The sequence below is a fragment of the Nerophis ophidion genome, linkage group LG04 (assembly GCF_033978795.1).
Source record: "Nerophis ophidion isolate RoL-2023_Sa linkage group LG04, RoL_Noph_v1.0, whole genome shotgun sequence".
Classification (NCBI taxonomy): Eukaryota; Metazoa; Chordata; class Actinopteri; order Syngnathiformes; family Syngnathidae; genus Nerophis; species Nerophis ophidion.
In genome coordinates, this window is record NC_084614.1 from 53,375,718 (window position 1) to 53,519,896 (window position 144,179).

Genomic DNA, 144,179 nt, shown 5'->3' on the forward strand with positions numbered 1-144,179 from the left:
ATTAATGAAATATGTAAAGTATCAACGCTGCTGAAATTCATCCTCTTTGCTGATGATACAACAATTACATGTGCAGGTGACGACGTGAAGCAACTTCTGACTTCTGTAACTGAGGAGATGATCAAGTTAAAAACTTGGTTTAATGCGAACAAATTGTCTTTGAATTTAAAGAAGACCAAAATAATGCTCTTTAGCAATCGCAAAAGTAATATACCGATCAGGATTGTTATTGATGATACACCAATAGAATATGTTCATCAAAATTCTTTCTTAGGAGTAGTAATAGATGAAAATATCTCATGGAAGCCTCATATAAGTTACCTGAGGAAAAAAGTTGCTAAATGTGTTGGAATGATGAGGAGATCATGTCATTTATTGAACACCAATGCTCCGCTGTTATTATATCATTCCTTTATCATGTCATATTTAAACTATTGTGTTGAAGTCTGGGGAAATTGTTATAAATCACATCTACAACCTTTAGTCACTCTGCAGAAAAAGGCCATCAGGATTGTTTCCAATGTTCACTACAGACATCATTCAAATCCACTATTTATGAACTTAAAGCAACTTAAACTGAACGATGTGATCAATTTTAAAACTGCTCAAATTATGTTTAGGGCATCCCAAAACTCTCTACCATTCAATATACAGAACCTATTCCATGACAGAGATGATCACCATAGTTACAGTTTAAGAGGAAACAACAAATTATATTTGCCTAAATTTAGAACCACTTTAAAATCAATGTGCATTTCAGTGCGTGGAGTCAGTCTGTGGAACAACTTAGGGGACGAGTTGAAAACGTGTTCTAGCATGATTCAATTTAAAACACTGTTTAAAAAAGAAGTACTGAAGAAGTACGATGAGGAAAGAGAGTGATGCCCTCAGCACAGAGCGATGGAAGAGAGGTGTATGGTCGGAAAGTGTTTGGGGCTGTGTGTGTGCGTGTGTGTGTGTGCATGTGTGTGTTTTGCCTCGTCTTGTCTTGTCTCATGGTATTGTTAGTGTACAGGAGTTTTTCTTGTTTTGTTTATAGAGTATTGTTTTTGTATTATATTGTTTATGTTAAATGTGGAATGAGTGAGAGGGGTTGGGCTATTATATAAGCAGCTGCTTCATCCAACCCCTTTTCAAGCCTTGCATAAATATCTTTGCAAACATGTAAAAAAAACAAAAACTGTGTTTAGTTGTACTGTGCAGGTTTGAAATAAATATTTCAATTCAATTCAATATATATATATATATATATATATATATATATACAATAAAAAAAATAAGTATTTGAACACCCTGTTATTTTGCAAGTTCTCCCACTTAGAAATCATGGAGGTATCTGAAATGTTCACGGTAGGTGCATGCCCACTGTATGAGAGATATACTAAAAAGAAAAATCCAGAAATCACAATCTATAATTTTTTTTAACAATTTATTCGTGTGATACAGCTGAAAATAAGTATTTGAACACCTGTCTATCAGCTAGAATTCTGACCCTCAAAGACCTGTTAGTCCGCCTTTAAAAGTCCTCCTCCACTCCACTGTATTATCCTGAATCAGATGCACCTGTGTGAGGTCCTTAGCTGCATAAATACACCTGTCCACCCCATACAATCAGTAAGACCCAAACATTTAGCATGGCTAAGAGCAAAGAGCTGTCCAAAGACACCAGAGACAAAATTGTACAACTCCACAAGGATGGAAAGGTCCCTGGAGAAATTGCCAAGCAGCTAGGTGAAAAAAGGTTCACTGTTGGAGCAATCATTAGAAAATGGAAGAAGCTAAACATGACGGTCAATCTCAATCGGAGTGGAGCCTCATGCAAGATATCACTTCGTGGGGTCTCAATGATGCTAAGAAAGGTGAGGAATCAGCCCAGGACTACACGGCAGGACTTGGTCAATGACCTGAAAAGAGCTAGGTCTACTGTTTCCATGGTCACTGTTGGTAATACACTAAGACGTCATCGTTTGAAATCATGCATGGCATGGAAGGTTCCCCTGTTTAAACCAGCACATGTTAAGGCCTGTCTTAAGTTTGTCAATGACCATTTGGATGATCCAGAGGAGTCATGAGAGAAAGTTTTGTGGACAGATGAGACCCAAATTTACATTTTTGGTCAAAATTCCACTATGCATGTTTGGAGGAAGAAGAATGATCCGAACAATCCCAAGAACACCATCCCTACTGTGAAGCATGGGGATGGTAGCATCATGCTTTGGGGGTGTTTTTCTGCTCAAGGGACAGGACGGCTGTACTGTATTAAGGAGAGGATGACTTCAGCCATGTATTGTGAGATTTTGGCCAAAAACCTCCTTCCCTCAGTCAGATCATTGAAGATGAGTCGTGGCTGGATCTTCCAACATGACAATGACCCAAAGCACACAACCAGGAAAACCAAGAAGTGGCTTCGTAAGAACCATATCAAGGTTCCGGAGTGGCCTAGCCGTTCTCCAGACCTAAATCCAATTGAAAATCTTTGGAGGGAGCTGAAAGTCTGTGTTACTCAGCGACAGCCCAGAAACCTGACTGATCTAGAGAAGATCTATGTGGAGAAGTGGGCCAAAATCCCTCCTGCAGTCTGTGCAAACTTTGTGAAGAATGACAGGAAACGTTTGACTTCTGTAATTGCAAACAAAAGCTACTCTACCAAATATTAATGTTGGTGTTCAAATACTTATTTTCAGCTTTATCGCACAAATAAATTGTTAAAAAATCATAGAATGTGATTTCTGGATTTTTCTTTTTAGGTTATCTCTCATACAAGAACTTACCGTGAAAATTTCAGACCCCTTCATGATTTCTAAGTGGGAGAACTTGCAAAATAGCAGGGTGTTCAAATACTTATTTTTTTCACTGTATACACACACCCATATATACACATTTATTTTTCCTGTAATTATTTATATTAGTCTTATTGAAATATGTTTCGTTGTTTGTCTCCTTCCCCCTGGTTTTGTGGGCCTTTACAATGACAACATTTCAATGTATACTGCAGTATATGTGTTGTAAAAAATTCAAATCCTGAATAAATCTTTTTTTTTTTTTTTAAAGAATATTGTAAAATGCTCAAATTATAGCAGGGACTTTTATTTATCTACTTTGCAGCATATAGATGCAGGTGTGTAACAATACATTATATAATAATGTTATACATTTTTGCCTCATTATGTAACAATGACACATTTTTAAATTTTTGCATTTCATAATACAACTCTTATACGCATTTTGTAATACCTTTTGCAATGTGTAAAATAAGAAGAACAATGAGATAGACTTGAGGCATTATTTGGACCAGGTGGTTGCCTCCAGCCACAGCTGGTAATGCCAATATTGTTCAGTGGCCTTGTGGTTAGAGTGTCCGCCCTGAGACTGGGAGGTCTTGAGTTCAAACCCATTGTCTCCCTGCTTGCCACTTAGCATCAAGGGTTGGAATTGGGGGTTAAAGCACCAAATGTTTCCCGAGTGCGCCTCACACTGCTGCTCACTGCTCCCCTCACCTCCCAAGGGGTGAATATGGGGATGGGTCAAATGCAGAGGACACATTTTACCACACCCTGTGTGTGTGACAATCTTTGGGACTTTAACTTTAATATTGTTTTATTTTTACTTAGCATTCACTACAAAGCCATGCACGTGCTTTTGTAGACCAGGCAGGCAACTATAACAAACTAAACAATTAATTAAATAAATGTTACTTAGACCATTTGTCACAGATGGCAAGTTTCAGAAAATCACAAGAGTGAGACCTTAGTGACATGATGCATTCAAATTTGGCCTTTATTAACACCAATTTGGCCTGTTTTAACATTGATGTCCTCAACTCCAACAGATCTACCTGCACAGTGGATTCCTAATGCTTAATTAACCAGAAATTATAAATGAAAATCATCTCCACGGTTTTCTCTCCTGGCTCTTTTGTCTCATCCTCTGCATCAGTGTTCTCAATTTGGATCTCTTCTACATCTCCGTCCTCACAGTCTTAAATCTATTTTGATCTCTCTTGATCTTCAGGTGTTGCCTACGCCTCAGCTGTCATAAAAAAAAGCTACAACTTGATAGATGATGTTATGCCCTCATTTGCATAATTGATTACAAAGGATGCAGTGTGAGAGAAGAATAATTTAGTGGGAAACATAAAAAGTGAGTTAAAAAGTGCAAATGATGATTAAAATTGTAAATTAATTTTCTTCTACATTGGAAAATGTTAGATTACCAAATTTGAGCAAAAGACTGTCTTGTGATATTCACAAAGGAACCAAAAATATTGACTGGTTTATTAACACGAACCATGTATTTGTTTTTATTTGAAGCGTGACAGCCATGAAACATTAATACTTACATCTCACATTTACATAAACATGAATAGTACAATGCTGGACAAAGCTTCAAATTGTTGTTTTAACAGGATTTTTGAGAAAACGTCGGACCAGTAGCGACATGTTTTATGCAGCACTAATGTTGTGGTTAATTTAGCACCAAACAACATCAGGGGATTTTACAAACACTTTAATCTAAGTCTAAGAAAAGCGTCAACATTTGGATTTCAAAATACAGAAAATTGCTGGGAAAAATGTTGGATTTTTCTACATCACAATAATCAATTGTATAGTTTGTATAGCAATTTATGCATTGTAACGTTTACTTGTGAGGAACCCTGAATTATTGGTTGGTTTACATTTATTTTGAACATGCATACAGTTTCAATATGATACATCACATATTTTACATACATTCATTTCCCTTTACAACATGTCTGAAAAATAGTACAAAGAAGCAAATTAATCTTACGTATATCCTACTTCTTTTCCACTTCTTAGCAAATACTATCACATACTAAGTTCACTTCCTGTTCTCAATTTGTAAAACAATTTAAACCAATGATTTCTAAATTATATGATTTCCAAATATGGCAAACATTTAAGTAAAACTAATTCTGAGATCCTTAATGCAGCCTAACCCCAAAAAAAGATGCTGCCTGCTCTTTTTTTACGTATTATATACAGTAAGTGTAAATGTGTTAATTTACACAAAGTTTGGATTTTTGCCATGTCCATTTGTCCTTTTCATGTAATTCGATTAAATTACGGAACAAAAAATCTCGCTGCGCTCTTTTTCATGAGTGTTGAGGACGCAGGCTTGTTGTGCGATCGCTGCGGTAGCGAAAACACAAAAAACAGAAAAAGAAAAGAAGGAAGAAACGCCCGGAAAGAAGGACAAAAACTGTAATTCTTGGCAAAAATATAAATTCTGACAAGTTCTTGTAAACAGAGAAGACGTGCTGTTGGCGTTCAGAACTAAAGGAAAAAAAGAGTGTGACCGTCTGCCGCAGCTTAGCAGAAAGGAACAATGATTATTACTACTAATTTATGCTCTACTTATCAAAATTGTTATTTTTGTAATAATAGATACTTGTATTATATGTGTATGTATTGTATCTGCTGATGTACTTCTGTTGTAGGAAAAAAAGAAGGAAAAAATATCGTCCGTTACCAATAAAAGAAGGACAATTACGATATACGTCAAAATGCCAAATATCGGCACAGATATTCTGCCCGGCCGATAATCTATCGATCCCTACTGCAAACACCAAAGACAATAACTGTGAAGAGATGTGAATGTTGAATGTGAAATGTTGTACATTTTCATACATACCTGAAGAATGGAAAATAGCTTCCAGCGATAGTAAACATGATTTTGACTTTTATTTTCAAAAAGGAACCTGAGACAAAAGAAAGGAGAAGTGAAATAGCTTTCAGGGTGAATACATGTCACATTAAAGGCAGTGATTTGTACCTGTAATCCGGGTTGCTTATTTCTTTGTTCATTATTATGGCTTCAAACATCGGACCTTCACGCACCACAAACTCTATCATTCGATGGATGAGGACCAACACATTTCTGTGGGCGCAGGGCAAAATAAAGACCATCAGATGAGGATTTATTCAGGCCAAAGCCTCAATGTTCTCTCTGTCTCAGCTCCAACATTGGGTGAGGAAGGGGGAAACACCTCTTAATACCTCTTTAAACAGAGCTAGTGACCCGTGCAAACTGCAGCCTGGCACTTTGCTCTTAACGCCATCAGTCCTTGCCAAAGTATTTACACTTTGAAAATGAAGACCGTAAATATTTGTCTAAAAGGACGCAAAGTTGCACAGGAAGTGCATAGTCACTAACATCTGCAGCACACAGGACAAACTTATAGTCTTAACTGTGAGAAAGAGGTCAAATAAATATTTCGAAGAGCAATACACTGGAACTGCTTAGTCATTCTCCTAATTCTGGCAAGACCTTGCCAAAATCTCTTAACAAGAGGTTTTTAATTTAATGGATCTAATCTATTGCCTTCCAGCTGTATTGATATTAGGCATGTGCAAAAATCCAAATTCAATTTATTTGAATAACTGCAATTTGAATTAAATTAGCTTCACCCCCAGGATGTAAATTGGAATTACAGGAAGTGGAATTAAGTTAATTTCATTGCAAAGCATTTCCTTAAAGCCAAGTAAGAGCAAGAATTGGTGAAGTTTAACAAAAATTTTGGCCTAAAGGAGCTATATTAGGGGAAAATGTTTTGTACTTGGGAAAAAATTAAATTTCAAACTGAAAAATCCGGTTTTGTTGTTGACTTCTGGAAAAATATATTTGTGTGTTTAAAATAAAAATAGGTGCATTCAAAATCAATTCAAACAGGTTTATGTGTTTATGCACGATTAACGTAATGATTCACAGCTACGGTAAATGTTATCGATTGAGGGGGATGTAACCGTTGTAGCCAAACCGGCCACTTCTTGAACCAAATATTCGGTTGCATTGGTTCCTCGAGGAAACAAGGCATTGCTCATCACCAGGCCAATACCATCCCTACAGTTAAGTATGGTGGTGATAGTATCATGTTGAGGGGATGTTTTTCCCCGGTGGGAACTGGGAGACTCATCGGGATAGAGGTAAATATACAGAGACTTCCTGAATGAAAACCAACACTTTTCATCCAATCTGATGTTAAGAGGTGCTGCCAAGAGGAATGGGCGAAACTGCCCAAAGATAGGTGTGGCAAGCCTGTGGCATTGTATTCAAAAAGACTTGAGGCTGTAATTGCTTGCTAAAGGTGCATCAACCAAATATTGAGCAATGGCTGTGCATACTTATGTACATGTGGTTTCTATTTTTTATAAATTTGCAAAATCGAAAACGTCACATTGTAATTATAGAGTATTTATTCTGTGTAGAATTTTGAGGACAACAATGAATGTATTCCATTTTGGAATAAGGCTGTAACATAACAAAATGTGGAAAAATATGGTGCTGTAAAAGCTTTATGGATGCACTGTAATTAAAAGTATTTTCCATTACTTGTAAGCAAAAATACTTCAAATAAAATTGTTTTATATCATATACTTTAATTCTTAATTGTCAATAAAACATTCACTATGTTATAAACTAATTGATTCTGGAATACAGTAAAAATATCAATTGGAATTTGATGGAATTTTAATTGCACTTCCTTTATTTGAAACTGAATTGCACTTCTACTTTCTGTTTGCAACCTCAATTCAATTCAGAGTTTTGCACAAGCCTGATTAGTATTGCAGTGTCTCAAATATTTTGATTTTAATGTATAATTTGTGCTAACTACAAATGAAACTTATTTGAAACCTAAAGTGTTAAAAAAGAACAAAAAATGTATTTCTTCATTTATTTATACTCAACTGCAAAGAGTACCCGGTGTCTATAAGTGGAAAGGCATGGTGTGTATTGTATTTGGTATTATTTTTTCTTCAAATAAAGATACTTAATTAAAACATCACATATTGTGACATAATATGCATTAGAATTCAGATGCACATTTGCACTATTTTGTCATGTTTTTCCACATGAGTGTATGTGGTTTTCCTCATAAAAGTTTATGTTGCATATTGTTTAATATTGCATATATGATGTCATATCGTTATTTAGGGCACTACTTGGTTGTTTTTGCGCACTCTTGTCAACAGAAATTGCGTTATTTAGCTAAGGTAACTAAATCTAAATCATGTTTTGTTCCAGACTGCTGTATTTTCTCTGAACTCCACCTATATCTTAACAGATATCTGCTGTGAAGGCAGTGTGTTGCAATAAAGACGTCTGCTCTATCATCTGCTAGTATTAGTCATAGTAAAGGTAACTACAGCTACCTACAGGCTCAACATGGTAGTAAAGCATCTGTTTGAGCAGAGGCCATTATTTGATGAAATACACTATGTGGTTTGAATGTTGCAATATGTCCTAAGTTAACTGTATAATGAGAACTAATGAAGATTGTTATCGCCTACATCATGTATCTTTCATAAATATCTGAGAGCACCTGCCTCGCTCCTATCACTTGTGTTCTAACAGCTGCTCAGTCGTAGGAGGAAGAGTGTGTGTACCTTTCGCTCGGGATAACCACTTTGACTACGGCATCGGACAGAGTCTGTTTGTGAAGTCAAACCAAATAGTGAAAATATGAACAAATGTAAGTATTTGTACAAATGAAACACTGCAGGATACACACAGCATAGAAAAGCATGATAGCAATCATAGGTAGGGAAAATGGAGGGGGGAAAGGGCAACAAAGTCTATTACTTCACTACATTACAATACAGCAAAACTAAAGGTAATTCTATTATCATATCATACGTGTATCTTCTTGCCCTTAGATTATGTGGTAATTGTACAGGCGCTTTAATCAAGCAATTGTACACACTGAACTGACAAAAAGACAATTTGGCCTCTATTGCTTGAAGCTAACATATAAAATATCTGTCCGTTACATTAAGTACTAGGGGTGTAACGGTACGTGTATTTGTATTGAACGGTTTCGGTAGGGGGGTTTCGGTCTGGTTCGGAGGTGTATCGAACGAGTTTGTAAGCTAAAGTCTTAACAAGCTGCACTGCTTTCCGTCTCTATCTGAGCACCCAGCATTGTCCCGCTCACACATCTGATTGGTTACATACAAAGCCAATCAGCAGTGCGTATTCAGAGCTCATGTAGTCAACGCTTCAGCGTCGAGCAGATATGTGTTTAGCAGCGGACAGCGTACTCTCCCCAAATTATAAAAAACACCTCTCAGTCACAACTATGCTAGCATCATTATGAGCCCGTTGACCTTCTAGAAACTTAAACTGCAGCTCAGATCGCTCACAGTTCTGGCTTGAGGTGAAGGCTAATTAGCTTTTAGCGTCACGTTAGCTCATTTTGCTGTGTGTGTGCGTGCGTGCGTGTGTGTGTGTGCGTGCGTGTGTTAGGGGCAGCAAAGCCCTTCCTGTCTAATATTTCACATGAACTAACATGAACTCCATAGATTTCAGGGATGAATAGTCTCTCCTATTGCTATTTTACTATTTTTTCAACTATAGTTATATTAATCATTAGTAATGTAGCAGCCTAGTTTTGAATGGCAGGGTCCCTGCTATCACATGTTGACAAAAATATAACATTTATGTAATAAAAGTAAACTACAGGCTTCCCAAATGCTGTAATAAATTAAGCATGATGAGTTGACTTGAAACTGTTAAATGTTGCACTTTTTATATGTATAAAAAAGGTTTTGTCATTTTATTTAAAGCAACAACTTGGGGGAGTTTAATGTGGATTAACGTGGGCAGAATTATTATAGTGTTCCCAATGTTAAAAGGATAAAGCCATTGTTTACAAATTTGGTAGATAAATAACCAAAAAATGTATATTTTGTTGTTTTCTTACTGTACCGAAAATGAACCGAACTGTGACCTCTAAACCGAGGTACGTACCGAACCGAAATTTTTGTGTACCGTTACACCCCTATTAAGTACACATGCACATCTTATAGCATCCAATCCAAAAGCTGCGTGACTGCCTTTACAAATATAGTTCTGCTATAAGTGATACCTTTCTGATAGTGTTGATTCAAACACAAACATTTGTATTACATTTCATGATATTGTGCAGGTGTACCTAATGGAATTGTGGGGCTTTGAAATAATGTAAATACATATTCAATAGTAAATCTGCTTGTGCAAAACAGCCATAGAGCAGTAAGTTACCTTGTCAATCTCTCCTTTGGACAGGGACAGTGGTTTGGTGAAGTCATTTCGTAATCGATCCCTAGGCTGGGCGTTAAAAGGAAGACCAGACTGGGGTGGCGGTGCGACCCTCAGCCCTGACGGAGTGTACAGCGGCTGAGGTGGAATTCGAGCTGGTTTGCCCCATCCAAGCTTCATTTTTAAGCCCATAATCATTTTACCTACAAGCCCAAATCAACTATCAGTACAGGACACCACCAAGTGGGCCTTGAGAAGAATGGAGAAAAAGGACAACGTACCATCAAGTGCCGCCAAAGCTCGCTCTGCATCTTTCCGTGTCATGAAGGCCACAAAGGCTCTATTGGACGTCCTGCAGCGTTCCAGGTCCGTGCGGGGCCACATGATCTTCACGCTGGCCAGAGGACCATACTTACCAAACTCTTTGCAAAGGATCTCCTCATTCATCTGGAAAAAACACCAATCAGAGTGCTTGTGTGTTGCAATGCTGTTGTGATCAATCCATCAAAGTCAACTGCGTGTCTTACTTTTGGACTGATGCAGCTTAGGTAGAGATTAGTGGTGGTTGGCACTGTTGGGTCGTCGTAAAACGCTGTATAAATGAAATATGGGCAGAGGTTAACAGGGTTGATTCAATCTATGTTATTATGTGCATTTGAAATTAAAAATTAACTGCTGCAAAGCGGGAACCAAGCCTACACTGTTGTATTTTCACTTCTTGTCTGCTAACATCCCACTGCGTGTGTTCATATAATAAAAGGCCTCTTACTTGGTCGTCCTAAAAATGGTGAGTCCACACTTCCATATCCTCCACCTGGTTCATTATGCTCCCTTTTGTATCTTTCCTCACGCTCCTCCTGTATGCTATATTGTCCCACATGAGAAGCATTGTAAACAACAAAGTAAAGGATTGAAGTAAAACATCCTATTACCAACGTGTGTAGACTCACAGCTTCAGTTCGTCTTTAAACTGCTCCAAGTTACTCTTCTTCTTGTCATCCACCTTTTTTTTAAAAGCCTGCGAATCATCAAAAAAGCAGTCTGTGATGCAAGCACATTTTAAACAAATAGAGGAAAGCTGTTTGAGTCGACACTTACAGACTTTTTGCTTTCTGAATATACATCCTCAGAAGGAGGAACAAACTTTGTGGCAGGTCGATAAAGTTTACTTTTTGTGAGTTCTGCTGCTTTCTCTTCTGCAAAAAGAAAACAAGGGGTTAATGTGGGATCTGAACCGAGGATATCATTGTGGCTTGTGCAGCACTTATATAAATAAACTTTGATTGATTGTCTTTGAACTCAAGTGCAAATAATACCACAGTAGAAACTGGATGGATGGTTGTAATGGGGAGTCAGTTGTATGAACATTTCATAATATTGTTTTTAAATGCTGCAGCAACAGGAACAAGCCCCCGGGCCTTTCTTGGTGGCCGGCTTTGGAGCAACGTACATCTTCGAAAGCTTTCAAAACACAGTCATAGCTTTGTTGGCGTTTTCAGTTGCTAATAAGGATTGATGTGTTAAAGCGAAATGTTTTTTCCCTTCTTGCGGAATGTTTGCAGATCATTTGGTTTGAGTAGCATGTAAAAGATTATCTAGTGAAGAAGTCCCACACGTAGACCTGGGCCAAGATTCGATAAATCAAATAACTTAACGATAAATGAAAATTAACTCGATAAGTTTGCCAGTGTTGTTACAGGCTGCAAGACGCCTTCATTCTTTGCAGCAGCTGCAGGCGTTTATACTACATGCACCTAAAAGATCATAATGTTAACCGCTGTAAAACTCCTGACGGTTAGTATTACCATATTAAATTAAAATGATCAAAAAACCGTTGATACATTTGTGGACCGACTAGCGTTAGATTGCTAGCTTGCCAACTATTTTTTGCTCTTTATTGTGATTTTTAAAAAGGTGTAACATTTTGAAAAGAGACAGAGTATATTTTGATTTTTTTAGTTGTTTTTTTATTTAACTTGGAAATTTAAAAGTTTAAAATTCAAATTCAATGATAAAATTTTCGGGAAATACAACTTAATTGCATTTCAAAGGGTGTACTTGCAATATTATTGTGTATTATTCTATCATCAGTGATTAATTTAGTCTCAAAATTATGTCAACAAAAATATAGTTTATCTGCAATAATTTGAACGTTGATGAATTGTCAAGCTAAATTTTTTATCAGCCCAGGTCTACCCACATGATCGACATCATGTTTATTTACAGTAGGCCTGGGGCAATATTCAGTAAGTTAAATAATCGAACGATAAATGAAAATTAACTCGATGTCCTTGTGTATTTGTTTTCTTCCTCTCCTGTTTTTATACAGGGTGCAAGAGTTTCACTATCATTTTATTGTTTGTTCAATAGCATAATTACATTAATAGAGTAAATATTATTATCAGTCAGTCATCAACAATCATTGTCTCTGTAAAAAAAAAAAAGATTGCATAGCAAAAGTCCTGTTGTCTGAATATTTCAGGTAAAAAACGGATTAGCAAGATTAACCTATCAACACGGACAAACTGCACTTCAAGACATCCAATATTTATGTATTCAATCTTCAAGTGCCTTTTTTGCAAACAAAAATTTTGTACATTTTGTTTTCATTGTTTATTTATTTTTTTAGGATAATCCCAATTATTGACTTTTCAATTAAAATGGTAAAAAATACTGATGAAAAAAAAAAAAAAGTTTATTGGGTTTGAAAGGGCTACTTACTTGCATTATTATTTACTATATGTTGGATGGATGGATGGATGGATGTCATGATTACTTTGGTCTTTCTGACTATAATTGTGTTTATTGGCAATAATTTGTGAGGCAATATATCTTCCGGCAAAATTTGTTTTCAGCCCAGGCCTAGTTCACGACGAGCTCACAACATTTGAAGAAAAGGAGAGCTTGATTTGTTCAGTCTAACCCATCAACAGCATGGTGCCGGTAATCTAGCCTCATTGGAGTGTTCTTGTTAAATCAGTTATTGAAGCTACTTTTAATGTTGTTTTAATATAAGCTATGACAACTAGTAAAAATGTAATCACAGATGCTAAGTGACTCCAATTGTTACCTTGAAACAAATGGTCGAAAGGGAACCAGTTTATGCATATTTTACAAGAAAAAAAATTAAAAGGGGCCATATTATGTTTTTTTTCTACATTAAAAGTCTAAATAACATGTATTAGTGGTTCTTGGGTCAACATTTGGCATTAATAATGTTTTATAGACCGTTTTCAAGAAACTTTCGAACCGTCTCTTCAGGATGTGCCATTTTGTGGGAGGTCTTATTTACGTGGCTCCACTTCCACTGCCATCTTTGTTGGCAGTTTTTAGCGCTTCCATAGCGAGTCTACTGACAGATATAAGTTCAAACCACATGCTACTTTGTATTAGAAATGTCAACAGCAGAGGATGCATGTGCATGTATGAGCCAGTCTGCCCCACAACAAGAGGATAGTGAAAAACAAGAAACTTATTGACAACAGCGCAGACTACAATGGTGGACTCGCGCAAAGCTCTCTGAGAAAAAATGTACCGTTTATGGAGATAGCAGCTGACGAGATAGGGCAGAAAATGTCACAGTACAGAGCAAATTCCAAACGTCACATTTGGCGGAAGTATGAAGGAAAGCAAGATTGTTTATTAAAGAGACGGTGTGGCGCAGTGGAAGAGTGGCCGTGCGCAACCCGAGGGTCCCTGGTTCAATCCCCACCTAGTACCAACCTCGTCACGTCCGTCGTGTCCTGAGCAAGACACTTTACCCTTGTTCCTGATGGGTGTTGGTTAGCGCCTTGGCCATGGCAGCTCCCTCCATCAGTTTGTGAATGTGTGTATGAATGGGTAAATGTGGAAGTAGTGTCAAAGCGCTTTGAGTACTTTGAAAGTAGAAAAGCGCTATAAGTACAACCCGTTTATCATTTACTTAATAAATATCTCTGTAACCGCCACGGTTTGACTTCAAACTTTCGGACTTAAGGGGATCCAAAATACACATAAGCAGACACTGTACCATTAGGTTAGAAAAGTTGGTTTTGCCGACTCGGGCCCCTTTAAAAGGGGAACTGCATTTTTTATTTTGAATTTTGCCTATTCTTCACAATTATGAAAGACATGATGGATGGATTTTTTATTTATGCGTTCTAACTTGTAAATAAAAGTCCTCTTACTGCAGAGCCAATGGGAGATCCTCTCTTTCACCCATAAAATCCAATAAATAACCATTCAAAACCAGTCAACAATAGTCCATTTACATTTTGTGATTTGAATATTAACCAAGTATCAGTGATATTGTTTATCATAAACGTTAACACAGACAAATTATTTATAGCGGTGCAGTGATCACTTCCGTGTGTCCACATGTTTACATCATCGAGTGGTCTCCTGCTTTCTCGCTTCCTTGCTCCCTGGAAGTTTATTCTAGATCATAAATCATGCATCTCACCTGGAAATAAGGTGTCTGAGTAGGTATTCTAACAAGTAGGTACACTTTGACAGCCATTTACGAACCGAAACTGGCGATGACGACACGAAAAGACGCTTGTTTTTTCCGTGAGGATTATAAATTATTCTCCACCTAAATGAGAATATATGAACATCCCAGCAGTCCGCATCCTAATGACAGCAGACGTTATACAGTAATTGATGTTTTGTTATGTTTGTTGGCTCTCTTGAAGTCTGCACTGAGTAATAATCAGTGACGAAGAAAAAAAAAAAAGCAAACGTGAAGCGTTTTTAAAATTAATGCACCGTGTATGCTTAAAATGATCAAAATACGTAAATATTAATACAAATGTGCCCATTACTACATTACATATATACAGTACTTACATTATGAATATAAAACCTCAATGGAGGTGTTTGGAAATTTTTTAAAGGCTTTAAAGGCGGAATTGCGCAGCTCCCATCGGCTCTTTTGATCGAATTTTATTTAATATTTAGAATGCAAATAAAAAAAACATCCATTGTCATGTCTTGCATAATATTTGTGAACAGTAGGCAACATTCAAATAAAGGGAAGTTCCCCTTTAAGTCAAGCAAGTCTAAGCTTCTGACCTTTTGTTGCATTCACAATGCCTCCGCGAACGAATGTTTTCACTCCACTCTTCTGGCTGGGCTCAAATGAAGCTAAAAATTCTTCAAAGACCACTGCTGCCTTTTCTTGTTCCTGGAATATAAAACATACATTTATGCATACAGTGACTCACAACAATTTCAAATCTCCTTTTACAAGACTATACAATATTGTTACCTTTTTCTTGAGTACTTCTTTTTCTCTCCTTGACAGTGTTTTGACTGGAGCGACAATGCTTCCCTTTCTGTCAGCCATTATTGAACTGCAATAGGAGATAAACTCATCTCTTGCACAGCACAAATCACCATCATCAACAGGTGCAATAGGGCGCTAACTTTCGGATGTATTAATACTGTGATCATGTATGTAAATAAAACATGAAAGCGCATTCACTTTGGATATTGTTAGCTATCCATCCATCCATCCTCTACTGCTTATTCCCTTTTGGTTCACGGGGGGCGCTGATGCCTATCTCAGCTACAATCGGGCGGAAGGCAGGATACACCCTGGACAAGTTGCCACCTCATCGCAGGGCCAACACCGATAGACAGACAACATTCACACTCGATGGCCAATTTAGTGTTGCCAATCAAACTATCCCCAGGTGCATGTCTTTTGGTATTGTTAGGTAATTATAGCATTATGGATATTTAGCGTTAGCTATCATTTAATGTATAATCTATTGTAACAAAATGACCGCGATTTGTTCGTTGCTTCTCTAGGACTGCTTTTGTATGTGTGCACAAAGCTCCCTGCGCGTACATGTGAACGAGACAGGGTGCGTTACCGCCATAAACACCAATTATTTTAATTAGTCTAGTAAAAACTCGTATTACATAAATTGAGTAATTGTGAAAAAATATAGACAATTGTAAAACAAATGTGTGCTGTTAAACCACTAACATAAGCTAGCCAATGGTGCTTTTGGTATATTTTTTTGCTTTGAAAAATGTCTGTCTCTGTGTTGGCCATTGTCAACCGCTTGTACCTCTACCGCTGGTCGCAGGGGGTCGCTGGACCCTATCTCAGCTGCATTCGGACGGTAGGCAGGGTACACCAACACAGACAGACACACAACATTCACACACTAGGGCCAACTTAGTGTTGTCAATTAGCTAATCCCCAGGTGCATGTCTTTGGAGGTGAGCGGAAGCCAGAGTACCCGAAGGGAACCCACGCAGTCAGGGGGAGAACATGCAAACTCCACATAGAAAGAACCCGAGCGCAAAATCAAACCTAGGACCTTGGTATTGTGAGGCAGACGTACTAACCCCTCTTCCACCATGCTGCCTCAGGGTGCTCATATTTCCTGATTTTAATCAGGACTCGAGCAGCAGCATTCTGCATAGGGCTGGGCAATATATCGATATACGCGATATATCGCGGGTTTGTCTCTGTGCGATATAGAAAATGACTATATCGTAATATTCGAGTATACGTTCTCACGCAGTTGCTTTTGGCTGCGGGCATTACATTACAGGCTCTTCCCACTCCTTCTTGTCTCTCCTTCTCACAGACAGCAAGCGCACAAACTTACATACGTCACATACTGTCACGTCATACGTCACATACGTATACGTCCTCACGGAGCAGAGAGGTAGCAGCGTGGCTAACGTTAGCTGTGATGCTAGCGGAGTGTTGCAAGCGGTAATACGAGAGAAAGAAGGTGCGAATCTGGAAACAAATGAAGGAAAAATTAATTCCCAAGAAAAACAGCAGGGTTCCATCGACTGGCGGTGATTTTGGCTTCATATGGGAATACGTCGAATAGACAACTTTAACTTGTCAAGTGTGGTGCACAAGCTAATGTATAGCATCATTTGAAAAGGCACCTGCTAATAACTGTTTAATAAATACAGTTTTGGTCAATTCAATTAGTTGTGATTTCCTTCTCTGCATGAAAGCTTAAAATTAGCATATATTAATGCAGTATGACCTAGAATGTTTTAATGTAGACATATAGAATCAGCGCCCCACGCGACCCCAAAGGGAATAAGCGGTAGAAAATGGATGGACATAGAATCATCATACTGCTGTGATTATATGTATTAAGTGGTCATTCAAGGCTAAGGCAAAATAATTACATATATATCGTATATTGCGATATGGCCTAAAAATACAGAGATATTAAAAAAAGGCCATATCGCCCAGCCCTATTTCTGCATATTATGTAATCCCTTATTTTACAGCCTTTCAAAAGAAGTAGCAGGTATTGAAATGACTCCTGATAGTATCCTGTAGGATCCCTTGCCTGTGTCCTTCTTTCGACTGCATCCTTCCTTGCCTGTACCTTTTTTTACGCAACCTTACCTGCATCTTTCAAGAAATCCTTGTCCTTCCAATGCATCATTGCCTGTATTCATTTGACTCCTCTTGCGTTAAAGGCCTACTGAAACCCTCTACTACTGACCACGCAGTCTGATAGTTTATATATCAATGATGAAATATCAACATTGCAACACATGCCAATACGGCCTTTTTAGTTTACTAAATTGCAATTTTAAATTTTCCGCAAAGTGTCGTGTTGAAAACGTCGCGGTATGATGATGCGTGCGTTGGATGTCTCGGGTTGTAGCGGACATTATTTTCCAGCCCGTTCCAAGCTATAAGTAGTCTGCTTTAATTGCATAATTACACAGTATTCTGGACATCTGTGCTGCTGAATCTTTTGCAATTTGTTCAATTAATAATGGAGAAGTCAAAGTAGAAAGATGGAGGTGGGAACCTTTTAGCCTTTAGCCACAAAAACACAGCCGGTGTTTCCTTGTTTAAAATTCCTGAAAGTGAAGCTTTACTATGGATCAGAGCGGTCAAGCGAACATGGATCCCAACCACATGTCAACCGGCAGTTTTTGGTGAGAAAATTGTGGTAATAACTCGGCTCTTACTGGAGACATCAGCGGAGCTTCCTGCTGCTGCTGCGTGACTTCCCTCAGAGACACTGCGTCAACACACCCGTGGCCACACCCCTCCGACTTTCAGGTACTATTTAATCTCACTAAAACACTAGCAACACAATAGGCAGATAAGGGATTTTCCAGAATTATCCTAGTAAATGTGTCTAATAACATCTGAATCGCTCCCACCTCAATCGCCTTTTTTTTTGTAACTTTTTTTTTTAGTCCTTCATCTCTAATTGTCCTCATCCACGAATCTTTCATCCTCGCTCAAATTAATGGGGAAATTGTCGCTTTCTCGGTCCAACTAGCGCTAGCTCAGTGTTTCCTAGCATTGGTTCAATCGAACTCTTAGGGGTTCGGTGAGTCGGACTCAGGGGTTCGATGGAGCCTCCACCAAGCCACACCGGACTCATCGTGTACATAAAAACTTCTCCCTATCGTCATATTATGGATACGGCAACGGCAGAAGTCAAACTTATTTGTAGGGATGTAATTTGTTGTAAGTTCATGCACTGTGTTGGTTTTGTTCTTTGAACAAGGTGATGTTCATGCACGGTTCATTTTGTGCACCAGTAAAAAAAATCATATAACTTTGTCTTGAATTTGAAAAAAATATATATTTTTCAATAAAAGAAGGGTTCGGTGAATGCGCATGTTAAACTGGAGGGGTTTGGTACCTTCAAAAAGGTTAAGAACCCCTGCTCTAGCTGCTGCTGGCTATGGTTGTAAACAATGTGAGGATGTGAGGAGCCCTACAACCCGTGACGTCACGCGCACATCGTCTGGTACTTCCGGTAAAGGCATGGTTTTTTTATTAGCAACCAAAAGTTGTGAACTTTATCGTCGATGTTCTCTACTAAATCCTTTCAGCGAAACAATGGCAATATGCAAAATGATCAAGTATGCCACATAGAATGGACCTGCTATCCCCGTTTAAATAAGAAAATCTCATTTCAGTAGGCCTTTAAGCCCCTTCCATGGCAGTACCACTAAATAACAGATCCCAACTCTCCAACTAAATTGCAGCATCCACTTGCCATATTTTCCATTATGATAATGGGGGGCATGCGTATCTGGGGGGGAAACAAACAACAACGTAATAATTCCTCCAAAAGAGCTTAACTGTGCCGTTGCTGGTGTAAAACACTAACATTTGCGAATATCCAAGGTGAAAAGTTCGCAAACTTGACTTTTAGCACAAGCCAGTTGATTTAAAGGGCCTGGCTCTTTCTAATATGTGGACGCTGCATTATGCTAGCGTCACCAAGCTAACAATAACAGTTAGTTGAGCTCTACAGCTATGTACGAATTGAACACTTTGGCAACAAACATTTGCCCAAACAAAAGCACCTTACAGCTGACGAAACGTTAATTCAAACTAGCAAATAAAAAAACTGATTTAAGTGAGAGAAGCAGCTAGCTAGCACTCAGTATGAACGCTGGATGCTCTTTAGCAACGCCCAGCAAGCATCGATAGACGTTATTAAAAGCACAATGCATGCACAGCAAATATACATTAATACACATTGTTTAATACAAAAGTGCAACTTACAATGTGTTTATCGCTACTGCTTCACCATTCTGGCAGCTACGTTGTGGCGACAATAGCTATGACAACAACATGCTAGCACATAGCGGGATAGGCGCACAGCACAGCAGACGACTGGGGGTTCAGTGGTGAGCATCATACATATTCATGAGGCGGCTGGCTCTTTTACTCCTTGTTTCTACTATTTATTTGTCCATAGACTTTTTCCACCAAGGGCCAATTTAAAAAATGCGAGGACTTTTATATATTTTGTTATTTAAAAAAAGAAAAGAAGCTAAAAACAGACGACATAATTATTTAACAAAAAAACGTTGTGTGATATTAAATGAATTATATTTATATAGCGCTTTTCTCTAGAGACTCAAAGCGCTTGACATAGTGAAATCCTTTATCTACATATTTACGTTACATTTAGACCAGTCTGGGTGGCACTGGGAGCAGGTGGGTAAACTGCCTTGCCCAAGGGACACATTGGCAGTGACTCGGATGGCGGGGATCGAACCTTGAATCCAGAAGTTGCTGGCACGGCCGCTTTACCAACCGAGCCACGCCAACACCTCAATCAATCATCGATCAAAGTTTATTTATATAGCCCTTAATCCAAGGGTAAGGAACGTAAAGCTTTCGAGCCAGATGTTGCTCTTTTGATGGTAAATGGGTTGTACTTGTATAGTGCTTTTCTACCCCTTTTTAAGGAGCCCAAAGCGCTTTGACTGTAGTTCCACATTCGCTCATTCACACACACATTCACACAAGGGAGCTGCCATGCAAGGCGCTCACCAGGTCCAATCAGGAGCAAGGGTAAAGTGTCTTGCCCAAGGACACAACTTAAAGCTTTCGAGCCATATGTTGCTCTTTTGATGGTAAATGGTAAATGGGTTGTACTTGTATAGCGCTTTTCTACCCCCTTTTAAGGAGCACAAAGCGCTTTGACTGTAGTTCCACATTCGCTCATTCACACACACATTCACACACGGGAGCTGCAATGCAAGGTGTTCACCAGGACCCATCAGGAGCAAGGGTGAAGTGTCTTGCCCAAGGACACAACGGACGTAACTAGGATGGTAGAAGGTGGGGATTGAACCAATAACCCGCAGATTGCTGGCACAGCCACTCTACCAACTTCGCCACGCCGTCCCCTTGATGACTGCATCTGGCTCTCAGATCAATCTTCACTGACATTGCTTAACACGATAAGTAATGAATAATTCCACAGTGTTAAAAGTAACCTTAAAAATATAAAACATTATTTTCAAATGGATGACGCGTTTGTGGAGGTGTGTGTGCATGTCGCCAAATGCAAACATTACAGTGGGGCAAAAAAGTATTTAGTCAGCCACCGATTGTGCAAGTTCTCCCACTTAAAATGATGACAGAGGTCTGTAATTTTCATCATAGGTACACTTCAACTGTGAGAGACAGATTGTGGGGAAAAAATCCAGGAATTCACATTGTAGGAATTTTAAAGAATTTATTTGTAAATTATGGTGGAAAATAAGTATTTGGTCAACCATTCAAAGCTCTCACTGATGGAATGAGGTTTTGGCTCAAAATTTCACGATACATGGCCCCATTCGTTCTTTCCTTAACACGGATCAATCATCCTGTCCCCTTAGCAGAAAAACGGCCCCAAAGCATGATGTTTCCACCCCCATGCTTCACAGTAGGTGTGGTGTTCTTGGGATGCAACTCAGTATTCTTCTTCCTCCAAACACGACGAGTTGAGTTTATACCAAAAAGTTCTACTTTGGTTTCATCTGACTACATGACATTCTCCCAATCCTCTGCTGTATCATCCATGTATCCATTTTGGTATAAACTCAACTCGTCGTGTTTGGAGGAAGAAGAATACTGAGTTGCATCCCAAGAACACCAGACCTACTGTGAAGCATGGGGGTGGAAACATCATGCTTTGGGGCTGTTTTTCTGCTAAGGGGACAGGACGATTGATCTGTGTTAAGGAAAGAATGAATGGGGCCATGTATTGTGAGATTTTGAGCCAAAATCTCCTTCCATCAGTGAGAGCTTTGAATGGTTGACCAAATACTTATTTTCCACCATAATTTACAAATACATTCTTTAAAATTCCTACAATGTGAATTCCTGGATTTTTTTCACATTCTGTCTCTCACAGTTGAAGTGTACCTATGATGAAAAATACAGACCTCTGTCATCATTTTAAGTGGGAGAACTTGCATAATCGGTGGCTGACTAAATACTTTTTTGCCCCACTGTACATTTTAATCCATCCATCTGTTTTCTATTGCACCTGTTCAAGAAATCGCATTAATGAAGTTTTTTTAAATTTATTATTGGTTAGCTTTATAATTACAATTTTATCAAAAAGAATAAGAGACTTATTATACTCTAAAAATGTTGGTCTTATTTAAAAATGCGCGCATTTAGTTGTATTCAGTGTTAGAAAATATTATATGGCTCTCCCGGGTATACATTTTAAAATATTTGACTTTCTTGGCTCTCTCAGTCAAAAAGGTTCCCAACCCCTACCTTAATCACAAGTGTCTCAAATTGATTGATTGATTGATTGATTGATTGAAGCTTTTATTAGTAGATTGCACAGTACAGTACATATTCCGTACAATTGACCCCTAAATGATAACACTCAAATAAGTTTTTCAACCTATTTAATCAATTCATGGTACACATGTATATTATCAGCATAGTACAGTCATCACACTATTTAATGATCAGAGTATATACATTGAATCATTTACATTATTTACAATAGGGCTGCACAAGTCACAACAACAAATCAGGGCAAGAAAAAACTCAACTCAATGGGCGTACTGAGAAACGTTGGACCGCGGATGTGGGGATTCCCAGAGCGACTGGTGCAATAGATGCCGAGTGGATCTAGTTAATAATGTGATAGTCCAGTACATAGTGGGGCTAGCTGGTGATGATCTTGAATGGCGATAAGTCAGCAGCGCAGAGACGTCCCTAACTGATGCACAGAGGAGTGGTCATCCCTGGGTCCCCACTTTGAACAGCTAGCGCTTCAACTGTGGTCACCTGATAACCGGTAGGGGGGGGGGGGTGGGGGTTGGGGGGGCAGAGCAGAAAAGAAAAGAGACGGCAGATCAACTGGTCTAAAAAGGGGTCTATTTAAAGGCTAGAGTATACAAATGAGTTTTAAGATGGGACTTAAATGCTTATACTTTTAGACCAGTTGATCTGCCGACTCTTTTCTGCTCTGCCCCCCTCTCCTGTGTGGAGAGGTTATTAGGTGACCACAGATGAGGCGTTAGCTGTTCAAAGTCGGGATCCGGAGTGGACCACCATCTGTGCATCAGTTGGTGACGTCTCTGAGCTGCTGAGTTGTCTCCACTCAAGATAATCCCCTGGAATCTCACACTATAACTAGATCCACTCAACGTCCATTGCACCCACATCTGCGGTGCCCTCCAAGGTTTCTGATTGTATCCCATCGTGTTGAATTTTTTTCTTGCCCTGGTGTGGTATCTGAGCCGAGGATGTCGTTGTGGCTTGTGCAGCCCTTTGAGACACTTGTGATTAGGGGCTATGTAAATAAACTTTATTGATGATTGATTGATAACTGTTACACCTTTGTGTTATAGGCGGCTAAGAATATGATTATTAGTTAATATTATCACAATTTCAGTTTTTTCTCAATAAATTACTTGTTTTGCTCCTTTTGTCTTACATTTCTATTGTATTTCAGTTTTTTATTTTATTTCGACAATATGTGGCGTGCCAACAAAACTTGAGCTGCAGGTCACAAATGGCCCGTGGCTGCACTTTGGACACCCCTGAGCTATAGCATCATTTCACTTCTTTACAGTTACTCAAAAAAATAGAACAGCTGAACAGTTGGTTCCCTCATTTATTATGTTACCACAAGACAGGGTGTATCCTGTAGTCATACATTTCATATTATATGATTGAAATAAAAGGATTAAAACATTGCAGACCAGTGGCAATTTTTAAAATTGTGGGTCTTACCACAAGAACGTTTGCCATTTGATTGTAACTATCAAAATAAACTTACATTTCTGTCATTTTTCAACTCTAGTATAATAATAATTACACAATTAACAACTCAAAGTGTGTAATGACCCATATCTGATCATTTTATTTAATTTGTGTACAAAGTTCGTAAACTGAAAATGAGTCATTTAAGTAACAGTACTGAAAGTAACAGGAGTGAGGCTTTTAGCCTAGAATTAGCAAACACATAAAATATAGCCACATGGTGTTATAAGAAAATGTGCAACCCAAACAAATTGGCTACCCAACAAAATAACCATAGCAAGCATAACTAAGCTAAAAAAAATGTTAATATATGATGGATTTGTTTTTTTGCATTAATTTACATAATAGCAAACAAACCAAAACAGAAACGGTAAACCATAATTAACCTGAAATGCATGGCAGGTTGTTTGTTTAAACTGTATGGTGACAGAAAGAGTATCAGCAATAAGTGCTTTGAGAAGCTCATACTGTGTATGAATAATAATAATACCTACAAACACACTTGTTCCAGGACTTATTATGGACATTTTCTTAAATGTCATCATTACTTATGTCAGAATACACTTTTTTTTTTATGAAGCAGTACATTTTTTCAAAACAATTGCATTTATGCTAAAAGTATGATGACTCTATTTACATTAGTGATTCTAAAAAATACGCCGCCTCACCTCATCGCAGGGCCAAAACAGATAAACAAACAAACATTCATAACTTTCCAGGACACACTAATGGTACCAATGGAAAGGTGCATACAGTATAATATAAGTTGACTTAATTTTCAATTACTGCCCATAAAATATTATTTTTATTTTTCATACTTAACTGTTTGAGGCTACAAATTCATTTAAGGGCGATTTAAAAAAAAAAAAAAAAAAACATACTTCAAGTAAAATCCTCAAATAGCTACAAGTGAAATAAAAGTGTGCAGAACAGTGGGCGAACTACTCCAAACAACGTCCAACAGTCCAAACTGAGATGATCCACAACACACAAACACTGTATAGCAAATATAACAGGGAAAAAATTGCTACACATTAATAATAATGCAATATGACAGCTAAGTATTTAACAAAGACATACAGAAAAAATTATCCTTTTTTTATTTTGCCTCCTCAAAAGTTAGACAACTTTCTTTTGGGCTTACTCTTCATGTATTTAAAGACGGACATCCCTGTTTTGTGAACTTATGGCTTTTTTAAAAATGCGATTGTTTTGAGGTTTCGGGTGTGTTTTTGGCATTTGCAGCATATTTCTTTTACATTTGTTTTTGATCATGCCGTGTTCTTGTAATTGCGATATTTATAATTTGCAGTGTTTTCCGATCACATTTGTTTTATCGTATTTGTGTTTTTTTGCTTTTGGATAATTTTTGTGTTTTGGGGTGTTTGGACATTGCTACATGTAAGATACTACTGGCTACTATTGTATTTACTTCAATTATAGATGACCCCACTTTTTAAAAACTTGTCATTGTAAAACTATATGATAGGCGCCAGCGCCCCCCGCGACCCCGAAAGGGAATAAGCGGTAGAAAATGGATGGATGGATGGATATATGTATATATATATATATATATATATATATATATATATATATATATATATATATATATATATATATATACAACAAATTTGCCAAACCCAAAAACATAATACATATTGTTCAATCATGTTTTTCGGTATTAGTCAAATAATCCTTGACTGGGGGGCTGCATTGGGGTTAAAAACAACGTGAACTGCATGTATATATATATATATATATATATATATATATGTAGGTGTGGGAAAAATCACAAGACTACTTCATCTCTACAGAACTGTTTCATGAGGGGTTCCCTCAATCATCAGGAGATTTTAATGGAAGCATTCACATACAATGGATTGTATAGGGCACAGAGTGGGTGGGTACAGGCAGGCGTAGGGTGTGGTGATAGGCTCATGTGTTACCTAGGAGGTGTTTCCGTCTGTGGCGGCATGTTGAAATGATTTCACTGCGCTTGTTGAGGGATGATAGATCTGGATGATATATAATAAACAGTTTCTCTTTTAAGCATAGGTTGCATCTTTTATTAACACTGTTGTAAGGTGTGCTGAATGTAAGAATTTTCCATGTTATTGAATATTCAACATTATTGTCTTTGAAGTTCCAAATGTGCTTGCTGAGTTCTGTAGAATTCCGCAAAGTCTGGTTTCTAAAGGAGGCCTTGTGATTATTCCAACTGGTTTTAAACCCTCCTTCGGTTAATCCTACGTATGTGTCGGATGTGTTAATGTCCTTGCGTGTTACCTTTGCTTGGTAAACGACTGATGTTTGTGAGCACTCTGTGCCCTATATAAACCATTGTATGTGAATGCTTCCATTAAAATCTCCTGATGATTGAGGGAACCCCTCATGAAACAGTTCTGTAGAGATGAAGTAGTCTTGTGATTTTTCCCACACCTACATATTGCGCTCTACCACGGTATCGAGCACTATTCTTTGGATAATCTGATCAAGACATATATATATATATATATATATATATATATATAGGGCTTCACGGTGGCAGAGGGGTTAGTGCGTCTGCCTCACAATACGAAGGTCCTGCAGTCCTGGGTTCAAATCCAGGCTCGGGATCTTTCTGTGTGGAGTTTGCATGTTCTCCCCGTGAATGCGTGGGTTCCCTCCGGGTACTCCGGCTTCCTCCCACTTCCAAAGACATGCACCTGGGGATAGGTTGATTGGCAACACTAAATTGGCCCTAGTGTGTGAATGTGAGTGTGAATGTTGTCTGTCTATCTGTGTTGGCCCTGCGATGAGGTGGCGACTTGTCCAGGGTGTACCCCGCCTTCCGCCCGATTGTAGCTGAGATAGGCGCCAGCGCCCCCCGCGACCCCGAAAGGGAATAAGCGGTAGAAAATGGATGGATGGATGGATGGATATATATATATATACATATCTATATATACAATTGGACAAAAATAATACACATTGTTCAGTCATATTTTTTTGTATCAGTCAAATAATGCTGACGATCGACGATTTTGTTTAGTTATCTAACTAAACAAAAACAAAAACTACTATTGCCTCTCTTTCAAAAAAATTAGACACAAAGCCCCCCTGCGTCCAAGAACCTGTTTCCCTGAGGGTCTTAACGTGTTTTGAAACGCTGTCATCACTTTTTTAGGTTTTTAGTGCAAGTGTGTGTATATGGGGTGGCGACGATGGGTTAAGCGCGAGAGGCCCCATTAAATCGATGTCATCATGCTAATATCGGTCCGATACCACTCGCAACCATCCATCCATCCATCCATCATCTTCCGCTTATCCGAGGTCGGGTCGCGGGGGCAACAGCCTAAGCAGGGAAACCCAGACTTCCCTCTCCCCAGCCACTTCGTCTAGCTCTTCCCGGGGGATCCCGAGGCGTTCCCAGGCCAGCCGGGAGACATAGTCTTCCCAACGTGTCCTGGGTCTTCCCCGTGGCCTCCTACCGGTTGGACGTGCCCTAAACACCTCCCTAGGGAGGCGTTCGGGTGGCATCCTGACCAGATGCCCGAACCACCTCATCTGGCTCCTCTCGATGTGAAGGAGCAGCGGCTTTACTTTGAGTTCCTCCACTCGCAACCTTGGTATCAATAGTTGGATCTATCTATCAACCTTACGTCCTACAACAGGGGTAGGGAACCTATGGCTCTAGAGCCAGATGTGGCTCTTTTGATGACTACATATGGGTCTCAGATAATTATATTTATATAGCGCTTTTCTCTAGTGACTCAAAGTGCTTTACAAAGTGACAACCAATATCTACACTGTAAGAAATTTCACCTTTTAATTACAGTAACCTACTGGCAGCTATTGGTTCCAGTATAAAACTGTTTTTCTACAGCACACATACTGTGATTTATCACTACAGTATATTACTGTAAAAGGTATCACAGTACTGTGCTGTATCAAATATACGCTTCACAGCATAATACTGTCATCTGTTTAGCGGCATTACACTGTTATTTTTGTGTATCTACTGTAATATGCATGACAGTTAATTACAGTAAAATAATTGTAAGCACTATAGACTGAGCTTTACAGTATAATGGCACAAGAAGTTAATGAGTTGAACTTTTAATTTTTCAAAATCAAAACCCCTGCAATCTGCTGGCATAAAAATGACTGGAGAAATGGCCTTGCAAGTTTATGCTTTTATTAACCAAATTATTTTTAAGCGCATCAAACACATTCAATGTACATTTAGTGCATTCTTCTTTTTTTCTGTGAAGCATTTTAACATTTAGAACAATGTTAAGCAACTTTAGCATCAGAACAGTCCATAGAACTAGATAATCAAAATGAAAACGTCCAGTTAGATATCCTCCCACCAGGACACACCCACACCCCCAAACATAGTGCCTCTGTTGCACCATCCGAGAGACCACACACATTTTGAATTAACATTTTAACATTTAAAACAATGTTAAGCAACTCCTGCAATTGGAACAAACGATGGCATCAGAGAACGTGGTTCCTACATCCAGATAACAATCAAAACGATCAAAATGAAAATGTCCATTTGGATATGATGTAAACATCCCCCCCACACACACCTCCATACATAGTACTTCTGCTTCACCGTCAGAGAGGGCACACACATTTTCAAAGAACATTTTAACATTTAGAACAAAACAAGTTGGGATCATGTGCAATAGAAAAAATTGTAAAACAAAACTGAACTGCACAATTGACTAAACTAACTGAACATGACATACCCAGTGTTCAGTGGTCGGGCAACATAAAGCCCCACCAAAGTCTGTGAGAATTTTTATAAGGGTGGCTACGTGAGGATTTACAGTTGCTGCCTTTTTCTGGACCAGCTTCCCGGTCTTCTTGGACACCACCTTTCCCTGGCTAGCCTTTGTTCCCCTCTCAGGGTTAATGCCAATGAATCGCCTAAAAAACAGAGAAAGGATATAAGATATTCTGTCGTGATTGAAGATTACTTGCAGTCGATACAAAACTCCCCTCACATTGTTAATTTATGAATATGCACTGCACAAATATTCACATCAATTTTAGGATATATGTGAGCCTATACCATAACCACAGCTATAGATTAGTGAATGCTCTAAAACCCATTAAGACAAATTCAGAGAGGAAGGCAATGCTAAAACCTCCCAAATCCCACTCTCTATTTATGTATTTCTCTCCGTCTATCTTTTGCCATCTTTTGATAGCACATTTATAATTCCTTCATTGGCAGACAAAACAACCATGTAATGACATTGTGTATCTGGCATATTACTGCACAAGAGCATGCAACATGGATACTTCTTTGACACGTTTACATATTTACCTCTGCCTAGGAGGTTATGTTTTTGTTGATGTTAGTGGATTTGCAAAATTTGGAAACAGCTCAAACGGATTTTGATCATATATTCGCACAAGGTGGGTATCCAGATAAAGAACAGATTGTTAGATTTTGGTGGAGACCCGGATCACTGTCTAGATCCAGTATTTTCTTTTTAAGGATTCTGTCAGAGACCCCACTATTATAAGCTGTGATAGAGGCTAAGAGCCAGGAGTAGTCCCCAGCGCACTAGAAAATAATTTCCTACCTAAGGTCATATCTGGACACACCAAAATATCGCTGCCAGTGACCCTGTTGTGGTGGTCTGCACTCTTCACATGCTTTTCTAGTTTGTTATGTAGTGTTTTGGAAACTTACCTACTGTAATACAACTTAATCTGTTGTAATGCATGCCAAAAAAACAACAACAAAAGGCACGGTATCAAAAGAGGGAGGGCTGAGACAGATTAATTCTCTTCATCTGGTTTTATGTCCATTTCAAAGCACAACCCGCCTCATTTTGGTAACCATGTTGGTCGACTGGATTGTTCAGACCGGTTGGAACAGGTTGCACAAAGATGAGGTAGCTGTGGTTTGAGATGCTGATATGTTTGACAGACTTAGGTCTGGTGGCCAAAAAGAATTACTCTAGATCAAAAAACATTTAATGTGGTAATAATTCATTCACTCTGAATCCAGCATCACACTTTGGATGAACATGCCATCTTCAACTTGCTATCAAAAGAAACATTTGTAATAAGAAGGTCCACAAAGGAACAGAAGAGTCATTGATTTAAGGCACAAAATTGGGGAAATGACAAGTGAAATTCCTGAACAGAGGTGAGAAAAGGGGCAAAATATCCTAACAGTATTTAACAGTATCAAGAGGATTTACCTTTGAACAAATTCCAATGTCCGAGCACCTTCCTCTTGGTATTCCAAATTGAACACATAGTAGGTGGCAAGAAGGGCAGCAAGCCCTTAGTTGAAGCTAGGTTGGACGCCTTCGCAGATGACATCACCTTCCATGCTGATCATCCAACGTTTTACTGTGAATTTGTCACCAGCAACTGGAACAGTCAAGAAATGCAGTTTATGTTCCTAAACAGTATCCAATATGGGTAGCATTTTAAAGGTATTTTGAATGGCCACCTTACACCCAAAAATATATCGCTTTCTCTTTACTCTGTTTACATCTAGTCTCCCAAGGCAGTGTTTCTCAACCTTTTTTCAGTGATGTACCCCCTGTGGACATTTTTTTAATTCAAGTACCCCCTAATCAGAGCAAAGCATTTTTGGTTGAAAAACAGGGATAAAGAAGTAAAATATAGCACTTTGTCATCAGTTTCTGATTTATTAAATACATTGTATAACAGTGCAAAATATTGCTAATTTGTAGTGGTCTTTCTTGAACTGTTTGGAAAACAAAGATACAAAAAAAACAAAAAAATTGTTGAAAAATAAACAAGTGATTCAAGTATAAATAAAAATTTCTACACATAGAAGTAATCATCAATCAGAACCACTGCCTTAGGACAGTGGTTCTCAAATGGGGGTGCTCTTACCCCTGGGTATGTGAGGTTTTTCTTTAAATATTTTAAAAATAGCAACAATTCAAAAATCCTTTATTAATATATTTATTGAATAATAATTCAACAAAATATGAATGCAAGTTCATAAACTGTGAAAATAAATGCAACAATGCAATATTCAGTGTTGACAGCTAGATTTTTTTTGTGGACATGTTCCATAAATATTGTTTATGTTTAAAATATTATTTTTTTGTGAAGAAATGTTTAGAATGAAGTTGATGAATCCAGATGGATCTCTATTACAATCCCCAAAGAGGGCACTTTACGTTTATGATTACTTCTATGTGTAGAAATCTTTATTCGTAATTGAATCACTTGTTTATTTTTCATCAAGTTTTTAGTTTTTTCTATATCTTTTTTTTCCAAATAGTTCAAGAAAGACCACTACAAATGAGCAATATTTTGCACTGTTATACAATTTAATGAATTGGAAACTGATGACATAGTGCTGTATTTTACTTCTTTATCTCTTTTTTTCAACCAAAAATGCTTTGCTCTGATTAGGGGGTACTTGAATTTAAAAAAATTTCACAGGGGGTACATCACTGAAAAAAGGTTAAGAACCACTGTCCTCAGGTGTACTGCTGCAAATCATTACGTTCCAATGTCTGAAATGACAAAAACAACAATGATACAAATACATCTGCAGGAGAGCATAGTATACATATATTTAGGACAAACAGACTTATGTTCTGCGCTCCATGAGACACTTACCTAGCAGTATCAGTCGTGGACTGGTCGGGAGGGTCAGTGTCCGCTCCACATCGCCTGCAGTGGCAGACATCTGTAGAAAAAATAGGTCACCGTGATGACTTGTGACAAAATATAACATGGCAGTTTGGAGCATCATTTAATTAAAATTCAAGAATGCATAGTGCTAAACTTACATCTGCAAGGAGTATCAGTGCACCTCTTCTTTCATCAAAATAGGCCATCAACAGCTGGATGATATGAAGAGTCAACTCCCCATCTTCATACACAGGAAGGGTGGACTGAACATTATGGTTCATAGCTTTTTTTCTCAAATACAGCTATACTCATTCAGGGAAAGCACACTTAAACGATGCATTGGGCATAAAACTATGACTCTGCATGTGTCTAACATACGCAAACACATTGCTTCAAGTCGTAGCACATATGTTGCAAGTTAATATCTTTTTTTTTATTATCACTCTGACAAAAATGACGAAAACTTAGCTAGGTAGCATGCGGCGGTACATGTGATGCTGACTGTGACGCTATGTAATTTCGTACTTTATAAATATATGTATATAAAGCAATTCTAACAGAAAATGAAACATCAAGGTACTAATGACTTTGATTGCACGGGAATTACCTTGTTATCAAAAAGAGACCAGTAGGACGGATGTAGCTCCGGCGGCCAGGTGACCGTGTAGCTGGAGGTGGATCGTCCACCCATGAATACTTGGCAACTTCAGAGTAGTTAATATGTGCGGAATGATACTTGAATGTCAATAAAAGGAGTGCCAGATCTTAATGCTCTAAAATTGATTTTCAAATCAAAATGTTGATACTTTGATAGTACTCCTCTCTGAGCTGCAACCTTATCGTGGTAGAGGAGTTTGCGTGTCCCAATGATCCTAGGAGCTATGTTGTCCGGGGGCATAAAGCCCCCTGGTAGGGTCTCCCAAGGCAAACAGGTTCTAGGTGAGGGATCAGACAAAGAGCAGCTCGAAGACCTTTATGAAGATGAAAAACCATGGACCCAGATTTCCCTCGCCCGGACGCGGGTCACCGGGGCCCCCCTCTGGAGCCAGGCCCGGAGGTGGGGCACGATGGCAACGTGGGTCACCCCTCCAATGGGCTCACCACCCATAGCAGGGGCCATAGAGGTCGGGTGCATTGTGAGCTGGGCGACAGCCGAAGGCAGGGCAATTGGCGGTCCGATCCTCGGCTACAGAAGCTAGCTCTTGGGACGTGGAACGTCACGTCACTGGGGGGGGAAAGAGCCTGAGCTAGTGCGCGAAGTCGAGAAATTCCGGCTGGATATAGTCAGACTCACTTCGACGGACAGCAAGGGCTCTGGAACCACTTCTCTCGAGAGGGATTGGACCCTCTTCCACTCTGGCGTTGCCGGCAGTGAGAGGCGACGGGCTGGGGTGGCAATTCTTGTTTCTCCCCGGCTCAAAGCCTGTACGTTGGAGTTCAACCCGGTGGACGAAAGGGTAGCCTCCCTCCGCCTTCGGGTGGGGGGACGGGTCCTGACTGTTGTTTGTGCTTATGCACCAAACAGCAGTTCAGAGTACCCACCCTTTTGGGAACACTCGAGGGAGTACTGGAAAGTGCTCCCCCGGGTGATTCCCTTGTCCTACTGGGAGACTTCAACGCTCACATTGGCAACGACAGTGAAACCTGGAGAGGCGTGATTGGGAAGAATGGCCGCCCGGATCTGAACCCGAGTGGTGTTTTGTTATTGGACTTTTGTGCTCGTCACAGTTTGTCGATAACAAACACCATGTTCAAACATAAGGGTGTCCATATGTGCACTTGGCACCAGGACACCCTAGGCCGCAGTTCCATGATCGACTTTGTAGTTGTGTCATCGGATTTGAGGCCTCATGTTTTGGACACTCGGGTGAAGAGAGGGGCGGAGCTTTCTACCGATCACCACCTGGTGGTGAGTTGGCTGCGATGGTGGGGGAGGATGCCGGACAGACCTGGGAGGCCCAAACGCATTGTGAGGGTCTGCTGGGAACGTCTGGCAGAGTCTCCTATCAGACAAAGTTTCAATTCCCACCTCCGGAAGAACTTTGAACATGTCACGAGGGAGGTGCTGGACATTGTGTCCGAGTGGACCATGTTCCGCACCTCTATTGTCGAGGCGGCAGATCGGAGCTGTGGCCGCAAGGTAGTTGGTGCCTGTCGGGGCGGCAATCCTAAAACCCCTTGGTGGACACCAGCGGTGAGGGATGCCGTCAAGCTGAAGAAGGAGTCCTATCGGGTCCTTTTGGCTCATAGGACTCCGGAGGCAGTGGACAGGTACCGACAGGCCAAGCGGTGTGCAGCTTCAGCGGTCGCGGAGGCAAAAACTCGGACATGGGAAGAGTTCGGGGAAGCCATGGAAAACGACTTCCGGACGGCTTCGAAGCGATTCTGGACCACCGTCCGCCGCCTCAGAAAGGGGAAGCAGTGCACTATCAACACCGTGTATGGTGCGGATGGTGTTCTGCTGACTTCAACTGCGGATGTTGTGGATAGGTGGAAGGAATACTTCGAAGACCTCCTCAATCCCACCAACACGTCTTCCTATGAGGAAGCAGTGCCTGGGGAATCTGTGGTGGACTCTCCTATTTCTGGGGCTGAGGTCGCTGAGGTAGTTAAAAAGCTCCTCGGTGGCAAGGCCCCAGGGGTGGACGAGATCCGCCCGGAGTTCCTTAAGGCTCTGGATGCTGTGGGGCTGTCTTGGTTGACAAGACTTTGCAGCATCGCGTGGACATCGGGGGCGGTACCTCTGGATTGGCAGACCGGGGTGGTGGTTCCTCTCTTTAAGAAGGGGGACCGGAGGGTGTGTTCCAACTATCGTGGCATCACACTCCTCAGCCTTCCCGGTAAGGTTTATTCAGGTGTACTGGAGAGGAGGCTACGCCGGATAGTCGAACCTCGGATTCAGGAGGAACAGTGTAGTTTTCGTCCTGGTCGTGGAACAGTGGACCAGCTCTATACTCTCGGCAGGGTTCTTGAGGGTGCATGGGAGTTTGCCCAACCAGTCTATACGTGCTTTGTGGACTTGGAGAAGGCATTCGACCATGTCCCTCGGGAAGTCCTGTGGGGAGTGCTCAGAGAGTATGGGGTATCGGACTGTCTTATTGTGGCAGTCCGTTCCCTGTACGATCAGTGCCAGAGCTTGGTCCGCATTGCCGGCAGTAAGTCGAACACATTTCCAGTGAGGGTTGGACTCCGCCAAGGCTGTCCTTTGTCACCGATTCCGTTCATAACTTTTATGGACATAATTTCTAGGCGCAGTCAAGGCGTTGAGGGGTTCCGGTTTGGTAACCGCAGGATTAGGTCTCTGCTTTTTGCAGATGATGTGGTCCTGATGGCTTCATCTGACCGGGATCTTCAGCTCTCGCTGGATCGGTTCGCAGCCGAGTGTGAAGCGACCGGAATGAGAATCAGCACCTCCAAGTCCGAGTCCATGGTTCTCGCCCGGAAAAGGGTGGAGTGCCATCTCCGGGTTGGGGAGGAGACCCTGCCCCAAGTGGAGGAGTTCAAGTACCTAGGAGTCTTGTTCACGAGTGAGGGAAGAGTGGATCGTGAGATCGACAGGCGGATCGGTGCGGCGTCTTCAGTAATGCGGACGTTGTACCGATCCATTGTGGTGAAGAAGGAGCTGAGCCGGAAGGCAAAGCTCTCAATTTACCGGTCGATCTACGTTCCCATCCTCACCTATGGTCATGAGCTTTGGGTCATGACCGAAAGGATAAGATCACGGGTATAAGCGGCCGAAATGAGTTTCCTCCGCCGTGTGGCGGGGCTCTCCCTCAGAGATAGGGTGAGAAGCTCTGCCATCCGGGAGGAACTCAAAGTAAAGCCGCTGCTCCTCCACATCGAGAGGAGCCAGATGAGGTGGTTTGGGCATCTGGTCAGGATGCCACCCAAACGCTTCCCTAGGGAGGTGTTTAGGGCACGTCCAACCGGTAGGAGGCCACGGGGAAGACCCAGGACACGTTGGGAAGACTATGTCTCCCGGCTGGCCTGGGAACGCCTCGGGATCCCCCGGGAAGAGCTAGACGAAGTGGCTGGAGAGAGGGAAGTCTGGGTTTCCCTGCTTAGGCTGTTGCCCCCGCGACCCGACCTCGGATAAGCGGAAGATGATGGATGGATGTTTTGAAGTAAAAATATCAACAGCAACACAATGGGAAGTACTATTGAAATATTCTATAAATGACACGGTTTAGTTGGAACTACTTTTTCTTCCGCCTGGGTACGTGTTATGCGTGAAAGCAGCAGACAGTGCGAAAAGAAGCTCTGTCTGACAATTGTGGGCGGACCCAAGAAACAAGTCTGAAAAATACTGTATTATACAGTGGGTTGTGCAGTAGCTTACTGTTGGTCGATATTTTTTGTAAAATGCAACAAAAAAAACAGTACTTAACTGCATTTAAGAAGAACAGTATATAACTGTGATTTTTTTTTTGTATTTTTACAGTATTTTTTTTACAGTGTAAGTTATATTTAAACCAGTGTGGGTGGCAATGGGAGCAGGTGTGTAAAGTGTCTTGCCCAAGGACACAACGGCAGTGACTAGGATGGCGGAAACGGGAATCCAACCTGGAACCCTCAGGTTGCTAGCACGGCCACTCTCCTAACCGAGCTATGCCGAGTAACCGTGTAATACTATTCCATATCAGTAGGTGGCAGTCGGTAGCTAATTGCTTTGTAGATGTGGGAAACAGAGGGAGGCAGTGTGCAGGTAAAAAGGTGTCTAATGCTTAAACCAGGGGTAGGGAACTTATGGCTCTAGAGCCAGATGACTGCATATGGCTCTCAGATAAATTTTAGCTGACATTGCTTAACACGATAAGTAATAAATAATTCCGCTGGTAATCACAGTTTCAAAAATAACGTTCAAATTATAAAACGTTCTCATGCGTTTTAATCCAACCATCCGTTTTCTACCGCACCTGTACAAGATGTCGCATTAATGGTGAGAAGTATTATATTTATTATTGGTTAACTTTTAGAATAACAATGTTGTTAAAAATAAAATAAGAGACTTATTATACTCTACAAATGTCGGTAATACTTAAAAATGCACAAGTTTAGTTGTATTTAATGTTGAAAAATGTTATATGGCTCCTACGGAAATAAATTTTGAAACATTTGGCTTTCATGGCTCTCTCAGCCAAAAAGGTTCCCGACCCCTGTCCTACAAACACCAACTGGTGAATCAGGAGGGAGGGGTTTTGGGTTGGTGCACAAACTGTAAGTGTATCCTGTATGGTTATGTTGATTTAATAATTTAAAAAATAAAATAAAAATAAAACAAACTGATGAATAATTTTCCTTGCATTAAGTATTTGATTTGCACAGTAATAAAGCAAATACAGCAAATTTTCTGGGATGTATTGTCAGTCTCCATTATTCGGTTTCTTAAAGGGCCCCGGCTGCCGGCCTGCATGGAATCGACTGATACTAATCATCAGAGCGGCAGGGTTTATGCCTAAAATGGCCACCATAGTATCACCATCAGCACCTCCAGGCTCCACCTCGGAGGCCCGCCCCCTCGCGTCTGCCCCCGCGCATGGGCGGAGGATCTGCCGCTGTGCGCCGCTGCTGCCGTTATTACCCTGACTCTAAATTCCTCTTTTTGTTGTGTGTGTGTGTGTGTGTGTTTTTTAAACGAAAATGGCGTCCAGTCAAGGAGGCGTGGGAGCTGTCACGGCTCTCCAGAACCACCACTACTCACCTCACTGGAACCCGGGTAACAATCAGTACCAGCAGCCGCAGCAGCAGCAGCATCAGCACCACCAGTACCACCACCACCACCAGCAGCAGCAGCAACAGCAGCAGCACCACACGGCCCGGAGTCTGGAGAGAGCTCTGGAGGATGCCGTGTGCTCGGGGATACTCAACCTGAGCGGGAGGAAGCTGAGGGAGTACCCGGGGGTGAGCTACGACCTCACGGACACAACACAAGCAGGTGGGTCGGATGTTGAGGACGTTCGTTTGTGCAGCGAGTTTGGTTGTTTTGGGCGAAACCCCCTCTCCGAACCCACCCCCCCTTGAGATGCAGGCGCGCCCTTATAGTCAGCCAGTGTGCAGCGTGGGTGTCGATGCAAATCCCACTGGAAGAGATTACAGATGAATCCTATTGCTGTAAAACGTAGACATACGGTATGTTTTATTGTGGCGCATCCATTTGATCAAATGCAGACAAAAGATACGTTCACGGTCCTGGCAGCCTCACACCCTCTGCGTGCTTTATGCTTAGTGCAAGCATGCAGAAATGAGGGAGATACTACTGTATAGTCATTTTCCTACCTTGTTTTCTATAGAATACTGTCTTTTTCTATATTGAGGACACACATCTGTAATGATTAAATCATATTCCAATGAGTTTGGTGAAGATGGAGCTGTTATTAATCATGCTGCCAGTGTCTGCGTCGTCTGCACTGATATGTCCATTTGCCATATGCCAGTGGTTCTCAACCTTTTTTCAGTGATGTACCCCCTGTGAACATTTTTTTAATTCAAGTACCCCCTAATCAGAGCAAAGCATTTTTGGTTGAAAAAAGGAAATAAAGAAGTAAAATACAACACTTTGTCATCAGTTTATGATTTATTAAATTGTATAACAGTGCAAAATATTGTTCATTTGTAGTGGTCTTTCTTGAACTATTTGGAAAAAAAGATATAAAAATAACAAAAAACTTGTCGAAAAATAAACAAGTGATTCAATTATAAATAAAGATTTCTACACATAGAAGTAATTGTCAACTTAAAGTGCCTTCTTTGGGGATTGTAATAGAGATCCATCCGGATTCATGAACTTAATTCTAAACATTTCTTCACAAAAAAATAAATCTTTAACATCAATATTTATGGAACATGTCCACAAAAATGAATATTGCATTGTTGCATGTCTTTTCACAGTTTATGAACTTACATTCATATTTTGTTGAAGTATTATTCTATAAATATATTTATAAAGGATTTTGGAATTGTTGCTATTTTTAGAATATTTGTAAAAAATCTCACGTACCCCTTGGCAGGCCTTCAAGTACCCCTAGAGATACGCGCACCCCCATTTGAGAACCACTCCCATATGCCATAAGATGCACTATGAGGACAATTACTTTTTTTAAGGGGCTGCATCGCCAGAGGATTTATTTTGGTACCATATGTCATATCTGCAATAGTTTTGTCCTCCACATCTGCAACCATAAGTTTATGCCTATACAATATCAGGATTGAGTTCATTTATGTCTCATGGGTTATTATTGAATCAAAGGTAACCGTAACCATATAGTTTTATTGGTCAAATAGTTGCGTGCACGGTACTATGCAGAAGTGGGTTACTGCGCATATTGAGAATATAGAGTATAACTAGAAGGTCAGTCAGTAGAACATAAACCTCTGCTAAGGCCAGGTGCAGTATCGACTCTAGGCTTTTTGTGGCCCCATTTTAATGTTTGATATTACTGGGGTTTGATTGTGTAAATTGCTAATCAAGAATCTAAATGTCACTTGTTATTGAAATTATATACAGTGCACATAAACATGTACTATAGTATGGTGTCATAGCTGATCATGTTGCCTCCCACATAGTTGTTGTTTTCCTAAACCATTGCATAGAGTGTTTATGCCAGGAGCCAAGTTGTTGTAAAAACTGCAGGTTGTCATATTTTTGTTAGTTTGCTGTCCTGATCCTTCTATATTTCTGAATTCCTGCACAACTTGTGTGTCTTGCCTCCACTGCCTGGTACCTAATTAAAAGACTTTCCACCTGCACATTGTTGACCTCATCTGCATTCTGGGATCACGCAAACAGCAACCATGCACCACTGTGACATTTCTTTCTTTTGTTGTTTGTTAGCAGTCTACTTCCTGGTTCATATATGATGCAGGGCAGCCATGGTTTTGAGATATACTATTTTCTGTATATGCCCTTTTATCCAGACTTTAAGCAAAATGTATTGAGTTTCAGTCCATGGCGCATGAATGCATTGTATCCGTCCCACTAGTCACTTTGTAGGTATGCCAAAATGCCTTCCAAGTAAAAAAAATTGTGACAAACAAAGCTCATGGTGAGTAGTGACCAAAGACTTTTGCACAATTCTCAAACTTTAAAACGGCCCTTAAAGTGTTAAAAGTGTACCAAAGCAGTACCACCCTGGTGCAAAGCCATTGTCCCCAGAAGGTGGCAATTATGCATTTTTTTGCATTTGTGTATAACTAATGCATCAAGGCTCCGGTTCAAGGACGCATGCAAAAGAGATATGAAGGCGTGTAATATTCCTCTAGACAGCTGGGAGACAGGCGGAGAACCGAAATGTTTGGCGTCAAGTGGTTGGACCGGGTATTGCAGAGGCTGATTTGAGGAGAGGCCAGCTCGCAGAGGAGAAGAGAGACAGGAAGAAACGTACTGCAAATACCATTGAAAAACAGGAGCGGGACAAAGTCTCTACACATATTTGTGCAAAGTGCAACAGGGACTGTCACTCAAGAATTGGATTGTACAGCCATGCTAGGCGTTGTCAACAAACCTGAATGTACCGTATCAACAAAACATCAAGTTAAAATGTGAAAATTATAATTAAATAAGTGCATTGTATAATTACAACACTCATTAAAACTGAAAAGATATTACAAATACTTGACTAAAATAGGATGACAAAACTATTTCAATAAAAAAACAATAAACAAAATTTAAAAAATCAAACATCAAATCGAAATAAGTGTCTGACACAAGAGCGTAAATCAGCATGGTCATCTGTGACTAACCTGCCAGAGAGAGAGAATGCACCAAGGGTCACCAGTTAGCTAGAGCGTATCCCAGCTGATTTTAGGTACTTTCTAGACCTCTTATAAACAAACAAATATTCATACTTCACAATTACACTTGTAGTCTCCAATTAGTTGTGCAAATGCCAATATAGAACCTCTTATATGTTGATGAGGATCTGCATAAAGATGAAGATACAGGACTGTATTTCCTCCAATAGCATCAATGCAGCTTTCCCTTAATCCAGAATCGTAATAGCACCAGCCCTATTTTACTCCCTCACAATGAACCAGGAAGAAGCTTGTTCACCAGCAATGGGTACATTTCACATTTAAATCAAAACGGTGCCAATTCCCAGTACATGGGAACCGTTGCCGGTACTTAACTTGAATAACTTGTGTAAGTAATTAAAATGTAAATGTTTAGTAATAAAAATTCATTTTTAATGAAACATTTAAAAATAAAGATGATTCTAATAATAATAACAATAACTGCACTGTCCAGTTGTTATATATTTTTTTAAAATTGCATTTCTGAGTTTATTAGTCTCATTTGCAAAGTAGACTGTGCATGCAGTTGCTTTTCAAAAATGTTAGATTTTAGTGGTGTATAGATGATGTGTTGCCGTAGTCAGGAAGTACTCTTTGCCATAAAGCTAAATTTGCCAGTCTAGTCTTATATTGCACTCTACATAGTGTGTATACATTAAGTATTGCACTTCTTACACACCTGCTGTTTAATTGTAATGGTAGGTGAAGTTTTCAATACACAATTTGTAGCTGTCGAAATTGCCATGTAGAATCACCAATGATAATCAGTAGCATGTATATGGCAATGTCTTGTTTTTTGTTGTTTTTTACCACTTTCTCCCTTCATACACACTTAACAATGTGAAGAAACCTGCCTTGAATGAAAACGTCTTCTTAATACTGTCGACAACTTTTACAAGTATCAATAAAATTAGCTTTTTGGAACTAAATAAAACGAAAGGTGGTGTGGTTGTTCCTGCCCAGATCATAGTCTGGCTGAGTGTCATCTGACTGAGGAGTGGTCTTGTGAGGAAAGCAAAGAAGGCTGCTCACACAAGGGTGTTTGTTTGCAGTGTGCCACTAGCACTTTTTCTACACTCTCTTTGTTTTCCCATGAGAAATGACCGCGATCTGCTGTCCCATGGCGAGGGTCTGGGGAGCAACCAGATGTTCAGGTTCATATGCCAGTAGTAGCTCACCCCTGAAGGGACCCACAAAGGCTTGCTAAGGTGTGTGTAGCATTCTCAAGTCACGGCAGGAGCATCAGCTGCTCTCTCGTGTGCATTGGGCTCAAGAAGGCCCTTTAAATGCCTAGTTAATGAAAGGATAGGTAGTGGTTGATTGGTATTCATTGCAGTTCTTCTTGAACAGTAAGTGGTCTTGCCAAAGATACAGCTTGTATTCTGCAACCGCTCACCAAGAAGACGTAAAGGTTCATTTGTGGAATCATGTGATTTTTATGCACCATTAGGTCCTTAACCAACAAAGGTAAAATTATGTCTCCATTTGGTTTAGCCAGGTTGCAAAGCAAACAAAAACCTTTCATGTGCTTGTGTGTGACCTGCAAATCCCTCCTAAAGTTGTTTTTATCACATTCCTGTGCTCGGTTCTCCAAGACATCTCATAAAGGACATTCTGCACTGAGACACAAAGTCCCAACATTCTTGCATGTAATCATCAACCAGTGTAAATACTGTTTGTTGTCCAAGCACAATGCAGGCTGACTGGCTAAATAAGACACATTTCAGTCCAAGTAAACTACCGGTTACCTCAAACTCTATGCTGTTGTGGCGTCATCGCAGCCATGTGAGAGTAGCCAGGAAATTGTAATTCTTGCGCTATGATTTTATGCTTTCAGACAAAATGTCCTTGTATGCAAAAACAAAGCTATATCACATTGATGATTACAATATCGGAAATTTTACTTGAGGAGTGCAGTAATTTAAAGAGGCAACCATTATATTTAACAGTTTATATAGTTTCCCGAATGGTGTTTTGTTATTGGACTTTTGTGCTCGTCACAGTTTGTCGATAACAAACACCATGTTCAAACATAAGGGTGTCCATATGTGCACTTGGCACCAGGACACCCTAGGCCGCAGTTCCATGATCGACTTTGTAGTTGTGTCAACGGATTTGCGGCCTTATGTTTTGGACACTCGGGTGAAGAGAGGGGAGGAGCTTTCTACCGATCACCACCTGGTGGTGAGTTGGCTGCGATGGTGGGGGAGGATGCCGGACAGACCTGGCAGGCCCAAACGCATTGTGAGGGTCTGCTGGGAACGTCTGGCAGAGTCTCCTGTAAGACAAAGTTTCAATTCCCACCTCCGGAAGAACTTTGAACATGTCACGAGGGAGGTGCTGGACATTGTGTCCGAGTGGACCATGTTCCGCACCTCTATTGTCGAGGCGGCAGATCGGAGCTGTGGCCGCAAGGTAGTTGGTGCCTGTCGGGGCGGCAATCCTAAAACCCCTTGGTGGACACCAGCGATGAGGGATGCCGTCAAGCTGAAGAAGGAGTCCTATCGGGTCCTTTTGGCTCATAGGACTCCGGAGGTAGTGGACAGGTACCGACAGGCCAAGCGGTGTGCAGCTTCAGCGGTCGCGGAGGCAAAAACTCGGACATGGGAGGAGTTCGGGGAAGCCATGGAAAACGACTTCCGGACGGCTTCGAAGCGATTCTGGACCACCGTCCGCCGCCTCAGAAAGGGGAAGCAGTGCACTATCAACACCGTGTATGGTGCGGATGGTGTTCTGCTGACTTCAACTGCGGATGTTGTGGATAGGTGGAAGGAATACTTCGAAGACCTCCTCAATCCCACCAACACGTCTTCCTATGAGGAAGCAGTGCCTGAGTAATCTGTGGTGGACTCTCCTATTTCTGGGGCTGAGGTCGCTGAGGTAGTTAAAAAGCTCCTCGGTGGCAAGGCCCCAGGGGTGGACGAGATCCGCCCGGAGTTCCTTAAGGCTCTGGATGCTGTGGGGCTGTCTTGGTTGACAAGACTTTGCAGCATCGCGTGGACATCGGGGGCGGTACCTCTGGATTGGCAGACCGGGGTGGTGGTTCCTCTCTTTAAGAAGGGGGACCGGAGGGTGTGTTCCAACTATCGTGGGATCACACTCCTCAGCCTTCCCGGTAAGGTTTATTCAGGTGTACTGGAGAGGAGGCTACGCCGGATAGTCGAACCTCGGATTCAGGAGGAACAGTGTAGTTTTCGTCCTGGTCGTGGAACAGTGGACCAGCTCTATACTCTCGGCAGGGTTCTTGAGGGTGCATGGGAGTTTGCCCAACCAGTCTATACGTGGCGGTCCGTTCCCTGTACGATCAGTGCCAGAGCTTGGTCCGCATTGCCGGCAGTAAGTCGAACACATTTCCAGTGAGGGTTGGACTCCGCCAAGGCTGTCCTTTGTCACCGATTCTGTTCATAACTTTTATGGACAGAATTTCTAGGCGCAGTCAAGGCGTTGAGGGGTTCCGGTTTGGTAACCGCAGGATTAGGTCTCTGCTTTTTGCAGATGATGTGGTCCTGATGGCTTCATCTGACCGGGATCTTCAGCTCTCGCTGGATCGGTTCGCAGCCGAGTGTGAAGCGACCGGAATTAGAATCAGCACCTCCAAGTCCGAGTCCATGGTTCTCGCCCGGAAAAGGGTGGAATGCCATCTCCGGGTTGGGGAGGAGACCCTGCCCCAAGTGGAGGAGTTCAAGTACCTAGGAGTCTTGTTCACGAGTGAGGGAAGAGTGGATCGTGAGATCGACAGGCGGATCGGTGCGGCGTCTTCAGTAATGCGGACGTTGTACCGATCCGTTGTGGTGAAGAAGGAGCTGAGCCGGAAGGCAAAGCTCTCAATTTACCGGTCAATCTACGTTCCCATCCTCACCTATGGTCATGAGCTTTGGGTCATGACCGAAAGGATAAGATCACGGGTACAAGCGGGCGAAATGAGTTTCCTCCGCCGTGTGGCGGGGCTCTCCCTTAGAGATAGGGTGAGAAGTTCTGCCATCCGGGAGGAACTCAAAGTAAAGCCGCTGCTCCTTCACATCCAGAGGAGCCAGATGAGGTGGTTCGGGCATCTGGTCAGGATGCCACCCGAACGCCTCCCTAGGGAGGTGTTTAGGGCACGTCCAACCGGTAGGAGGCCACGGGGAAGACCCAGGACACGTTGGGAAGACTATGTCTCCCGGCTGGCCTGGGAACGCCTCGGGATCCCCCGGGAAGATCTAGACGAAGTGGCTGGGGAGCGGGAAGTCTGGGTTTCCCTGCTTAGTCTGTTGCCCCCGCGACCCGACCTCGGATAAGCGGAAGGATGGATGGATAGTTTCCCATGCATATGGCATTATAGTGCATCAACCTGCAGGCATTTATTATTAATGGAGACATTTCACACAATCAGGTCAATATATGTAAAGCTATTCGCTATGGAACTCAAGCTTTTAATGGCATCTCGCAGGGATGTAACCGTATTAACATTTGATATCACGGTTATTGTGACCACAATTATCATTATTATCACAGTACTGTTGAATGTACTCAAAAAGTACTGATACACACACTGAAATATTTGACTTTTTTTTATAAAGATGAATAAATAAACAGACAGACAAATGAGACGATATACTTTCCTTTGCAGAAGAAATATTAAATATTGTTACGAGCCGTATTGTTTTTTGGGTGGTTGAATATGTGTTTTTTCCTCAGTGGTAATTTGTAAGTGTTTCTTTAAAGGAGACATATGATGATTTTAATCTACATTTAAACACTTCCCTGTGCTCCAAATAATATGTATTGGATATGTTTTGATGTAAATTTTGCGTGTATTTAGATTTTTTTTTGTCTAGCTTGCAAGATGTTTGATTGTGGAGGCGTTCCCAGATTGCAAATGAAACCATGCCCCAACCTCTCGAAAAGTATCATAAGTTTTCTTTAAAAAATGTAAACTGTTTAAATATATATATTGAAGTCGTCAAGGCTATTTTTTCCCCAGACATGGTCAAAAATAAACTTCGTAAACTTTATATAGATTCACCTGGTCAGAAAATTAGGTACACCTGTACACTCTACGATCGATTCAGATTGCATAAAAAATCTATCACTGCATGTTGCATGTCAGTGTTATTATGTACATGCCACGATTAGATGCAAATAATACTTTATGTTCCTTTTTTCTGTTTCCTCATTGCCTGAAGCAGAGGGGGAGGGGCTTGACTCAAAATCTAAATAAGTGCTTCCACCTCGCGGTGACATCACAAAGTAACTAGACTGCAAAAGTCTGCAAACAGAGGCATCCAAAACTGCGTGCAAGCTCACCCCAAATTGCATGAACCTTATAATTAGAGAGACACAAATCCAACATTAAATTAACATTTATTAGTCTGAAAAGACTAAATTTATCGTAGGTTCCGTTTAATGATTAAGGCAAAAAGGGTATTAAATGCCCCCTTTTTTTTATTTTTGCCTTAATCATCAAACGGAACCTACGATAAATGTAGTCTTTTCAGACTTATAAATGTTGATTTAATGTTGGATTTGTGTCTCTCTAATTAAAAGGTTTATGCAATTTGGAAAGGGTGTTGAATGCGGGCTTCACGGCGGAGGAGGGGTTAGTAAGTCTGCCTCACAATATGAAGGTCCTGAGTAGTCTGGGGTTCAATCCCGGGCTCGGGATCTTTCTGTGTGGAGTTTGCATGTTCTGTGTTTGCATGAATGGTAATATGTAGAATAGTTGTGCATCATACTGAGAGGTGTTACATCCTGTGTTATGTATTTTAGACGGACAGCGGTGCTTAGCAGCATATCTAATTTAGAGTTTGCTGTGTCACTACTAGCACACAAGGCTATCAGACATCATCTGCAGCACCTAGACAAATGAATGCATTGATGACTTTGGCATTAAAGGGGCAGCAGAGTGGAGTCTTGCTGTGAGCAGACATTAGCCAGTATGTGGAAGAGAGGCCCACTGTGTGGGCCGCAAATGGCGTACGGTCTAGGTTGGAGGAGGGAGACGGGGGATGGACACGCCTGCCTCCCTCCCTCTCTCCTTCACAACCATCAACCGAGTAGGGAGGAATCCCCAGTTGTGGGGCTTCTGGGTGGGTTTTTTGCCCAAATACAGCTGGGTTACAGCATTCAAGGTTGAGCATGTGCTCTTAATGGAAAGTGATTACACCCTTTGACCTCAGTTTTGGTCTTTTCAAAGCGATAATATGTGTTTCTTTTTACCTCTCAGCGGCTGATGCCTGCCAATTGCTGACAGTCTCGTGTAGGCTTCTCACTTCTGCTTTCTAGCTTTGAATATGTTTACAATGCACATGGGCGTCCAAACTGTTTACACAATCAAAGCATACAATATTTAAATACAAAGTTTTGTGTCATTATAATTTATTTGTATCAACATTTAAGTTTTTTTCTTTTTAATTTTGACTTTTTGCTCTAGTTTTTATTTTGCTGTTATTTTCTGTTTAATTTTATTCCTACAAAATATCATGGTCCAATAAAAAATGACCCTTTGTTAGGTACTCATGCACAGTGTTCAATTCAAAATCTGCATTAAAAATAAATAAATAAATATGTATGATAAATATATCATACATTATATATATGTATATATATATAATGTACGATATATTTATTATATATATATATATATATATATATATATATATATATATATATATATATATATATATATATATATATATATATATATATATATATATGTATATATATACAGAGCTGTGGTCAAAAGTTTACATACACTTGTAAAGGACACATTAATGCAATGGCTGTCTTGAGTTTTCAATAATTTCTAAAACTCTTGTTTTTTTGTGATAGAGTGATTGGAGCACATACTTGATGGTCAGAAAAAAACATTCATGAAATTTGGGTATTTTATGAATTTATTATGGGTCTACTGAAAATGTGACCAAATCTGCTGGGTCTAAAGTATATACATACAGCAATGTTAATATTTGGTTACATGTCCCCTGGCAAGTTTCACTGCAGTTAGGCGCTTTTGGTAGCCATCTACAAGTTTTCTGACATAGACTTTTTTTTTCAGCATTGTCCACACGTTTAAGTCAAGACTTTGGGAAGGTCATTCTGAAACTTTAATTCTACCCTGATTGGGCCATTCCGTTACCACTTTTGACATGTGTTTGGGGTCATTGTCACTGTCACCGACGTCCCACTGGGTGTGAGTTTTTCCTTGCCCTTATGTAGGCTCTACCGAGGATGTTGTTGTGGTTAGTGCAGCCCTTTGAGACACTTGTGATTTAGGGCTATATAAATAAACATTGATTGATTGTGCTGTTGGAACCTAACTTCCGGGCTGATGATTTTAGGTTGTCGTCAATAATTTTGGAGGTAATCGTCTTTCTTCATTGTCCCATTTACTCTCTGTAAAGCACCAGTTCCACAGGCAGCAAAACAGCCCCAGAGCATAATACTACCATCACCATGCTTGACGATAGGGTTGGTGTTCCTTGGATTAAAGGCCTCATCTTTTCTCCCCCAAACATATTCCTGGGTATTGTGGCCAAACAGCTAAATTTTTGTTTCATCTGACACCGAACTTTCCTCCAGAAATTCTTATCTTTGTCCATGTGATTGTCAGTCACACTATTCATTTATGAATATGAAAAGTATGTTTATTAAGCAATATACATGACTATAATTTTCATAAAAATAATTCAATTGTTTTAAGCTTTTTATTTCCATGCCAGCATTAATGACTAGGCATGCTCCAAAAAATGAATTTCCATCCGAATCGTGATTCTTTTTCAATTCTTAATTTTCAAAAACACATTTTTTTTAAATCCATTTTTCAAAGTAGTTTTTAGCTCATCTCCATATGCTTGCTCACTTGCACTTCATACGTCAAGTTGTTTTACTTTTGTAACCTGTAACCTGTTTTGAAATGTTTTTATCATCATTTCATACCACATAATATGCTGCGAGAATCGGGTTGAATAGAAAATCATGTTAAATCAAGATTTGATTCTAATTCAAATTTTCACCTGACTCAAATCAAGTCGTGAGTGGTTGTAAGATTCAATTCCCTATTACTGGGTATTGAGAATAACCATGCTGCCTATAGTGTGTCATAATGGAGAACTAATTTTTGGAAGCAATAATCAGTTATTATTTCCATTTCTTATGTGAATTATGGTTCTATGATTATTTAGTCCTGCAGTGTACAATACTAAGAAGTTTTTATGTTTTTTATTTTTCAGCAGACAAAATGAAAAAGTTAAAGTACCAATGATTGTCTCACACACACACTAGGTGTGGTGAAATTTTCCTTTGCATCTCACCCATCACCCTCACCCCCTGGGAGGTGAGGGGAGCAGTGGGCAGCAGCGGTGGCCGCGCCCGGGAATCATTTCTGGTGATTTAAACCCCAATTCCAACCCTTGATGCTGAGTGCCAAGCAGGGCCGTAATGGGTGCCATTTTTATAGTCTTTGGTATGACTCAGCCGGGGTTTGAAATCACAACCTACCGATTTCAGGGCGAACACCCAGTGGTTCTTAACCTTGTTGGAGGGACCTAACCCCATTAGTTTCATATGCGCATTCATCAAACCCTTCTTAGTGAAAAACAAAAGGTTTTTTTTTTCAAATTCAAGACAAAGTTATATGTTTTTGGTAACACTCTAGTATGGAGAACATCTTCTGAATAACAACGACTTAATTTAGAGGTTTTTGGACACTAGGGGAACATATTCTAAGTAACAAAGACTTAATTTAGAGTTATTTGGTTAGGGTTAGGGTTAGAGGGTTAGGGCCAGGGTTAGAGGGTTAGGATTATAATGAGGCCATGCCGAATGAGGCATTAATAAGTACTTAATAATGACTAGTTAAGGGCCAATATGTTACTAATTTGCATGTTAATAGGCCACTAATTAATGGTAAATATGTTCCCCATACTAAAGTGTTACCATGTTTTTTTACTGGTGCACAAAATGAACTGTGCATGAACATCACCTAGTACAAAGAACAAAACCAACACAGTGCATAAACTCACAACAAATGACACACCTGCAGATCAGTGTGACTTCTGTTGTTGCCGTATCCGTAATACACTAATAGGGAGAAGTTTTTGTTGACCCGATGAGTCAGGTGTGTTTTGACCTCCGCCGAATCCCTGAGGCCGACTCACCAAACCCCTAGGGTTCGATCGAACCCAGGTTAAGAAATACTGCTCAAACCACTAGCCCACTGATACTGCACTTTTGCATACAATCTATAGTACGCAGTTGCATTACAAATAACGAAACCCTCATTTTAAATTACACTCGGTTCTAATGAGAGCTGTCAAAGATAATGAGGTAACTCAAGTGATTAATCACAAAAATATATTGCATTAATCATGTATAAACACAGATTAATTACACAATGTATTTTGACCGTCCTACTCCTTTACCTTAACAGTCGATGGTTACCAGAAAGGGTGAGCAGGTTGTTATTCGGTCAGTGATCAGGTCAATACAAATGCCAGTGCAAAGATGAGTGAGGAGACTCTGACTGTTGTTGGCAAATTTCACTTTAAATAAACCCTGACATGACTTTAGATACAACTGTTAACAAGTTTTCAATAAATAAATAAATGACGTGCATACAAGTACTCTGAAAATAACATTTTTCTGTGTCCAAATATTGGACAATTCTTCTCAACATAAGATAAGAAATATAACCTTAGAGAAATAATTAATTGAAAATATTTGTATGCACATACAAAACCGTTATATATCAGTATGTGAAATTAAATTATGGAATGGATTAAGCAAAGAACTGTACTAATATGATCCACTACAAGAAACTATTTTAAACTTAAAGTGTTTACAAAGTACAAAGAAGAAGAACCATGATAAACATTCTGATTTTATTGATAATCGTATTCATCGCACCATATGAAATATAACTTACTTCACCAGTTATTGTTATTATTTTTAATGTTATTACCTATGGAGTATATTGTGGATAAATTGAGTACAGGAAGTGAACAAAAGTGTTTTAAACTGCTATGTAAAGGAAAAGCGGTAGGACTAAATAAGCTCTGCTTCTTCCTACTCCTTTTCGAACATGTTCAAAAAAATAAAAACTGGAAAGTGTGATGTTTCATGTTGTAGCATGTATGTTCGAAAGAAACTCAAACTCAACTTAACTCTAATTATTTAAATTCAATTTAAATTACGCAAACAAGTAATAACCTGTGATTAATCTGATTAAAATATTTAATCATTCGACTGCACTTATTCTAATGTAATTTGCAACGTGCAATTATACAAACCCCGTTTCCATATGTGTTGGGAAATTTTGTTAGATGTAAATATAAACGGAATACAATGATTTGCAAATCCCTTTCAACCCATATTCAGTTGAATGCACTACAAAGACAAGCTATTTGATGCTCAAACTCATAAATGTTATTTTTTTTGTGCAAATGATAATTAACTTAGAATTTCATGGCTGCAACACATGCCAAAGTAGTTGGGAAAGGGCATGTTCACCACTGTGTTACATCACCTTTTCTTTTAACAACACTCAATAAACATTTGGGAAGTGAGGAGACACATTTTTGAAGCTTTTTAGGTGGAAGTCTTTCCCATTCTTGTTTTATGCACAGCTTAAGTTGTTCAACTGTCCGGGGTCACCGTTCTGGTATTTTAGGCTTCATTATGCGCCACATATTTACAATTGGAGACAGGTCTGGACTACAGGCAGGCCAGTCTAGTACCCACACTCTTTTACTATGAAGCTACGCTGTTGTAACAATTGACTTGGTATTGTCTTGCTGAAATAAGCAGGGGCGTCTGTGATAACGTTGCTTGGATGGCAACATACTGTATGTTGCTCTAAAACCTGTATGTACCTTTCAGCATTAATGGTGCCTTCACAGATGTGTAAGTTACCCATGCCCTGGGCACTAATGCACCCTCATACCATCACAGATGCTGGCTTTTCAATTTTGCACCTAAAACAGTCCTGTTGGTTCTTTTCCTCTTTGGTCCGGATGACAGGACGTTCATCATTTCCAAAAAACAATTTGAAATGTGGACTCGTCAGACCACAGAACACTTTTCCACTTTGCATCAGTCCATCTTAGCTGAACTCGGGCCCAGAGAAGCCGGCGGTGTTTCTGGGTGTCGTTGATTAATGGCTTTGACTTTGCATAGTAGTTTAAACTTGCACTTACAGATGTAGCGACAAACTGTAGTTACTGGCAGTGGTTTTCTGAAGTGTTCCTTAGCCCATGTGGTGATATCCTTTACACATCGACATCGCTTTTTGATGCAGTACCGCCTGAGGGAACGAAAGTCCGTTATATCATCGCTTATGTTCAGTGATTTCTCCAGATTCTCTCAACCTTTTGATGGTATTACGGACCGTAGATGGTGAAATTCCTAAATTCCAGCAATAAACTGTTGGGAAATGTTGTTCTTAAACTTTTTGACAATTTTGTCACACCGTCCTTGTATGTGAATGACTGAGCATTTTACGGAAGCTGTTTTTATACCAAATCATGGCACCCACCTGTTCCCAATTAGCCTGTACACCTGTGGGATGTTCCAAGTAAGTGTTTGATGAGAATTCCTCTACTTTATCAGTATTTATTGCCACCTTTCCCAATTTCTTTGTCTTGTGTTGCTGGCATGAATTCAAATGTTAATGATTATTTGCACAAAAAAAAAATGTTTATCAGTTTGAACATCAAATATGTTGTCTTTGTAGCGTATTCTACTGAATATGGGTTGAAAATGATTTGCAAATGATTGTATTCCACACAGTTAAATTAAGACAGTACTGTACCTATGTGACACTGTTATCTATTGTGCTACTGTACTGGACTGTGCATCTGTGCTTAATGTTAAAGTATGCAGGCTCCATCTCATAGTAGGCCAAATAATCACTGGATTAAAGTACATTGTTTTATTTTCCTATATGCAAACTTTACAGTGGCCAAAAAATATAAACATACTTGTCAATTAAATCCTCTGCCTTGTTTTTAATGAATACTAGGCCCACTGCGCTACTGTATTTTAATGTTGGTCATTATGGTGATACATGGAAAGTCCAGTGTTTTCTGAGGTGGACCTTGGTGAAAAAAGTTTGAGAACCACTGTTATAAAGTACATACTGCTATAATCCATCCATCCATTTATCCAACATTCCATCCATCCTTTTTCTACCGCTTGTCCCTCTCGGGATCACGGGGGTCCATCCATCCATTTTCTACTGCTTGTCCCTTTAGGGGTTGCTGGGGGTGCTGGAGCCTATCTCAGCTGCAATCGGGCGGAAGGCAATGTACACCCTGGGCAAGTCGCCACCTCATCGCAGGACCAACACAGACAGACAGACAGACAACAATCACACACTAGGGCCAATTTAGTGTTGCAAATCAACCTATCCCCAGGTGCATGTCTTTGGAAGTGGGAGGAAGCCGGAGTACCCGGGGAGAACATGTAAACTCCACACAAAAAGACCCTGAGCCCGAGGATCGAACCCAGGACCTTCTTACGCACAAACCCCTTTCCACCATGCTCCCCCTGCTATAATCCAGAAGATCCCATTTCCATACATCTTACAGTGATTCCAATTATTTTAGTCCTATTGTGTAAAAAGTTACAGCAGCTAAAAGTAGCCGCGTGTATTACTTGATGGAGGTGCATTTATGTTGACTTTTCCTGTATGTTTATCTGTGGCTGTGCAGCTTCTCACGTAGGTTGCTAATGAACATGTCGGCTTGCAAAGATAGGCTAGGCAATAGGATCAGCTACACACACATTCACACACTTATTTGCACAATCAATAGGTGTCCAAAGGTAAGCCCTCGCATATATCACTCCCCTGTTTCCCCTTGTGTCCTCTACGGTTTAGATTAGAACAATAATGTTTGCGTTTATTAGCGGAAGCGAGTGAGACATCCAGATGCAGAAATGCAAATCATCACCTTAACTCCCATGGATAAAGTATCATATCCAATACTGATCACATCAATGATGCACACCACAGATTAATGGGACACATTTAGTACATCTCTGACAAGAAATGATTTACAGTACTTCAACCAATCCCATGCCATTATTTTGAACCATTAGTGTCACGTACTCCTGGATCAATAAAGGGAATGCTAATACTGATTTATTGAGTGGCAAAAGAGGATCGTAATCTTAGTGTTCGGTGTTCAATGATGACGTGCTCCTATCTCACTGAGTAATGTATTGATCTGTCTGTCTAGTAGTCTATGGTCTTTGACTACTACACAGAGAGTATGCTTGCATCTTTTTGGATGTCACCTGTAATCCCGCTTTACATACCATAGGGATGAAGGTATTGATTAACCCCTCTTAAAGAACTAAAATAGGTAATTTTCTAAATAAATTGCACGTGAATGCTAAAATAGGCAAGGCCGAACTGAAACGCCAAGAAATAACACTGCAGCCAGATGGCGTCAATGAACAAAATTTACAACGGTGAGCTAAATGACCTAAAAAAGCTTGTATGCTGACAATAGCATTCAAAAATTTTAGCATGCTAAGAATTAGCATGTGTTAATTTGTTAATTATGGGACTCTGAGTTGTATACCTGTAAAATGAGCTAGGAATCCTAACATGCTAATTGTAGCATGCTTAAATGCTAATGTTAGCATGTTAAAGTTAGTATTTTACATGCTAACTGTTTGTATGTTTGGATGCTAACATGTGTGAAGCACCAAATTATTAGACTCTGAGTTGTATACCTGCAAGAAATTAGCTAAGAAACCTAACATGCTATCTGATAGCATGTGTCAAGTACCAAATTATATGACAGAGGTGTATACCTGCAAAATTAGCGGAAAACTCCAACATGCTAACAGTTAACATGCTAAAATGCCAACATCAGCATGCTGACCGTTAGCTTGTGTCAAGTACCGAATTATATGACTCTGAGGTATATATACCTGTGATTGGTTGATTGATTGAAACTTTTATTAGTAGATTGTACAGTTCAGTACATATTCCGTACAATTGACCACTAAATGGTAACACCCGAATATGTTTTTCAACTTGTTTAAGTCGGGGTCCACGTTAATCAATTCATGGTCAAATTCGCCCCCCAAAAAGTTAACATGCTAACAGTTAGCATTTGTCCATCCATCCATCCATCTATTTCTACCGCTTGTCCCATTCGGGGTCGCGGGGGATGCTGGAGCCCATCTCAGCTGCATTCGGGCAGTAGGCGGGGTACACCCTGGACAAGTCGCCATCTCATCACAGCAGTTAGCATTTGTGAAGTACCAAATTATATGATTCTAAGATGTATACCTACACCTTTGAAATTAGCTGTAAAAATAGCATGCTAATGTGGAAGTACTAACAATTTTTAATAGAGAATAAGCCTTCCGGAAAAATAGGAATTCTGGGAAAACCAGGAATTGTTTCCTATTCAAAAAAGATGGCTAGATTGTCCTAAGTAAGTGGAATGTTTTGATGGTGGAACGATGGGAATTGGTTCAAACATTTAGGAGAACAATTAATCAATCTATCAGGTGTTAGGGAAGTTGAATCTCATTTAATTATTGACAGGAATATATAAGACCTAAAATATTTAAAATCAAAATGCTAAATAAAGTGTAGCATTTTGGGAAATAATACAGTGTGTTACCCAGCATGCCTTGCAGTATGTAGTTTTGTGTATGCGTTGTTTTTTATGCCCGCGTGGCGCATTAGAAAAAGTGTGTTACATTGTGTGATCCTTATGTGTTAACTTTTTGTTTTTATTGTTGTTCACAGTTAGATCCTGTTCCTTTGTGCAGTGTAACTGGTGCCGCCAAATGTATTTGTGGCGGACGATATTTATGTGTGGTGGGTCCCTGCAGATGAATTAATGTATTGTAAAGACTGGGTCAACACAGTCCTGTAAATCCTTTTATTTCTGGACATTTTATGACCCTTTTTGTTAGCGAGAGCACAACACAATCAAGAAATGTTCTCTCTAAAATTCCCTGAGACATTTCAATAAGCCACCAATGTTTCAACCACCTTGGTATATTTCTTATTTTCACTTTCTTAATGCGTCATGAAATCCAGGTGTCCCATTGCATATTTTGTTGTTTCTCCGCAGATCTGTCCAAGAATCGTCTTTCAGAAGTCCCGCCAGAAGTGTGTCTCTTCGCCCCGCTTGAATCCCTCAACCTCTATCACAACTGTATCAAGTGCATCCCAGAAGCCATCATCAACCTGCAGATGCTGAGTTATCTTGACATCAGGTGCTCATGCCACACTTTGTATAATAATACAAAACATCTATCCCATCCATTTTCTTCCGCTTATTCCCTTTGGGGCCGAGTGTGGGGCGCTGGTGCCTATCTCAGCTACAATCGGGTGGAAGGCGGCGTACACCCAGGACAACTCGCCAACTCATCGCAGTACAAAACAGGGGCGTCACTAGACCTAATACTGTACTGGGGCACACCTGGGGCACAAATAATTCATGTGAGCGTGCAAAGCGCACAAGCAAAAACATTTTTAGCACTTATTTATCATAAAAAATACATAAATTGTGCTTTAAACTATGAAATCATATCAGATTATGTTGTATGGATCTTTGATTACCCACCTGAAATTAACTAATGCATTTGACCTACTTGTGCACTTTTTTACTCCAGACTGGTAAAAGCAAAAAGGAAGAGCAATGAATCATTTTGAAATATATATTGCAGTTATCATCTGCAAATTTAACATCTACAAAAGTAAAACAAAAAATAAAGCACCCCTACATCTCTGGGTTCTTTGATATTATTTAATTTCCATTTATGGCAATGTGGCTAATCCTATTTCAGATACACAAAACTATAAAATATACACAAAACAATAAAGCCACAGCAGTAGAATAAATGAACAACTGTTGTGTGTCTGTTCAGGGAATCATTTTCTGAGAAGTAAACTGTAACGTCTCGTTTTCATTTTTGCAAAGTGGTCGATCACTCTGGACGGACATGGAAATATTACAGTAACTGTTATACAGTTGACCAGTGGTTCCCAACTGGTGGGTTGTGACATAAAAGTGGATTGTGTGTCATTTTCAGTGAGTCGCAGTCAGATGTGTGCATGAAAAAAAAAAAGTTTAGGGAGAAAAAAATCAAATTGTGGCAACAAAACCAGATATTTTTAGCCATTTTTCTAGTGACTATTAGTGAGTATTTTAGGAAAAGGCAAACCGACTAACAAGTTGGAGGAGGACTCAGGACAGACATGGAAATATATTTTTTAAAATCTAAATGGGGCAACAAAACCCGATATTTTCAGCCATCTTTCTGAAAACAAATACAGAAATGTTACTATTTTTTCTGAAAACAAAACCAGATGCTTTAGCTGTAGCCATTTTTCTGGTGACAAAACAAGATTATTTTAGTCAAATTCACACCGATTAACAAGACAAGTCTACTGTGCTATTTTTCTGTGAAATAAACTTGAATGATTTAAAAATTTGGCTCACGACTTGATGATATGGAAAAATGTTTTTCTTCCTGAAGATAAACCATTTGAGAAGCACTCAACTCACACATGCTTACTCCAAATCATCATTGATGCAGAACTAGCAGACAATAACCAACATTATGTTTCATGTTCATTGGAAATTCCCCCGACAGCTCGTACAGCAAATGAATATGTTTGTCTTGATACAAGGAATAACATTAGCTAACTTAGCATCAACTTAAGACAATGATGTTGCCTAGCTAGCTAGGACATCACTTACATCTCTCATTCCTCGCTGCTTCTTCCCTGCTGCAGGCGAATAACTTTCTGATATCCATCTAGGAGTTACAGTTTGAGTCAAATCAAAATCAAAATAATATAATTAACAAATTGTTGTTGGCTAACGTTACCTACCTCAGCAGTGATTCGCATCCCCCCCCTCTCTCTCTCTCTCTCTCTCTCTCTCTCTCTCTCTCTCTCTCTCTCTCTCTCTCTCTCTCTCTCTCTGTCTCTCTGTCTCTCTCTCGATCCACACGTAAATAAATTACCATATTAATTAGCCATGTGCTCATTGTTACTGGAGTGAATACAGTAGCAATCAATTACCATACTAAGTAGTATGTGCGCTGTTGTCTATGTTATGTAGACTTAAAACTCTGAAGTGTTTTTTTTTATTGGTGAAATTTTTACTGGGGCACTGCAGATCAACACTGGGGCACGTGCCACTGGTACAAAACAATTAGGGTTTATAAACAGGGTCCACTTTTTTGTTAATATTTTGTAAAAATGGAGTGTATGCACTGGGCTAAAGATTTGTGTTTATCAAAACACGTGTAAACTTGATAGGATTGCGTCTGTTCAATGAGTAAAACAGATAGTGTGTCAGTTTTCATGTATATGCCGAATATCTGCCGATTCCGTGAATGCGTGGGTTCCCTCCGGGTACTCCGGCTTCCTCCCACTTCTAAAGACATGCACCTGGGGATAGGTTGATTGGCAACACTAAATTGGCCCTAGTGTGTGAATGTGAGTGTGAATGTTGTCTGTCTATCTGTGTTGGCCCTGCGATGAGGTGGCGACTTGTCCAGGGTGTACCCCGCCTTCCGCCCGATTGTAGCTGAGATAGGCGCCAGCGTCCCCCGCGACCCCGAAAGGGAATAAATAAGCGGTAGAAAATGGATGGATGGATATCAGAATGCCCACAACACAGAGCAAGAGATGCAAATATATAGAATAATTTAACACTCGAAATGGGATTTTTGAAGACTAAAACCTTTCTGCGACTGCTGTTTTGCGTCTATCTATACTTAGCACGTTTGAAATATTTGCGCAAACTGGCACAGTTAGGCATGAATGGCTGCGATAAAGGAGTTTATCACACAAAAATTGAGAGAGAGAATATTCCCTCTAGATGCATGGCAACATATTTGGACTGTTACAAATACAAATATTAATCAAAGGGTCTATTTAGCACTGACATTTTATAATTTCATAGCTGCTGGGTGACATGTGGGGCTGATTAAAACCAATTTCATTGATTCATGTTGGTGTGTTTTTTTTAAATGTTTTTGTGTGTTTTTTTTTTTTTTTTGTCCTGTCCAGCTTCTCAGGCAAATCATATAGTTGATGTAGATGTCCATATCGGCTGTTCAGATTTACTTTACAAAAGAGAAGTGTAGGATACTTCTCTTGTTGTCTTATTTGAATGTGACTTTATTAAATGTATTTATATTATCATTTGGTGCAGCCGGGCCGGAGCAGGAGGGGATAGAAAGAGAAAAAAAGGAAGACAGAGGGGGAAATTGTGGGGATAAGAGGGGGATTAGACAGAGAGACAAAAACAACAACAGCAAATACAACAATAACAACAACAACAATAGAACAACACCAGCACATACATAATATGTACAAATATGATCGTAAAAGTGATAGCAAATAAGCAGTTAGTGAAATAAATAATATAGTAATGACAATGAGCATTTTCACACTAAAACTGGAGCAATACAAATACCAATAGAAAAAGCGCTATTGATCATGAACAAAACCAATAGATTACCTCTATTATCAACAATAAAGTTGTTCAAATGCAACGTTACGTATACATAATGATAGCTAGAAAGATACTTACAAAAAATAAAATAAATAAGAAAAAAAACAAAAAACAAAAAAAAGAAAAAAAAAAGAAGAAGGAATACCGAAAGATGAGAGGGAAGAGAGAGAGGCAACCTATATTAATCTTGTAGATTGTTATAGTAACAATGGTTTAAGCTCTGTCAATATGCCTTGTGTTACCCAGTTTACCCTAGGACAACAGCATTGATATATGTTTGATGAAACATGATTATGTGCATGAGTGTATGTATGTATATGTACTTGTATATGAACAGAATGTGTATATGAATGTTTGTACAGTAAATGTATATGTACAGTATATGTATGTTTGTTTGTACAGTGAATGTATATGTACAGTATATGTATGTTCGTACCGTGAATGTGCGCGTGGATGGACGGACTTGGAGTATGTAGGTATGTAACGTATTTGTGTATGTATGTGGGAGTGTAGGTACCAATGTATGGACGTTTGTATGTATGAGTGACGGTGTGTGTTGTGTTAGTATATGTGTGTTTGTATGTACAATATATTTGACCCCTAGTGTGCGTGGGAGCCAGAGTGCGAACCCAGCCGCCCAGAGAGCCCAACCCAAACAGCAGGTGTGGCGCCCAAGGAACCAGGGACCACCCGCCCCACGCAGCGAGGCCCGCCGGCAACGGGAACCCCAGAGGCCCGGCAGAGGACAGGGCACGAGAGAAGCAGCGGACGGCCAGACACCAAGCCAGCGAGAGAGAACCCCCCACACGGGCAGAAAGACGGGATGCCCCGCCCGGGGGAACCCATAGACCCCCCGCAGCCGGACGGGAAGACCGCCCCCACCCCACCCCCGGGGAGCAAGGCGCGGCCAGCACCAGGCCACCCCACCCGACCCGGCCGTCACAGGACCACCCAGCGCAGGGCCGCGGGGACCACCCACCCCACCCGCGGGGACCCCAACGATGGAGATGGAACAACCAGCAACCGCCCTGTCGAGGTCCCCCCCTGAGGGAGGGGAGAAAAGGAAAAAAAAATTAAAATAAAACAAAACAAAAAAAATAAATAAATTAAAGTATATATATATATATATATACATACACAGATACACATATATATACATACACATACATACACATATATATACATACACATATATATACATATACATACATATATACATATACATATACACATACATACACATACATGTACATATACATATATATACACATACATACATACACATCCATACACATATACACACATAAATACACACACATACATACATGTACATATACATATATATACACATACACATACACACATACATACATATATACATATATATACACACACACATACATACATATGCATACATACACATACATACACACACACATACATATATATACACACACACATATACACATTTATACACATACATGCACACATACACATATATACATACACATACATACATATATATACCCACATACATACACACATATATATACATACATGCACACATACACATATATACATACATACATACATACATACATATACACACATACCTCCGCATACATATATACACAAAAAAAACAAAAAAACAATTAAAATAAATAAATAAATAAGCTCACAGACAGGCTGACACACAACCTCACTACCCCAGCAGCTGGCCGACTCGCAGCAACTCGGAATACCCTGCAGCACCAAGCTACCACAATGGATGAGGGGACTAGACCCAGCCGGCCCCAACCAAGAAGTGTTTTAATGAAAACAATTCTTACAATATGCATTTCCTCACCTTTGGATCATTCCACATGGACCATCACAACACCACATCGCCTTCCAGAGCGCACCTCCAGTTAGCTTAGAGTAGGTCTGTTGTCGAGATTGGTAAAGTAGTAAAAAGTTTGCCAATATATATTGCCAATATATATTTTATTTGTGTCCTTCATTTTAACAACATAACAAAGTGCACAGGTTCGACCAAATTATGCCGTAAATGTGGAGGGAAATGAGTGTCTCCATGGTGACAGCTGGTACACACGCCAAATCCTCATTTAAATAGGAATGCCTACACCACCTTTTCACTTATAATTAATTGTTCCCACAGTATTAGTTGATCACGCGGCCACTGATAGTATATACAATTTCATAGTTTGCACACACCATTTTTAGCACGTGTCACTTCGATCTTGGTAGATCAATCCCTAAGCTTTTTCTAAATGTATGTTGTACCTCTTTCTGTTTTTCAGCCGGAATCTAATTTCCGTTTTGCCCAAGCACCTGTTCAACCTCCCCCTCAAAGTTCTGCTCGTGAGCAACAATAAGCTGGTGTCCATCCCTGAAGAGATCGGCAAAGCCAAAGAACTAATGGAACTAGTAGGCAGCTTTTCTGTCTCAGCTTGGTGAACCAATACTGTTTGTCTGCTTCAATGCTTCACCTTTGTTCCATTTCCTCCTGTAGGATGTCAGCTGTAATGAGATACAGGTGCTGCCTGCCCAGGTGGGACGTCTGCAAGCCTTACGAGAACTGAACATTAGGAAAAACTGTCTGCAGATGCTTCCTGAAGGTGAGTGCATCCATACCTTTTAACTCATTTTCTCTTGGAAACCACCGCATTTTTCCTTCTTTCCCAGCACCTAGCCCTTTCTCATTAAAATAATATATCTTTAGTTTTGCCGGAGCAGCAAAAGCAAATTCTATATCCCGTAAAGTAAAGTCAGGCCTTCAAAATTAAAACATTGTTGCACCACAGTTGGCAGTCAGGTCTTTCCAACAACACACCTCCCCACGCTGAGTTATGTGCGGTGATTAACAATATTCTTCAGTCCCCTGAAGGATTTCGTTTTCTAATTTGTGATCGTTGCGGTCTAAAAGGCCTGAAAAAAGTTGCATTGTTCTTTTTAAAAAGCATTGAATCAGCTTGTGATTTTATGAAATTGCTATAAATGTTTTTTTCAAAGTGTCACAGTAACCTTAACCTCTAAAAGTCCAGGATTTCAACAAAAAATTGGAAAACAGAAACTGTATTGATTTTTTATTCATTTTATACTGCACAGACTTAAAAGTAGACACGAGATGGCAGAACAAACACATCCATCCATCCATTTCTACCGCTTATTCCCTTTGGGGTCACGGGGGGCGCTGGTGCCTATCTCAGCTACAATCGGGCGGAAGACGGGGTACACCCTGGACAAGTCACCACCTCATCGCGGAGAACAAACACATATTCTGAGCTAATTTTTGATTTACTGTACTGCTCTAGTTAATTATTATGACATTTTGGGACCCTATCTTTTGCAGGGAACAGTCCTCCCAGATTATTTTATTCTAAAGATGTCTGAATAAAGTAAGGTGACTAGAATTCATGATTAGCATTTTTTTCTACAAAAGGAGTAAATATAAACAATAGCAATACCAGCGCTGGAGAGAGTACTGAGCCATCTAAAGTTTGGCGCATTCTCTGAAAATGGTCGCTTTCCTCATTTGCTTTTGTCCATCTTGCTGATCCGCTTTGGCGGGAATCGAAATTGAAAGTTAACTTGGCAAAACGTGTTGGGCAAACACACATTCTTGTGCACTCTCACTCTTCAAACCTGGAACATCTATTAAAACTAGAGGGGGAATACCATGTGTGCGTACATATAGCTACGAAACAGGGTAAGCTCATTGTTTGTGTCTTCTTTGAGAAAAACCAAGGCCTTCCAAATCTAAGGTATTCCATTTTGCCCAAAGGCGGGAACATATTCCCCAAACACTAATGAGATTAATAATTGTAATTACCTTACACGCCATCAGTGTGTGAATGGGTGAATGTGGAAATAGTGTCAAAGCGCTTTGAGTTCCTTAAAAAAGGTAGCAAAGCACTATACAAGTACAACCCATTTACAGAAATAATTTTTTGGTACTTTCCCTGAAATTTCACTTATTCATAAATGCAGATGTTGACAGGTATACTCCTGCCTATGTGGTGATGCTCACTGTTATTACATTGATACAGCAGTACCACTTCAGAAAACACTTGGCACTCCAAGTACCACTATGACCAACATTAACATATAGTAGATTAGTAGTAGGCCTAAGTATGCATTAAAAAGTTTTTTAACAACGTGTTTAATCAATGTTGGTTTCTGACGTTGATTCGACCATTGAATTTAGGTCATTTTCCCACCAATATTTTGCAACACAAATACAACGTTTAAACAACATACTTTTTCACAACATTTATGCAATATCAGGTTGTGATGTTGATTGGACCATTGAAATTTTGTAATTTCTCAACCAACAATGTGGATCCAACGTTGGACATTAACATGGTCTCAATTTACAAATACAACTATTTTCAACGTAAGTTTTAAAGTCCCCGCAACCCCAAAAAGGACAAGCGGTAGGAAATGGATGGAAGTTTTAAAGTCAGTTTTAAAGGACATGTATGTACAACCAACATTGTATTAATGTCTTCTGCGTGCTGGACTTGTTACAGCGAATATTTAAGAATGTCACAATTATAATTGCCTCATTATGTTAATACACAATTCCCTCTGGATTATATATGTTAATAATACAGGGGTGTCCAAACTTTTTCCAACAGGCGCCACACACCAAAAATTCAAAGTATGAGGGTCCATTTTGATATCTTATATACATCTTAAAGACAAAACCTACTGTCATCTTTCTGTTATGGGTGGCAAAGTGTACTATTATTAATTATTACACAGGTAAAACAAAAAACAACCGAAAAAAAGAGCACAAAAGTCATGAAATAAGAAAAACTAATAACAAGACACTGTCACTCATAACACAAGGCTGACCCTAAGTTTAGTCTCTGAAATATTGGATATATAAAGTCCTTTTTTTACAAAATAAAAAAAATTAAAACAAAATGGCCCTCGCATACTTTGACTTTTTAGTATGAAACCATTGGTGGAAGAACGTTAGACCTGCTTGAGTTATTGTCATTGTTTTTGTTTTTTCACATATCATCACAAATTTTTGTCTATTTATATTTTTTTTACATTTTTACTGTCATTATTTTATCTACCCATATGCTTTGGGCCAACATAAATGGAGGTGCTGCCCACACTTAAGACACCGCCGTGTTAACCTAATGTTTTTTGCATGGTCAGATTGATCCCATGTTCAAGACATGCAATTGTATGCAACATTCAATTTTTCTGTCAAAATTTAAAGAACAAATACGTTTAGTAAGAAAAATTAAGTGCTTTATTAATGCACAATATTTTAAGGCTTTGGCGGGCCACATAAAATACTGGGGCAGGCCATATCTGGCTCCTGGGCCTTGAGTTACCATGAATTGATTAACGTGGTCCTCGGGTTGAAAAGTTGAAAAACTTATTCGGGTGTTACTATTTCAGGGGTCGGCAACCTTTACCACTCAAAGAGCCATTTTGACCCGTTTCACAAAATAAAGAAAACAATGGGAGCCACAAGACTCTTTTGAAATTTAAAATGAAATAACCCAGCGTACAAAGTTTTTTTTTGCTTTGTGATATGTATAAACTAGGGGTCTCAGACACGCGTGTTAAAGTTGTTTATATCACAACCCTCAGTATAATCTCTATGGCTGTTGAACAGTCGCTTGCACGTTATGTCAACAGCCGCACACTAGATGTGACTAGCCGGCACTCAGATAGCACAGTATAAAAGCGGACGCGACGACATGATCGAGAGGACGTGTAAGGCATTGTCTTCACGGCACGCCCTCAATATTGTTGTCTGGGTGAAAATCTGAGAATGTTATCATGGGGAGATTTCCGGGAGACGCACTGAAATCCGGAAACCTCCCGGAAAAATGAGGGGGTCGGCAAGTATGCAGCTGAGCCACATCAGAGTGATTATAGCGGCTCCGAAGCCGCGGGTTGCCGACCCCTGTACTATTTAGTGGTCAATTGTACGGAATATGTACTGTACTGTGCAATCTACTAATAAAAGTCTCAATGAATAAAAAAAAAGGCTGACACATTGAGTCTATAGTGAGAGTAATTGTTGTTTTTCACAAAGTTTGACTTTGTCTACATTTAAGCCTCCATACGACAACTTATTAGAGCGGGAGATCAAGTCAGTGTTTCAGTCAATTATGACTAAACACCGTAATCAAACACAGTTTTGAATAATTGACTCTCGTAGAGAAGTATGGATTTAGCAATATGTGTCATTTTGTTGTAGTTCTGTAAATAAAAATGAAAAAATGAAAAAGGCATCCACACACACTGCAGCTACATGACCGGTTGCATCTATTGTACATACAGTACATAGTTACAGTGAAACAAAACAATCTTTGTGCTTTTGCAGAATTAGCCGACCTGCCTCTCATTCGGCTCGACTTCTCCTGCAATAAGATCACAGAGATTCCAGCAGTTTACAGGAAACTCAGGCAACTGCAGCACATCATCCTAGAGAATAATCCTATGCAGTCTCCTCCAGCACAGGTTAGTCTCTATTAAGTCCAATGGCTCCCTCTAGCGGACAGATTAATGCATACAGGTTTTGTGTGTTCCAGATTTGCCTCAAAGGCAAAGTGCACATTTTTAAGTACCTGAACATCCAAGCATGCAGGTTAGATAAGAAGCCAGACACCCTGGACCTCCCCTCCCTCAGCAAGCGTTGTCTTCCGCAGCCACTAACAGACAGGTAGTACTAAACAATAAATACATGACTTCATGTCCTATCTCCACCGAATGATGTCATTTTTCTCCCAAATGTTTTAAGCATGGAAGACTTTTATCCGAGTAAGAACCATGGGCCCGACTCTGGAATTGGGAGTGACAATGGTGACAAGAGGCTGTCTACAACAGAGGTCAGAGGTCAATTAAATGCAAAGCTGGAATCATTAATTTTACATTTTGAGGAGTTACACCGTAGTGCGCAGGATTCCAATACACTTTAAATATGAGAACATTTAAAAAGTAAGAAATGGGTAAAAAAATACACATACTGGACACTTCATTAGGTAGACCTTCACGTTGACAAATACTTTATGATAGGGATGTTCCGCAGCCGATACTGAACATATGTTTTAACTGTAACTTTTTCCATTTATTTATGAAGAGTGTATTGACAGTAGAACAATATCACAAAATAATTATTCTCTTTTTTTACATAAAATGTTTTGAGCAAAACTGATTCAATAGTACTCAATACCTTAACAAAACAAAAACCACTATCTACTGCTCGTTTAAATCGTTTGGTTTTTGACCTCAAAGCGCCTGAGTTTGTAAACAAAAACAAACAAAAAAGATTTTGAGAAAATAAAACTATTGGGCAGCACGGTGGACAAGGGTTAGTGCATGTGCCTCACAATATGAAGGTCCTGAGTTCAATCCTGGGCTTGGGATCTTTCTGTGTGGAGTTTGCACGTTCTCCCTGTGACTGCTTGGGTTCCCTCCGGGTACTCCGGCTTCCTCCCACCTCCAAAAACATGCACCTGGTGATAGGTTGATTGGCAACACTAAATTGGCCCTAGTGTGTGAATGTGAGTTTGTATCTTGTCTGTCTATCTGTTTTGGCCCTGCGATGAGATGGCGACTTGTCCAGGGTGTACCCCACCTTTCGCCCGAATGCAGCTAAGATAGGCTCCAGCACCCCCCGTGACCGCAAAAGGGACAAGCGGTAGAAAATGGATGGATGGATTTTTATTTTCAGATTTAGAGTTGAAAAAAATACAAAATTACACTTTCAACAAGCAGATAGCACTGATTCGGTGGAATGGTCCATAAGGCAAATAACTTATTAGAAACAGCCCTCAATACGAATCTACAACCACAATAATACATATCTCTCTTATAGTTTTAGTCAAATTAATCTCTTTGTAAATTAAAGAAGCTATTGTGTTGAATTTCAATCGATTGTACTTAAAGTTTTGACCAGTGACCCGAACATAAAAAATACAGTGCATCCGGTAAGCATTTACAGCGCTCCACTTTTTCCTTTTATCAAAGGTCTTAACTCATTCTCCTTCTATGCCACATCAATATGGAATGCACTGCCAACAGGTGTAAAAGAAAGTGCATCTCTATCCTCCTTCAAAACAGCACTAAAAGAACACCTCCAGGCACTACAATCCTAGCTTAACCCCCTCCACCCACCACATCCCACCTCCTCGGATTGCAAATAATCAAATGTAAATAATCAATTGTATATACTTGTTCTTATGCTTTCTGAACTCACTATGTTCACCGTTCTCTATACATAGCCTACGAAGTGAGATATACACTGTTTCAATGTTCAAGTCTCAGACTATAGTATTGTTGATGACTGAAATATGCTGATACAAGCCTGATTGGTTGTTTGCTGCAGAGATGGTTTTCCTTCTGGAAGGTTCTCCTTTTTCCGTAGAGGAATGCTGCAGCTCTGACAGAGTGACCATCGGGTTGTTGGTCACCTTCCTGACTAGACTAAGATGAATGCAGCAATATACAGAGACATCCTGGATGAAAACCAACGCTTCCCATCCAACCTGATGGAGCTTGAGAGATGCTGCAAAAAGGAATGGGAAAAACTGCCCAAAGATAGGTGTGCCAAGCTTGTGACACCATATTCAAAAAGCCTCGAGGCCGTAGTTGCTGCCAAAGGTGCATCAACAAAGTATTAAGAAAACGCTGTGAATACTTATGTACACATGGTCTCTTAGTTGTTGTTTTTTTTTGGATAAAGGTGCAAAATTAAAACAAAAAAATTCACATCGTCATTACGGGGTACTGTACTTTGAGGACGAAAATGTATTTATTGCATTTTGGAATAAGGCTGTAAAATAAGAAAATGTGGAAAAAGTGAAGCGCTGTGAATCTTTTCCGGATGCATTGTATATATGAACACAATATGATACAATTGTAATTAAAAATGAATACTTTCTAGGTAGCGTTCATACAGTATTTACCTACTAGCTCACATATCATCTCCTCTTGTAGCCTTCAGATGACGACACCGTCAGCCTCCACTCTCAGGTGTCTGAAACAGCCCGCGCCGACGCCTTCTCACTCCTTTCCAAAATGGACTCTTGCAAAGGTTACCAACAATAAGTATCCGATTACCCCCACTTTGAACGCAATAACAGCGACAGGGGGATTATTGACTGAAGTGCCTTATAAAAAAAATATACATGTGATGGTTAATGTGGTCATCGCGGCTGCTTCCTCCCTCTATCAGATCAGGATCTGTATGACTTTATAGAACCCAACCCCGATGAGGATCCTGCTCTGTCAGAGTGTGACGGACAGCAGAACTGTCATGTGTCGTGTATTAAGGTAAGTGAAATATGACATTATTTTCATCTACTACTCGTACTGACAAACATGAAAGTCCGCTGTAATTTTAGGAGCTTCCATTGTGTGTTTCAGGAACTGGAAAAAGTTCTTAACTTATCTCATTCAAGCAAAGACAAAGAGAGCTGGAAAGAGGAGTCAGGGTAAGAAACTGTTATGGAATTTGAACATAGTAGAGTATGGGCATTAAATGAAAAAAATATACATATACATGTATTTCTAAAATGTATTGCAAAATAGTTTTAGATTTGCCACATATGACAGACAAAAGTAAATTGTATTTTTGTACTTATGTATATACAAACCCCGTTTCCATATGAGTTGGGAAAGTGTGTTAAATGTAAATATAAACAGAATACAATGATTTGCAAATCATTTTCAACCCATATTCAGTTAAATATGCTACAAAGACAACATATTTGATGTTCAAACTGATGAACATTTTTTTTGTGCAAATAATCAATAACTTTAGAATTTGATGCCAGCAACACGTGACAAAGAAGTTGGGAAAGGTGGCAATAAATACTGATAAAGTTGAGAAATTCTCATCAAACACTTATTTGGAACATCCCACAGGTTTGCAGGCTAATTGGGAACCGTTGGGTGCCATGATTGGGTATAAAAGCAGCTTCCATGAAATTCTAAGTAATTCACTAACAAGGATGGGGCGAGCTTTCGTATTTTACGCTTCATAATGCACCACACATTTTCGATGGGAGACAGGTCTGGACTGCAGGAGGACCAGGAAAGTACCCGCACTCTTTTACTACGAAACCACGCTGTTATAACACGTAACTTGGCATTGTCTTGCTGGAATAACCAGGGGGCGTCCATGATAACGTTACTTGGATGACAATATATGTTGCTCCAAAACCTGCATGGACCTTTCAGCATTAATGGTGCCTTCACAGATGTGTAAGTTACCCATGCCTTGGGCACTAATACACCCCCATACCATCACAGATGCTGGCTTTTGAACTTTGCGCCTATAATAATCCGAATGGTTATTTTCCTCTTTGTTCTGGAGGACACCACATCCTCTGTTTCCAAATATAATTTGAAATGTGGACTCGTCAGACCACAGAACACCTTTCCACTTTGCATTAGTCCATCTTAGATGAGCTCGGGCCCAGCGAAGCCAGCGGCGTTTCTTGGTGTTGTTGATAAATGGGTTTGGCTTTGCATAGTAGAGTTTTAACTTGCACTTACGGATGTAGCGACCAACTTTAGTTACTGACAGTGGTTTTATGATGTGTTCCTGAGCCCATGTGGTGATGTCCTTTACACACCGATGTCGGTTTTTGATGCAGTACCGCCTGAGGGATCAAAAGTCCGTAATATCATCGCTTACGTGCATTGATTTCTCCATATTCTCTGAACTTTTTGATGATTTTACGGACCGTAGATGATAAAATCCCTAAATTCCTTGCAATAGCTCGTTGAGAAATGTTGTTCTAAAACTATTCGACAATTTGCTTACAAAATGGTGACCCTCACCCCATCCTTGTTTGTGAATTACTTAGCATTTCATGGAAGCTGCTTTTATACCCAATCATGGCACCCAACTGTTCCCAATTAGCCTGCACACCTGTGGGATGTTCCATATAAGTGTTGGATGAGCATTCCTTAACTTTATCAGTATTTATTGCCACCTTTCCCAACTTTTTTGTCACATGTTGCTGGCATCAAATTCTAAAGTTAATGATTATTTGAAAAAAAAAAAAAAAAGGTTTATCAGTTTAAACATCAAATATGTTGTCTTTGAAGCATATTCAACTGAATATGGGTTGAAAATGATTTGTAAAACACTGTATTCCGTTTATATTTACATCTAACACAATTTCCCAACTCATGGAAACGGGGTTTGTATTTATATATATATATATATATATTTTTTTTTTTTTTCAATATTTATTCTTTTATTAAGTATTTTATTTAACAAGTATATTGTTAATTTGTTTTATTTTTGGTGATCCTTTCCAAAAGAGCCCCATGGAAAGCCAACAGTACAAATACTGAAGCCTATTTTCCCTTAAGAAATAATGCAAATCCAAATAATCTGTTCTAGCCAACTAGAAATATCAACATTATTTTTTATACAAAATTACTAAGATGAGGAAGAGTAACTGGACTGCAAAAAAGGGGAGGGGAGTTGCACAATCCCTATGTGTGACATAAATGCATACGTATGTCTTTCCTTTTATGTGTGTTAATTGTGAAAAAAAAAAACTGCCAGTACGAGGTGACTAAAAATGCAGGTAATGGGTATACGATCTATTCTGCCCGTAAAGCATTCAAAAAACATTTAAAAAATGCTAACATTGTTCCATTTACAGGCCGTGACCTGTATAATAACCAAACTAAAGCGACATTGTTTATAGCCAGCTACTCGCTACTAAGTAGCTCGAGCTGCTAATAATGTTGGTTGCAACGCGCCATTAAATAAAGAAGAAGAAGGAACTTGAGCTGCTTCAGCTTCTTCTGTATTGCCTTTTTTTTGTGTAAATTAATCTTGGATTATAAATCATACATCTCATCTTTATTGTAGATGGTTGTGGTACCAAGCCAGAAAGTTGGCCAACTTAAAAAATCCACATGCTATCAACCTGATACAATATGGCTCTCAACAATTGGAACGCAGCTCTGTGAAATACCCCTTAATAATGAATAAGGGGAATTGCACTTTTTTGGAATTTTGACTATTGTTCACAATAACCATAAAAGACATGACCACGGATGTCTTTTGTTTTTTAATGCATTCCAACTTGTAAATAAACCTAAATAAAAGTCTGCTTACATTGGAGCAATTTGGAGGTCCTTTATTCTGCCCATAAAACCCAATAAATAAAAACCGTCAACAATATGCCATTTACATTTCGTGACTTGAATATTAACCAAGTATTAGTGATATTGTTATTATAAGCGCTGACCCAGGCAAACAATTTTTAATGGCCCCGTGATCACAAGCTTGTGTGCCTTGTTGACATGATCGAGTGGTAAGCTGCTTCCTTGCTCGTGGAAGTTTATTGTAGATCATAAATCATGTCTCTCACCAGGGTAGTAGAAGAATGAGGACGTATTCTAACAAGTTGGTCAACTTCGACAGCCAATTTAGATCCAGAAATTGCAAGTATGACAAAAAAACTCACATGGTTACATCCCACTTTTGTTGGTGAAAATTATAAGTAATTTTTCATCTAAACGGGACATTAACAAGATTGTATCAAAAGGCATCCTAATGAGAGCCGACATTATAGAGTAAGTAATGTTTTATTTTGTTGGATGGCTCTAATGAAGTCTGCAGTGAATAGTAATCAGTGATGTTGGGGAAAAAAAAAGCAAACATTATAGATAGATAGATAGATAGATAGATAGATAGATAGATAGATAGATAGATAGATAGATAGATAGATGGATAGATAGATAGATAGATAGATAGATAGATAGATAGATAGATAGATAGATAGATAGATAGATAGATAGATAGATAGATAGATAGATAGATAGATGGATGGATAGATAGGTCTTTATTGTCATTGCACAAGTACAACGAAACTTTGTTTTCAGCACAAACCTGTTCAAGATTAGACAAACAAACGGTGTACAGGGTTACAGAACAAGAACGCTGATGGGTCGCCATAAGGCGCCCCGTAAAAGATGGGAAAAAGGTAAACACTGGGGAAGGATGAGTAAAAAAATACAATCTAGACTGGGCTCCTAAGGGGGCCCAGTCTGGAGTGGGAAAAAAACCTCTATAGCAAAGCACATATACATATTACAACACACATCTCGAGATATCTAGCAACAGAGCGAAGGGAGTTCGGGGTCATTATGGTAGGCCGCAGTTCTCAGGCGTTGACCATCCATTCATCACCACTATGGGATTTGCGTCGAGGGCGTTGGGTTGGGGGGGGTGGGGCTTGTATGTGTGGCGTATATATATTTGTGAATGCGTGTGCATAAGCCCGTAGTGTGTCTCTGTTCAAAGTCAACAACAACACGTGTGTCCATGAGAGACAAGAAGGGAGTTTGTTGTGTCTTCGCTGCACTGTCCTTCAGGAGAGTTTCGAAGCCAGGGAAACAATCCAAGTTAGAATGTTTTGTATGCTGGTGAAAATAAAATTAGCTTTTCACTCTTAATTGTCTATACTGGTCCTCCAAAACTGCGGGGTAGACAGTCTGATGTGATCCACAGTTCTTCCCGCATCCTCCAATCATTTGTGTCAGCTTTGGGGTACTTTGAAGACTGCCAGCAACTTCCAATTTGTCGACAAACCAGAGCAACGCTTACTCCAATCAGCAGATGTCCTGTTGTCATAATTCGGAATAGGTAGATATCTTCACGTCCTCGACAGAAAAGGGTCGCCAGGCATGCGGCACTCCTTCTTCTTCCAAGAGTCCGTCGTGTGTCCAGCAACAACTGTTTCATCACAACAGCAGGTTCCCCCAAACCCAAGATCTTGTCAATTTTGTTGAGGGCAGTTAAATAGTTCCAATGTTTAGATTTGGAGAGCATTGCAAAAAGAGGCAACAAGAAAGTTAAGACAAGACAAAGAAGCAAGCAGGAGAGATAAGGGAGAAGAAAGGGGAGCGTCCACCCTCGATGAGTGCCAGAGAGAAAGAAGAGTGATGTGTTTTTTAAAATTAATACACCGCGTATGCTTAAAATTAGCAAAATTAATAAATATTAAATGTAATTACAAATATGACTTTAATAAATTGATAAAGAGAACTGGAAATCTCATATGAAAAATATACAACGTAAAGTGTCAAGAAAAACGTCAATAATAAATAAAGCAAAACATGTTCTGTGCCAAAAATCCCTCCATATTCTCGACTGCTTGCTAGTGTTACCATATTTGAGGTATTGTGCAGAAATATGGGGAAATAACTGCAAAAGTACGCTTCATTCATTAACAGTGTTACAAAAAAGATCCGTTCGAATAATACATAATGTTGGATATAGAGAACATACAAACCCTTTATTCATTGAATCGAAAATACTGAAATTCCACGACATAGTGAATTATGTACATAGCAAATAATGTACAACAATTCTTCTCAATAAAAAGAGGAGAAATATAATCTTGGAAAAAAGTGTATTTAAAACATTTGTACGCACGTACAACACTTAAGACCTTCAGTATATCAGTATGTGGAAATAAATTATTGATTGGATTAAGCAAATAAATCAAAACAATGTACTAATATAATACACTTCAAGAAACTCTTCAAACTTAAAGTGTTTACAAAGTACAAAAAAGAAGAACCATGATAAACATTCTGAATTTTTTTCAGCCATCCGTTCATTTTCTAAATAATCCTATTCATCTCACCTCTGATGAAATATAACTTACTTCACTAATTATTATTTGTTTATTTTTAATGTTAATAGTTATGGAGTATATTGCAAACAAATTGAGAACAGGAAGTGAACAATAGTTTTAGCAACTGCTACGTAAAGGAAAAGGGGTAGAATTAAATAAGCTTTGCTTCTTCCTACTCCGTTAAGAAAAACATGTTGAATAGAGAAACTGGAAATTGTGATGTATCATGTTCAAAATAAACACAAATTCAAACTCAACTCAATCCATTATATAAATACCTATACAGTATATATATATATATATATATATATATATATATATATATATATATATATATATATATATATATATATATAATGGAGGTGTTTGGGTGTTTTTTTTAAAGTTTTGATAGGCGGAATACAGTGACTACAATAGGCTCTATTGTACACAGGCTTATGATCCTATGTATTTACTACTTAGAATGCATTAAAAAAAAATCATATGTATTCTTGTCTTACATAGGGATTGTGAATGATATGTAAAATTCCCCAAAAAGTGCCGTTCGCCTTAAAAATGAGCAAAATTGTAAAATTTTATACGGTAATATGAATGAATGTGCCTGTTACTACATTAGATATACACTTACAGTATGTATAAAAATAGAGGTTTTGGAATCTTTTTTCAAGTGCTTCTTAGGCAGAATAGATCTAATACTCATTCCCTGCATTGTTACCCACCTCTTTTGAGCCTTTTTTTGAGATTTAAAAGAAAGAGAAAAATACTAAAATTCTTGTCTCACATAGGGATTGTGGTCGTGATGATAAGCGAAACGCCCAAACAAGTGTAGTTTCCCTTTAAAAGATTATATTTTATATTGGAAGCTTATGTGCAAACACATTTTTTAAATTGTATTTTTTAATAATGTATTGTCTTGTATTTTTTATTTTTTTTTCAATTACTTGTATCATTTCTTTTACCTATATTTATGTTGTATTTATTTATCTTTTTTTATTTATTTTTTTATTGAATTTGACAGGTATTACAATGTACAATAGAACAATCAACACATTTTCCCCCTTTTTTCCCACCCACTTCCAAGAACAGCAACCCAACCCATACCCCATACACACATAAACCCCCCTCTCCCCCAGGTCCTACATAAGTTAAAAGGTACAGTCACAAATGGAAAATAATTAGTACAGTATTTATTTATCTTAACAGTATTTATTAAATATGCACTTAACTGATTTAAAAAAATATACAGTAATTTTATCATGTATTTACACATATTATTTTGTGATAACATTGATTTGGTATAGAATGGCCTATATATTAGTTAGGGATAGGCAAAGGTGAGGCAAGAGCCGGCGGTAGTAAATAAGTGCTATATAAAGTTATATTTAGGCATTTAAAATGTCATTTTTTTTAAAAATACAACACAATACATACGTCAATACATGCATCTTAATTAATTTAAATAGTATGATAATAATTACTTATGTTATTTTTACCAATATTTATGTTACATTTATTTATTATAATAATATTTATTAAATATGCACTTAACTTGATTAAAAAAATATATACAGTATATTTTGCATTTACACATTTTATTTTGTTGTGGCATTGATTGGGTAAAATGGCCCTAATATTAGTCAGGTACAGGCAAAAGTGAGGCAAGAGACAGTGGTGGTAAATTAGTGCTATATAAAGTTATACCAAGGCATTTATATTACACTATTTAAATAAACTAAAACACTGTTTTCCTTTCCATCCTTTGTGGCTATGTTATAGCTCAGACAAGGAGCAGCTCCTTGAGGAGGAGGATGACGAGCTGAAGGAGGTGCTGGATCTGAGGAAGATTGCCGTTCAACTTCTGCAGCAGGAGCAGCAGAACAGGTAGGACATGTGCATCCTCCGTCACACGTCGTCATGCATGCAGTATAGCGTACTTCCCGCCGATCCTTTTCCACCTCTGCTCAGCACTAACAAATCAAATTCTTATAAGCTTTATATCACTTGGCAGCAGTTTGGCCTTCATCTTCTGTTTCCCTTCCTCCCGCTCCTCTCACATTTCGCTTCTAGACGACGCTCCTTAATTTGCAGAGCTGAAAGTCTCATCCATCGTCGCAGAGTGACAGGTCGGGCGCACAGGTAGACAAAGAGGCTTTCTTTTGAGCCATTCGCCAAGTGGATAGCTGCAATTAAAGATAACATTGTGCCATACAAAAAAGAACAGATTGTATTTGCTTCAGAATATTACATGTAAATGCATGTCACGTGTTGATCTTACACTTTAATGTACTTTATTTGCTTGTGTATGCAGGTTCCTAAGTCACTCTGGGAGCTCCAGCAGCAAAGCAAGGCATCCTCTTCAGCCACGCAGGTGCGTTGATGCAATATATACTGTAATTAATGTCCTGCACATGCTCAGTGACGACTAGGGCTGCTTTAACCTAAGGGGAGGCTTGGGGCTGAGGAGGTTTTATGGGGGCCCCCGAAACTTCAATAAAATCATGATTCTATCAATCAATCAGTCAAAGTTTATTTATATAGCCCTTGATCACAAATAGATAGATAGATAGTACTTTATTGATTCCTTCAGGAGAGTTCCTTCAGGAAAACTAAATGCCTCAAAAATGCCTCAAAGGGCTGCACAAACCTCAACGAGATCCTCGACTCGGATCTGAGACGATTTTACTCAACAGTCAGTGCCGCAACCAACTCCCAAGAGCCCACTGAAAAAAAAAGTGGGTTCCATTATGGATGCACCGCAGGAGTCAGAACCGCTGGTTTCTGAAATGTCCATAAAAAGTGGCACATGTCGGCTGCTTGTTTGAAGACACAGTAAAATCCGCATGATAACATGAAAGTGCAGTAAATGACATGAGTGTCAGCCCTAACCGCATAGTACACGCCAAAATCCTCATATAAATAAGGCGGTCTGCACCACTTATTAATTGTACAAGCAGTATTAATAGGTCACATGCAACACGCTCAATAATAGTACACACTATTTTATTGTTTGCACATGCTGTTGTTTAGCGCTTGCTATTTAGATCATAGTAAATCAGGCCCTAAGTTGGCCAACTGAATACACCTGGACTAGACACACGAGGAGAGGGGTAATTGGAGGAAACCAGGGCAAGACACAGGGGCAGACAGATAGATAGATAGATGGATGATAGACAGATAGATAGATAGATAGATAGATAGATAGATAGATAGATAGATATATAGATAGATAGATAGATAGATAGATAGATAGATAGATAGATAGATAGATAGATAGATAGATAGATAGATAGATAGATAGATAGATAGATATATAGATAGATAGATAGATAGATAATGTATTAATCTCCAAAAATAAATTCACACCAGCTACTGAGACAAACAAGCACATGGAGAACAAAACACAAGAACACAGGGAACAGATTATTACACTTGAGGTTGACACTAACGATTTATGGATGGATCTGCCCTCCTTACGTGTTGTGTACTTCTGGCTGTAACTGCTGACACACCAAGAGCTGTTGTTATATTATCTCTAGACTCTTATTAATGTACTTGTTCATTTTCTGTTAATAGCTGCTTGCTTTTAGCTGCAACGTGCTTCCATCTACACTTCCTAAACTTTACCAAATACTTATTTCTTCTGTTGTTTCAAGCTAGTTTAGAAGATAGCTAGCTTTGCTAGCATGCCTGTTCCTGCTTGTTCTTGATGTGTAACATGTTTAGCCTCATCCTAATACTTGATAATTATACATAAGGTACTAAGAAATGCAGTTTATTTGCCGTAATGGCTGTAATTATTATTTAGAGGAGCGTTTCTACCAAAAATATATACATATAATCTGAAATCTGCGTTCAAAGGACTCCGGCTTATGCGCTCTGAATACGCACTGCTGATTGGTTGTTACCACTCTGAATACGCACTGCTGATTGGCTCTTACCGCTACGGTTGTGACCAATCAGATGGTCGTGTGGGTGGGACAATGCTGGGTGCTGTGTAGGAGACAGAGGCAGAAAGCAGAGCAGCGTGTTAAGACTTTAGCTTAGGCGGCTACTTCATATGTTTGTGTGGAAACTCGTTTGGTACACCTCCGCACGGAACCGAAAACCCGGTACCGAAAACCGTTCAATACAAATACACATACCGCTACACCCCTAGTTTCAGGGTTGCTTCCATTCAACCTTTGTGGATTACATTACCTGATGACTCATTATGACACACATATAATTTGGATGCAAGCAGAATTTATTTAGCTATAAATAAATAATACGAATACATGGGAAACAAATTGTTCAAATATGAGGAATAACTAAATCAACAGAAAACATTTACATCTTACTATAACAGCAGTTTCTCACACACACACACACACACACACACACACACACACACACACACAGGCTGGATTACATGCAGTTCACGTTTTTTTTAAGCCCAATGCAGCCCCCCAGTCAAACTTTTGGTCCAAAGATGTGAATTGTTGTTTATCTGTGTGTGACCTGCAATTGACCGTTAACCAGCGTCAGCTGGGGTAGGCTCTAGTTCGCCCAGGAAGCTGTCAAAAATGGATAAATTAATTTTTATCACGCACATCTTATTTATGTTGGTTGCTTAGTGATATTAAAGTGCATAGAGGCAAACACCTATGTTTTTATTGCAGTGCTTCCTTGGATGAGGGAAGAAGTGACGCATCAATACTTAGTGGACAGGTACAACTCCTTTCTTTTTAAAACAACCTACTTATTATACATGTGTGTGTTTGTATACTTTACGTGTGTGTGACTTGTCCAGACAGGCATGCGTCTACACCCTTACTTGTCCTCTTTTGTTTACCCAGCCCTCGTCGTCCTGCTCTTTCGATGGCAACCTGAAAACAGATCAATCGGACTCTGAGTCCAAATGGCCATTGGTCCCGCCTGTTCTCAATCAAAATGAAGATCGTAAGAGGAACAAATACCTGAGAAAAGATTATCTCAAGGTACTTCCAAGCAACACCACCTGACATGGTTCTAATCGTTTTCCAAGTCTGTTCTAACTTGTCCTTGCATGAAAATTAGTGGAGTAATTTTTGTACTATTCTATCTTGTTTCATCAACAAAAGGTTGAATGAAAACATGATCCGCTTCATTGCAGTCGCCCATAAAATATATCTTCTTCCTCTGACAAGAGCACAGCTCTCAAACTTTCAGCAAGCTTTTGATTACATGTTCACACAGTGAGCAATACCCAAAATAAACTTGGATATACCTAAGAGTAGTCAGTGTACAACTTGTATATATGGGCTATTTACTGCCAAATGTGTCAAAACACATGTTCTGCATCAGAATAACGCAGTACATGTTGAAATTCATGTTTCAGTCAGTGCCGGTGTTCTGTCGAAATGAGGTACACGTCAAAGTGAGCCAAGTAACGCTACTGAGCTTGTGCACAAATGCGCATCAGCGCTAAACGTTTTGTTGAGTTAAATACCCATCGAAAAAGAGCTACTTCTTGCAGATAGAGTTGACTTTGTCACTGCCGCTACAAGTAAGTCATTATTTTAACGTGTATTTCTGACCAGCAAGCATGGAGACAATAACAGCGTGTGGAAGTTCAGTACCATTTAAAAAGCAATTGCAATTTCAGAGAAAACCGAGGAACTACGAAAATAAGAGTCGCCTGATGATCGAGCGGTAGTGGAAGCATTATTTGATTAAATATGTACCAAAACCGATAGACACAGCTATCATATTATACAACTGGTAGCTTTTTCCGACAAAGCAGCTCATTTCGACAGAACACCGGGAACACTTATGCAGCCCCATGCTTGACTGTAGGGAAAACATAATTATCCTGTTATTCACATTTGTTGCCAGCTATTATATAATAACGGCTGCTTGTTGACTGAGTAAATCTATCATACTATACAAGCTGTACACTGACTACTCTAAAGTATATCTACGTTTCAATTCAAGGGCACTGTTCGCCATACCTTCATATATTAAATTATAAAATTTGGACCGCCACAAATGGATTTGTGATTCTTGTTGCCCTTGTTAATGAACACATTACAGAGGGACTGTTTGTAAATTCAACCTTCTACTAATCTACTCCATAAAGTGGATGGAATCTTAACAATGCTTTAACACAGTGGTCCCCAACCTTTCTGTAGCTGCGGACCGGTCACCGCTTGATTATTTTTCCTGCGGCCAGGCGGGGTTTTTTATTTTATTTATTAATTTTATTTTTTTTTTAATTTAATTTTATTTTTTTGGGTCATGAAAAAGGGAGGTTTTTTGGGTTGGTGCACTAATTGTAAGTGTATCTTGTGTTTTTGTATGTTGATTTAATAAAAAAAAAATTATAATTAAATAAATAAATAATTCTTCTGCGTCCCGGTACCAATCGAGTCCGGTGGTTGGAGACCACTGCTTTAACACACTAGTCTGACACAAGATGTATTAGCGACAAATTTATTTTGGAGACACTTGGATGAAGTAAATCCAATTCAAATCAGTTTTATTGGCAAGGAATGTTTAAAACACAAGGAATTTGACTTGGTGGACTGTGCTCTCTTTGTACAATGTAAATAATAAATATTAACAATTAAATAAAATAGAAACAACTACTTAAACTAATATGGGCAAGACAAATAAGATGATAGTGCAGCGGTGTATAGAGCACAATAATGATGAAGTGAACATGGTACATTGACAATGATACTTATTTAACACTATTATTAAAATCCCTCACCCCACCCTAATGTGTGATTGTAAACCGGTTCCTTCCTGCATATATACACTCCCATACATCCACTTTCATTGTATTAGCCGTTTTACGCACGTGCCACAGTAGATGGCACACTCCATGGTCAGAAAACCCACAATATTTGCGTGTTTATTATGTCTTAGTTTCATCAATAATGTGTTTCCTCAAACGTTCAAACCAGTGGCGTCGTTAGGTCATTTTAATGGGGTTTAAAAGTGCCTCTTATTCAAAACCAACATATCTTATCTGTTGATACCTGTTTTTGAGTATTTGGATTCTGCATAAGAATATTTTAAATGCAACCATGGAGTCATTGCGGAGATATACATAAAACAATATTTTCTTCCTCCATACTTCCTCCAAACAAGTTGTTTGGAATCTGCCCAATTTTGTGACGTCAGCAGATATCTCCATATTCTGGTAAAAATTTACCCAAAATGTTTACCCATGGTAGTTTGACGATGGAGTTGTAACCTCCTTTTGTTTTGCTATCCTTTTGTTGTAGGGCAGACTGGGTCGTACATGCACATGCGTCCTGCGCGGTTGCCCTTTCTAATAGAAAGTAGTGTATAATTCTAGCATCTTTTTGTCAGTAGACTCCATATAAAAGCGCAAAAACTACAACATAGCCAACAGGTGGAAGACGCTGTCAAAGTGGAGTCATTCCCGGGCACAGCCACCGCTGCTGCCCACTGCTCCCCTCACCTCCCAGGGGGTGATCAAGGGTTATGGGTCAAATGCAGAGAATAATTTCGCCTGAAGAGACAGTCAGAAAGCAGCTCAAAGAATGTCTGTAAAACATAATCCTTTCACAATTTTGACCAATAAACCATTACATCTTATGTAGACCACATAAAAAAAAAAAAATATATATATATATATATATATATCTATATATACTAATATATAGATATATATATATATATATAATAATTCCCCTATAAAGGCACCCTAAAATATTCCTAACCCCCCCTAAATTAAATGGTGTTGTATTTTTTAAAAGTTTTTCCTTTTTTTACAAAATAATGCAGACACGTTTTATATAGGGGAGCCAGAATGTAACATGTATTCAGTTAAATATGACTATAAAACATGTCAAATGTCTAATGCATTAAATACATCCATCCATCCATTTTCTACCGCTTATTCCCCTTTGGGGTCGCGGGGGGCGCTGTTGCCTATTTCAGCTACAATCAGGCGGAAGGCGGGTTACACCCTGGACAAGTCGCCACCTCATCGCAGGGCCAACGCAGATAGACAGACAACATTCACACTCACATTCCCACATTAGGGCCAATTTAGTGTTGCCAAGCAACCTATCCCCAGGTGCATGTCTTTGGAAGTGGGAGGAAGCCGGAGTACCAGGAGGGAACCCACGCATTCACGGGGAGGACATGCAAACTCCACACAGAAAGATCCCAAGCCCGGGATTGAACCCTGACTTTTCAGGACCTTCGTATTGTGAGGCGGGCACACTAACCACTCTTCCACCTTGTTCAAAGATTAAGGAAGTTTTTTTGGTCATACTCTTATTATTAAATTATTTGTGCATCCACTGGGGTTCAAGCATCTTCTGTCTTTAGTGACCCCTCTATTTAAAATTTTAATTTTAAATATATTTTGACCTTTCTTCTAACGCAACCTGGTTACTAATGTTGACGCTGTGTGTGGATGCATACATGTGAGCTTTGAGGACGTTATGACGTCTGTGTTGAGTGAACAATGAAGATTTCCATCCTAGGTTTTTTGATACCAAGAGGAATGTACCATTTTGCATTTTAGCAAGGGGGTGTTGGTAGTGTTACACATTCCTAGTTTAATTCAAACAGCCTTATCACTAAACTTTGACAGCAAGATTGATTTTTCTTAGCTTTTTTGACGTCCTATTTTATTACTGATGGGTTTATATCCTCAAAATCTTTACAAAAGCCCAGCCCATGATTATATTCCCCATCCAGTGGTTGTTGCCATTAAACAACTTTATTGAGCAGGAGTTTCAAACTCAACTTATCTTTGGGCCGCTGGGGCTAGAGTCTAGGCAAGGCTATAAAAAGTATTCCCTTCAGACCACAAGACTAAATTTTGTAAATACTTCTACCAGCAGCTTTAGTGACCCTCATCTATATTAGGCCTTAAGTCATTATAAATATGAAATTGAATGTGAAAATGTTATATTTTGACATTGTTGAATTCCCCACAAGATGGTCAGACAGACTTCAGCTTGCTTACAGGAAGTTGCATTCGTGTTGCCCAAAGTGTGTTTGTTGTGCTGTCATTTTTGTGTTTGCACCATTTTTGTATGTGTCAATAGTGGAATTCAAGATTGCCGGAATGTATCTAACGATTATCCACTGAGGGTGCATTTGTGGGCCATTTGCACACTGCAAATGGCCCGCTGGTCTGAGACCACTGGTATAGAGTGTCTATGCCACAGGCCAACTCTAGTTATCAGGATTCACGCGTTATTCACTGAACACTGAAAACGTTTCTGTAATGTCAAAAAAAGTAAAAAATGTAACCTTCTTTTTTGTTATCTTGGTACTTACAAACGTGATAAGTAATGTTTTTCGACAACAATAGGTATATCATATTTCACATACTGTATGTCTGTTTTGACAGTACAAATGCCAGAGTGCTCGGAAAAGCTGCTGCGGGAATGACAACTGTGAGGTGTGTGTTATTCATGGACTGACCTCTCAATTATAACATTTTCTACAACTTCGTCATCATGACGAAGCTCTAATTAGTGTCTGACGTCACATGTTTTTTCTGCAGGAGAGCTTGCGTAACTCTGATTTCAGCAGCACTCTGACCGTGTTTGGACTCAAGCCACGATCAGGTAACACAGTTGCTGTACTTGATTTACTAGGAACATTTTAGTTGGGAATATGTTATTTTCCTACACATGCTTGGGTCATGAAGTCATGCCGAGGTGGCGTTCTCTGCAAGGGAGGAGGTTTTCTGCAGAAAGATGACCCAACTCAACAATTTTCCAGTTAACAGTGGTATTATTTGCTTGATCAGCCTTGTTTGTACTTTTAACATTCCTGATTTAGAACTGTTTATTTGAATGCCTTTGCCAGAAAACGCTGTTTTATTGCTGGCGAGGTTTTTTATAACTCCTAACTTAACCTGCTATTTATACCGACAGCCTTCACCCGAGGAGGTCATCAGGAGTTCAGCTCGACGGAGCCCAGCTTCACCATGAGGAGAAAGATGGAGCATTTAAGAGAAGAGATTGAGCAGATAGGACTCCTACGACAGGTTGCCCCACAACACGCTTTCATTAAAAAGTTATCTCCTTTTTTGGTTCTCTCAACTTGCCTCACTCACAAGCCAAATTCAGGAGAATGTTGTGCAAGTGAAGCCATTCCAAATGGTCATAGATCATTTCTAGCGTACTATTAAGTACAACATATCCAGTGGTGAGCAACACAAGTGTGGAAAAAGTCCTAGAAGTTTTGCCACTTTAGCATTGTGTAATCACGTCATGTTCCTTAATGAGCATTGTGTAATCACGTCATGTTCCTTAATGAGCATTGTGTAATCACGTCATGTTCTTTAATGGAACTTGTTAAGCACAAATAAACCATACCACATGTCAAAATAAGAATATTTTGCACTAAATGTAGTCCCTACTAACTAATGGACGCCAGTTAGCACGGCCGTGCGACTATACGTTGTGTAAACCAGTGTTGTGCTGGTCAATGAGTTCACTAGCAGTGATTGCATTTCGCTCATTGGCAAGCACTGCTTAAATTACGCCATATCGGTAGGCATTTGTGCGCCCCGAATCCGAGTGCTGTTCTGGACTTTCCGGCATGACCACTGTTTCTTTGGTACTGTGATATGGATGACAGTGGTTATTGTAGCTGTGTGACAGTACGTTGCGTAATCCTCGCTTTCCAACACCTTAAACCAGTCGCTTCAGGAATTAATTGCGCCAATTCACAAAAATTATACCAATCCCCAAGAATAATCCACGACCTCGCAACTTTGCCCAATGCCCGCAACTTCCCTGTTTATTTTGGCCAATCATCGTTATTTTTGCCAATCGAATTTAAGTCTAAGCAGTGCTCAAACGCACACGTCAAATGTCTAGTTAAAACGTGTTTGTTTATTGTGTAGATTGAGCAAGTACAGTAACCTGTAACTAAATAAATAAATGGGTTGTACTTGTATAGCGCTTTTCTACCTTCAAGGTACTCAAAGCGCTTTGACACTACTTCCACATTTACCCATTCACACACACATTCACACACACTGATGGAGGGAGCTGCCATGCAAGGCGCCAACCAGCACCCATCAGGAGCAAGGGTGAAGTGTCTTGCTCAGGACACAACGGACGTGACGAGGTTGGTTCTAGGTGGGATTTGAACCAGTGACCCTCGGGTTGCGCACGGCCACTCTACCACTGCGCCACGCCGTCCCTAACATTATGTTAATTCTTATGCTTCATTCACACTGCAGGTCAATTCCTGTTTCGGATTTTTTTCATGTCAGTGCGAATAGGGCAATTATGAATATTCCACATCTCATGCCTCTTTCGAATGTGAAAATAAATTAAATGCGCCCTCAATGTGAACGTGCCTGTGCTGAAGCTGCATTCATCCAAACAGAATGTCATCAAAAAGCGATATGCGTCACAATCATTCGGCAAAATAGACGGTTACAAAATAAACAGTTAACAACATAGCAGAAAACAGCTGAAAGTTCCACGATTCCTGTCTCCGACTGCTGGCCCACCGACACGCTCTTCTAGGAAACCCTTGAAATTGCCATAAATGCGTCAGTACTGAGGCCAACTGGAGCTGAAGCCATTTTTACTTCCGAAAACGCTGCAGTGGGTGTGATGTCATGTCTGCATGCGCGTCAGATTGCATTTACAATATAAATCAATTTTTTGGTAATATGAATGGCCACATAAAAAGATTGTGTGAAGATCTTCCTGCCCGTGCTCTTCAGGACCACTCAGAATCACCACTCTGGATTGACACTGTTTTATTTTCCTCTCTTTTCTTTTTCTTTTGGCACGCACAACAACAAAATAGACTCAACAGATGTTTTTCAGCATGTGCTCGCCACTCTCTTTCGAGAATCTCCGTGCCTTTTTATGTCAGCCTCCACCTCGTGTCTCGCCTGGTCTTTCGATCCCCTCTCACTTTCTCCGGCCCTCCTGACAAAGAGACAGGTGATTAGACAACTCGTTCCAGCTGAGAAATCTCCTCACCTGTCATCGCTTCACAGCCGGCTCCTGTACATGTCCCGCCCGCAGGGGACGCGTCGACCACGCCCCTCCACATGCCTCCACCGCCAGTTTAAGGCCGGGCACCCGTCCGGCCGCGACCACTCCCCCCCACCCCCGTAGAGGGGCGAGAGAGGAAGTCGGCCACGGCCATCTGCGTACCCGGCCGGTGGACCACCCGGAAGTTGTAGGGTTGCAACGCGATGTACCACCGGGTGATCCGCGCGTTGGCATCCTTCATGCGGTGGAGCTATTGGAACGGCTTGTGGTCAGAGGAGAGGCTGAAGGGGCGCCCCAACAGGTAATACCGGAGGGCCCCAAACGCCCATCGGACCGCGAGGCACTCTCTCTCCACCGTACTGTATCTCGCCTCCTGGTCCGAGAGCTTCCGGCTGATGTATAGGATGGGGCGTTCGACACCCCCCACCTGCTGCGACAACACCGCCCCCAGCCCCCGCTCCGACGCATCCGCCTGCAGACAGAAAGGGATGGAGAAGTTAGGCATGCACAGTACCGGCTCCTCGCAGAGTGCAGATTTTACCTGTTCGAACACCTGCTGGCACTGCTCCGTCCACTGGACCAGTTCTGGCGCACCCTTTCGGGTGAGGTCGGTCAGTGGGCTGGTCAAGTCCGCGAACCGGGAGATGAACTGGCGGTAGTACCCGGCCATACCCAAAAACCGCCTCACCTCCTTTTTCGTCTTGGGGTGAAATGGTCCGATGAGGTCCATTCCGACTCTATCGAATGGGACCTCTATGAGCGGTAATGGCCGCAACGGGGCTTTTGGGATGACCGCTGGGTTCACCAGCTGACAGTCTAGACAGGCAGCACACCGTCGGCGTATGTCCGCCCGGATGCCTGGCCAATAGAACCGGACCATGACCCGATTAAGTGTTTTTTCGTACCCCATGTGGCCTGCGAGGGGATTGCAATGCCCCGCCTGGAAAACCATTTCCCGGCGGGGTTTTGGCACCAACAATTGGGTTTATTCTTCGGCTGTTTGAGTGTCACGGGTCACCCGGTATAGCCTATATCTAATAATGGAAAAGTGGGGAAATACCCGCGGTTTCACCGGGTGCACCAGCTGACCGTCGATGTAATCCACCTGGTCCCAGGCCGCGCGCAGAGTTTCATCACGGGACTGTTCGAGGGGAAAGTCCTCCGTGGTTCTCCACTGGGGGGCCTCCCGCAAAGCCCCCGCCGGTTCCCGCTCGGCAGCGCCGCATGAACTCGCGTCGCCACTGAGTACTGCGCAGCTACTTCCCTGTCCAACAGCCCGTGAACGCATCCCCATACATTGTTCCACTAGCTGGCTAAACCCCGGCCAATTTGTCCCTAAAATCAATGGGTGCGTCAGTCGCGCTCTTACGGCGACTTTTACTGTATGTTTTTGGCCCCGATACCAGATTTCGACAGGCACCACGGGATACGTGTGTACATCCCCATGTATACACATTACCCTCCCTTGTGTCGCGTGCCTCAACGCCCCGGGTCGAACCAAGTTCTGGTAAATCATGCACTGTTTACAGCCTGAATCCACCATAACCCGGTGTGTACTCCCTTGAACCCTTACCGGGACGCAGTACGTCTCCCCTGGATCGGGGAAGTGTGTTGGAGGCCCGGCAACCCGGATCACCTGGCCCACCTCCATTGCGGAGCACTCCCGCCGCGTGTGACCGGGCTGTCCGCACCTCCAACACACCTGCCCTGGTGTTCGAAGTGCCGTCTGCGAGGGAAGCCCGCCATCAGCAACGCCGGTACCCTGAAAACAAGAAGCAGAGGCACGATTATATTTCCCCATCCTCCCTTGTAATACTGCTGGCGTATGTGTGTGTGTGTGTCTCTTTTTTTTTCTGGTGGGAGTGTCCGACGCTGGAACCTGCTCGTGGGTCGGCGAATCCCCTGCCGGTCGGGGACCGGGCTCCGGGGTTGCCGCGGCCTCCGGTAACATGGGCCTTCTCCGTGGGGCAGGTGTGGGTCTTGCGGCCGCCTCCTTCTGGACCGCCAGGTGGTCTTCTGCGAGGTTCACCGCTGTCATCAGATCGCTGGGCCTGTGGTATTTCACCCAGGCAGCGGTCCGGGCTGGTATCGCCGCGAGGAACTGCTCCAGCACCACCAGTTCGAACATCTGAATTTCCGCTGCCTGGGGCTGGAGCCATCTGGTCGCTGCATCCCGCAGTTGTTGTGCTAGGGTGAAGGGCCTGTCTTCAGGGCCCAGCAGCAAGGCCCAGCGTCAAGGCCCGGAATCGGCGTCGGTGGTCCTCTGGGCTGCTTCCCATCCGGTCTAAGATGGCTGGGCGCAGGTTCTGAAACTGCATGCGGGCGGCCGCTGGGAGACTCAGCGCCGCCCGCTGCGCCTCCCTCGCCAGGAGCGGCAGCAGCCTGGTTCCCCACTCCGCCTCCGGCCATCCGCACGCCGTGGCGGTAGCCTCGAAGACATAGAGGTATGCGTGGGGGTCCTCGGTCTCTACCATGCCCCCTCTGCTCTGTCCATCAGTGCCTGTAGCACACGCGTCCTGTAGCACACTGTGATGCCGCCGCCACTTCTGCCAGGATTGGCCAAGCGCCTCCAGGGGGCTCGTGGTGGACATGTCGGGTTCGTTCCGTTGGGTGCCACTTGTGAAGATCTTCCTGCCCGTGCTCTTCAGGACCACTCAGAATCACCACTCTGATTGACACTGTTTTATTTTCCCCTCTTTTCTTTTTCTTTTGGCACGCACAACAACAAAATAGACTCAACAGATGCTTTTCAGCATGTGCTCGCCAGTCTCTCTTTCGGGAATCTCCGTGCCTTTTTGTGTCAGCGTCCACCTCGTGTCTCGCCTGGTCTTTCGACCCCCTCTCACTGTCTCCGGCCCTCCTGGTAAAGAGACAGGTGATTAGACAACTCGATCCAGCTGAGAAATCTCCTCACCTGTCATCGCTTCACAGCCGGCTCCTGCACATACCCCGCCCGCAGGGGACGCTTGGACCACGCCCCTCCACGGATTGGATTTAACAAAAAAATCAGAATTGGACATCGATCCTGCAGTGTAAACATAGCCTTTATTGCTCAAACGGCACTATTGTCGTCTTTCCTCAGACCTATTTCTATAGCGCTAAGCCTCCTGGGGTAGGTAGTATATAAACATATAAACATTTACAGTACCAACACACTGGCATTCTGGCTTCCTATTTTACATTTATTGTATTTATTCAACAATTATTTATTAAGAACATGTTTTCAATTTCAATGCTGATTGAGCTACGACGCAGCATTTACCTGTTAGAGATGTTGAAGTGTGATGATGATCTCTCATCATGTCTCAGTTACCAACAAGAATTACCGCTATAGATCACCCCCAACAGTTGATAAACGCTCTTAAAGGCCTACTGAAATGAGATTTTCTTATTCAAACGGGGATAGCAGGTCCATTCTATGTGTCATACTTGATCATTTTGCGATATTGCCATATTTTTGCTGAAAGGATTTAGTAGAGAACATCCACGATAAAGTTCGCAACTTTCGGTGTTAAGAGAAAAGCCCTGCCTCTACCGGAAGTCGCAGACGATGATGTCACACGTGTGGGGGCTCCTCACATATTCACATTATTTTTAATGGGAGCCTCCAACAAAAAGTGCTATTTGGACCGAGAAAACGACAATTTCCCCATTAATTTGAGCGAGGATGAAAGATTCGTGTTTGAGGATATTGATAGCGACGGACTAGAAATAAAAAAAGATTAGAAAAAATAAGTTTAAAAAAAAAACGCGATTGCATTGGGACGGATTCCGATGTTTTTAGAGACATTTACTAAGATAATTCTGGGAAATCCCTTATCTTTCTATTGTGTTGCTAGTGTTTTAGTGAGTTAAATAGTACCTGATAGTCGGAAGGGTGTCTCCACGGGTGTCTTGACGCGTTGTGTCTCAGGGGAGTCGACGGCAGCTGCATGTACGGCACAAGCTCAGCTTTTCTCCGGTAAGAACTGACTTTTTAACCACAAATTTCTCTCTCCAATACCTGCTGGTTGACATTTGGTAGGGATCCATGTTGGCTTGACCGCGCTCTGATCCATAGAAAAGTTTCACCTACAGGAATTTTGAAAAAGGAATCACCGTGTGTTTGTGTGGCTAAAGGCTAAAGCTTCCCAACTCCATCTTTCTACTGTGACTTCTCCAGTATTAATCGAACAAATTGCAAAAGATTCAGCAACACAGATCTCCAAAACACTGTGTAATTATGCCGTTAAGGCAGACAACTTTTAGCTGTATGTGTGTGCAGCGCTCATATTTCCTTAAAACCCGTGACGTCTTGCGTACACATCATCATTACACGACGTTTTCAATACGAAACTCCCGGGGAATTTAAAATTGTAATTTAGTAAACTAAAAAGGCCGTATTGGCATGTGTTGCAATGTTAATATTTCATCATTGATATATAAGCTATCAGACTGCGTGGTGGGTAGTAGTGGGTTTCAGTAGGCCTTTAACCTGCGGGGGTAAATGTGTTGGAACATAAATTGACGTTTAAGATATACAAATGCTTTTAAACGTAACATAACATTGAGAATGTCTGCATTTGTGGACAACAGAGCAGACAGCGGACAATAAGGAAGCCTTAAATTCATTTACACACGTCATTAATTTGACAATGAGCTCTGACTATGTACTTTTACCGTCATCTATTGTCTACTTTTAAGTGGTATAAAACAAGAAAAACGTCAATACAGTATTTGTATAAATTTTTTTGCTATAGTCCTGAGCTTTGTTTAGGTTAAATGTAACGCTCAGGTCGCATGACGGCTATAATTGGCATATTCCCAAAACGCAGAAAGAAATAATCTGAGGCTCAAATAAACAATAGACAAGTGTTGTTAGGACAGGCACCAAAGCACAAGGAAAGCTATGCAAAACAATCAGAATGCTGGAGGAAGGCAAAGCCTCACGAAAAGTGTGGAGCAGAGATGGATAAACATCTGTATATAAACAATCAAAGATGACAAACAAAGTCCCAACAACAAAACGAAGCAGCCGCCCAATTTAAATAATCTTAATTGAACAGTAAACAAGCGTTTATGGCAGCGCTCAAAAGGTCGAATTAAAGTCGCTGCAGGAATGCCACCAAAATAAGAGCACAAGACAGGAACTAAAACACTACACACAGAAAAACACTAACAAACTCAAAATAAGGCACAAACTGGTATGACAGGCCATGACATTAAAGATACAAGGAACACTTCAAACATTAATAACAAATTCCTGAACTGAATTTAGGCATTTTGGGCTGCAACAATCACACAAAAAAAGTCAGTCAAATCCTAGATGGACTGTTGTTAAGTGTTGTGCTGGACAATTAACAAACAGGCCAAGATGGCTAATAACTTGCATGGTTTTAGTTACTCACAATCACTGGGAACACTGAGTAATTACATTCATGTAAAACTGAATCAATTATGATTTAGTGCAAAATGAACTGTTTCGGTGGAAAACCAGAACAGCATGTAACAGCCCAATAATAAACATATTGTAACACTTTTGACACACTTGTTACTTTAGCAATATATTGTGAAGCGTACAACTATTTGAAATGTCTTAAAACGCTCTCGTGCAGAACATTGAGTCCATACTGAAAGTGTTGCTTCCCGACGATGTTGGGGGCGCCCTGATGGACGGAGTGGTTCTCTGTCATTTAGCCAATCACATTTGTCCTCGCTCTGTGGCCAGCATCCATGTGCCTTCACCTGCAGTGGTGAGGAGATTTTTTTTTTATTACTATTCATAAGACTGGTCATAATAATGCTCTTTGTATATTTGGGTTGATCCTTTTTCTGTTTATTGCCCTGACCAGCCGAAGCTCAGCATGGCTAAATGTCGTAGGAATGTGGAGAACTTCTTGGACGCCTGTAAGAAAATGGGAGTCCCACAGGTAATAAATAGCATACGGTATCTCGTCTTTTTTGCTGATTCATGCATATTTTAGGTCAAATATCTTTGACCACATGTGAAAGTAATTCTCTAGATTATTTTGCTTTTCAGCCTTTTTGGGCCAAATCTATTTCAATTTCCATGAATAAGTCCATCAAACCAAGGTGCAACAAAGCAACTTGAAGAGCAAAGTGTCCATTATCTTGCAACAATTTGCTCATTTAGGGTCAACCTCTATTTTCCAAAACGAGCCAATCATAAACTGGTTTCTGCAATAGATTCGATTAGATTTATTTGTGTGCCCTCATCGAAATGAAGGTTCCAGCCGCAGCAACACCACATAGAGTATACAGGACAGTAGCAATTGCAGCATTGCACGAGTCGATCAAATATAATGATAAAATATGATTCAAATTTGTATGGTTGTCCTTGTGGTCTGCCCCCGCAGGACAAGCTGTGTCTTCCCCATCACATCCTGGAAGAGCGCGGCCTGGTGAAGGTGGGCGAGACCGTGCAGGCTCTGCTGGATCTCCCCGCCATGAAGCCCACGCAACTGTCAGCTGCTTAACCCCCACCTCCACCCCCATGAGAAGACCCTCTCTTGACCCGGTGGCCCGTGGGTCTTTAGGCGTCTGCTTGTGTGCCTGACTGAAACAGTGGAAGGTGAAATTCTCTCGCTGTGTATGATGTCACGACGCGCTCCCGTCCATCACAGTTTTGATTTCTTCCTACTTGGGTGCACCACTGGGACTAATTTGGACAAGTCAGTGGGTCCCTCTTTCGGTGCTCCGTGAGCTCCCACAAGTGCCCGCCCACGAGCAGTTCTTTTTGCGCCAGGTCCCGACTGTGCACCCTTTTTACTCCACACAGCTAACTTCTCTGCCAAGCTGAGCGCTCTACTGTTAACAAACTTTGCCTTTCAAATGCATGACGACCGCAGTTGGTGTTGAAGTCATGCCATTGCCAACCTTTTCCGAACTGGTGTACAAATCTTACCGTATATGACCACTGTGATGACATGTAGCCCACTGGGGGGTTGGTTTAACAGCATTTTTTTTTTACATTTACTTACATTTTTCTACACTTTTTATACTTTGCCACACTAGACACAAGTCAGTTTGTGTTTGTTTTTGCTTTGGATGCTTCCAAAAAAGCACAATTTGGCTATGCTGCATGCGCCGTCTCAGTGAGTTGTTTTTCTACCTATGTGTTATTTGTGCGACTGATCATGATTGTTGCCACAACGCAGTCTTCATCAATAACCATCTCATTTTTTTCTCGTAACATTTTCTGGGTTTTTACTGCCAAATATTTTTCTCCCTTCCCTTCATATAGTTTCTGTATCTGACAAAGGTGAGTACACCCCAACATGTGTATTTGATCTTGCCAAGGGACAATGCTGCTAATATGGGTGTTCTTGATCTGGACCCAGGATGCAGAGACTACGGGCAAAGTGCAGGTAAAAATATTTCATTAGGGAACACATAACAAAACTATAGTGCTGCAGGGAAGAGCACAGAAGAAGAGGGGCTGGCATAAGAAGATTCTTGATTGACAGCCGTGGACACCCCTGTCAACAGGTGAGGAAAACAGTGCTCCAGCCAAAGGGAAAATGGAAATAAGGAATATATTACAGGAAACTTGTAATAAAATCCAAACTGTCATGAGAGCTCATGACCAATTTATCTTGAGACAACTTTAGAGTAACCTGTGTGCAACCTATATAGACGACCTTTGCAGCTCTATGCCCAAAAGAATTAAGACAGTGCTCGATATCAATGGGTCTCCCATTTCCACTCAATTGTGTTACTTAGTATTGTCCCTTGAGATTAAATGTGAGGGGTGTCCTCATGTTTGCAAAATATAGTTGCATCTTAAATACACAAATTTGGGTGATTACAGTAGGCAACACTTTATTTTTTTTCTGTGAGAATCCTGTGTGTGGCTGAAGCATCAATGAGTGGCACTATCCAGGACTAGTTGCAGCGTGCTCAAACAACCCCCAGGTAGCATCTGTGAGCAGAAAATACTGTATCATCTCTTATCGGGTCATAAGTGCATTTTTCATTCTTCCCCCACGCCCTCTCATTAGAGCAAAAATACAGTGTTACCTCCTGTAGTGTGTGACTTAACACTGTTGTGATGCTGTTACTCAACCTCGCTAATTGTACGGCATGTTTTGTAAAAGGCCTAAGTATGGCTTAGATTTAGGTAATTACATCTGTGTTGGCCCTGCGATGAGATGGCGACTTGTCCAGGGTGTACCCTGCCTTCCGCCCGATTGTAGCTGGGATAGGCGCCAGCGCCCCCCGTGACCCCGAAAGGGAATAAGCGGTAGGAAATGGATGGATGGATGGACACCGTCTGCCTTGCTTCCTTTTAGTGACGCATGGATGTGGATTCGGGTACCTCTAGTGCTGCTTATATGATGATTAGTTTTACGGGGAAATTACCTCCATTGCAAAATCTTTGGAATGATTCAAAGTTGGAAACTCCATGGGAGCTTACGTGAATAACTTCTGCACAATTGCAGGTTACACCGTTTAGGCTATGTTCTTTCGAACAACAGGCCTGGTATTTTTGGTGGTTGAGATGATATGACATAGTTCGAGTACGAATCACAAATACACAAAAGTAAGAAAGCATACTTTTAAAATGAAATATGAGTACAAGTGAGCCTATCTAATATTTGAATACGTGCCTCTTTCCAACCTAATTTTCCCTTTTGAATTGAAACGTCATGTTCTTCTGTTTTTAATAGTTTCTTTTAAATTAATGTTATTGAAACATGTTTCTTAAAAGCAATATTTGATTCTGAAGTTCTGTATTTACACTTTTCTCCAGCTCATATTTGAATGTACTACTTTGTCTGCTTCCTCTAATTATTTGACTCACATCATTAGAAGAAATGTTGCATTAAAACATTTTTACCTTTAATTTGCAATTTACATATAATGTTTAAATATTGTCCACATCTTGTCCCTTTTTGCTGTTTTCTTTAATAAGCATTAACATATTTCTTTATGCAACAATCAAAAGTTGGATTCATGTTAGCAATGTTAGTGAACCACAAAATGTAATTAGATGAAAAGGGGGAGAAAAGAAATGAAACCAATGTGCAGACTACCTCAGATGTCACATGCTTTGACTTCCACAAATCCCCCACAAATCAGCATAACTGATAAGGATGACACTGCTGATAGCAATCATTGCTTGCCAGAGATGGGAACCGACTGGTTAGTCAACGTTCAGCCCATTCGATTTGCTGACATATGTATATCATGACAAGAAAATAGATATAAACGTATCAAAACATTATCAAGCTCATCTTAAAATGAGTTAAAAAAAAAGGTTATGAGTCAACTAATGCTTTACCTGCTTTATAGCACCAGGATGAAATCTGTGATTTTTAAATATATATATATTTAACAGCTTCCTAACAGGCACAATACATTAAAACAACGTGGAGCACTAGTTGAATTAGGTCCTGACGTTGAGCAACTCAAACCTATAGAACAACATGCTTTTTGACAACCTTTAATCAATGTTGGTTTCTAATGTTGATTTGACCATTCAATTTTGGTCATTTCCCAACCAATATTCTACAACGTTGAAACAACATGCTTTTTGACAACGTTTATTCAATGTCAGGTTGAGACGTTGATTTGACCATTGAAATTTGGTCATTTCTCAACTAACAATGTGGATCCAATGTTAGACATGAACGTTGTCTCAATTTATAAATAGAACTATTTTTCAGTTTAAAAAAAGATGTATGCATAATCAACAATGTATCAATGTCTTGTGCCTGCCGGGTTAGCATACATTCTTTTATATTGGATTGAGTTCAAGGAGGTTGCATGTTCTCCCCGTGACTGCATGGATTCCCTCCGGGTACTCCGGCTTCCCCCCACTTCCAAAAACATGCACCTGGGGATAGGTTGATTGACAATACTAAATTGGCCCTAGTGTGTGAATGTGAGTGTGAATGTTGTCTGTCTATCTGTGTTGGCCCTGCCATGAGAGGTGACCTGTCCAGGGTGTTCCCCGCCTTCCGTCCGAATGCAAGGAGACCCCCAAAGGGCCAAATGGTAGAAAATGGATGGATGGATGGAGCTCTAGTACCCCAAACATGCTCAAGGATTGGTATTACCCAGACCCTTATTTATTTGTTGTGGCCTGCCAAAAACTTAGTATAGACTCAAGTGAACAAGCAGTGAAGATTAGAAAAAATACAACTCCTTGATTTTATTTTCTTAGCATTTTCATCATTCAAGTTGACTCATCACTGTTGCACATCAACAGCTGTGAGGTGTTCAATGTGGAAGTGTTACGTTCATGAATTTATCCCAACAGTAAAAAAAAAAAAAAAAGGAAGCATAATCACAACAGCAGACAGACACTGCCAGGGGTTTATCATTAATTATGTGCTGTATATTTACACCTTTTTAAAGAAATAGTACATGTGTGCATGTAATAATGACAAATGCTCTGTAAATATCATCTGTATAAATCCCTGCTGTTTTTTACAAAAAATATGACACTGACAAAATAAATTATTTGCTCAATATATTTGTTTTGTTTTTGTGTGTAACGTATTGCCTCTCTTGTGTGTCTAAAATACACGTTACACACTTAGGTCCGAGGTCTTCAACAGGGTTCCGCGACTCATTAGGGTGTCCACAGAAGTACTGTGTGTGGTGTTGTGATTTAACTTTATGAATTGTTTCTCTTTCAACTAATTTTTTTATGTTTTTATTTGTTCATTAATTCATTATTTAAATGATATTACATATTGATAAAAATTAAATAGTATATACATATATATATATATATATATATACATATATATATATATATATATTAATGTGTGTGTGTGTGTATTCATATACAGTACATATCCATAGATCTATAAAATTGCAGTATTTTGTATATATATATAGTAAACATATATTAAAACATGTATTTAAAAAGTCGTTATTTTTTTGTTAAAAAGGTGATTTATGGCTCAGTCCTCAGAGGCATGTAAAGTGCGGCGTGTGCGTGTGCATGCATGCATGCGTCTAAGTGTGCACTGTATGTGGATCTTTTTTCTTTTAGATTTGTGTAAAGCATTTTGTGTTGCAACTTGCCTGTTTAGAAATGTGCTATCTCAGTAAAGTGTTGATTGCTTGACATTGCCATTGATCCAACAGCCTGTATTGTAGTTTATAAATGGCAGTGGCACTGCCACCCTCCTCATTGTACCTTTGAAATTGTACATTTGAAATAAAACATTAATAAAGACACCATTATAATCATCCTAGTACTTAAGATAGCTTGCAAATATCTTAGTATTGCACATAACAAAGTACTATAGGACCCAGTTTAATTGAAAACAAAATGCATATCTATAAGTAGGGATCCCCGCTCTGTTCTCTCTCATGCTTGTTAGCTACACACAATAAACAACTGAACAAACTTCCTCCAAAATGATTTGATACTGTTTGCCAAGGGTTGTAATGTAGTGTGCGAGCTCATCGTTTGGTATTGGTTGTGTAAAGGACTTTGTGTTGCAACTTGCCTGTGTTATGAAAAGCGCTCTACTAATTAATTTACATTCTTGGATTTTTATATAGATTATTCCTGGATTTACTTTAGAGTAATCTGTGAATCCAATGTTTATGTTTTGGCTGCCCCTCCCCAATAGGTTTGTGGTTATTATCACAACAGCCTGTGTAATTAATGTAACGCCTTGTGGTGGTTACCTTAGTAACAACAGACTATCTCTTTTTTTTTAAGGCGGATTGATGAGGATTCATCCCTCCCTCCTGCCATTAAGCAAGTCAAAAACTCCACCCAGCAAGGTTGAATCTCATTTGCTCACTTGACACACTCATGTAAGTATGTTAGATACTTTTTTTCCCCCCCAGGAATATTCACATGTGTAATGCGTGTAAATTGGTGTTTTTCAGATGTATACAGGTAAAAATGCTGACTGCTAGTAAAGAGATACTGCTTTTAACATTCTGCATGATGGAGGTGCATTGCAGTGGAATTCAAGGTTGGTTAGCTAACACATTCTTTCATCTGCAACCATCTAAATGTCTTTTTTTTTTTTATAGTTTATCCGCCTGAGGAGATTCAACTCATAGATCATGGACATCTGGGATATCTGGAGATTACATGGAGTCTCCAAGCCAGTTTAATTGATATGCAGGAATGTCCCATTCGCTACCAGCTGGAGTACTACAACATACGTGTACAAAGTTGGACTGTGAGTAACAATAACAGATGGAGGACTTGTTGCATGGGAGTTTTCTTTGAAGCTGCCGTTTCCCCACAGGTTATTAAGACAATCCATAGGACGTACAGTGACCAGTTCGATCTGACGAAGGACATCCGGGTGAGAGTGTACACCTTGCTGGGTGGACACTGCACTAATAACACTTGGGTGCGGAGCGCTAACTACACAGAACAGGTGCAGAATCCTCAAAGCACAGGTTAGTGTGATCAACACGATGTTGGCGTAGATGCTCACTTAAGTGACATCGCTTCATTTTTAACAGGTCTGCAGCACAGTGGAGTGAAGAATTTCAGGTGTGTGTTTTATAACATGGAGAATACGATCTGTAAGTGGAAAAGAAACAACACATCTCCAAGCAGCTTACAGTTATATCTTTATTACTGGTGAGTCCAATACGCAACTTCTGAAACCTTATTGTCATTATTGGGGGTAAACAGTTCTTTGAACTATTACAAAAACTATTTCCTCTTGTCACTTTCGTGAGGAACATTGGGTTTGGATTTCTAGCTAATGCGTCATTGAAGTCCTCAGTTAAAACTGGTTGTGGAATCATTTACTCCAATTTTGGAGGATGACTGGAGTGGTATTGTTGTTTCTTCCATTCAGTGGGATGCATGTTTCGATGGTATCAATGTCAACTTAAATTTCCTTTAAATGCAAAAAAATTGACCACTTGCTCTTCTGCGGAGACAACATCCATGCCATCTGATTCTCCTCCATTAGTCACAGCTTTCGCGTAGAATCTTGGTTTAATTTGGTGCCCTCTCATGATGATTTCATTCATTTGTTTATCCTGATACATTTCATTTATGATATTCCTCAGCATGTTGTTGTCTCGTTTCACTTCAATCATTTTCTCTTGGAAAATCTCCACCTCTTGACGCATATCCTGAAAATTCCTTCTTATTTTATTATTCAGAGTTTGCAGTCTTCGTTTTTTTTCTCTGTAAATGTCAGACCTTCTTTCTATTCTGATGTTGCTTTTCTCAGGTATTCCTTAAGTTCTCTTGTTACTCTTTCTAGTTCTTCTTTGTGTTCTAATATTACTGTTTGTACCTTGTGATCTAATATTGCTTTTTTTATGTCATCAACTATTTGTTCTAGTCTTGCTTCCCATCTTGTCCTGTGTCCAGAGACTCATTTGGTTCAGCTGACACCAAAGGTTTTGGGATTTGAGTTTTGCTTTTGGCAGCTGACTGACATCAGTGCCGCACGGGCAGCACGGTGAAGGGGGATTGGTGGTCTGCCTCACATTACGAAGGTCCTGAGTAGTCCTGGGTTCAATCCCGGGCTCGGGATCTTTCTGTGTGGAGTTTGCATGTTCTCCCCGTGACTGTGTGGGTTCCCGCCGGGTACTCCGGCTTCCTCCCACTTCCAAAGACATGCACCTGGGGATAGGTTGATTGGCAACACTAAATTGGCCCTAGTGTGTGAATGTGAGTGTGAATGTTGTCTGTCTATTTGTGTTGGCCCTGTGATGAGGTGGCGACTCTTCCAAGGTGTAAACCACCTTCTGCCCGAGTGTAGCTGAGATAGGCACCAGCGCCCCCCGCGACCACAAAGGGAATAAGCGGTAGAAAATGGATGCATGGATGACATCAGTGCCTCTCATACCAGCTCGCTAACGGCAGTTGCTTCTATAGCGACTTGCAGAACTTTTAACTTGTTTATTCAAACAATTTGTACTTTGCGCCATTCAGAGATCAACTTGAAGTGTCAACCTGTCAATCACTCTGTGTCGTCGGAAGCACTTTAAAACATCTTAAAAAAAATAGCCGTAGCTTATGGTTGCAGGGCAACCACTTTGATTTGCGGTGTGGGTAGTTGGCTTGAGGCTAGCAGCTCTTCCGACACACCTTTTTTCAGCAAATCAATGCCTCTCACCGGGCCAAAATCTTTTCGAAAAAGCCAGGTAACTCTTTTGTGGCTGTGATCAATAAACAGTCGTCAAAAAAATCTTTAATTTTTTTATTTTATACGCGGAAAAATTTTTCTGTGAATCTTCTCCAAAATGGACAGGAAGTGAAATGTGATAATAAAATCATAAAACATAAAAAAAAAAAAAAATAGTTAATACTTTTTTTGGTACATGATATATACTGCTATATTACCAGCAGGCACAAGACATTAAAACTACATTGAGAACTTGTTGAATTAGGTCCTGACATTGAGCAACTCAAACATAACATTGAAACAACATGCTTTTTGATGACGTTGAATCAATGATGGTTTGTGACTTTGATTTGACCTTACAATTTAGGTCATTTCCCAACAAATATTCTATAACACAAATACAACATTGAAATAGCATGCTTTTTGACTATGTTTATTCAATGTCAGTTGTGATGTTGATTTGACCACTGAAATGTTGTCATTTCGCAACAAACAACGTGGATCCAACGTTGGACATCAACGTTGTCTCAATTTACAAATACAACTATTTTGCAATGTTACTTCAAAATCAGTTTTAAATGACACGTATGTATAACCGGGCAGCACGGTAGCCCAGGGGTTAATGCATGTGCCTCACAATACAAAGGTCCTGGGTTCCATATGAGTTGGAAAATTGTGTTAGATGTAAATATAAACAGAATACAATGATTTGCAAATCCTTTTTAACCCATATTCAATTGAATGCACTACAAAGACAAGATATTTGATGTTCAAACTCATAAACTTTATTTTTTTTTGCAAATAATAATTAACATAGAATTTCATGGCTGCAACACATGCCAAAGTAGTTGGGAAAGGGCATGTTCACCGCTGTGTTACATCACCTTTTCTTTTAACAGCACTAAATAAACGTTTGGGAACTGAGGAAACCAATTGTTGAAGCTTTTAAAGTGGAATTATTTTCCATTCTTGTTTTATGTAGAGCTTCAGTCGTTCAACAGTCCAGGGTCTCCGCTGTCGTATTTTACGCTTCATAATGCGCCACACATTTTCGATGGGAGACAGGTCTGGACTGCAAGCGGGCCAGGAAAGTACACACACTCTTTTTTTACGAAGCCACGCTGTTGTAACACGTGCTGAATGTGGTTTGGCGTTGTCTTGCTGAAATAAGCAGGGGAGTCCATGAAAAGGACGGCGCTTAGATGGCAGCATAAGTTGTTCCAAAACCGGTATGTAGCTTTCAGCATTAATGGTGCCTTCACATATGTGTAAGTTATCCATGCCTTGGGCACCAATGCACCCCCATACCATCACAGATGCTGGCTTTTGAACTTTGCGCCCATAACAGTCTGGATGGTTAGCTTCCCCTTTGGTCCGGATGACATGGCGTCGAACATTTCCAACAACAATTTAAAACGTGGACTCGTCAGACCACAGAACACTTTTCCACTTTTTATCAGTCCATCTTAGATGATCTCGGGCCCAGAGAAGCCGGCGGCGTTTCTGGATGTTGTTGACAAATGGCTTTCGCTTTGCATAGTAAAGCTTTAACTTGCACCTACAGATGTAGCGACAAACTGTATTTAGTGACAGTGGTTTTCTGAAGTGTTCCAGAGCCCATGTGGTGATGTCCTTTAGAGATTGATGTCGGTTTTTGATACAGTGCCGTCTGAGGGATCGAAGGTCACGGTCATTCAATGTTGGTTTCCGGAGTGATTTCTCCAGATTCTCTGAACCTTTTGATGATATTATGGACCGTAGATGTTGAAATCCCTAAATTTCTTGCAATTGCACTTTGAGAAACGTTGTTCTTAAACTGTTTGACTCTTTGCTCACGCAGTTGTGGACAAAGGGGCGTACCTCGCCCCATTCTTTGTTGTGAAAAACTGCGCATTCAACTTTGTGATGATGGCACCCACCTGTTCCCAATTAGCCTGCACACCTGTGGGATGTCCCAAATAAGTGTTTGATGAGCATTCCTCAACTTTGTCAGTATTTATTGCCACATTTCCCAAATTCTTTTTATTTATTTATTTATTTATTTTATTTTTTTCAAAGATAACTTTATCATAGTAAAATTATATTCAAAACGTTGAAATCCTGATAGTGGAATTGGGACAAAACGGGGCGTCTTATTGCTGCTATGTTTCCTACGTCACGTCCGGCTGACGTCCCGCCCAGTGAATACGCGTAATAGTCAAGCGCAGTTCTGAATGGGGACTCGGTTCCATTTAGCTTTTAGCCACACGTAAACGGCAACAAAGATCACTGATGTTGAAGTTAAAACATGACATGCAACTTTACCCGAGCAAAAAACGATGCATACTTGATCGGTTGAGTCTTGATACTAATTCCCTTGACCCAGCCAAACACAAAGAAGTTGTAGACCTCCATGCTTTTCCAAGTTTCCATCAGTTTTGTAGTGTAGAATGGCGTCTGGAGCACATGTAATCCTCGATTTCACTCGACCAATCTTTTTCTGTTAAAGTATAGGTATCTATTCCATTGCGTGGTTTGCTTTTTTCTGCTCGTATGTCCTTTTTGCAGGAGGATTTAAGCCTATTTCTGCTTGCTGTGCGACAGCCATCTTAGCTTGGTTGACCACCACTTTTTTCCACTTCCGGGAAAAAGTCACGTGTCGGAATACAAGCAATTTTCGAAGCAACCCAACAGGGGGCACTAAAGGACTTCTTTGATGACTGAAATATGATTTCACTGGTGTTTGCTTTTGAACATGATTTTACAAAAAAAATGTTTTGTCTTAGACTCTGTCTTTTACAAAAAGAGCGGCGCTGGCAATGTCATCTTTAAACTCACATCTTACATACGATAGTGAAAGTAAACATTTACTGTGCAGCGTATTAGTCAAGACAAATATAGCAGCTTGTTGCATCAACAAAGTATTGAGAGAATGCTGTGAATACTAATGAGTGTTTTTTTTAATTACGGTATTGATTTTTATTTTTAATACATTTTTCAGAGTAAAAAAAACAACACATTCACATCGTTATTATGGGGTATTGGCTGAATAATTTTGAGGACAAAAATGAATGTATACAATTTTGCAATAAGGCTGTAACATAACAAAATCTGGAAAATATTAAGCGCTGTGAATACTTTCTGGATGCAGTGTACCAAAATGTATATTTAATATATTTTTATTACAATATGTTTAAGCTATTTGTTTGGAGTTATAAACATGAATAAAAAAATTAATAATACTAAAATATACATTTTTGTTTGTGTGTTTTGAGTCCTTAAAATACAATACTTTTTTATTTTTTTATTTTTATTTTTAATTTAATTGAATAAAATGTTATTCATTTATTTATATAGTGGCCTGGTGGTTAGAGTGTCCGCCCTGAGATCGGTAGGTCGTGAGTTCAAATACCGGCCGAGTCTTGCCAAAGATAATAAAAATGGGACCCATTACCTCCCTGCTTGGCACTCAGCATTAAGGGTTGGAATTGGAGGTTAAATCACCATAAATGATTCCTGGGCGCGGCACCGCTGCTGCCCACTGCTCCCCTCACTTCCCAGGGGGTGATCTAGGGTGATGGGTCAAATACAGAGAATAATCTTGCCACATCTCGTATGTGTGTGACAATCATTGGTACTTTACTTTAACTTTATTTATTTTTAACGAGCTTTTTCATTTACATGATTGATTGATACTTTTATTAGTAGATTGCACAGTTCAGTACATATTCCGTACAATTGACCACTAAATGGTAACACCCGAATAAGTTTTTCAACTTGTTTAAGTCGGGGTCCACGTAATCAATTCATGGTAGGAGGCAATGAGGGATTGTGATGAGTATAACATATATAAAAAGTAAAACACATCTATTTAATTGATCATATTTGATATTTAAATGTATGTATGTACTTTTGTATGTATGCATGTACAAAACCTCAAACCATTGAAGTTGGCACGTGGTGTGAATCGTAAATTAACAGATTGTAAGTATAGCAGCATGTTGCTTAATAATGGCTTAAATATTTACAACAGTCAATCAGAAACGTCATGATTAGTACAATTTTGTGATTTAAAATGCCTAAAATACCCGGACAATTTGTGAAATAGAAGTGATCAAAGATTATCTTTTGTGTGTATGTCATTAATACATCATTTATAAAAGCTAATGTTGACCTTGATAGGCACAGAGAACTGGAGAAGACAGAAGAGTGTCCTGATTACATCACTACAAATGGAGTTAGAAGTGGATGCAACTTCACAAACAGACCTCTCCCACTATTTACTGATATCAACTTATGTGTCAACGGCTCCTCACCCCAAGGCCCCTTGAAGCCCACTTATGCTTTCATACAAATACAGAACAATGGTAACACGACAACATTTTCTGATCCTGGTCTCGTGTTGTGTTCAGGTGCTGTATTGCCTCGTTGATATCCTCTTTGTGTCTTTGTTAGTAAAGCCTGATCCTGCCGAAAAGCCACACCTGCTTTCCCACACTCCACTCAAGTTGACCTGGAATAAACCTCATGGAAAAGTTCCTGAACACTGCTTGGAATATGAGTTGGAACACATCAGAGTGAAACCTGGCGGGAAATCTGTATCGGTATGTTTATATCCAAAGTAAAGCACCATGTTGCCATAATGCCCTCTGACCTCCTCCCACCAGCTTGTTTTGAATGGGATTACTTTAAAGTAGATTTTCATGCCTCTTTCTTTCTTTCTTTCTTTCTTAGTTTATTTCGAACATGACATACATACAACATTATACATCAGGTCATTTCATCATTTCGCAATACACAATACATCATGTCCGAAAAGGAGTAGGAAGAAGCAAAGCTTATTTAATCCTACCCCTTTTCCACTTCAGAGCGCCCACAAATAAATACATTAATTCACTGACCTTCTTTACAGCAAAATAGCAAAATAGCAAAATGACATCTGTGAGTGAGTAACACAGCAGTTTCGTAACATGCACTTAATTATTTCAGTCATTATTAACATACTAAGATGAAGAATATATTATTTTCAATAAGTTTGAAAGTGTTTCTCATAATACTTCTTCTTTGTACTTTGTAAGCACTATTAATGTGAACAGCCTCTTAAACTGGATCATATCAGTACAATGTTTAGCTTCTTTACTTAATCCACTCCATAATGTAATTCCACATACTGATATACTAAAAGTTTTAAGTGTTGTACGGGCATATAAATGTTTTAAGTTAGATTTTCCTCTAAGGTTATATTACTCCTCTTTAGTTGAGAAGAATTGTTGTACATTCTTTGGTAGCAGGTTATAATTTACTTTGTACATCATTTTAGCTGTTTGCAATTTTATGAAGTCATCGAGCTTTAATATTTTTGACTCAATAAATAAAGGGTTTGTATGTTCTCTATATCCAACATTGTGTATTATTCTGATCGATCTTTTTTGTAACACAGTTAACGAATGTAGCGCACATTTGTAGTTGTTTCCCCATATTTCTGCACAATAACTCAGATATGGTAACACTAGCAAGCAGTAGAGAATATAAAGGGATTTTTGTCCCATTACGTATTTTGCTTTATTCATTATTGAAATGTTTTTTGCCACCTTATGTTGTATATTTTGTGTATGAGATTTCCAGTTAATTTTATCATCTATTAATACTCCCAAAAATCTGGTTTCTTTTACCCTTTCAATATCTACTCCAACTATTTGTATTCGTGTCTGATGCTCTTTTCTACTGTTACCAAATAGCATTATTTTAGTTTTACTGAGATTCAAGGATAGTCTGTTTTTATCAAACCATTTTTTTAATGTGTTCATTTCTTCCGTTATTATTTGTATTATTTTCTGTGTGTTCTCTCCTGAACAGAAAGCAGTTGTGTCGTCTGCAAATAAAACTAACTTCAAGTCTTTTGTAACTTTGCAAATATCGTTTATATAAAGATTGAACAATCTTGGTCCCAGTATTGATCCCTGGGGTATACCACAAGATATATCCAACCGTGTTGACATATTTTCACCCATCTTCACATATTGCTTCCTGTTGGTTAAATAGCTTCTTATCCAACAGGAATCTGGGTTTATGTTTAATCATGTTATGTTTTGTTTTTGGACTCTTGTTTCCCGTTTTTTGCACTTCCTGGTTTTGTTGGTTTCATAATTACTCATTAGTTTCCACCTGGTCTCCAAGTCACGCCCCTGCCCTCAGCCCCACACCTGTTTGTCATCATCATAGTCACTATTTAAGTCATTTGTTTTCTGTTCCTCGGCCTGGGAACTTTGCATACTGCTCATGCATACTACTTGCTACATGCTTGTCTACTTGCCCACCTACCCATGCTGCTCCTACCTTCATGCCATGCTATTCTGTTTTCTATGCTGTCAATACCACATAAGTTTTTGTTGTTTATGCCACAGTGCAGGTTTTGTTATTTATGCCACAGTGCACGTTTTTGTTTCTTGTCTTTAGTCATGCCATTGTGCTAGTTTTGTTTCATAGCCAAGTTTCCCGCCCTCGAGCGCGCCATTTGTTTGCCTTTTGTTAGTTATAGTGTTTAAACAAACAATATGTACTCACATTCACGTCTCGCTTGTGCCAAATTCCCTCTGCATCGAGGAAGCAAAACAAATCCAAATCAGAATCCTGACAAGATGACAGAGGACAGCACCATCGGCTGGGAAAATCATTTTATACTGTAGCAGTAGTAGCCACAAAACTGCAGGAAGATCATTTTTAGGACTATTTACTTAAAATACAGTGCATCCGGAAAGTATTCATGGTACTTCACCTTTCCCATATTTTTTATGTCACAGCCTTATTAAAAGATGGAAGAAACAAATAATCATTTTTTTCCCTAAAAATTCTCCACACAATACCCCAATATGATGATTTGAAAAGTATTTTTTTTTGCAAATGTATTCAAATTAAGAAACAAAAACATGTACATAAGTATTCCGACCCTTTGCTTTATACTCTCCTGATGCACCTTTGGCAGCAATTACAGCCGTGAGTATTGTTTAATTTAATGCCACAAGCTTGGCACACCTATCTTTGGGCAGTTTTGCCCATTCCTCTTTGCAGCATCTCTCGAGCTCTATCAGTTTGGATGGGGAGATTTGTTCTCGTCCAGAATATCTCTGTACATTGCTGCATTCATCTTAGTCTTGACAGGGAGGTGACCAAGAACCCCATGGTCACTCTGTCAGAGCTACATCTTTCCTCTGTGGATAAAGGAGAACCTTCCAGAAGGAAAGCCATCTCTGCAGAAAACCACCAATCAGGCCTGAATGGTATAGTGGCGAGATGGAAGCCATGTCTCAGTAAAAACTTTGCCAAAATGCACCTAAAATACTCTCAGACCAACCCATCCATCCATTTTCTACCGCTTGGCCCTTTCAGGGTCACGGGTGGAGGGGAAACCCAGCTGTGTGAACGAAATTCTCTGGTCTGATGAGACACAAATTGTAGTCTTTTGCGTGAATGCCAGGCATCATGTTTGGAGGAAACCAGGCACCGCTCATCACCAGGCCGTTACCATCCCCCAGTGAAGCATGGTGGTGGCATGGCAGGGATGTTTTTCAGTGGCAGGAGATGAGTCAGGATAGAGGGAAAGATGTGGCAATATACAGAGACATCCTGGATGAAAACCAACACTTCCCATCCAATCTAATGAAGCTTGAGCGGTGCTCAAAAGAGAAAACAGGAAAGAGGAATGGGTAATACTGCCCAAAGATAGGTGTGCCAAGCTTGCGGCATTGTATACCAAAAGGCTTGAGGCTGTAATTGCTGTCAAAGGTGCACTAACAAAGTATTGAGCAAATGCTGTAAATACTTATGAGTGTTTTTTTTATAATTTATTTTTATTTTGAATTAATTTTTTTAAATAAAAATAAAAAACATAACAAATTCACATCGTTATTATGGGGTATTGGCTGAAGAATTTTGAGGACAAAAATGAATCCACTCAATTTTGGAATAAGGCTGTAACATAACAAAATGTGGAAAAAAATTAAGCACTGTGAATACTTTCCAGATGCACTGTACCAAAATGTATATTTAACATATATTTTTACTAGAATAAGTATAAGCTATTAGTTTGCAGTTATAAATATAAATAAACAAATACATTATATTGAAATATACATTTTTGTGTGTGTGTTTTGAGTCCTTAAAATACAATTAATTTGAAAAAGTAACCTTTTTTTAATTTAATTGAATAACATTTTAATTATGTATTTATTTTTAACTAGCTTTATCATTTACATGAGGGATTGTGATGAGTATAACATAAAAAAACAGTAAAACAAATCTATTTAATTGATCAAATTTGATATTTAATTGTATGTATGTATGTATGTACTTTTGTATGTATGTATATTTATATATTCGTTTTTTGCCAGAATATATGTTTTTTTATATTGCTAAATTTCTCATTTCAATGAGGAAACGACTACAATAAGTATTAAATATATATTTAATTTGTAAAAATTCACGATTCTTAATTGAATTAATACAATTTGACGGATATAGATTGTTTATTTCAAGATTTAAAAAAGATCAGTTAGAATAATACATAATGTTGGATATAGAGAACATACAAATCCTTTATTTATTGAATCAAAGATACTGAAATTCCATGACATAGTGAATTTGCAAACAGCTAAAATTATACACAAAGCAAACTATAACCTGCTACCCAAGAAGAATTGTTCTAAAAAAAAAGAGGAGAAATATAATCTTAGAGAAAAATGTAGATTAAAACATTTGTACGCACGTACAACACTTAAAACCTTCAGTATATCAGTCTGTGGAATTAAATTATGGAATGGATTAAGAAAAGCGATCAAACAATGATCCACTTCAAGAAACTCTTCAAACTTCAAGTGTTTACAAAGTACAAAGAAGAAGAACCATGACAAACATTCTCAATTTATTTCATCCATCCATTCATTCATTCTCAAAATAATCTTACTCATCTCATCATATGAAATATGACTTACTCCACCTATCATTATTATTAAATTATTATTATTATTATTTATTTATTTATTTTATTGTGATTACTTATGGAGTATATTGTGAATAAATTGAGAACAGGAAGTGAACAAAATTTTTTAGCAACTGTTCTGTAAACGAAAAGGGGTGGGATTAAATGAGCTCTGCTTCTTCCTACTCCTTTTCGAACATGTTTAAAAGAAAAACTGGAAATTGTGATGTATCATGTTGTATGATTGCATGTTCTAAATAAACTCAAACTCAAGCTCAATAAAAAGTAACCATGTTTCATTTAAAAAGTAGCAATGTTTCATTTAATTAAATAAATTTAGATTTTTTTTAAATTTTTTTACTAGAATTGATCATTTCCATGAGGGATTAAAAGCTACTTTTTAAAATTTCATTGAACAATGTGATGTATCATGTTGTATGCTTGCATGTTCTAAATGAACTCAAACTCAATATAAAGTAAAAAGGTTTCATTTAATTAAATACATTTTTATTTATTTTTTTTTTTTTACTAGAGTTGATCATTTCCATGAGGGATTAAACGTTACCTTTTTAAATTTAATTGAACAAAAGTTTATATGCACCAATTCACTGGCGTTGTGTGTGTGTATATATATACATGTGTATATATCTATCTATCCATCCATCCAACCATCCATCCATCCATCCATCCATCCATCCATCCATATATGTATGTATATATATCTTCTTCCGCTTATCCGAGGTCGGGTCGCGGGGGCAGCAGCCTAAGCAGGGAAGCCTGGACTTCCCTCTCCCCAGCCACTTCGTCCAGCTCTTCCCGGGGAATCCCGAGGCGTTCCCAGGCCAGCCGGGAGACATAGTCTTCCCAACATGTCCTGGGTCTTCCCCATGGCCTCCTACGGGTCGGACGTGCCCGAAACACCTCCCTAGGGAAGCGTTCGGGTGGCATCAGGACCAGATGCTCCTCTCCATGTTTAGGAGCTGCGGCTTTACTTTGAGCTCCTCCTCCTATATATTTATATATATATATATATATATATATATATATATATATATATATATATATATATATATATATATATATATGTATATATATATATATATATATATATATATATATATATATATGTGTGTATATATATATCTATATGTATATATATATATATATATATATATATATATATATATATATATACATATATATATATGTATGTAAGTGTGTGTGTGTGTGTGTGTAGTATGTACATGTGTATATATGTATATATAGCTGGGATAGGCTCCAGCTTACCCATGACCCTCATGTTAAGCATTATAAAAAAAAAGGAATGGACGCATGGTTTAACAAAAATATATAGAACAACAATAAAAAATGAAATAACCATAACAAATAATAATAATATCCCATTTGTCTTAAAAAGCTCACCTGAACCTCATTTTATTAAAAATATTTATTATTTCTGTTACTAGGAGCGGATTTCCACCATGTTTACGAGCCAGACTTTTCCTAGTTCTGAAGCAATAAGAAACTGCTTCAAAGTTCGATGTAAGTTGCACACGTATTGTGCAGAGGGAAGCTTCTGGAGTAAGTGGAGCGACAAGACATGTTGCGGAGATATTAAAAAGGTACATGACGTGAACAAAACCCACAAATAACACGGACATGTTCTCTTTAAGTGTGCTTCTTATAATTAATTGTCCTTTGTCAATTGTCTTTCCAGAATGACACTTTTTTGAACAAGACCTGAGGACATACAACATGTAAAAGGAATATGATAATACAAAAATACAAAACAGTTTCTTATCATGTGTTTCATCATGTAAATAATACAATTTCATATTAAAGTCCATGAGTCTCTGTTTCTTGATTGACAACGCTGGGTGGGATTGGCTGCAGTTTACCCGTGACCCTGAACAGGATAAGTGGTAGCTTGGACTTAACAGCACAAAAATAAAGGACAAGCCATTGGTAAATATTTTTTCATATTACTATAAAGTGTCCTGACTGTTGTTTGTGCTTGCGCACCAAGCAGTAGTTCAAAGTACCCACCCTTTTTGGAGTAAGGGAGAGTGCTCCCTCAGGTGATTCCGTGCCTCTATTGTCGAGGCAGCCGATTGGGGCTGCGACCGCAAAGTAGTTGGTGCCCATCGTGGCGGTAATCCCAGAACCCGCTGGTGGACATAAGTGCTGAGGGATGCTGTCAAGCTGAAGAAAGGGTCGTATCTGGGTTTTTTGACTCATGGGACTCCGGAGTGAGTGGACAGGTACCAACAGGCCAAGCAGTGTGCAAAAACTTGAATATGGGAGGAGTTTGGGAAAGTACTGGAGAACGACTTCCGGACGGCTTCAAAGCGATTCTGGACCACCACCCACCGGCTCAAGAGGGGGAAGCAGAAAACTGTCAACACCGTGTATAGGGTGGACGACCTGCTGCTGATGTTGATGTTGTGGATCTGTGGAAGGAACACTTCCAAGACCTCCTCAATCCCACCTACACGTCTTCCATTGAGGAAACAGTGCCTGGGGACTCTGTGGTGGGGTCTCCTATTTTTAGGACTGAGGTTGACGAGGTAGTTAAAGGGGAACATTATCACAATTTCAAAAGTGCTAAAAACAATAAAAATCAGTTCCCTGTGGCTTGTTGTATTTTTTGAAGTTTTTTTTCTAAATGTTACCGGTCCCGGAATATCCCTAAATAAAGCTTTAAAGTGCCTTATTTTCGCTATCTTCGAAACCACTATCCATTTCCCTGTGATGTCATACAGTGCTGCCAATGCAAACAACATGGCGGTTACCACAGCAAGATATAGCAACATTAGCCCGGATTCAGACTCGGATTTCAGCGGTTTAAGCGATTGAACAGATTACGCATGTATTGAAACAGATGGTCGGAGTATGGAGGCAGATAGCGAAAACGAAATTGAAGAAGAAATTGAAGCTATTGAGCGAATAGCTATTGACGCTATTCGGCCATAGCGTGGGTGTACCTAATGAAGTGGCCCATAGCATGGCTGCCTTATTAGCATCGCCGGTAAAAATGTGCGGACCAAACGATCAGGACTTTCGCATCTTGTGACACTGGAGCAACTTAAATCTGTTGATTGGTAAGTGTTTGTTTCACATTAAATGTGGGTATCTAGTTTCAAATGCACATACAGCTAGCGTAAATAGCATGTTAGCATCGATTAGCATAGCATGTTAGCATCGATAAGCTGGCAGTCATGCCGTGACCAAATATGTCTGATTAGCACATAAGTCAACAACATCAACAAAATCACCTTAGTGATTTCTTTGACTTAATCGTTGCAAATGCATCTGCAGGTTATCCATACATCTCAGTGCCATGTCTGTCTTAGCATCGCCGGTCAAATGTGAAGACACTTTGGTACATTCAATGGGGGTCTGGCGGCAGATTTCTTGCCAGTGGGGCAACTTGAATCCCTCCCTGTTAGTGTTGTTACACCCTCCGACAACACACCGACGAGGCATGATGTCTCCAAGGTTCCAAAAAATAGTCAAAAAAACGGAAAATAACAGAGCTGAGACCCTGTGTTTGAAATGTGAAAATGAATATGGCGGGTGTGTTACCTCGGTGACGTCACGTTCTGACGTCTTCGCTAAAAGACCGATAAACAGAAAGGCGTTTAATTTGCCAAAATTCACCCATTTACAGTTTGGAAATCGGTTGAATAAATACATGGTCTTTTTTCTGCAACATCAAGGTATATATTGATGCTTGCATAGGTTTGGTGATAATGTTCCCCTTTAAAGGCCTACTGAAACCCACTACTACCAACCACACAGTCTGATAGTTTATATATCAATGATCAATCAATCAATGTTTACTTATATAGCCCTAAATCACTAGTGTCTCAAAGGGCTGCACAAACCACCACGACATCCTCGGTAGGCCCATATAAGGGCAAGGAAAACTCACACCCAGTGGGACATCGGTGACAATTATGACCCAGTGGGACGTCGGTGACAATGATGACTATGAGAACCTTAGAGAGGAGGAAAGCAATGGATGTCGAGCGGATCTAACAGGATACTGTGAAAGTTCAATCCACAATGGATACAACACAGTCGCGAGAGTCCAGTCCAAAGAGGATCCAAGACACAGCAGCGAGAGTCCCGTTCACAGCGGAGCCAGCAGGAAACCATCCCAAGCGTAGGCGGACCAGCAGCGCAGAGATGTCCCCAGCCGATACACAGGCTGGGGACATCGGACCGGACCCCCTCCACACGGGAGAGTGGGACATAGAAGAAAAAGAAAAGAAACGGCAGATCAACTGGTCTAAAAAGGAGGTCTATTTAAAGGCTAGAGTATACAAATGAGTTTTAAGGTGAGACTTAAATGCTTCTACTGAGGTGGCATCGCGAACTGTTACCGGGAGGGTATTCCAGAGTACTGGAGCCCGAACGGAAAATGCTCTATAGCCCGCAGACTTTTTTTGGGCTTTGGGAATCACTAATAAGCCGGAGTCCTTTGAACGCAGATTTCTTGCCGGGACATATGGTACAATACAATCGGCAAGATAAGATGGAGCTAGACCGTGTAGTATTTTATACGTAAGTAGTAAAACCTTAAAGTCACATCTTAAGTGCACAGGAAGCCAGTGCAGGTGAGCCAGTACAGGCGTAATGTGATCAAACTTTCTTGTTCTTGTCAAAAGTCTAGCAGCCGCATTTTGTACCAACTGTAATCTTTTAATGCTAGACATGGGGAGACCGGAAAATAATACGTTACAGTAGTCGAGGCGAGACGTAACAAACGCATGGATAATGATCTCAGCGTCTTTAGTGGACAGAATGGAGCGAATTTTAGCGATGTTACGGAGATGAAAGAAGGCCGTTTTAGTAACGCTTTTAATGTGTGCCTCAAAGGAGAGAGTTGGGTCGAAGATAATACCCAGATTCTTTACCGTGTCGCCTTGTTTAATTGTTTGGTTGTCAAATGTTAGAGTTGTATTATTAAATGATGAAATATTAACATTGCAACACATGCCAATACGGCCGGTTTAGTTTACTAAATTACAATTTTACATTTCCCGCGGAGTTTCGTGTTGAAAACGTCGCAGAATGATGACGCGTATGATGACGCGTGCTTGTGACATTATTGGTTGGAGGGGACACCGGTGACGTCACGCGCACATCGTCTGCTACTTCCGGTAAAGGCAACATGTTAGCATACGTGTCACACAGATATCCCCAAAATTGTGTAGTCATTAGACAAACAGTTGAGGACTTAAGAGCAACTCGCTACAACTGCAAATGTATTTTGCTTGATGTCATCCATGGTTTTCAACCCAATCTTGCTCAAACTTTACAAACAAATGCTTATCAGTCCTCTTAACTTGTGTTTCAAATTACAAGCTTATTTGAAAAAAGCACCCTACAGCAAAAGTCTTCAAAGTTGTCCAGGTCAAGGTCCCCCAAATTGAGGGAGTATATATATATATATATACATATATATATATATATACACACATCTTTGGGTGTGCCACGATTCGATTCAATATCGATTCTTGGGGTCACAATTTGATAATATATCGATTTCTTTCGATTCGATTCTCGATTCAAAAACGATATTTTTCCGATTCAAAACGATTCTGTATTCATTCAATACATAGGATTTCAGCAGGATCTACCCCAGTCTGCTGACATGCTAGCAGAGTAGTAGATTAAAAAAAAAAAAAAGCTTTTATAATAGTAAAGGACAATGTTTTATCAACTGATTGCAATAAAGTAAATTTGTTTTAGCTATTAAACGAACCAAAAATATGACTTATTTAATCTTTGTGAAAACATTGGACACAGTGTGTTGTCAAGCTTATGAGATGCGATGCAAGTGTAAGCCACCGTGACACTATTGTTCTTTTTTTATTATTTTTATAAATGTCTAATGATAATGTCAGTGAGGGATTTTTAATCACTGCTATGCTGAAATTCTAATTAATATTGATACTGTTTTTGATAATATTCATTTTTGTTTCATTAGTTATGGTTTGTTCTGTATCGTGTTTGTGTCTCCTCTCAATTGCTCTGTTTGTTGCAGTTCTGAGTGTTGCTGGGTTAGGTTTGTTTTTGGAATTGGATTGCATTGTTATGGTATTGCTGTGTAGTGGTTTGTTGGATTGATAAAAAAAAAATAAATAAAATTAAATTAAAAAAATAAAATCGATTTTTTAAAATGAGAATCAATTCTGAATCGCACAACGTAAACGATTCATATTCGAATCGATTTTTCCCCAGACCCCTTATATATATATATTATTTATTTTTTATTATACAAATCCCGTTTCCGTATGAGTTGGGGAAACTGTTAGATGTAAATATAAACGGAATACAAAGATTTTCAAATCATTTTCAACCCATATTCAGTTTAATATGTTACAAAGACAACAAACATATTTGATGTCCAAACTGATAAAAAAATTTTTTTGCAAATAATCATTAACTTTAGAATTTGATGCCAGCAACACGTGACAAAGAAGTTGGGAAAGTTGGCAATAAATACTAATAAAGTTGAGGAATGCTCATCAAACACTTATTTAGAACATCCATCAGGTGTGCAGGCTAATTGGGAACAGGTGGGTGCCATGATTGGGTATACAAGCAGCTTCCATGAAATGCTAAGTAATTCACAAACAAGGATGGGGCGAGGGTGACCAATTTGTAAGCAAATTGTCGAACAGTTTTAGAACGACGTTTTTCAACGAGCTATGGCATTTAGGGATTTTACCGTCTACAGTCCGTAAAATCATCAAAAGGTTCAGAGAATCTGGAGAAATTACTGCACGTAATCGATGATATTACAGACCTTTGATTCTTCAGGCGGTACTGCATCATAAACCGACATCAGTGTACAAAGGATATCACCTGAGAACCGACATCAGTGTACAAAGGATATCACCACATGGGCTCAGGAACACTTCATAAAACCACTGTCAGTAACTGCAGTTAGTTGGTACATCTGTAAGTGCAAGTTAAAACTCTACTATGCAAAGCGAAAGCCATTTATCAACAACACCCAGGAACGCCGCCGGCTTCGCTGGGCCCGAGCTTATCTAAGATGGACTGATGCAAAGTGGAAAGGTGTTCTGTGGTCTGACGAGCCCACATTTCAAATTGTATTTTGAAACTGTGGAGGTGGTGTCCTCCGGAACAAAGAGGAAAATAACCATCCGGATTGTCATAGGCGAAAAATTCAAAACCCAACATCTGTGATGGTATGGGGGTGTATTAGTGCCCAAGGCATGGGCAACTTACACATCTGTGAAGGCACTGTTAATGCTGAATGGTCCAAACAGGTTTTGGAGCAACATATGTTGTCATCCAAGCAACGGTATCATGGATGCCCCTACTTATTTCAGCAAAACAATGCCAAGCCACATGTTACAACAGCCTGGCTTTGTAGTAAAAGAGTGCGGGTACTTTCCTGGCCCCCCTGCAGTCCAGACCTGTCTCCCATTGAAAATGTGTGGGGCATTATGAAGCGTAAAATACGAGCAAACCCCGGACTGTTGAACAACTTAAGCTGTACATCAAGCAAGAATGTAAAGAATCCCACTTTCAAAGCTTCAAAAATTAGTTTTCTCAGTTCCCAAACGTTTATTAAGTGTTGTTAAAAGAAAATGTGATGTAACACATTGGTGAACATGCCTACTTTGGCACGGGTTGCAGCCATTAAATTCTAAGTTAATTATTATTTGGAAAAAAAAAAAAAAGTTCATGAGTTTGAACATCAAATATCTTGTCTTTGTAGTGCATTCAATTGAATAATTATTGTATTCCGTTTATACTTACATTCAACACAATTTCCCAACTCTTATGGAAACTGTGTCTCCCTCTCTCTCTCTCTCTCTCTCTCTCTCTCTCTCTCTCTCTCTCTCTCTCTCTATATATATATATATATATATATGTGTATATGTATATATATATATATATATGTATATATATATATATGTGTATATGTGTATATGTATATATATATATATATGTATATATATATATATGTGTATATGTATATGTATATATATATATATGTATATATATGTATGTATGTATATATATATGTATATGTATGTATATATGTGTATATATGTATGTATATATATATATATGTATATATATATATGTATATATGTAGGTGTGGGAAAAATCACAAGACTACTTCATCTCTACAGAACTGTTTCATGAGGGGTTCCCTCAATCATCAGGAGATTTTAATGGAAGCATTCACATACAATGCTTTATATAGAGCACAGAGTGGGTGGGTACAGGCAGGCGTAGGGTGTGGTGATTGGCTCATGTGTTACCTAGGAGGTGTTTCCGTCTGTGGCGGCATGTTGAAATGATTTCAATGCGCTTGTTGAGGGATGAAAGATCTGGATGATATATAATAAACAGTTCCTCTTTTAAGCATAGGTTGCATCTTTTATTACCACTGTTGTAAGGTGTGCTGGATGCAAGAATTTGCCATGTTATTGAATATTCAACATTATTGTCTTTGAGGTTCCAAATGTGTTTGCTGAGTTCTGTAGAATTACGCAAAGTCTGGTTTCTAAAGGAGGTGTTGTGATTATTCCATCTTGTTTTGAACGCTCCTTCGGTTAATCCTACTTACGTGTCGGATGTGTTAATGTCCTTGCGTATTACCTTTGCTTGGTAAACGAATGATGTCTGTAAGCACCCTCCGTTGAGAGGGCAATCAGGTTTCTTGCGACAGTTACATTCCTTATTGGTTTCAGAGTCGTTTAGTCTGGGGGTAGGCAGTCCTTTTGCAATTGCTTTGTTGTGGTTTGAAATGATTTGTTGTATGTTATTCATACAGCTGTAGCTCAATTTAATGTTGTTCTTGTTGAATATTTTTCTTAGGGTGTTGCCTTTGGGGAAGTGTTTGTCGATCAGAGTGAGGAACTTGCGGCCGATGTTGGTTGAGACGTTTTTACTGAATGGCGGATTGTACCAGATGATGTTGTTTCGTTTTCTGCTCTTTTTTGGTTGGTTTCCTGGAGTGGGTTCATAGGTGAGGGTGGAGTTGTATCCGCTTTCATCAAGTGCTTTCTGGTACGGGGGGGTTGCTTGGTCGAATTCAGCTTTGCTAGCTGACAGCATCGATAGCCTTTTATTAATTCCGGTAGGTATTCTTTTCGTGGTGGTGGGTGGGTGGTTGCTGTCATCGTGCACGTATTGGAGTGTTGTGTTGGGTTTCGTGAATGGTTGGTAGCTGTTATTTCTCAGGTTAAAAGTGACATCGAGGAAGTTGACGGTTTGCTTGTTGGCTTCAATCGTGATCCGTAGGCCGTTTTCTTTGAAGATTTGGCATATGCAATTCTTGGTGTTCTCGCTGCTCCTTGGCGAGGCGCGGCACACTGCCAGTCCGTCATCACAGTAAATACCAAGGTTCAGGTTGAGGCTAGCAAGCTGGGAGAGGAGGAAACTCCCAACGAGTTCGCACGTTTCTGCTCCGTCAAAACTCCCCATAGTAACGTCAAATGTTGAATTGTTTTTTTTTTTGTCATGGTGTACTGTTGTGGATGAGTATGGAGTTCTTTGCGTGGATGATGATGTTTCTTTCGTTGCCTGTGATTGAGTCGTAGTCCGAGGCGAAGTTTAGTGCTTGAGTCAGTAGGTCTTGCGTGATGGAAGGGTAAAATTCTTCGATGTCGAAGGAGAAAAAGTTGTGTTGTTGTTTGTCTTGGATGTTGTTAAACCATTTGATTACTGCTGCTGTATTTCTCCATTGGTTGAGTGGTGTTTTGTCCTTGATTTTTGTGTTGATTCTGTCCAGGATTATTTTGCTGATTTTTCCTATTTCGGATTTAGTTGGGTTTATTAGTCGGCATGTTGGGTTATTTGCGAAGTTGGGTTTGTGGTCCTTCAATGTGATGAAGGCTTCTTTGTTGGCTGTGGCGTCCACCCTGTCCTCAATGTCCAGTTCGGTTGCGATCCGCTTGTTTTCCAGGTGGATGTTCTGTAAAGTGTTGGGTTGCGCTTTTTTGTATGATTTGGTGATGTTTTTGTCCAGTAAAGAGTTATGTTCTGGTATGTCCATTCTGTAGAAGTTTGTGGTTTTATCGGCGGCTATGATGAGGTTGCTTACTTTCTTGATGCGCTCCGTGTCATTTTTCAGCTTGGTGAGGAATGGGTTGCGGGCTGGCTTAAATTTGACTGATTGTATCATTTTGAGCATGTCGTTCTCAAAGTCTTTTAATTCCTTGACTGTGGGTGGGTTCTTGGTAGATTTGAATCCGTAAGTTTCCTTTTGCGTTCCTTTTTGTTTCAGGGTGGAGGAAAAAGTGTGCTTCCCACCGCATCCTTCTTAGGAAGTGGTCCGTCTTTTCTATGAGTCTTTGCTTGTAGTCCTTCTGCGCGGGTATGGGGATGTTCTTTGTGGAGTAGTCGATGCTGAACTTTTCCATTTCGGATCGTCGTACAGTGCTCAACAAATGTCAATTTGGAGCGGAATATGTCTTGATTGGATTATCCAGAGAATAGTGCTCGATACCGTGGTAGAGCGCAATATGTAGGTGTGGGAAAAATCACAAGACTACTTCATCTCTACAGAACTGTTTCATGAGGGGTTCCCTCAATCATCAGGAGATTTTAATGGAAGCATTCACATACAATGGTTTATATAGAGCACAGAGTGGGTGGGTAAAGGCAGGCGTAGGGTGTGGTGATTGGCTCATGTGTTAACTAGGAGGTGTTTCCGTCTGTGGCGGCATGTTGAAATGATTTCACTGCGCTTGTTGAGGGATGAAAGATCTGGATGATATATAATAAACAGTTTCTCTTTTAAGCATAGGTTGCATCTTTTATTACCACTGTTGTAAGGTGTGCTGGATGCAAGAATTTGCCATGTTATTGAATATTCAACATTATTATTCAACAAGAACAACATTAAATTGAGCTACAGCTGTATGAATAACATACAACAAATCATTTCAAACCACAACAAAGCAATTGCAAAAGGACTGCCTACCCCCAGACTAAACGACTCTGAAACCAATAAGGAATGTAACTGTCGCAAGAAACCTGATTGCCCTCTCAACGGAGGGTGCTTACAGACATCAGCCGTTTACCAAGCAAAGGTAATACGCAAGGACATTAACACATCCGACACGTACGTAGGATTAACCGAAGGAGCGTTCAAAACAAGATGGAATAATCACAACGCCTCCTTTAGAAACCAGACTTTGCGGAATTCTACAGAACTCAGCAAACACATTTGGAACCTCAAAGACAATAATGTTGAATATTCAATAACATGGCACGGTGGAAGAGGGGTTTGTGCGTCTGCCTCACAATACGAAGGTCCTGCAGTCCTGGGTTCAAATCCAGGCTCGGGATCTTTCTGTGTGGAGTTTGCATGTTCTCCCCGTGAATGCGTGGGTTCCCTCCGGGTACTCCGGCTTCCTCCCACTTCCAAAGACATGCAACTTGGGATAGGTTGATTGGCAACACTAAAATTGGCCCTAGTGTGTGAATGTGAGTGTGAATGTTGTCTGTCTATCTATGTTGGCCCTGCGATGAGGTGGCGACTTGTCCAGGGTGTACCCCGCCTTCCGCCCGATTGTAGCTGAGATAGGCGCCAGCACCCCCCGCGACCCCGAACGGGAATAAGCGGCAGAAAATGGATGGATGGATGGATGGATATATATATATATATATATATATATATATATATATATATATATATATATATATATATATATATATATATATATATATATATTTATATTTATATTTATGTATGTATGTGTGGAGAGACGGAGCCGACATCAGGGTCGGACAAATGCCGGTCCTACCCGCAATGGCGGCCAGGAGGCGGGGCGTGCGGCGGAGAGAAGAGGCGGTACGCACTCGGAGCGACGCTCTAGCTAGCCAAGACAGGTGCGTTCACCACACACCTGCGCTCAATGTGCTCATCTCTTGTTGCAGCATAAAAGAGGGGAAGGAGGAACGATCGGGGAGGAGTAGGCAGGACACGACGGCAAACCGACAACAAGGACGAGACCCTTATATAAGTCTTATAATGAAGGCAACATATGATATGAGTGTCTATATTAGCTATAACAGCCTACTATCAAAATGACTGTGTCGCAGGCTGAAGCAAATCTTTGTTGACAGAAATGTTGGAATGTAACATTTATTTTACACATTTTTACAACATTGAAAACCATCAGTAAATCAGAGGCTACTCAGAAGGTGCGATGATTCCTGGAAATGACCGGCTTTTAATGGCCAAAGTTATAGATGTGTGTGTCCAAGTTAAAGGAAACGGCAAACTGTCTTCTTCGAATCGATTTATTACAATCTTTGGCAAGCTAGGTAATGTTTGCTGTGGTCTGAAACAACATGGCACACAAACTGAAATGCAGTCACAAAATTTTATATACAAAGAGGATAAAAGTAAAGTAAATTAAAGTGCCTCAAATATACCCACAAATTATGCATAATGATGCAATATGTACATGCAGCAAGCCTAATTAGCATGTTAGCATTGATTAGCTTACAATCGTGCAATGACCAAATATGTCTGATTAGTACTCCACACAAGTCAATAACATCAACAAAGTGCACCTTCATGGATTCACGCACAGCATAAAACGTTTGGTGGACAAAAAAAGACAAAGAAGGGGTGGAAGATTTTACATGTAAACAAACTGTTTCATCACAGTCCACACTATGTTGAGTTAATGAACCGCCGAACTTAGTAGGACAAACATATTAAACAGTGGGTTTCCTAACAATTGGAAATGTTTGTGTCATGTTTGTCCTCAAACAAAAAACATACCAAAACAAAATAATAATTTCCCCCCATCTTTTTACATTTTCAATACTTTGGAAAAAAAATGCTCCATGGAGACACTAGGGTGGCACTAAAGAGCTGCATGCGGCTCAAGAGCCACAGATTGCTAACCCCCGTTTTAACCCAATGTGGCCCCCGAGTCAAAAAACCTAGAAACCCCCTGATATAAACAACGATTTGCAGTATGACATGGGCATTAAATTAGATTTGCTGATTCCTGCAGAAACCCTGATGCAACTAGTAGGGAAAAAGGGCATTTGTGAAAATATACTGTAAATATGCCCTTTGCACTCATGTAAAAAAAAAAAAAACATTTTTTCTTTCTTTCTCTCTCATCTTGTCTAATTCAGTCATATTTTACATTTAATTTATGATGCACTTCAACTGATTTCAGAGTCTTTTTTGTTTTAATTTGTTTTTACCTTGGGAATATTTACATCTGTTGCACTGAGGTCACCTGCTGTGTAACCACCTGTCTGCTTCCCACATTTATCAATGCATTGTTACTGTCAACATGCATGTATGCGTCTATTCTTTTTATTTACTTTTTTATAACAAGATGTTTTTAGTCAAGCACAGTTGCTGCTTTTCTTTATTATTTGGCTCGTTTTTCACTGTCCTTGTGAAAAGTGGAGCACTGTGGAGATTGCAACAGGACAAAAAAAAACCCAACAACAACATGATAGCAAGGTAAGAGACATGTTTCAGGTTAATGTGTAATTTTGGTGGAGCCACACTTGATAGAAGATAGGAGCGCTGGTAATGTATAGCTCAGGTGTTACTTTGCACAACACGTCGCTGCATGCTGACAACTACGAGAGGACACCTGCTCGTGAAGACCTGCAGCACTTCTAGGTTTGCACACACGCTGACTCAGCATCAACGTCATCCATACTTTCTTCTGTTCAGGGGTGAGATGCAGGATATCCCTGCTATATGTCGGTGTGCATCATCTGCATAGTAGATTTTATTAGATTTTTTCTTATTAGTTCTCCCCTGCAGAGTTTTTCATCGTCCCCCAGGCTCAGTAACTGGAATCTGTCCCTGCAGGGTGAAAGGTCGCAGGGCCCGACTGGTTACTGTCCCCAGGGGCTGGAATGTTCTACGAAAGATTTATTTCACTGTGGGAAAAAAACCCCATCTCTTTTATGTAAGTTATACTTGTAGCTGGAGTCTAATATTTAAAATTTTTAACCTGCTGTGGTCAAAGTACTTACAGTAAAGCTTCTTGTTTCTGTTGAAATAACCATGACCTTACTATAAAAAATGTAATCCCGATTGCAATTTCTAGTTAATTTATTAGAGATGTCCTATAATCAAATATCGACATGTATGCAGCCAGTACATGCCACATATCAATATTTTTTTAACGTTTAAATATGGTTAATATACCACTATGTATAGAAGCTGTATATTTGAAATGATATATCTTAATGCTAATTTTACCAAAAAAAAGATAAATCACATATCTTATTTAATACACTCAAATAATCATGTATGTAATCAATTGGACATGTCTTGCCATTAAACTGAATTAGTATTAAGAAAAATGATAACATAAACCAGGGAGAAATGTTAACATTAGGAGAATAAAGTAAAGGTGTAATTGAAAATTTCCAAACAAACGTAAACGCAACAGTCTAAACCCGAAAAAGATTCATAGACGCGATGAATAGAGCGCTCTAATCCGAATACATGAATCAATGTCTAATAAACGGTTTGAACACTATATAGGTCTTAAAATTTAATTGTATTTGTATTAAGAAAAACGTGTTCAAATACGGGGAAAGTCGTATTATCACGAGAATAAAGAACTGTAGTCATTTGTACAACTAAATATTCCCACACCTTGTTAACACAATTAGTCTGAAACCGGAAAAAATCCATAGATCAGTGGTTCTCAACCTTTTTTCAGTGATGTACCCCCTGTGAAATTTATTTTTAATTCAAGTACCCTCTAATCCAGGGGTCGTGAACCTTTTTGGCTGAGAGAGCCATGAAAGCCAAATATTTTAAAATGTATTTCTGTGAGAGCCATATCATATTTTTTTTAAACACTGAATACAACTAAATGCAAGTATTTTTATGTAAGACCAACATTTTATAGTATAATAAGTCTCTTAATCTTTTTAAAACAATTGTTATTCTGTAGCTAACCAATAATAAAGAAAATACTTCTTACCATTAATGCGACTTCATGAACAGGATGGATGGATTAAAATGCATGAGAATGTGTTATATTTTGAACGTTATTTTTAACACTGTGATTACCAGCATAATTATTTATTACTTATCGTGTTACGCAAGATTTATCTGAGAGCCGGATGCAGTCGTCAAAAGAGCCACATCTGGCTCGAGAGCCATAGGTTCCCTACCCCTGCCCTAATCAGAGCAAAGTATTTTTGGTTGAAAAAAAGAGATGAAGTAAAATACAGCATTATGTCATCAGTTTCTGATTTATTAAATTGTATAACAGTGCCAAATATTGCTTATTTGTAGTGGTCTTTCTTGAACTGTTTGGGGGGAAAAAAGACATACAAATAACTAAAAACTTGTTGAAAAATAAACAAGTGATTCAATTATAAATAAAAAATTCTACACATAAAAGTAATCATCAACTTAAAGTGCCCTCTTTGGGGATTGTAATAGAGATCCATTTGGATTCATGAACTTAATTCTAAACATTTTTCCACAAAAAAAGAAATCTTTGACATCAATATTGATGGAACATATCCACAAAAAATCTAGCTGTCAACACTGAACATTGCATTGTTGTATTTCTGTTCACAGTTTATTAACTTACATTCATATTTTGTTGAAGTATTTTTTCAATAAATATATCTAAAAAGGATTTTTGAATTGTTATTTTTAGAATATTTAAAACAAATCTCACGTACTCTTTGGCATACCTTCAAGTACCCCCAGGAGTACGCGTACGCCCATTGGAGAACCACGTGCTCTAATCCATGAATACATGAATCAATATCTTATAAACGTTTTAAACACTATATACTGTATGTCCTAAAATGAAATTGTATTCGTGTTGAGAAAAACGTGTTCAAATACGGGGAAAGTCGTATTATCACGAGAATAAAGAACTGTAGTCATTTGTATAAATAAATATTCCCACACCTTGTTAACGCAACAGTCTGAAACCGGAAACGATCCGTAGATGACAAAGATATTCACAACCAGAATAAATAAATCAGCTGTTTATATCACTGAATATTTGCTGAAACTCTTTCTGCCGGAAAAATAACTTTAAAAATACAATCAAACGAACGAAGCACTGGCAAACATGCTACCTTAAGCAATATATGTACTGACCACTAGAGGGCAGACGAGCATAGCTAGTATGAAAACATGAATTGTTACCATGCATTCATGGTCACGTCATAGATATGAAACATTAATTCAAGCCCGTTTTCTTTATTGTTTAAGCAATATTTGTATTATTGCAGTGGTGGAAAAACTGAACAAAGATTAAATAAATAAACTACACCGATACAATAATTACATTTTCACTTTTTAATATGAAACACAAAAAATACAAATAATGTATACAATAGTCCTATAGTCTTTATTGTAATTGGTGCATATATTAGACATGCTTGAATAAATGGTGTTTTATATATATATATATATATATATATATATATATATATATATATATATATATACTATATAATTACATACATTAAATACATTTGAAATTGAAATTAACTAATAAAAAAATGATAAAACATATTTCTACAGAGCGCAAACTAATTGTTGAAAAGATTAATCATTGAACAGTTTTCAAATTGCATGAGATACTGCATGTTTTAAAATTCCGCTGTAGGATTCATTATTGTTTAAAAAAAACAACCTGAAATTAATGCATCTTGAAATATCTCACTGTGTCTATAGTAAACCTTTATAGAATAATCTTTTTTTTTCAATTGAACTACTCAAATAAATAACCAATCTTGCATATTAAAACACCTCTCAGTATGATTCAGTGCAGTTCTCACTTTTGCAAATATATACATTCTAAAGTGGTTTATGTGACGCATACAAATGGGTTTTTAATCAAATTAAAAGCACTGCAATTTAAAGATTTGGTCGACTTTAAGACAACCCAATTTATGTATAATAATAACAAGTTACTAGTGTATATAGGGACGGCGTGGCGCAGTGGAAGAGTGGCCGTGTGCAACCCGGGGGGCCCTGGTTCAAATCCCACCTAGTACCAACCTCGTCATGTCCGTTGTGTCCTGAGCAAGACACTTCACCCTTGCTCCTGATGGGTGCTGGTTGGCGCCTTGCATGGCAGCTCCCTCCATCAGTGTGTGAATGTGTGTGTGAATGGGTAAATGTGGAAGTAGTGTCAAAAGCGCTTTGAGTACCTTAAAGGTAGAAAAGCGCTATACAAGTACAACCCATTTATCATTTATTTATATGCCGGGACTGTTTAAAAAATTAGGCTGTTTATAAATTCCAAAATAAATAAATGTTAAAGTGCAAAGTAGCATTGTGTGTCTTTTGTTGGGATTTATGTATGGAACAAGTTGGACCAAGAGCTAAAAGACTGTACCACTTCAATACAATGTCAGCATTTTTTGAAGGTATCCATTATGAAAAATAATGTTGAGAATCGATGCTAAGGATGTCAAATTAATATGGTGGAGCTTTTTCCATATACTATTATTTTGTGATGAAGGGAACAACAAAAAAATGTACAACTGTGTGCATAAGACATCGGTAGTTTTCTCTTTTTGTATTGTAAATACACCGGGATAGGTTTAATAAGCATTAGTTTCTGCTTATTCCATTTAAGACTATCTATATTAAACACATACCTTCTCTTTATCCGTCAAATATTTAAATGTCTGAATAAAAATTAAACTTGAACTTGAAGTAATCCTAGCTAAATTAAATTTTTCTAATTCCGGAAAAAATGCACAGCGAGCGCTACTGTTATGCAACCACCAGCTCACGTTTCAGCTTGCTGTTATAAGAAAACCGCTAAAAAAGCCCCCGAGTACCATTTGCATCAAAATGCAGCATCACTGCACACTGGAAGACATGTGGGATTTTCCCAGTGGGTTTTCATTCTCGTGTGAAAATCCAAATGGTCAGTTTTCACAGCTGCAGAGGTTCTGCGAGCAGCTGCTGCAGGAGTGAAAACTTTCACACCAGGCTGACGACGTGCGACACGAAACATGCAGCCTCTGTAACATAAACACAGCAAATGAAGACAAGACTGTGTACTAGTGAATGATAGAGGCGCCAAAAGGCAGGGGCGACACTAATGCTTTATTTTACATGTAGGTCAAAGGTCAGAATTTTATTTTTTACCCTCAGGTGTCAGGATACAACAATCAAAAACGTCACTTTTGTAAAATTTATTTAAGAAAGTCAATGTAGAAACCTTTTTTACACATTTACATTATACGAGACCAACTATAAATATCCAGCATAAATGAAAGCTCACTTAGTAAATATATGTTAGAGGATAGTGGTGCCATGATGAAACGCTACAGGAATAACACAGCGGTGCCTTTAAATGTTCAGGAGACCGTCCTCTGTTTGTCCGACAATGGACAGCCATGCAGGTCACCATGCGCTGGAAACGTCCAGCAACTCGTGCTCATTCAGAAAAACTCCCTCTGATACCGAGTGTGGTGTTAGGGTGAGAGGGGGCTCTATACAAACAGGCCTGGCCTAGTTAAAGGGTCTTCGCCGTCTGACTAAAAATAACCGAGAGAGTTCTATGTACACTTAGAGTTGTGTGTGTGTGGAGAGGGAGGCTGCCAGGTCAGTACATGGCGTCCTCGTATATGTCCGTCCGCAGGCAGAAGAGGACTCCTCCGCCCAGCATGAAGATGGTCGCTCCCCAGCCCAGGCCGTAGCCCCAGTTGAACTCGTGATACGTCTGCAGGACTGTCCCGTCGATGAACTTGATGGGATACAAGACCAAGGCGCAGGCCTGCAGCACAACTGGGTGGACAAAAGACACAAATTAGATTGATTTGTAGATGACATATAACGTACATTACAAAGTTGACGCATATACAAATGAGATTACTTAAATAAATAACTTTTAAAGATGTTTGTATAAACTTAATGCCAGTATTCCATTTGCACACAGATACAAACTCCTACCATAAAAAACAAGTACATTCTTAAATTAATACCTTTCCTAGTGAAGAAACAATGCAAAATCCTATTATTTAACTTGTGTGGTCATTGGATTTCATGAAATTTTATCAAAAACAATGACAGAAAAAGGCAAATCCGATATTAATGCTAAATATTGCTGTGATATCAGCGAACAAACAAGTATCGGATTATGTCAGCTTGCATCTAAAAAATAAAAACAGTCCTGCAGCGTGTTTACTCGCGCAAAACGGGATAGTAACATCTAAATGTCTTCCAATAAGCACACAAAGTTGGTCCTTTCCTGGTGAAGTCATTTGCAAAAAGTAAACATGGGAGGCTAATGGCTACTACACAAAAGCTAAGCACACAATAGTGCACAAGCTAGACAAAAGTAATAAGTGTGCTTATGAAAATATTGCAGCCTAAAACAGCACATTTTTCAATATAAACTCGTATCAGAAAGTTATAGTAGCCTATTACTTACACATACAAAGTCCCCAAGGCACATGCGTATTAGAAAGCATCCAGTAACTAACGTGTCCGCATCATGAGCTTAACGTAATGAAATTTTAATGGCGCTCGCAAGTATTATGGAAGAATCAATCAAGTAGGCTTCGTACCACAGCAAGATTTAATTGTGACAAGTCCGGACTTTTCTGGGAAAAGATGCCATAGCAGATTTATTTCACAGCGGAGGAAAAGACTATCTCTTGTTCAGCAGTGCCTTTTCTAAGGCAATGTCTACACTAAGTTGTTTAACCCTTAAACGAATAATTATTTAGCCTAAGCCCCGTTTCAGCCACACTAAATCACAATTTAAGGTCCCCCTCCTCCGACAATTTTTTACACGGGTAAGTGTGCCTTGTATTTCTTGAATCTCAGGCTCCTAGCTTTGTATAGACTCATTGAGCGTTTAAAAACTGAGTTTGGAGAGAAAGTGACGCCAGAAAGACTGCGCCTTACACAGGAAGTGACATCAGAAAGAACGTACCACAGCCAGCTTCATAACAACCCGTTCGGTAACTAGGCGGCAAACACTAGAAAGATGGAGGCCAGTCATCCAGACATGCCCGTGTTTCTCCTTCTTGTACATGAACATGCGCTTTTGGAAATCAAACATCAATACCTTAAGAGAAGGAAACAATTTCGAATACGACCCACCTCAGACGGTAACAAAAGGTGGCATTGTTGTGTGTGGACACGGATAAGGTTAGTTGGGATTTACCCTGGATAACCTTTTCCGGCTTAGTGTAGAAGGGGCCTAAGTAAACCCATACACACGCAAACACACAGCCCCTCCCCTAGTCCCCTACGCTCTCCCACTTTGTCTGATTTTTCTCTTCATTTCATCCTTTGCCAATGTTAATGCAAGTGGATTTAACTTCTTTAAAGGCCTACTGAAATTAGATTTTCTTATTTAAACGGGGATAGCAGGTCCATTCTATGTGTCATACTTGATCATTTGGCGATATTGCCATATTTTTGCTGAACGGATTTAGTAGAGAGCATCCACGATAAAGTTTGCAACTTTTGGTCGTTAATAAAAAAGCCTTGCCTGTACCGGAAGTAGCAGACTATGTGCGCGTGACGTCACGGGTTGTGGAGCTCCTCACATCCTCACATTGTTTACAATCATAGTCACCAGCAGCGAGAGCGATTCGGACCGAGAAAGCGACGATTTCCCCATTAATTAAAAGATTCGTGGATGAGGATAGTGAGAGTGAAGGACTAGAAAGATTTTTTAAAAAATGGCGAGGGCAGTGGGAGCGATTCAGATGTTATTAGACACATTTACTAGGATAATTCTGGAAAATCCCTTATTTGCTTATTGTGTTACTAGTGTTTTAGTGAGATTATATGGTACCTGAAAGTTTGAGGGGTGTGGCCACGGGTGTGGTGACCGCCAGTGTCTCCGGTGGGAGGAGGTAAGAGAGTCCGCAGCTGCAGGAGGACGAAAGCTCCGCTCATGTCTACGGTAAGAGCCGACTTATTACCACAATTTTCTCACCGAAACTTGCCTGTTGACATGTGGTCGGGAACCATGTTCGCTTGACCGCTCTGTTCCATAGTAAAGCTTCACCTTCAGGAATGTAAACAAGGAAACACCGGCTGTGTTTGTGTTACTAAAGGCAGCTGCAATACACCGCTTCCCACCTACATCTTTCTTCTTTGACGTCTCCATTATTAATTGAACAAATTGCAAAAGATTAAGCAACACAGATGTCCAAAATACTGTGTAATTATGCGATTAAAGCAGACGACTTTTAGACGGATCGGTGCTGGAAGAACATGTCCGCTATAACCGGTGATGTCACGCGCCAGGTCATCATACGCGTCATCATTCCGCGACATTTTAACAGGATACTTGGCGGGAAATTTTAAATTGCAATTTAGTAATTTAAACTGGCCGAATTGCCATGTGTTGCTATGTTAAGATTTCATCATTGATATATAAACTATCAGACTGCGTGGTCGGTTGTAGTGGGTTTCAGTAGGCCTTTAAATGTTTATTATTTTAGCAATATGGTTGTTAAAGTTACGGATTTTTGTGATTTCCACAGGGACTTTTTATGCATGCGCTTGTTAGCAGAGCAGTGCATACAGGACAGTTTAGTTTACCGCTGTTGTTTTTTGACTTGTTAATATAGAGAACGTCGATCCATCACCCCCTTGTTATGTTTGTTTAATATTTAATGTTCAAAGTGCACAGAATTCCACTAAAATGTGAACTTTTGTCAAGGCTAGAACCCAATATTCATAGTTACATTGTTTCTTTATTCTACAAACTTTTCGATTAACACACCCTGTTCAAAAATCGAAGTTCCCCTGTACTTAAAAATGCACTGTTACACAACATCTTGCACCAAAATTATTTTCTTAAGCGTGTCTCTCTAGTCCACAAAATTTCATGGTGGTGGTCGAACATATACTGTATTTGCATGTCCTGCGCAGTGTTTACATGAGCGGACAGTAAGGATGCTGGACCTAGACACAGAAGAAAGTTTCAATCCCCGTGTGAGTCATTTTCCTTTAGTAAAGGCTGTGCGGATCTTGAGGACTTTAGTGCGACTTTTCCCCCGCCTTTCCTTCCTCCCATATTGGAGCGGCAGCCCACAAGAATGCGGCCCTGTTGATGGAGCCCAGACCGAGCTGAGGTCATATTTCTGGTCAGAAAATAAATACCACACAGGCCTGCTGAGGGGCATTGAACGGGGGTCCAACATGCTTTGCTCCTGCTCTGCTCTGTAAAGGAGTCCTTATTCCCGGCAGGCTCTTGGAGCAATTACACGCAGGAAAGGATAACAGTGGCATGCCATGCTTTTCAGTAAATGGCTAGCAGGCAGTGGTGCAGCCATTAAGTCCACTGCACACATTGGCCTTTCATGCAGCATGTTTTCATAGGATTAACAAGGACAAAGATTCCTCACAAACCTCCCTAAAAATGGCATTCAAAAGTAATCCTTGCATTAAACACATTTCCGCTTGAATTTTGCTACATCCGTGTCACACGCGGCGAACAAATGTCACTGGTTGCTGTATATGTCGCAAATTAGATTTTTTTTTTACTCCATGGGAAATAATGGAAGAAGAAATAATTAGTTCTAGGGTCAAACCGTCATCATCATAACAACAATTTGACATCTTTTCCATTTTTTGCGGACTTGTCCCTTTACTATTGATCTTATCTTGCATATTTCTAAGAACCAGCGTCCTCTACAGTTGACAATGGATTTTTGTCTACAGTATTTATTGTGTCAGAGTTACAGGAGGACAAAAGATCATCCCTATGACAGCACAATAGTGTTTTTAATCATTTGTCCATCACACGTTTTTTTAACGGAATTTGCGGCCCATCAGTTGAATAGCCCAAATAATGAAAAAAAGAGGCACATAAAATAGAACCATGAGGAACGCCACTGATATCACTAAAATTTCAAAATCATATGTGACAATGGACAGGTAGCGAATTCAATACTTTTATAGGTACCGAGTACCAACGGACTTCCATTCAACTAAAATCAAAACGTGACGTCGCATTCGGTTGCTCACTGAACGGCGGCTCAAACACTTTGCGGGAAAACAGGCGCATTCATAGCTGGCTGCTTCTGGGTAATGTTGCAATTGTCTATGCCATCAAAGCATGCCTGATAGATAGCGCTTGAAAGTAAGGCTCCACTTTTCAAAGTACCTTATATTGGATTTGCCATATACATCTTACTGACTAGCATTAGCGATTTTACATGGCGATATCAACACTTTCCTATTTGGTAATGAAAACTACAATAAAGATGCACATTATAATCAAACTGTTGGTCTGTAATAAGTTGTATACCATTAGGTATTATAAGTTTATACTTATTTCTACTTCTTTTAATTCATGACTTTTTCTAATGTTGTATTAGGGCTAGGCGATATATCGATACAAACAATATATCGCAGGTTTGCCTCTGTGCGATATAGAAAATGACTATCGTAATATTCGAGTATACGTTCTCACACAGTTGCTTTTAGCTGCGGGCATTACACCACAGGCATTTTCTCCCTCCTTCTCGTCTCTCCTTCTCACAGAGACGTAAAACAAGCCCACCTCCTTACATACATCACATACTGTCGCGCGTGTAGCGTCATGCGCTCTCGCTGAGCAGGGAGGTAGCAGCATGGCTAACGTTAGCTGAGGCTGGTCGTGCAAGCGCAGCAGTGCAAGTGACATTACAAGAGAGAGAAGGTGCGAAACTGATTAAAAAAACAGCAGGGGTCCATCATCTGGCCGTGGTTTGGCTGCAAGCGGGGAGATATTTAGCAGACAACAGCAATATGCAAAATATGCAGCAAAAGTGTTGTTACAAAAGGTAGCAGCACTACTAATTTGTTCTTTCATTGAAAAAGTAACCCGCGAGAGAATGAAGAGTATTTAATAAATACAGTTTTGGTAAATAGACTTAGTTGTGATTTGCCTCTCTGGATGAAAGTTTAAAAGTAGCATATATTAATGCAGTATGAAGAAGAATGTTTTAATGTAGACACATAGAATCATCAAATTGCTGTGATTATATGCATCAAGTGTTCATTCAAGGCCGAGGCATAATATTGAGATATATATCGTATATCGCGATATGGCATAAAATACCGAGATATTAATAAAAGCCAATATCACCCAGCAGTATTTTGTATCAGTTATTTTTATCTTATATTAGGCGAATGAAAAATGAAATAAATTAAAAATCTGGAACAAATTGTGACTTCCAAGATGCCTTATTATTTGGGTGTTTCAAAACATCCATGAGTCTTTGAACGCACCATCAGGGTAGATTTCAAATTGGAAATATAAAAAAATCTGTTTATTCTAGTGCACGTGTAAGAGCTACTTACACCAAGGACCTACTGTTTTAATGGGTCTCCATTTTATTTTTATTTTTTATTACTATATCTGAGTTGGTGTACTTTATTGTACTAATAATGCCTGATGTTGATGCTGTCTTACTTTTCTGTTTTTTATGGACCTTGTTGTTTACCATCAACCTGCCGAGGACTACAGACGGCAATTAACCTTTGTTTCCAATCTGGCACGTTTACATTGTATATGTTCATTACTGTGCATTGTCCCATGTAACAAATAAAGCAACAGTATCAGTATGGAAAGTGGCACAGGTCAAGTGGCTGTACAGTATGTACAGTAAGTGGTTGGTGTTCCAACTTTAGCTCAAGCCAAATAAGCACAAAGCTACCAGTCTGTTTCTACCAACCTTCGCAAACAACAACATTGTGTTTTAATAATAACATTGAAGTATGGATATTGTTGTCACCATTTCCTCTCTATAATGTGACTTCACTTGTGTTGTTTCTGCTACAAAATTCTGTGGCTGCCTTTTTCTTGGCCCAAAGACTGAGCGGGCCTCTGGGCTGCTCACCACAGAAGAAACTAGCTGCCGCTTCTTTACTTCGTTTCATAGGAGCTCTGGAAGGAATAAAAGCCTGTCTATATGGAAACGCCTGTGGTTCTGGCTAGGGCGTGCTTGCCGCCTCTCGGTTTCTCCATAATCAGAGGAGAAAAGAATGTGACAGGCAGGAAGGAGAGCAGACTGACCTGCAGTGAAGAGGAACACGGCCACCGTGCGGTAATGCTTTCTCTGCGTGCCGTGGCACAGCGAAATGAGCCCCACCAGAAAGGCCACCAGGGTCGCCACGGCGCCGGCCACCAGCAGCACCAAGGTGGCAATCTGCCAGTCTGCAGAATGACGCATAAAAACATTAGTTCATCAAAGCACGACCTGCACCACATCACGGAGATGACTTCATAAAAAAAGTCTCATTTCTTTTTGGATGTGGAATTGCATATTACATAATGCTGACTTTGTGTGGTTTGTGGCTGCTGAAGTCATTTTACAGTCAACAATTTCACCTCATAAATGTCTGCCATCTCCGAAGTTAAACACAGGCCGTTGGTGGACTCCCACATTGTTCTCTATGCATAAGTATATTTTCCACAACATATCATGCTGATTTAGGGTTAAAACTAAAGCCTTTATTAACGTGAGTCAATGCTTTAAGTGTAATGAAATTAAAATGAAGTAGAACTCGTAATGAAGAAGGAACATCTGGGTATAGTACAGCTGTGAATCTTTAGGCACTACAAGACTCATTTCATAATCAATTCTCGATTCAAAACAATTGTTTTTTCAAAATCTATTATTTTTAGTAACATTGGGTGCCAGTCCTATGATTCCTCCAAAAATAGATGAACAGCTGTTATTTCTGTTATGTAAAAGAAAACTGTTTTTGTTGAATAAAATTATACCCAAACATTTAAAATAATTGCATTATTGGCATTATTTTACCAAAAAATCTTAGGGTACATTAAACATGTGTTTAATTTTGCAGTTAAGTCTTTAAATAAAATAGTGAACATATTAGACAACTTGTCTTTTAGTAGTAAGTAAAAAAACAAAGGCTCCTAATTTGTCTGCTGAAGTATGCAGTAACTTAATGTGTCATTCATTTATCATTCTATTGTTTTGTGAACATTATTAAGCACCAGTGGTAGACAATTAATTATTAATCTCCTTGTTCATTTACTGTTGATATCTGCTTACTTTCTCTTTTAACATGTTCTATCTACACTTCTGTTAAACTGTAACAATTACTGATTATTTTGTTGTTTGATACTTTCCATTAGTTTTGGATGATACCACAAATTTGGGTATCAATCCGATACTAAGTAGTTACAGGATCATACATTGGTCATATTGAAAGTCCTCATGTGTCCAGGGATGTATTTCCTGAGTTTATAAACATAATAGTAGATGTTGTGATACCAAATAATATTGACGTAATCATAGTAGTATCGACTAGAAAGAATACTGAAAACAAAGGTTTGTTGTACTTGTGCAATGACAATAAAGACCTATCTATCTATCTATCTAGCTATCTATCTATCTATCTGTGCCTGTACTTATTGTGAGGGCAAAAATAACGGCAATAATATTGTGTATCAGTAATATTTTGTAGATCAATATATCGTTGAGCAAAATTTGTTATCAGCCCAGACCTAAAAATGGTTGCTGAAATGTGAGGGGTGAACTGCACATACTGTTTGGATCAGGGATACTCATTACGTCGATCGCGAGCTACAGGTCATTCGTGGAGGGTGTGTCAGTCGATCACAAACCAAGCATGAAAATAATAAACCTAAAAATTTGTGATCATCAATCTTTACTACGACGTCACTTGATTGACATTCACGGCACAACTTCTGAGATGACGCTGGCTGCTGCCAGATCATTATTGAGAAAACATGACCGAAAGGAGGGCGAGAAACACTTTTTATTTCAACACTCTCGCGCCGTACCTGCTGTCAAAACCCTAAAAACAGACTGCACAGTTGCTGTCTTCACAATAAAAGCCCTGCTTCCTCCTGCCTGCGCTAACAAAATAAGAGTCTCAGAAAGGTAGCCTGCACAAGTTAGCCGTCAATGTATTTCTTGCAAAATGTATAAAAACGAGTATGGAAGCTGGACAAATAAGACGCTCAAAACTAACCACTTTCATGTGGTATTGGACAGAGGAGGACTTATTTTTCTTCCATTCGAAAATGTGGACATTATCAGCACTACTGTCTGATTCCAAACAATGCAAATCATCAGAATCAGGTAATACACCAACTTATTTTTTTGTCTTCATGAAAAAAAATAAATCTATATGTGTTAAACATGCTTGTGTTATCATTAAACACCTTTAAAGTGTTAACAAAAATGTCTCTTTCATAAATGATTAAATATAAATTATATATATGAATGAGGTAAATTCCTTTGACTCGGTCAATTGAAAAGTAGCTCGCCTGCAGAAAAAGTGTGGGCACGCCTGGTTTAGATGTATGCAGTACGAACACAAATAAGGGGACAGACATGCACCTGGGGATAGGTTGTGCAGCAACACCAAATTGGCCCTATTGTGAGAATGTGAGTGTGAATGTTGTCTCTGTTTTGGCTCGGTTGGGAGAACATGCCAGCAACCTGAGAGTTCCTGGTTCGATCCCGGGCTTCAACCCTCCGAGTCACGTCCATTGTGTCCTTGGGCACTTGCTCATTATTGGTCATGGTTAGGGCCTTGCATGGCAGCTCTTGCCATCATTGTGTAAATCTGTGTGTGAATGGGGAAATGTGGAAATAGTGTCAAAGCGCTTTGAGTACCTTGAAGGTATAAAAGCACTATACAAGTAAAACCCATTTACCATTTACCCTGCGATGAGGTGGTGACTTGTCAAGGATGTACACTGCCTTCCGCCCGGTATAGAATCCAGCACCCCCCCCGAAAGGGACAAGCGGTAGAAAAAGCATGGATGGGCAACAGTTAATCAGTTAATTAATCATCCATCCATCCATCCATTTTATACCGCTTATTCCCTTTGAGGTCTCGGGGGGCGCTGGGGCCTATGTCAGCTACAAAAAGGCGGAAGGCGGTGTACACCCTGGACAAGTCGCTACCTAATCGCAGGGCCAACACAGATAGACAGACAACATTCACACACTAGGGCCAATTTAGTGTTGCCAATCAACCTATCCCCAGGTGCATGTCTTTGGAAGTGAGAGGAAGCCAGATTACCCGTAGGGAACCCATGCATTTACGGGGAGGACATGCAAACTCCACACAGAAAGATCCAGAGCCCGGGATTGAACCCAGGACTACTCAGGACCTTCGTATTGTGAGGCAGACGCACCAACCCCTCTTCCAACGTGAAGCCCGTTAATTAATATATAATATGAATTATTGAGCCAGAATAAAATACTGTGTGAACAGAATTTGAGGAAAGTGGCTTCTCTGTTCCAGGCTAAATCAGCTGGTGTAGGTTAAGCAGGAAGAACTTGATCTTATCCCATCAAACACCTATGGAATGTTTTAAAACAATGACCTTTGACCTCACAAATGTTCCCCAATCCCTTTTTTTGAATTCATTTTTACTTCCTTTGTCTATAAAGTGAACTTTAATTTACTTATGAAATGACGATTCTCGTTTGGATAGCTCGCTTTCCTTCTTTCCTGCCTGCTTTGTATTGTGGTTACCCCCACACTTGTCATTGTCAGGAGAAAGGAGAAGCTCTAAAGACACATTTGCATTGGATGAGCTGAACAACAGTGAGTTTCATATGTCACGAGGCAGGGAGAAAGGAATCCCTGATAACACAGCATTTGAATAATAAGGCTTATCCTTCAGGAGGTATTCTTGCCGGCAGCTTTAGAACATCATGTGATTTGAATTTTGATCCACACCCTCTCACCAGCAGCTAGTATTTCTAAGGTCATAATAGTACAGCATCAATGACGTGCATTCTATTCTTTTGTGTCTGCCAGAGAGGAAACCGAGTCCTAAAAAGGAATGAAATGTGGGGACTTTTATTTTTTTGCCTTTACGAGTGGGGCTTGCACATACCGTATGCTGGTGCCTTTTGGTCAACACTGACCCCAACCCGGCACTGTTGCTTTAATGAGATCTACAGACACTCAAAAGCAACAACCCCACCTCCCATTTAGTCCCACACATTCCACTACACTAGAACGTGGGCCAAAGCCTTGTTTCCTCTACATTCTTTGTGGTGTGTGTGTGTGTGTGTGTGTGTGTGTGTGTGTGTGTGTGTGTGTGTGTGTGTGTGTGTGTGTGTGCGCATGCAAACATCTAGCAGATTAAACACACTCTGGCCCATCATACAGTATATCTGTAAATTCCTATGCTAAAAAAAAAGTGGTCGCTGTAAAGTAACGCACTTGACCATATGACACGTAGCAGAATGTAAACAAAGTAGTAATGTGACCGTCCAACCTGCTGGGCTCACACCTTGCAGCAAATGTGCACGTGTCAGAAAGTGGGTCTTGTGTATGTGGCACGGTATGGGGGGTTCAAACACAGAAGGAATGCCTTTCCCTCCCAATAGACAAAACAAACCTAATACATTGTTGCTCAGATGATTAATGGTACTTCGTCACTACATACAGTAGATCATCATTGATGTTTTTCACACTCATGTGCTGTGACTGTCTTACACCTCATTGCTAAAGTGTGTCAAGACTACAATAACAAAAGACACACTAACATGACTAATATGTTATATTCACAAAACTAATATTTCTCATCAAGCGGGGACTGCAATGATAATTTAAGGTTCTCTCGCTTAATGGTGTGATGTTAAGAGCATTTTAACATCCTAAAACGATGAAGCCCATAAAGAAGCCACCTGTTGACATATCAGGATTCATTGTCTGGTCAACATGTGAAATTGATGTAAACATGTATATTTTGTTATACTTACATAGTTTATATGTACTCTTAATCTAAAAATGTGAAACTAAATATATTTTACTCAATTGAGAAAACTGTGATATTATTACACATTTGGAATATTGACATAATTCGGATGTTCTCTTTTATTTATGATGAGGAAGCATAAGCCCTTTCAAAAAAATGTTTTTTAATGTATGGTAATATTTTATTACCTAGGGTATTGTATTGTATTAATTGATATCTACTCATTTTATATCTAAACCTAAAAGCACAACTTTGAGCACGTAATATAATAAAACTATTTATCAATAAAATCATTAAAATAGTCAAATATTTTTTGTTTTTAGAAATATTGACATAGTTTTGTTTTATTATAGGGATAGGGATGGCACTTAGCTTGTAAAAACTAAAGAGAAAAAAATATTTACAACACAATAGTATTCCAGTATTTAGGTATGATTCATACTGATATAACTCACGCACACGCATACATATATGTTTATATGTATGTACATGTATGTATGTAAAAACTCTGTTTCCATATGAGTTGGGAAATTGTTTTAGATGTAAATATAAACGGAATACAATGATTTGCAAATCCTTTTCAACCCATATTCAGTTGAATATGCTACAAAGACAACATAAAGTATTTGATGTAACTTACACAATTGTGAAGGCACCATTAATGCTGAAAGGTACATACAGGTTTTGGAGCAATATATGATGTCATCCAAGCAACGTAATCATGGACGCCCCTGCTTATTTCAGCAAGAAAATGCCAAGACACGTGTTACAACATCGTGGCTTCGTAGTAAAAGAGTGCGGGTACTTTCCTGGCCAGCCTGCAGTCCAGACCTGTCTCCCATTGAAAATGTGTGGCGCATTATGAAGCGTAAAATACAACAGCGGAGACCCCGGACTGTTGAACGACTGAAGCTCAACATAAAACAACAATGGGTAAGAATTCCACTTTCAAAGCTTCAACAATAAGTTTCCTCAGTTCCTAAACGTTTATTGAGTGTTGTTAAAAGAAAAGGTGATGTAACACTGTGGTGAACATGTCCTTTCCCAACTACTTTGGCACGTGTTGCAGCCATGAAATTCTAAGTTAATTATTATTTGCAAAAATAAAATAAAGTTTATGAGTTTGAACATCAAATATCTTGTCTTTGTAGTGCATTCAATTGAATATGGGTTGAAAATTATTTGCAAATCAATGTATTCCGTTTATATTTACATCTAACACACTTTCCCAACTCATATGGAAACGGGGTTTGTATGATAATGTATGTATTAGGGTTGTACAGTATACCGGTACACTAGTATAATATTCTGGTAGCAATCAATCAAAGATTATACTATAGTCTGTTTGAAAATTACCGGTTCACCATAATTTTCTTTTTACAGGCATGACGGTGCGTCGTCACGTCATGACATTTTGCTGGTTTTGCGAGCACAGGAGCATGTTCGGAAGTGCACAATCACAGAGTACTTACAAGCAGACAGTGTGTAGACAGAAAAGGGAGAATGGCCGCATTTTGGCTTAAAAACTGACGACAAACGTGAAGCGATAACACTGAAACGCCCTCAGGAAGAGGTGCTTTAAAACATGGTTAGCTAGCTAGCTAGCTAGCGGCTAAAGTCCAGCTGCAGTCGGCAGTGTTTTAGCTACTTCTAAATCATTAATCCTCGCCTCCATGGTGACAAATAAAGTAAGTTTCTTACAAGTATCATCCCTGCAACACAAGGAATAGCTAAACATGCTTCACTACACACCGTAGGATGATACGATAGCTCCCCGGCATCACAATGTAAACAAACATGGGTGGATCTACAACTGACATCCACTGTAATGATACCAAGTACAAGAGTGTATCTCGTTGATACTACTATGATAACATCAATATTTTTTATAGTCACAAAATGTTTTTTCTTGTAAATTGAAATTATATTCATAAACTCAGGATATACGTTACTGGACACATGAGAACTAAAATTATGACCAATGTATGACCCTGTAACTACTTGGTATCGAATTGATACCTAAATTTGTGGTATCATCCAAAACTAATGTAAAGTGTCTAACAATAGAAGAATAAGTGATTATTACATTTTAACAGAAGAACATGTTGAAAGACAAAGTAACCAGATATTAAGAGTAAATCAAAAAGTAGGTTAATAATCAATTTTTACAGCGTGTCCTTTATAATTTTGACAAAACAATAGAATGAGAAATGGCACAATATGTTACTGCATACGTCAGCAGACAAATTAGGAGCCTTTGTTTGCTTACATACTACTAAGACAAGTTGTCTAGTATGTTCACTACTTTTTTTGAGGACAAAATTGTTCTTTGATTGCTATAGGAAACCTACGTTTAATGTACCATAAGACGTTTTTGTTAAAAAAAAGCCAATAATGCCATTTTTGTGGTCACCTTTATTTAGAAAAATATCGAAATACATTTTAGTACCGGTACCAAAATATTGGTATTGAGACAACCCTAGTACACATATGTGTGTGTGTGTGTATATATATATGTGTATATATATATATATATATATATATATATATATATATATATATATATATATATATATATATCCATCCTTTTTCTACCGCTTATTTCCTTTGGGGTGGCGGGGGGCGCTGGTGCCTATCCTATCTCAGCTACAATCGGGCGGAAGGCGGTGTACACCCTGGACAAGTCGCCACCTAATCGCAGGGCCAACACAGATAGACAGACAACATTCACACTGACATTCACACACTAGGGCCGATTTAGTGTCGCCAATCAACCTATCCCCAGGTGCATGTCTTTGGAGGTGGGAGGAAGCCGGAGTACCCGGGGAGACCCACACATTCACGGGGAGGACATGCAAACTCCACACAGAAAGATCCCGAGCCTGGGATTGAACCAGGACTACTCAGGACCTTCGTATTGTGAGGCAGACGCACTAACCCTTCTTCCACCGCGAAACCCTATAAATAAATATATATATATATATAAAAAACTGTATATTTATATATTTTATATCCAACCCTTAAAAAACACATTTGAGCATGTAATAAAAATCAGCATCAAAAATAAAATCATTAAAAATCTATATCAAATTAAATGGAAATAATTTGTGGTTTTAGAAATATGATTTATGTTGTATTATGGGGATGGAACTTGAACTGTTAAAAGAAAGTGAAAAATAATTTTAAAAAAAATAATATTCCAGTGATGAGTTTTTTTTAAATTATGGCTAGGAAACTACAGTATACGATATAAAACCAACAAAAACAATATTCGGGATTTTTAAAAATAGAAAAAATATAATAATTTAATATGGAGAGACAAAAACGTAAAAAAAGGACATTTTGAAGTACTACATTTGTTGTGGTCTTATATGTGCTGATATGTCAACAAAAAACATTACAATCCCTGAATTAGTCAATACAAACATAATTATGATGAATTATTCAAGTGGCAGATCAAATTTATATATACAATGTGTATGTATTTATTTCTAAAGTAATATGTACATAATAAGGATGTTTTGAAAGTGAAACAAATAATTTGCAAAGTACACCCCAGGAGTCACAAACGAAGGGGAAATGATAGAAGAGTAAACTAAAGAATGATAGTGAAACATTTCTGACCGGAAGTGAGGGTGGAGAAGCAGCTCCACGAAGAGTCCTCGTCCGGCTGCCTGGCCTCGGACTGAGAGCAGGACTCCCACAAAGACAGAGAAAAGTGGTCGGCGGTGACCCAGGCTGGACTGAGCAGAGCCACCAAGTCCAGACACAAAGCCAAGAAGACACACAGCAGGGCGATGAGCTTGAAGGGTCGCAGCACGTACACGTCGTCCACGGACATGATTGCCTCCTCACACACCGCCGTGGACCGTCACTAGTGGGAAATGAACGACCTGTCTGTGTGTGAAAGTGACTTCTACCATCCCACTCACTTGACATGCACTGGCCGCTTTTTAGTGAGTCTCACGCTCTGAAGGCTGAACTCAAGACATCCGGTATGTGTTCGTTTACAAATTAAGAGTCGTATAAAAGCTACACAACTATATCAAATCTCTGTTCAACCTAATTTTATAACACATTGCAAACTATAGATAGATGTACTCTATTAAATCATCCAGTATGGATATTTTTTTATATTCCAACTACTATTTATTCACTTAATCTTTTATTTTGAAAATAGTTAAAGGGATGTTCGAAATAAGTACACGCTAAAACGGCAAAGTCAGGCAACTCATAATAACAAAGGGACGAAAATAGATACACTCGTTTAAAAATATGTAGTTTATCCGATTAAATTGCAATATATGATGGCCTTAAATGACTAGACCAGGGGTCACCAACCTTTTTGAAACCAAGAGCTACATCTTGGGTACTGATTAATGCGAAGGGCTACCAGTTGATACACACTTAAATAAATTGCCAGAAATAGCCAATTTTCTCAATTTACCTTTGAGATATATATATATATATATATATATATATATATATATATATATATATATATATATATATATATATATATATATATATATATATATATATATATATATATATATATATGTCCGTCATTCTATCGTACACTTTTTTTCTTTCTACCGAAGGTTTTTTTGTTGAGAATAAATGATGAAAAAAAACAATTAATTGAACAGTGTAAAAGAGGAGAAAACAAAAAAAATTTAAATCAAATTTTAAAACATAGTTTATCTTCAATTTCGACTCTTTAAAATTCAAAATTCAACAGAAAAAAATTAAGAGGAAAACTAGCTAATTCAAATCTTTTTGAAAAAATTAAAAAAAAGAATTTATGGAACATCATTAGTATTTTTTCCTGATTAAGATTAATTTTAGAATTTGGATGACATCTTTCAAATAGGTTAAAATCTAATCTGCACTTTGTTAGAATATATAAGAAATTGGACCAAGCTATATTTCTAACAAAGACAAATCATTATTTCTTCTAGATTTTCCAGAACAAAAATTTTAAAAGAGATTCAAAAGACTTTAAAATACGATTTTAATTTTATTCTACAGATTTTCTAGATTTGCCAGAATATTTTTGGGAAATTTTAATCATAATAAGTTTGAATAAATATTTCAATAATATTCTTCGTAGAAAAAACTCAAGCTAAAATGAATAATTAAATTAAAATGTATTTATTATTCTTTACAATGAAACGAGCAAATTGTCCAGGGTGTAACCCGCCTTCCGCCCAATTGTAGCTGAGAGAGGCACCAGCGCCCCCCGCGACCCCAAAGGGATTAAGTGGTAGAAAATGGATGGATGGATGGAAAATAAAACAAATAAATTTACTTGAACATTGATTAAAATTTTCAGGAAAGAAGAGGAAGGAATTAAAAAGGTAAAAAGGTATATGTGTTTAAAAATCCTAAAAAAATTTTAAGGTTGTATTTTTTTTTTAATTGTCTTTCTGAAAGTCATAAGAAGCAAAGTAAAAAAAATAAAAATATTTTTTTAAACAGGTGAAGACCGAATCTTTAAAATATTTTCTTAGATTTTCAAATTCTATTTAAGTTTTGTTTCTCTTAGAATTAAAAATGTCAAGGAAAGCGAGACCAGCTTGCTAGTAAATAAATACAATTTAAAAAATAGAGGCAGTTCACTGGTAGTGCTGCTATTTGAGCTATTTTTAGAAAAGACAAGCCCGTAAGGACTCATCTGGTCCTTACGGGCTACCTGGTGCCCGTGGGCACCGCGTTGGTGACCCCTGGACTAGACGTTTCATTTGCATTTTTATCATTAGCATGGGCAAAGAGTCCTTGGGAGAGTTGGAAATAGTTGCTGTTGGTGCAATGTGCCTAAATTCCAGAAGATGGCAGTATTCCATCGTCACTTGTCTGTCATCAAGCATACCCATAAAATACTTTGACTTAGACTTAGACAAACTTTAATGATCCACATGGGAAATTTTTCAACACAGTAGATCAGTTACAATGATGGAAAGTGTAAGGATGGAAATGACAATGCAGGTATAAATAGACTAGATATAGCAATATAAAATATAACATACCGTATTTCCTTGAATTGCCGCCGGGGCGCTAATTAATTTAAAAGCTCTTCTCACTCCTGCGCTTACCAAAGGCATGCGGTAAAAGTAAGCATGCGCTAATTCTTTTAAAACCTCTTCTCACTCCGGCACTTACCAAAGGTATGCAGTAAAAATTTGAGTGTGATATAAGCTTGGACCTTAAATCCTACTGAATAGCTCTTAATCTTCTTCTCTTTATGC

General features: G+C 39.4%; 4 protein-coding genes and 2 long non-coding RNA genes across 10 annotated transcripts in view; 2 read left to right on the plus strand and 4 right to left on the minus strand.

Moving 5' to 3' along the window:
* Window positions 1–19,700, minus strand: part of zgc:163098 (uncharacterized protein LOC100037380 homolog) — a 29,027-nt gene extending 9,327 nt beyond the window's left edge. For both annotated transcript variants that reach the window (XM_061898294.1, XM_061898293.1), the window contains exons 1-12: window positions 19,562–19,700; window positions 15,287–15,371; window positions 15,091–15,202; window positions 11,137–11,234; window positions 10,989–11,056; window positions 10,808–10,902; window positions 10,566–10,630; window positions 10,320–10,485; window positions 10,042–10,241; window positions 8,406–8,449; window positions 5,794–5,898; window positions 5,653–5,719 (exon numbers count right to left, since the gene is read on the minus strand). In XM_061898294.1, coding sequence (XP_061754278.1) covers window positions 5,653–5,719; window positions 5,794–5,898; window positions 8,406–8,449; window positions 10,042–10,241; window positions 10,320–10,485; window positions 10,566–10,630; window positions 10,808–10,902; window positions 10,989–11,056; window positions 11,137–11,234; window positions 15,091–15,202; window positions 15,287–15,364 — 1,098 coding nt within the window. In that variant the 5' untranslated portion in view covers window positions 15,365–15,371; window positions 19,562–19,700. The remainder of the gene's footprint in view (window positions 1–5,652; window positions 5,720–5,793; window positions 5,899–8,405; window positions 8,450–10,041; window positions 10,242–10,319; window positions 10,486–10,565; window positions 10,631–10,807; window positions 10,903–10,988; window positions 11,057–11,136; window positions 11,235–15,090; window positions 15,203–15,286; window positions 15,372–19,561) is intronic.
* An 8,075-nt stretch (window positions 19,701–27,775) lies between these two features.
* On the minus strand, window positions 27,776–32,270 carry LOC133551549 (uncharacterized). The gene is made up of 4 exons (XR_009806523.1): window positions 31,369–32,270; window positions 31,196–31,265; window positions 29,785–29,959; window positions 27,776–28,492 (listed from the first exon to the last, which is right to left on the minus strand). It is a non-coding gene; the product is annotated as an uncharacterized LOC133551549 (long non-coding RNA).
* A 4,469-nt stretch (window positions 32,271–36,739) lies between these two features.
* Window positions 36,740–95,613, plus strand: lrch2 (leucine-rich repeats and calponin homology (CH) domain containing 2). Of its 2 annotated transcripts, XM_061898297.1 has the most exons (21): window positions 36,740–37,145; window positions 55,084–55,228; window positions 60,789–60,915; window positions 61,001–61,106; window positions 64,850–64,986; window positions 65,058–65,188; window positions 65,267–65,354; window positions 67,465–67,561; window positions 67,703–67,800; window positions 67,894–67,961; window positions 74,922–75,026; window positions 75,213–75,281; window positions 75,454–75,513; window positions 77,804–77,852; window positions 77,981–78,121; window positions 82,510–82,560; window positions 82,666–82,729; window positions 83,042–83,154; window positions 90,730–90,867; window positions 90,967–91,044; window positions 91,492–95,613. In XM_061898297.1, exons 1-21 carry the CDS (start codon window positions 36,851–36,853, stop codon window positions 91,609–91,611), a joined length of 2,280 nt encoding a protein of 759 aa, XP_061754281.1. In that variant the 5' UTR covers window positions 36,740–36,850; the 3' UTR covers window positions 91,612–95,613. The 2 variants fall into 2 exon arrangements, with proteins under 2 accessions (XP_061754281.1, XP_061754282.1); XM_061898298.1 differs by lacking the exon at window positions 75,213–75,281 and having other exon boundaries at window positions 36,741–37,145; window positions 91,492–92,327.
* Window positions 74,717–78,116, minus strand: LOC133551550 (uncharacterized). The gene is made up of 4 exons (XR_009806524.1): window positions 77,916–78,116; window positions 77,084–77,135; window positions 75,790–75,865; window positions 74,717–75,325 (listed from the first exon to the last, which is right to left on the minus strand). It is a non-coding gene; the product is annotated as an uncharacterized LOC133551550 (long non-coding RNA).
* il13ra2 (interleukin 13 receptor, alpha 2) lies at window positions 92,491–110,021 on the plus strand. 3 transcript variants are annotated; one of them, XM_061898346.1, is made up of 10 exons: window positions 92,491–92,623; window positions 96,825–96,922; window positions 96,998–97,086; window positions 97,148–97,299; window positions 97,369–97,525; window positions 97,592–97,712; window positions 103,384–103,568; window positions 103,657–103,805; window positions 109,642–109,797; window positions 109,893–110,021. In XM_061898346.1, exons 3-10 carry the CDS (start codon window positions 97,014–97,016, stop codon window positions 109,917–109,919), a joined length of 1,020 nt encoding a protein of 339 aa, XP_061754330.1. In that variant the 5' UTR covers window positions 92,491–92,623; window positions 96,825–96,922; window positions 96,998–97,013; the 3' UTR covers window positions 109,920–110,021. The 3 variants fall into 3 exon arrangements, with proteins under 3 accessions (XP_061754330.1, XP_061754329.1, XP_061754328.1); XM_061898345.1 differs by lacking the exon at window positions 109,893–110,021 and having other exon boundaries at window positions 96,825–96,926; window positions 109,642–109,842; XM_061898344.1 differs by lacking the exon at window positions 109,893–110,021 and having other exon boundaries at window positions 109,642–109,842.
* A 16,249-nt stretch (window positions 110,022–126,270) lies between these two features.
* On the minus strand, window positions 126,271–141,919 carry LOC133551542 (transmembrane protein 47-like). The gene is made up of 3 exons (XM_061898351.1): window positions 141,556–141,919; window positions 133,222–133,362; window positions 126,271–126,974 (listed from the first exon to the last, which is right to left on the minus strand). Exons 1-3 carry the CDS (start codon window positions 141,770–141,772, stop codon window positions 126,793–126,795), a joined length of 540 nt encoding a protein of 179 aa, XP_061754335.1. The 5' UTR covers window positions 141,773–141,919; the 3' UTR covers window positions 126,271–126,792.
* Window positions 141,920–144,179: the final 2,260 nt, after the last annotated feature.

Bases quoted from the DNA above. Each gene is read 5' to 3' on its own strand.
- LOC133551542 (XM_061898351.1), bottom strand. From the start codon at position 141,772: ATGTCCGTGGACGACGTGTACGTGCTGCGACCCTTCAAGCTCATCGCC. The intron at 133,363-141,555 runs GTCAGAAATGTT...GTCATTCTGCAG, and splicing joins CTTCTCCACCCTCACTTCCG to ACTGGCAGATTGCCACCTTG. The intron at 126,975-133,221 runs GTCAGTCTGCTC...TTGTCCACCCAG, and splicing joins CGTGTTCCTCTTCACTGCAG to TTGTGCTGCAGGCCTGCGCC.
- il13ra2 (XM_061898345.1), top strand. From the start codon at position 97,014: ATGCTGACTGCTAGTAAAGAGATACTGCTTTTAACATTCTGCATGATG. The intron at 97,713-103,383 runs GTGAGTCCAATA...TGACCTTGATAG, and splicing joins CAGTTATATCTTTATTACTG to GCACAGAGAACTGGAGAAGA. The intron at 103,806-109,641 runs GTATGTTTATAT...TTCTGTTACTAG, and splicing joins CTGGCGGGAAATCTGTATCG to GAGCGGATTTCCACCATGTT.
- lrch2 (XM_061898297.1), top strand. From the start codon at position 36,851: ATGGCGTCCAGTCAAGGAGGCGTGGGAGCTGTCACGGCTCTCCAGAAC. The intron at 67,801-67,893 runs GTAAGTGAAATA...TGTGTGTTTCAG, and splicing joins GTCATGTGTCGTGTATTAAG to GAACTGGAAAAAGTTCTTAA. The intron at 82,561-82,665 runs GTGTGTGTTATT...TTTTTTCTGCAG, and splicing joins GCGGGAATGACAACTGTGAG to GAGAGCTTGCGTAACTCTGA.